The sequence below is a fragment of the Dryobates pubescens genome, chromosome 35 (assembly GCF_014839835.1).
Source record: "Dryobates pubescens isolate bDryPub1 chromosome 35, bDryPub1.pri, whole genome shotgun sequence".
Classification (NCBI taxonomy): Eukaryota; Metazoa; Chordata; class Aves; order Piciformes; family Picidae; genus Dryobates; species Dryobates pubescens.
Genome location: NC_071646.1, coordinates 4,783,755 through 4,922,262, shown reverse-complemented (window position 1 = coordinate 4,922,262; position 138,508 = coordinate 4,783,755). Strand labels below are relative to the sequence as shown.

General features: G+C 44.1%; 9 protein-coding genes across 16 annotated transcripts; 7 read left to right on the top strand and 2 right to left on the bottom strand.

Moving 5' to 3' along the window:
* Nucleotides 1-970: 970 nt before the first annotated feature.
* Nucleotides 971-10,403, bottom strand: SYCP1 (synaptonemal complex protein 1). The gene is given in 16 exon segments (XM_054176293.1): nt 971-1,114; nt 1,227-1,337; nt 1,687-1,830; nt 2,081-2,260; nt 2,981-3,040; nt 3,267-3,341; nt 4,235-4,296; nt 5,737-5,885; nt 6,348-6,407; nt 6,409-6,518; nt 6,654-6,727; nt 6,730-6,747; nt 7,606-7,714; nt 8,565-8,638; nt 9,176-9,245; nt 10,323-10,403. Coding segments are annotated over 16 exon segments (1,521 nt in total).
* Nucleotides 10,404-12,221: 1,818 nt separating this feature from the next.
* LOC104296305 (bile acid receptor-like) lies at nt 12,222-17,861 on the bottom strand. Its single transcript, XM_054176421.1, has 10 exons — nt 17,758-17,861; nt 17,074-17,436; nt 16,214-16,354; nt 14,953-15,092; nt 14,757-14,861; nt 14,560-14,659; nt 13,599-13,727; nt 12,978-13,094; nt 12,623-12,736; nt 12,222-12,460 (listed from the first exon to the last, which is right to left on the bottom strand). The coding sequence occupies exons 1-10, from the start codon at nt 17,819-17,821 to the stop codon at nt 12,222-12,224; spliced, it is 1,512 nt and encodes a 503-aa protein (XP_054032396.1). The 5' UTR covers nt 17,822-17,861.
* An 11,657-nt stretch (nt 17,862-29,518) lies between these two features.
* On the top strand, nt 29,519-33,393 carry SIKE1 (suppressor of IKBKE 1). The gene is given in 5 exon segments (XM_054176521.1): nt 29,519-29,874; nt 29,876-29,985; nt 30,491-30,633; nt 31,421-31,534; nt 31,940-33,393. Coding segments are annotated over 5 exon segments (690 nt in total). The 5' UTR covers nt 29,519-29,641; the 3' UTR covers nt 32,030-33,393.
* A 608-nt stretch (nt 33,394-34,001) lies between these two features.
* Nucleotides 34,002-52,490, top strand: CSDE1 (cold shock domain containing E1). 2 transcript variants are annotated; one of them, XM_009896079.2, is made up of 20 exons: nt 34,002-34,106; nt 37,774-38,196; nt 40,155-40,353; nt 40,988-41,097; nt 41,440-41,532; nt 42,199-42,296; nt 42,453-42,534; nt 42,878-43,006; nt 43,168-43,293; nt 44,100-44,312; nt 45,787-45,927; nt 46,017-46,175; nt 46,759-46,866; nt 47,308-47,483; nt 47,856-47,968; nt 48,613-48,732; nt 48,956-49,134; nt 49,677-49,840; nt 50,638-50,770; nt 51,312-52,490. In XM_009896079.2, the coding sequence occupies exons 3-20, from the start codon at nt 40,155-40,157 to the stop codon at nt 51,357-51,359; spliced, it is 2,391 nt and encodes a 796-aa protein (XP_009894381.1). In that variant the 5' UTR covers nt 34,002-34,106; nt 37,774-38,196; the 3' UTR covers nt 51,360-52,490. The 2 variants fall into 2 exon arrangements, with proteins under 2 accessions (XP_009894381.1, XP_054032298.1); XM_054176323.1 differs by lacking the exon at nt 41,440-41,532.
* A 305-nt stretch (nt 52,491-52,795) lies between these two features.
* NRAS (NRAS proto-oncogene, GTPase) lies at nt 52,796-57,889 on the top strand. The gene is made up of 5 exons (XM_054176419.1): nt 52,796-52,999; nt 53,545-53,723; nt 54,169-54,328; nt 55,093-55,216; nt 55,854-57,889. The coding sequence occupies exons 1-4, from the start codon at nt 52,889-52,891 to the stop codon at nt 55,210-55,212; spliced, it is 570 nt and encodes a 189-aa protein (XP_054032394.1). The 5' UTR covers nt 52,796-52,888; the 3' UTR covers nt 55,213-55,216; nt 55,854-57,889.
* Nucleotides 57,890-67,454: 9,565 nt separating this feature from the next.
* Nucleotides 67,455-74,536, top strand: AMPD1 (adenosine monophosphate deaminase 1). Of its 2 annotated transcripts, none has more exons than XM_009896081.2 (14): nt 67,455-67,627; nt 68,106-68,271; nt 69,610-69,757; nt 69,961-70,210; nt 70,625-70,754; nt 71,047-71,241; nt 71,468-71,599; nt 71,695-71,858; nt 71,979-72,105; nt 72,559-72,722; nt 73,100-73,220; nt 73,682-73,855; nt 74,030-74,140; nt 74,259-74,536. In XM_009896081.2, the coding sequence occupies exons 1-14, from the start codon at nt 67,455-67,457 to the stop codon at nt 74,412-74,414; spliced, it is 2,211 nt and encodes a 736-aa protein (XP_009894383.2). In that variant the 3' UTR covers nt 74,415-74,536. The 2 variants fall into 2 exon arrangements, with proteins under 2 accessions (XP_009894383.2, XP_009894384.2); XM_009896082.2 differs by having other exon boundaries at nt 69,610-69,772; nt 69,991-70,210.
* A 51-nt stretch (nt 74,537-74,587) lies between these two features.
* Nucleotides 74,588-95,887, top strand: DENND2C (DENN domain containing 2C). 5 transcript variants are annotated; one of them, XM_009896080.2, is made up of 18 exons: nt 78,573-79,440; nt 81,090-81,238; nt 81,764-81,876; nt 82,226-82,393; nt 84,306-84,402; nt 85,087-85,131; nt 86,441-86,628; nt 88,731-88,840; nt 89,339-89,408; nt 89,760-89,837; nt 90,682-90,822; nt 91,150-91,298; nt 91,684-91,861; nt 92,123-92,164; nt 93,107-93,212; nt 94,048-94,287; nt 95,272-95,358; nt 95,702-95,887. In XM_009896080.2, the coding sequence occupies exons 1-18, from the start codon at nt 78,584-78,586 to the stop codon at nt 95,731-95,733; spliced, it is 2,850 nt and encodes a 949-aa protein (XP_009894382.2). In that variant the 5' UTR covers nt 78,573-78,583; the 3' UTR covers nt 95,734-95,887. The 5 variants fall into 5 exon arrangements, with proteins under 5 accessions (XP_054032334.1, XP_054032335.1, XP_054032333.1 ...); XM_054176360.1 differs by lacking the exons at nt 93,107-93,212; nt 94,048-94,287; nt 95,272-95,358; nt 95,702-95,887 and adding exons at nt 74,721-74,883; nt 92,733-92,967 and having other exon boundaries at nt 78,495-79,440; XM_054176359.1 differs by lacking the exons at nt 93,107-93,212; nt 94,048-94,287; nt 95,272-95,358; nt 95,702-95,887 and adding an exon at nt 74,588-74,657 and having other exon boundaries at nt 78,495-79,440; nt 92,123-92,611.
* A 119-nt stretch (nt 95,888-96,006) lies between these two features.
* Nucleotides 96,007-98,969, top strand: BCAS2 (BCAS2 pre-mRNA processing factor). The gene is made up of 7 exons (XM_054176381.1): nt 96,007-96,130; nt 96,216-96,308; nt 96,406-96,476; nt 96,596-96,757; nt 97,291-97,341; nt 97,991-98,071; nt 98,554-98,969. Exons 1-7 carry the CDS (start codon nt 96,038-96,040, stop codon nt 98,681-98,683), a joined length of 681 nt encoding a protein of 226 aa, XP_054032356.1. The 5' UTR covers nt 96,007-96,037; the 3' UTR covers nt 98,684-98,969.
* An 863-nt stretch (nt 98,970-99,832) lies between these two features.
* Nucleotides 99,833-132,993, top strand: TRIM33 (tripartite motif containing 33). 2 transcript variants are annotated; one of them, XM_009896095.2, is made up of 20 exons: nt 99,833-100,288; nt 110,363-110,481; nt 110,585-110,732; nt 112,989-113,121; nt 115,423-115,539; nt 117,882-117,996; nt 118,653-118,799; nt 119,162-119,279; nt 121,249-121,493; nt 121,733-121,897; nt 122,719-122,919; nt 124,629-124,761; nt 126,204-126,267; nt 126,555-126,714; nt 127,984-128,327; nt 128,765-128,888; nt 129,781-129,855; nt 130,607-130,759; nt 132,450-132,500; nt 132,583-132,993. In XM_009896095.2, exons 1-20 carry the CDS (start codon nt 99,853-99,855, stop codon nt 132,793-132,795), a joined length of 3,261 nt encoding a protein of 1,086 aa, XP_009894397.2. In that variant the 5' UTR covers nt 99,833-99,852; the 3' UTR covers nt 132,796-132,993. The 2 variants fall into 2 exon arrangements, with proteins under 2 accessions (XP_009894397.2, XP_054032297.1); XM_054176322.1 differs by lacking the exon at nt 132,450-132,500.
* The last annotated feature ends 5,515 nt before the right edge of the window (nt 132,994-138,508 follow it).

Sequence of the window (138,508 nt, the reverse complement as noted above, 5' to 3'; positions counted from 1 at the left end):
GGAGCTAATCTGTCTATTGCAAGTAAGAGCTTGAAATGTAGCTTCCATCTCTTACAGATTCACAGAAAAAATTGCTTGCAAAAAGATTCCAGGATGAATCCAGGGGTTTGATTTTTCATAAAGCTTCAACATGTCTCTCTAGTTTTTTTGTCATCTCTAGGCTCTGAAGGACATTGTTGTGAAAGCAAGAATAATGAGGGAGTAATGCAGAAATGTATATTGCTCTAAAGTATTCTTACACTTACATGGCAGAAGCTGTGAGTCTTTAGGAAGGCTGTCTGGTGATCTTTATCTGTGTTCTAATACAGAAAGCAACAACATTTAGTCCCAAACTTAATGTTTCAGATAAGCATTTTAATGACATCTTAGCACTGTTTTCACAGTCTTAAAACATGTGTGCGTATTTTATTCCTTATGGAGCTGATATTGTTGTAAACCAAAGTAATTCTATTGAAAATTCAATTTCAAAAGCTTCAAAACTACTGAAATAGTAGCTACTGAAATCTAAAAAAGACAGCTTAGTGTTTACAGTGAACGAAAAAGCAAGATGACATCAGCTAATAGTGCATACATTTTAACAGCCTCAGTATCTTTCATGAAACAGTATCCTTTTGTGAACAACATATTAGGAAAGAGTAAATTTAAAATGAAACTGAATTGCTTTAAAACCAGTATTTCTAAAGCCAGATTTATTTTTTTTTCCCTTTTTTATGCAGTTAACACTTATTTCAAAATTCTTAAATGGGCTAATGGCTCCCCTGACTTTCTACAGCACAGGAGATGAAATGTAGAACCTGCTCTGCAGGTGGATGTAGTTGTATATCTATAGAATGTATGTGTCTATAGTAAATGAATGTAGTGCTAAACATGCTGAGTATGACAAAAACTGTAACAATATAAACTGGCTCTGAAAGAAGAACAATACTGTGGTTGTAATAATCAGCACTGTAGTGCTAGCAATTTGTAAATTTTAAGTAAAGAGTTTTTCAGCTTCTTTAATTTTTCTTTTCCTGTCAATTTTAGAAACTGCAATCCATCCAGCCTCACACATTTTTCTCATGGTTGAAAGTTTCAGTACAGAGCCTGGAGTTTTTACACTTGGTGTAGGTGGTTTCTAAGATGAAAAAACAAAGCCATTCATTAGTTTCTACAACCAATTTATTTAGCTGTTTTGGTATGAAGGAAAGCTAAGGTACTTGTTTTGGCATGAAGGAAAGCTAAGGTACCTTTTTTGGTGTTGTGGCACAGAACTGTGAAGCTTGAGGACAATCTTTATACAATTTTTTAAACGTTTCTTCCTCTGAGACTATGCTTTGAAATTAAAAAGTTAAAAGTTACTATATCACACTATATTAAAAACATGAATTTTCTTTCGTCCTAGAAAAATTACACTATGAAGAATTAAAAAAAGAACAAAAAAAGAAACTTGTTACTATGAAACCTCAACAATTCAATAAAAACAATGTTAAAAATCATGGGGAAAGTTAATACATATTTTTGTACCGTGGCACTCTGTCACCTAGTTACTAAATTATGCACATTTACATACATTCCAGAAAGAACCAATCAAATAAAAATACATAAATATTGTGTTTGGTACAGAACCCCAGGTGCTTTTTATACATTCTTAGATAAAGCAGCAGGCATAAACAACTGTTAAAGTATACTACTGGCTCTGTTTTTTACCAGGAGGTCACTGTGTTTGGAGCTGTCTGACTGAGCATCCATCTGTAGAAGCACTTTTTGCTTTTTCCTCACACACTAATCTGAATGCAGACTTGTGCTTTCACTTTGCAGTTTATGTACTGGAGGAGTCTTTATAATATATGTCTAGGAGAGAAACAGAGGCATTTAAAATTGTATTTCCAGTGGTAATTACATCATGCAAATTCATAAGCCAGTTTACAGACTGAGTATTCAGATCATTAAAGGTGCTATGGAACACCCAAAGAACAAAAAAAATCTTTTTTGTTGCCAATCAAGGAGAATGAACAGGAAGCTGTGGAAGAAGAACAGGAAACATCTACAGAGAAGAAATACAGTCACAAAATAAAACTATTTACTATTATGAGTTACAAACCTTTAACAAAGGACTCCCCAAGGCATTTTCCTCAGATACTGAAGGAGGCATTTTTTTCTTTCCCATCATGTTGAATCTCATAGGAGTATCATTCGGGGTCTTTTCATGTTTTACATTAATAGATTCAGAGTCCAGATCTAAATGAGGTTTAGGAGTCTCAGGAAAGTAAGTCTGTATTTTCTAAAATAATAAAAAAGTTTTAAATTAAAAGTCTTTCAATGTCTTTTGTTGAATGTACATAATTTATCATGAAATGTGACAGTTTTAGGCTATGCCTTTAAGAAGCACAGTTACTGAAACACTCTAGATGAATGCTTTGGTGTAAAAAGGAAAAACAAAGATAATTCTAAACGAATTTCATTGGCAGCAACATAACTTTAAGTTTTAGTTTTAGTTTTAGTTCAGATTGTGTCTCAGTCTGTCTGCTTCAGTCTGCCTGGGCAGCTGCCGTCTTTCTGTGCTTGGCGCTGACCTTGGACTAATGAGATAAGAAACTAATTCTTTTTCTTCCCTTAGCATATGCTTTGAACTATCAGAATTTCCCTTAATAATTACCCTTCTCTCTCTAACCCTTTTTGGGAAAAAAAGGAGGAAGGGGGAGAAGAAGGTTTTGGGGGGAGACCCTCCTCCAGCGAGGAGGGGCAGGTTTTCTGGGTTACCTTCTTTCCTGTATATTTTTGTATATACTGTGAATACTGTCTATTGTGTATATATTCATTGCATTTCATCCTGCTTGTAAAATATAGCTCTTCTCCATTTTGCTTCTCTGACTGAGTTAGCCATGGTTTCTGAGGGAGGATAACTGAACTTCTTCTCACTACCACGTGAAACTTCAGTTAAATTGCACACATATAAATATTACCAAGTTCTAAAATCAAATCATCATTAAGTTAAAAATACCTTGTGCTTTTTTTCACTTTCAGGAACTGTGTATTGGGCAAGTTCTTTTGCAAGCTTCTCCTAAAAAAGAGTTACATGGTAGGAAGTTATTTTATTTGAATCCAGATGTTGAGAATCTTGGTGTAATTACAGAACATAGTCCACAATCACACTCTCTTACAAAACTTGCATGAATATACAGCCCAGGTTTAGTAAAATTTCACCACTTCACAGCTATCACCATTACAGTGCCTGAGACCAGGCCAAATATGTCACCCATACTGCTACATTTAATAAAAACCAAAACAAACACAAAACCCCCAACCTTAAGTTGTTCCTTAAGGGCTGACAACTCACTTTTCAAACATGACAGCTCAATTTCCTAAAACCAATTAGATCACAGATAGGGTTAACTGTGCTTAAGCTACAAAGAAGCAAACAGTGATTAATAACAGCAATTAATAAGTTACTTACAGTAATTAATAATAATTGTAAACAAAACAAAATTCCATTTGTTCAATACAGCTAGCTTAGCCATAAAGTTAGCATGCTAAGAGGTATCTATAATTCATTTCTAGAATGATTCAATCTCTAGAACAGATGGTCAAAGAAGCAGTTACCAAATGAAAAAAACCAAAACAAACACAAAACAGATGTAGCCCTGAGTCACATTTCCTTTACTTCAAAAAATCTAACTGAATAGAAGCTCTATGAAGGGAATTTTCAGTCAAATACTGCAGTTGAAGTGGATGCAGTAGAAATACTTTTGTGAAAGTCTTAAGGGGATGGTGGTTCTTAGAACAATCCTCAAACTTTCCCAGATAGGAGAGAAAAAAAGCCAAAACACAAAAGGGCAATAAAACAGTAATGCAACTCTAGACTCGAACTTTTGTTTCAGTTTGTTCTAAAAAAAGCTGAAGTACTAACAAGAACCAGCTACTTGACCAAAACTGTTCAAAATAAGAACTTTAAAAGCCTGTATGAACAGGGAGGTAGAGGGTGGAATCCAACTATTCCAGACAAAAGTTTGTTATTCAGACAGTGAGGTTAGAACATGACATAACTCAGGAAAAGACAGAACAGCACAGCTGCTCCAATTTATTTTTAGAAACATCTCGGGGTTTTAATGCACATAATAAAAGCTGTAAGAAAACAACAGTAAGCAGAAAATAGTGGGTTGATCTTTGCTGTACTTATATATGGCATTTAAGATATTTGTAAAGCAAGAGAGTCTTCATATGAAAAGCAAATGCCGTGAGAATAATGAACACTTACCACTGTTTCTGACAGCTCTTCAAGTTGCATTTCTTTGTCACATTTTAGTTTAGTCATCTCTTCTACAGCACATACAATGTAAAATTAATTGAACAGAAATAATTTGACATATCTAGCAGGCAGTATAAGGCTTTTACCCCTTTGCAGTGCCCAGTTTTCAAAACTCATTGGATTAAGTTCAGAAATTCTAAAGACAAATTATGACTTCCTGCAGAGCTAAATTATTCAGAAAGGCATTAGCAAATATGTATCTGAAGAGAAACTAAAATTCAGTCTATTATGTTTTCCACAATCATGGTTTGAAATAAACTGCAAGGATAGAGTATTGATGCATCTGCATATATCCAGAAAAAACCTGTCCTGCTCAAGATATTCACATGGATATGCTGAAAAAGGGAACCACTTATTGGTAACTTCTAAGTGTTTTCTATCTGCACATGCCCATTACTGGTGCTTTTTGCAAGTACTGGATACCAAACTCCTTTTTGCTCTGAAATTCTCACAGGTCACGTCTCACTTTGTTCTAGACAAGCATTAGCAGTTGACTTTTGAACACTTTTGTTTAGATGTCCTTGATACATACAAGGACACCAAATTACCTATTTCTCATCTATCATATTAGGATTAGAAACACATGCAGCACACTGGGAAAACAGTGCTAAAGATAGATTCTTACTTGGGGGGCTAGTGCCTATCTGCTTAGCCTGTCTGCTTAGCCTGGAAAAGAGGAGACTCAGGGATGACCTTAATGCTCTCTACAACTACCTGAAGGAAGGTTGTAGACAGGCGGATGTTGGTCTCTTCTCCCAGGCAGCCAGCACCAGAACAAGAGGACACAGTCTCAGGCTGCGCCAGGGGAGGTTTAGGCTGGATGTTAGGAAGAAGTTCTATACAGAGAGAGTGATTGCCCATTGGAATGGGCTGCCCGGGGAGGTGGTGGAGTCACCATCATTGGAGGTGTTCAGGAGGAGACTTGATGGGGTGCTTGGTGCCATGGTTTAGTTGATTAGGTAGTGTTGGATTGGTTGATAGGTTGGACACGATGATCTTGAAGGTCTCTTCCAACCTGGTCTATTCTATTCTATTCTATTCTATTCTATTCTATTCTATTCTATTATCACATCACAGGATATTAAAACAATATTTAAATCTAACCACCATTAGTGTGATTCTACATCCAGCATGGGGAGAGTGGTCTGCAGAAAATCTTAATGCAAGTGTTCTGTCTCTGCTACAAGACACAGAAATCATTCCTGGAATCTACTGCTTATCAGACTAACACTACCTTCCAAACAGGTCTGCAGTGCTATCAGTCCTAACTGAAAGACAGCAGAGAAATTAAAATGGCTTCCAGGAGGACGCATGTATGTACAGTCTGCACAGCAATGTCATGCAATTGTTGCCAGCTACAATGACTACCAGACAAAAGGGAGTCAGAGGAGTGAAAATAAATGTAAGCACTCCTGACAGTTACAGGGTACTGTAAAATCATTCCTCTGAGCCATAGGGACAATCCATTTTCAGGAAATAGCAGAAAACATTTTTAACAGTTAGCTCATTTTCTTTCTTTCTACAAATCTTACCCAGTTCAGCAGACTTATTTCTGAGCTTCATGGCAAGTAGCTTTGCCTCATCTTCAGATTTCTTCAATCTAAGAAAATGGTAATTAAAAAAAAGAAGTGTAGTACAAAGCATTGTAGTTGCAACTTAAAGGACAGTAAGACAAAATTCTAACCACAAGCATTTTAACATTTGTCTTTCAACAGGCAGATGATACATCTGCTTCCAACATATATCATGTATTTCACCTTTACAGCTTTGGAACAACAGACATAAAAGCAAACAAACACATGCATACATAAATCTAGTGGGTTGTTAATGCAAAATCATGAAGGACACAAAATCAAATGTCATAGCCACCTTCAAGGGCTAGTAATTGGAACAACCAGACAGGTGAAGGACTTTTTAGAAAAGTTATTAGTGATTAAAAAGCCCCAAACAAGTAATTATACCAGACCAGATATGAGATTGATGTCTCATTCCCAGATGACGCTTTATTCTCAGTAATACAGTATTTTACCTGTAAGATTATTCTTTAAACTGTGAAATGTACCTATTTTGCTCTTCCTGCAGCAAGCTTTTCAAATTGGAAATGGAAGTCTCAAACTCCTTTATCATGGATAGTTTTTGCACATTCTTCCACCTGTGCTTCTTTTTCTCCAGTGACCTGAATTAATGCTTGCATTGCAGACTGCAATTCAGTTTCTAAGCTCTTTTGAGTAACCTTCAAAAATTATATGATTTCTAAGCATGTTTTGCAATAAACAGCTATAATTATTTCACATCTAAAGTATCAGTAATTATTTATGCAACTGCTCATCTAATCTATTTATACTGGAAAATTGTAAGCCAGCTGTACCTCTTTTTTTTGCAATGAAATTTTGGCTTCTTCCAGTTCTTCCCTCAAGAGCTCTTGACCGATCTGGGATTCTCTAGCATTTCTCCTTTGTGTCCTAAGAGAAAAGATACATGGTTATATTAAAAAACCCCAGTATTTGTTAAAGAATGCTTGCATTTTCATTTTACAGAGAAATACACTCCTTCAACTTAACCAAGTTGCATAATGCACCTGATGGCCATTTTGCAAAACTCAAGCAGTGCCTTTTCCCAGTACAGTTTTCAAGAGCTTTCACTACTTGACTCACCCTTAAAAAAGAGCCCTTCCAAAACAGTTATGCTTCTGAACACCATCAATCATTTGCCTGTTTGCAAATAAGATTTGTTTTGGGGTGTTATTTGGCAAAGATGTTGAAACATCTCTTGCTGAATACAGAACAAGGATACTGATTTTGGACAGCTAAAAAAATATTAAGACTCTAAAGACCCTTCACTAACTTCATTTGAAACACATCAATCCAGTAACCAGAAAACACACATTTATCTATTATTGTGCCATGTTTACTATACAAGCTCAACAGAAACTGAAAACTGTCCAGAACAGGGGTAGGGTCCTGACAAAATTTACTTCTGTTCCAGGAAAGGAATAATACCTTTACAGTAATATAGTATGTTCACACTAGAGTTTATTGAAAAGAAAAATCCCTCATAATGAAGCTGCCATGTTCAAATGAAAACAGGGTGTAACCTGAGCCTGAAGAGAAAGCCTTTGTTATGAAATAAGGACCTAGATTTCATATATAGGGAGATTATGCTACTAATCCTGATTCCGTATCAGCGGCTTCTCTGCCAAATAAAATTTGGCCTGCAAGGCCTCAAAATTCTCCTGCTGCCTAGTAACAGGTTAAAATTATAACGATCCTGTTTCCTATACTTCTACAATTACATTTTAACATAACACAGAGAACTCTTACTTTTTTCTTCTACTAAATCAGCAATCTTATTTTTTGATTCCTGCAGCTGAGTCTTGACATCTCTTATTATATGATCTTTTTCATTACTCTGTGCAGTAAGAACTGAAATCTAACAAAATTAAAACAGCATTATAATGAAGTCCAGGAGAAAGGACAGGGTCTCTTACATTTCTGTACAACATATGATTAGCATAGAAACTGCTGTCATTCAAGTTAAATAAGGTGGTTGGTTTTAGCCAAATATTAATGATGTCACAAGACAATGAAGAAACTCTTCAGTTCAAAACCAAAATGAATTCCAAGAGATGAAAGGAATATCATTAAAGTTAGCACAATCTGAATCAAATGAAGCTCCAGGTGGTGGGGTTTTTTGTCCTTTTTATGGATGTCCTGGAAACATTCCTTGTCTCTTTACAACATCACATTCATTCCCAGGAAATCCTCCAACTGTTGACCTTGCCATATACAGACAAGACATAGCCTCTGAGAGTCCTGCTTTACAAACTAAAAACTCTTCTCACAATTAATATCTTCAACTTAATAATTCTTCTATTATGGGTATCTCATCACCACTACAAAAAAAATCACAGATTCCTAAACTCTCTACCAGCCTCTGGCCTGATGGACATTATAAACCTTTTTTCCCAGATATGAACTACATATTTCTTCACTAGGAGGTATAATGAGTGCTCTGCTAATTGTGTGGTTCTGCACAAACCACTTTATAAAGGTAAGTGTATGTAAAAAGAACAAAGTATTCAGTGTTTACACGATACTTTTTAATCCTGTCACTAAGACACTTATTATGATACAGCAGCCTAATACAGATTTCATTCCAAATAACACACAAGAACAAATAACACCAACCAAAGGTCCGTATTAATCCCTCCAAAATCCAAGTATTTTACAACCAACCAAGCACTTTCAAAATATTGAAGAAACTGCAAGATCTTATTTACCTGCTTCTCTTTCATATTGATTTCCAGTTTGCATTCTTTTTCAAACTTCTCCACTTTTACTGCTTCTTCTTTTACTTTTGAGATACAGTAACATCCACAGTTAACATGTTAGCTAAAATGTACTCCAAGTTAAATGCAATTTCCAATTTAAAATTGCTTCGAATTGGAGACCTGTACAATTTGTTTCCTAAAGAGTAATTGCTGAGGTCATGTTTAGAAAAATTTTTGCATCAACTTTCTACAGAACTAGTCCATTATTCCATATATTAATTTCTTATTAAAAATATTAAGTAACATGTATATAGAGCATAAGTTCAGTATTTTATTTTCTGTAGCTATTCATTTAAAGAAACCAATTACAGAAAAAAAGTAGTAATCTCTGGAGTCTACCTCACAGACAAAATGTAAGACTTTGTCTGTTTGAAAAGCCCCAAATCTGACCCAGTGGAAAAACAAAAAGGCCCTGGCATTTAAAGCAGGCAGCATGAGTAACAGAGGGTCCAGACTGTCACAATGTGAACTGTTCACCATTCCAACACTTCTCATTTTTCTGGCCTGAAACTGTATGCAATGAAAGCCTGCAGCATAAAACCAAGAAGCAGAATTCTCACATTGGAAAGACATTTCCAATCTGTTATTCTCTGCTTGCACACGAAGCTCTTCAAATGCCATTATCATTCTCTAAAAGTAAAATTCAGTATAAAGTTCATATAATAGTAAGTACTTCCAGTAATAAGAGCTATGGTTATGGTTTATAAACAAACAGTATTACAAGCTCATCTATATTTGTAGGAGAATTCAGAGCACATATTTTGAGTTAACAATGTTAGAATATTCAAAGTTGGAAGTTCAAGAATTTCTGTACTCAAGATCCAAACAATTTCAAGGATGAAATATTTTGACTGGCCCATGTTTGCAGATCCCTAACACAAGAGATGAGATGCTGTACTTTTGTTAGCTGTTATAATGTGCAATCAGTATTTAAGCATTATACCATGTACTCTGCTTAACAAGTTCATCACTCCTAAACAACAATGCCTCACATTTCTGTTATAAGTATACCAAGATCTGATCTTTCACACCAGAATATTTAATAACAAAAATAGGATGAATTAATTTATTTGGCAAGACTGCAGATTAAAAAGGCAAAAATTCTATTAAATCAAGGAATACTCACAGCTTATGCTACTTATTTCACACAAAATCACCCATTTCAATAATGAATTTTCTTGTTCTGTCACTCAAAACTGAAATTGTTTTTTTACTCATCTTTATTTTATATTGCACTTTGCATTCAATATGAATAACCTTAATATACCCAAAACCTGACTGAACACAGCCCTACGTAACCTGCTATACCAGACCCTGCTTTTAGCAGGGGAAGTTTTCCAGGTGTTCTCCAGAGGGTGCTTCCAACTGGGGTCATTTTGGAGTTGTCCCCAAATAGGTGAAATAAAAGTACAAAAGGAAAAGGAAAAGTACAAAAGGAAAAGGAAAAGTACAAAAGGAAAAGAGCTATAGCAGTCATGAACACTAAAGAGATCACACATATCACACAGATCATATGGATCTACATCCCAAACACCATTGCATTTTATCCAACACACATTCTCTATACAAAAATTATTCTTGAAAAGGAACAGAAGGTTTACTTCCTGCCTCACATGACAGTACTAACCATATTATCAGAGAATGTTCTTGCACAAATGTCAACATATGCATGTAACTCTGAGACTTTTCACAAGCTCCATCACTTACCTCAACATTGTTATTGAGTTCTGCGTAGAGTCGTCTTGTTTCTTCCCTTTCATGCTCGTCTGTCAAGTAAGAATGTGCCATAACATTTTTCCTCTTGAAAAAGAATGTAAGCTGTCCAAGCCATTATGCTTACACAGCACAGGGAAGGATAAAAAGAAACTGACACTTCTGAATTATCCAGGATCAAGCTAGTAAAACTTTAAAGATTATAATAACAATTCTGAATTTCATATAGAAAAAAATCCCAAGTCAAGAATGTATTTTAAAACCTCAAGAATTTAAATTTTGGTAAGTTGTCCAGCTGTCCTGGCTTAGTCAATGAAGAACATTTGTTACTCAGCGTCTCTGGTTTGGACCTTTTTTCCTCACAAATCTGAAACTGCTTTAAACAGGGTAACACCAGCTCTGGCAATTTGTTCAAACAAGCTGGAAAAGGTAACTACAGTAGCTTCTACTGCCTAAACACTACCATGGCCTCATATGCCTTATCATATTCAAGGCATCTGGATGGGACAGACAGGCTTGGTGTACTCATTATTACAAATGGCAAATTAAAATCATCATCTGGGCACTTGTTAAAACCCTGCACAGATTAAAAAATTAGTTTCTTGTGGGTAAATCTGTAAAGGATTATGAAACCCAGGGGAAGGAAAAAAGGAAAATAAAAAAAAAAAAAAAAAGAAGTACAGCTAACATGAAAATAGGATAAACTACCTATCATTTTCAAAGCCCAAGGTATTGGTGATGGCTTTGGAACTCTCTTGCTTCTTACTTCACAGAGACCTTTCTAACTGTTGGGAGTTTTGTAGTTTGCTTTACAGACAATGCTGTGATCAGAGTGAGAGCTTTTGATGACAACAACTTATGAACTATTTCAAACCTGCACACAGTTTCACGGTAAAGAACTCACTAAGCAAATTATTTTTCCAGGTGCAATACTTGACATTTATTTTTTGCCTTATTCCCAAGAGTAGTTCTAAAACAGATCAGATTATGTCCCAGCATAAAAATTTCATTTTTACAAGGGGTTTTAAAAGCCACAGAAATGTGTGGTGTAAATAGCGTCACTCATTTCCCATCGGACTACCACGATTTAAATGTATTTCCTAAGCAGTCAGCGTGAAAACCTCTCATGTTCAATTCACACAGCTCACAGCGCAGCACAGCACAATTTCACTGCACACTGCATCTGGTGGGACCGATAAATCAAAGCCAGTTAAGTGGATCCCAGCGGTGCACTTCCCATTTACTGTTGTGAATTACACACGTCAAGCACCTTTATCATCGGTGGTGCACAGTTAAAACACACGGCAAGAGCTCGAGGAGATTATTCTCTTCGGTTTTGATAGGGGGGAAAAAAAAGTTAAAGTCTATGTTCAGATGTTCCCCCCAGCACCAATCTTAACGGTTTGCAGGAAAAAAGGAGCGCAGGGCACACACTTTCACGCACACGTCTACGTGTGCCTCCCAGGACGGAAGCTCAGGACTCTGCCGGGCTACCCGGGAGGATCGCTCCCCGTCGTGTCTCCGGCGAACGGCCCCGCACCTCTCTCACCACTGTCCCCCGCCGCCTCCAGAGCGACACCGTGCGAGGCAGGAGGCTGCACCATTTTCTTGACGCAGCCCCGCAGCCCGGGTGTTCGTCTGGGGTTTGACTGCGGGCACCTGCCCACCTCTCAGGCACGGCGCAACGAACAGTTTACACGTTTTTTCTTTCTCCATGGCTTCGGAGAAAAGGGGCTCAGAGCCGGCACCTCATGACGGCTCAGGCGCGGCACTCGCCGGCTGCGGAGGGAAGACAAAAAGGCGGGAGGCGAAAGCGCGCGCCGGAGACGAGAGGGGAGGAGGCGCGCAGGCTGCGCAGCGGTAGGGCGGGAGCGCGGCTGTGCGACGGCCCCGTCAGTGCAGGTCCCAGGTCCCGAAAAGCAAAGGGGTCAGACGGGGGTCCTTCGTCCTCCACGTCACCAGCACCTCCGCGTGGCTGTGGTTGAGGGTCCGCAGCTCCGTCAGGCGCCCGATAAGGCGGGCGAAGTGTTGTGGGTCTTCGGGATGGTGGATCTTGGAGTACTTGTACAGGATGCCCAGGAGCGGCTCTTGCAGCTCTTCTACGTGCCGCTTATTCCTCAGGAGCGGGCGATCTGTGGGAGCGCGGCGGGAGAGCGGGATTAGCGGGGTGGGCCGCGGAGGGGCGGCGGGCGGGAGCGCGGAGAACGGGAGCGCGAAGGGCCGCGGTGGGAACGCAGGGCGCGGTGCGAGGAGACGGACAAGCGTGCCTAAGTGCAAGTCAGCTCCCAGTTTACCTGAAAAAAACACGGTTGTTGCTACGAGGAGGGCATATTCGGTCTCTGTCACTTTGAGTTCCCCCATGCTTCTGTAGAAGTAAAACAGTGCGGTAATAAACTCCTCCGTTATACCTTAAAAAGGAGAGAAAATAACCATACCATTACTTCATAGAATCATAAACCAATTTTGGTTAGAAGAGATCTTTATGATTGAGTCTGACCATTAACCCAGCACTGACAGGTCACCACTAAACCATGTCCCTCTGCATGACAGCTTTGGGAATGGGGGACTCCGCCACTGCCCTGTAAAGCCTGTTCAAAGGCCAGCAAAACAAAACATTCCCAAGTAGTTTGATTCTGAGACCTCTGTTACCTGTGGTAGTAGTGGAAGTTGGACAGTCTTCACTGTGAGACATTTCCATGGAATAAATGTTTTTGTCAAGGTTTTGCATGTGACAACATGTCCCATGATCAGAAAGCCTTACGTGACCTGAAACAAGGTAAATGGCAGCCAACCTCAATGTGACTTTAAATATTTATCTGCATCTGCTTTGCAAATATGTACCTAAAAATGTATGACTTTTTTTTACCAGATCCATGCTGACAGAAAAAAGTTGCTCTTTTTGGCATCTACCACCTCTTTCATTGGTGGCATTCTTATCCGAGTGTCTTAACACAACGTGTCATATTAATGACACATAATAGCTATTAGTATCTGTCCACCTTACTATTTGTTCACTCAGAAATGTCACTCTTGGGAGTAATGGAAAGAAAACAGAGATCTAATTAATTTGAGAGGCAGGCATGTTATTTTTTGTAGTAGGGTGTTTGAAGAAATGGTGTATAGGAGGCACACAGGCATTACCAGTAGTATTCTAAGTACCACTATGCTTGAATAGGAAATTATTTGAGGTTAAGTGAATTAAAGTGCATGGAAGTTGTTCCAACCTAGCCTCCTACTTAGGTTAGCAGAAAGCTTGCTAGTCAAACTTACTTTCACTTGTTGATGGCTGGCATTCACGAATTCTTTGGTTGTATATTTGGGCAGAGCGCAAAAACATTGCCTCAACTGTTGACCCTTTCAGCAGTGCAATCTGATCTTCACTAGCTAAACTTTCAAATCCTGCAGGGAAAGATACATGTTAAGAATCAGTGAATACTGTGGCTGCCTTTAAACCCCCTAACATTCATTGATAAAATTGTTTTTAACAAATGCCTTCACTGGAAAGGAGAAGCCGTAGTTAAAAGAAAAACGTACCAAAGACTATTGGTATATAGGGATCTTTCTTGCTAGTTGGCAGGTTAGACCCCAAAAAAAGTGCAGTTGCCAGTGTCTAGTGTTACAAGATTCACAGGAAGGTAAAAGTAAAAATTTTGGGTTTAGGCAAGGCTTCATCCAAAATTCTTTCCTGATATCTTATTTATATCACATCCTAATACTTTATATTTGCTACATTGCTCCTGTGTTCCAGTTTGTGTCTGTTGCCTCTTACCCTATCACTGGCACATTAAAATGTAGTGAATTTAATTGCATGTTCCCTTCTTTAAGGAAAATATGAGTAAGAGCACCTGGTTAGTCCCTTCTCTGCTGCCTTTTCCTTTGAAGGAACATCTGGGGATTTTTATGAGCATGATAAATTGCAAACTGAACTGGCTTTCAGAGAATGTGTTGGGAAAGTAACTCGCTCAAGATGGTATTCTGAAGTCCATGTACTTTAAATGTCCCTACTCCATGTCAGAAATGGAAAAGAAATCTCTTATCAAGCTTCTGAAGTGAATGCTTCTAACTTGTCCTCATAACAAGGGAGTGGTAACCTTGATAGGGCAGAAAAAACAATCAGTTGAATGAGAGAGTTTTCTTAAAGCCTGTATTTTTCCTGGATTCATGCCATCAGATTCTCCCTCTAAAACAAAGTCACACTAGTCTGTAATATTTCCCAAAGGAAGAAACCTACCTGGAAGTCTTTTTGTGAAATCCACTAGCACTTGTACGTGGACAACTGCTGTCTCAGAGAGACGGAGAAAACTTTCCTCAGGACTTGCAGTTTCTTGTAGCTGCATGAAAGAGCATTTAGACATCTGATATAAGCAAGGTGCAATGCTTAGGATAACATTAACTTATCAATGCAGGCTGATTGTTCTGTATACATACAAACTTCTTTGCTTCCTCAAGGGGAATTGTGTATTTTTGGTGTGCTGCCACAATGTGGTCAAGAAGCTGATGTTCCCCTGGAGTAAGTTCCATCTTCTCCAAGATCTGTTAGAAAAATAAACCAATCAAATGACAATAATGTGTGTGTATGTGAGAGATAAAAATAGAAATATTTTAAATAGAAAAAGTATCCTACTTTTGCAGATCTTGTTGTAGATGACACATGCTTACTGTTCAGTCCCTCGTCTTCCAGTTTAATGTTGCAAAGAAAACTGCTCTTCTGTTTGAAATTCTTCCTCAGTCGCTTTGACTTGCACTGTACTTCAGTCAGCAAACCTGCAAAGCACAGCAGTGTGTATCAGGGTATTTCCAAATATATACAACTGGAAATAAACACTTTTGTTATTTCGTGTAACACAAACCTTGCATCACAGGAGCCATAACCTATAAGGAACTAGGCTTACTGGACAGTATGGCAATGTGTTATGTATTAGGAATGTCAGTGCTCGGTATCCACCGACAACCTGAGTCTTGCAGTCTTATGTTGAACTTGTGGCTCTGAGACACAACTATGAGAATTTTTCATGCATCATAGATTGGCTTAGGTTGGAAGGGACCTTGGAGATCATCTACTCCAATCTCTTCACCATGGGCAGATGCATCTCTCAACTACACTTGTCTGCTCAAGGCCTTATCCAACCTGGCCGTGAAGTCCCCCAGAAAGGAAGGATCCACAATTTCCCTGGACAACCTTTTCCAGAGTCTCACCACCCATGTATTGAAGAACTTCTTATGAGCCAGTCTAAACCTGCTCTCCCTCAGCTTCAAACCATTCCCCCTTGTCCTATTGCTAGGTTCCTCATTATGAAAAGTCTCTCTGCAGTCTGGAAGGCAGCTTTGAGATCCCCCTGGAGTCTTCTCTGGGCTGAACAACCCCAGCTCCCTCAGCCTATCCTCATAGCAACACTGTGCAATCAATCAATTATTTTTTTTTCCCAAACCCAAAAGCACATCTGATGTGCTTACTGCTGTCCTGTCAAAGTTCAGGACATAATGCTGTCTCTTTTTAGTAGTTTCTTTTGTTTTCTTGTAATGTCTTTGAATAGCAGTTCTCTTAACTTCAGAAAATACTTCCCAAACATTGGTGGGCTTTGCAGCTACAAGTGCTACAGACTTGTCTATGTTTACCCCATATCTGGGGCTAAACTATTGTTCTATCATCCAATGACCCCTTCCCAGCTGGGAAGGAAGACTGGGAAAAGGAGGGGAGACCCATGGGTTGAAATGACAACAGATTTAATGAAACAGCAAAGCTGATGCTAATATTCATGCAAATACCAAATACGCAAAGTGAACGTACAGTTAAATATTCCTATAGCTAATTGAAGTTTAGATCAATGCCACTGAGGGGTTGACTTTGGAAAAGGTCAAGTGGCCAGCATGGAGGGAGGACTTACATTCTGCAAGCATTCCCACTGCTTTGCACTTCTTCAGGCGGCATTCCTGACACTTCCTCCGCATGTACATGTCCATCTCACAGTGGCCGCCGTTCTTGCACCGATACACTGCATTTTTGGTTATACTGCGGCGAAAGAAGCCTACAGAGAAGGATCAGGTTATGACTGAGGCAATTTAGGGAGATTTTTCTTTAAATGGTTTAAAGAATTAAAGTGTCTTTTGAGGTTTTGGGTTTTTTACAATGTAAACTTGAGCTCAATTTTAAATTTTGTTTTTCACAACAGTTACATCTTTTTCCTTCTGACAAATATTGATCACCTTTTTCCTTACCTAATCAAGGCAGCTCCCATATAGCAAGTTACAATATAAGTGGCAATTAATTATTACTTCACAGAATCACAGAATGTTAGGGGTTGGAAGGGACCTTGAAAGATCATCCAGTCCAACCCCCTGCCAGAGCAGGATCACCCAGGGCAGGTCACACAGGAACACACCCAGGTGGGTTTTATCTGATTTTATTAGTAAGTAAAAATTAATGACAGTGAAGTAAATCTAGAATAAATTGTCATGGGAAAATCAGCACTTGCTTAAATAAACACTGTTCTTGTGAATAATCATTGCAAAAATGAGATACATTAAACACCTGTGTCGAATAGACACTGGGAAAGCATTTCTTCTAAAAACTTTATAAAAATGTGAGTCTGGATAAAGGCTTCCTTAGCTAAATTAAAATCCTCTGTGGAAATGTCAGCTTAAAAGTGATTAAATCTGTTTGCTTAAATCATAGATATTCAGACTTCATGCTGAGCACTGTGGAGCCACAGTCCTGGGTAAGATACAGCTCAGCTTCTCCTCTTACCTTTGCAGCCTTCACAGGTCAGTGCATTGTAGTGATAGCCTGAGGCCTTGTCACCACAAACAACACACAGCTCCTCCTGCCCCCTCAGTCTCAAAGAGGAGTGGCTTAATCGTGGCCGTTTTAATCCTTGGTATCCAGCATCATCAATGTGGGGAGCCATGAGAGGGGGTTTGCTCAGCTCACAGCTGCTGATAGACTGCCCATCGCTGTAGTGAGAGTCCAGGCCATATGTGCTGTACTGGGACTGAGGAGGTTGTGACTGTAATACTGGAGGAGGGATCTGAACTGTGGAGTATTGGCAGTAAGGTGCAGTCTGAAACTCGGTGTCTTGCAGCTGATAGTTGATGTGCTCTGGTAAAACATCTACATACAGAAGAAATTGAAAATTAAGTAAAAACCTGACATCAGCTACTTGAAAGTTTTACAATGTTTTATAGACGGAATATTTAATCATAAATAATAGAGGAACACATTTTCAGAAGGGAAGTCTGATGTTTTCTTTTAAAATAATCTACCTGATATGTTTTTAAGTAGAATCTTAGATGTAGTAAAAATGGCCTGGTCACACTTTGGGCAGTGTTGTGTGGGTGCTTGTAAAGACAAATGAAGAAAATGATGGGAATTCCCACAGCTGTCCATTCTACTATACTGTTTTTTCACAATATGAAATTTTGCTTTACTCACCATAGTACTGGATGGGCTCAGGAAGACAATACCCATCAGGGACAGTGATAAACGTGTTAGCCATGTTCTGCTCCCAGCTGCACTGTTGTGGGCACTTTGTTGTATGACTGAGGTTTAAGAAGGCAACCTGGAGAAATGAAAAAGAGAAACACCACATGAGAAAGCATCACTGGATTGGCTGAACTACAGAGCTAAACCCAGAAATCTCCAGAAAATGGCACAGTTTGCAGACCGTAAGAAAATCAGAGTCACATAATGCCAAGTCACATAATGCTTTCAGTGAGGTTGCAAAATGTTTGATTGTCCTAATACTACCCATTCAGGACAGAGTCTATTCCTAAGCTTCCAAATGGAGCTAATTTGCTCCAAATTTTACACAGAGCCTTGTGGGGCAATAAAAGTAATCGTTGGAAAATTCTCTAATTCAGGAAGAGATGAAAAGGAGCTTCACTGTATAGAAAAAAACTTGCTTTCACAAGGAGTTAGGACATTTACCCTAATGTGGAAGTGGTGGGTGCTCTGTTTCTACACTAAGATGAGCTTTTACTGTATTTGATGGATTTTTTTAAGGTCAGGCTGGATGTGGCTTTGGGCAACCTGGTCTAGTGGAAGGTGTCCCGGTCCATGGCGGGGGGGTTGGAACTAGATGATCCTTGAGGTCCCTTTCAATCCTGAGAATTCTGTGATTCTGTAATTTGCTTCATTCATGCTTTATGCAAATTGGAAGCAAATAAATACAGGAAAGCAGTTTGTAAAGACCAGCATGGGATATCTCTCTCCCCCATCTAAACACTCTTATGCAGTAAGTCAGTTCTGCCTCACTGAAGCACTGCCTAATTTATATTAGGTTCCAAAACTAAGAGTATTCCTTTCAGAGTGCAGTTTCCTGTGAAGACCAAAGAAGTCAATCACGTATAGGATGCATTGCCCTCTAGAGAGCTTTTTGCTGTCCTGAGATTATTGAAGGAGCTTGGGCTCCTGGATGGATGCTTTGATGTTCCCCATAACAACGTATACTGAGAGTTCACAATACTGCAGTTGTTGCTGGTCAACTGTTGTGCTTTGAGTTCAAAGCTTTTCCTGGTTTTCAGTAATTTGACTTTATAGGGTGGTTCTGAAAAAGTGTATTCTGAAAGTTCTGGAAAGTTTTATATAAAAACCCCAATGACTATATGAACACTAGCATGAGCTGAGTTTGAGTTTACAGATGTGTGGAGACAGTCTCTGGTGTTGCTTAGCAATTGAGTGGTAGTTTAATGAGAGCAGTAAGTAGAAAAAATTTTTCTTGCCCCACTCCCCCCCCATCTCTCTCCATCTGTGGAATGTACAAGAGGGTCACTGATCAAAAGTATGTTGTGTCTGATGCCCATTAAGTAAAGTCTTCACAAGACAACTTGCCAATGGACTATTCATAGGCTTTCCCTGAGCAGATAAGAAGGACAGAAAAGATGAAAAAGAAGGCAAGTAAATATTTGGAAAGAGTAGCAAATCAAACCCCTACCTGGATTCTTTGTATATGCCTATTGCAGAATCTACAGTCTTTCCTTGAAAAACTCACTTGTTGGGGTTTTTTTTTGCATTACCTAGACCTGGCTACAGCTGAGAAAATGAATATCTAATTTCAGGAAATCTGAACTGAAGTCATGCCTGGAAAGACACACTTCCCTTCCCCCCAAACTGGCCATATCTTGGAACAGAACACTTTCTCTTTGTGTTGTCAGCAGAAGGTGAAAAGATGCAGTGAGGCTGGAATGCTGATGTTTTTGTTATCTCTGCTAGTAAATATTTGTTTGAGAGAGAAATGACTCACTGAATCATGAGGTCCTTATCAGTTAGATCAATTTGGCCTGGGCAAAGTCTGCATTTTTCCCCCCAAATGCATATTTGCTGAAGAAATGTCTTTCTGAATTCCAGTCATTTCTTTAAATAGAAGCAATTCACAAAAGCTAAAATAAAATTACACCAATCCAGTCTGATTAAAATATTATATTGGAGTATGAAGTACATATAACCAAATGTTAGGTTGAGTAAACATCTTGGAAGCAAATTTTTATTGGGCAGTTTTCTCAGCTCAGATATTGTATGAGAACAGATTTGAAGATTTAGTCCTTCTTACTCTTCTTTTTTTATGGCTAATAAAAGTTATAATTTGCAACCACAGGATTCCCAGCTTAGAGTGAGACTTTGTAAATTGAAGCTCTTTAATTAAGAGAATGTTATAAAAGTATTGATAGTAAATCCAGTCGTTTTTTGAGGAATGGGACTTAATGGTCATCCCTGGGTGTGAATGTTAACTTTCATTTTCTGACACTTGAGAATTCAGCATTAACAAGTTTGTTCTTCTGGTATAAGACAGTATTGAGCTTTTAAAAATAAATATAAAGAATAAAATATGTAAAGAGAGAACTTGGACAAGATTGACTATCGTAACTATGTGTTACAACCTTTTTTTCCCACTTCACATATCAGTCAGTCAGTCAGCAGCAGGAAAGCCTCCTCCAAGGTTTAGGAGTCACTGAAATTTCCTGATGCATTATATGATGGTCTCCCAAAAGTTCAGCAGCCATCCCTAACCTCTCACGCTTCATAGCAGTGAGCCAAGATGTAAAAGGACACGTCCTCATCACACGCATTCAGTAACACCTTGCTGTGAAGGCAAGCAAATTCTGCACGCCCACAAAATTTAGCTACACCCTGTGCAACTGGGGAGTCCATGACAGAATGAAGCATACATGTCCAATGGGAATTTTCAAAGCATAGTAAGTCAAAATATTGCTGTATCTATTGTGGATGTGTGTTTTAAAAAGGCAGCAGAACAAAAAAAATCATTCCCAGAGATGATGAGTAAAGGCCTTTAATCTAAAACATGGAAATGACCAAAACCAAAAGGTTTTTAATAAAAATCATAAGCAGTAAAATCACAAGCAGTAACATGGTTAGGGTGGAAGTCTTTAGTCCTTAGACACATGGACCTAAAGGAGAACGTCATCTGCATAAAGGCACACATGCCGGCCCCTGCTTTTCCTTCTCAGTTAACTTCTGAGGTGCTGTTTCTCATGGGACATTTTATGTGTGAAATCCTAATCATTGTGGGGGAGGTGGAAGTGTTTGCTTGGTTTGGTTTAATTTTAAAAGCTTATACAAGCTTGAGGTTTTTAAAAATTATTTACTGTATTTGGTTTTGTTGTTGCTTCCTTTTTTGTTTTCCTGAAGAAGATGGAGGCAACCAGAACAAGAGGACACAGTCTCAAGGTGCACCAGGGGAAGTTTAGGCTGGAGGTGAGGAGAAAGTTCTTCACAGAAAGAGTAATTTGCCATTGGAATGGGCTGCCCAGGGAGGTGGTGGAGTCACCATCCCAGAAGGTGTTCAAGAAAGTATTGGACGTGACACTTGAAGCCATGGTTTAGTTAGTCATGAGGTGTTAGGTAATAGGTTGGACTTGATGATCTCTGAGGTCTTTTCCAACCTGTTTGATTCTATGATTCTATGTTACCTAGACTTGAGGTTGCTTAAGAATACTTGAAAATGTTGCATTTTTGACAATATTCCATCTTCTGAATAACAACATTCAAATAAGATGAAATGTATGTTGGTTCAAGGGGCTGGTTATCCATCTAATACAGAAATTCAGCAATATTTGGTTATTAGGCCTAACTGAAAGACTTCAGTTTATCAGAGATGGAAACAAAACCCCCCAAGGTGTTAATTGATAAAAGTGAAGTACACAAACCAGTCACTTAACAGAATGTACCCACTCAGGCTAGAGTACATACTGGCTACTTATTTAAGGTGAAAGATGTTGCTGTCATTTTTATTGCTATAAATATCACATACTAACATATTATCAATTTATATTGTCAAATTTAGTAAGATGCAAAACATACTTCATGTAGAAGAGGGCCCAGGGAGCTCTTCAAGAGGTAAGTATTGACAGTACTTGAACTGCTATTGTAAATATTTTGACAATTGAGTCATAGGGAAATTTCTTGTTTATAGGGGAGTTTAGGAACTCAAGCTGAAAATCCTCAACATTTACTTAACACACCTTGTTGCATGTTCATGATCATGTAGTGGGACTAGATAGCACATTTCAGTCTCAGTGTTAATGGCTGTACCCTTTTTGCTTCTGGAAAGTATACCTGAACTTTGTAACTTGTGACATTTAAACCAAAAAGTGAAAATAATTTAACTGAGTAAAATTGGTGGCAACTATGTGTGATGCCAGGTGATATATTCAGTTTCACTCAAGCAATTCAGCAATCTCTGATTACTATAATTAAAGAATGCTTTTGCAGGGGAAAATGTAGGATCTCTTGATTGAACCTATATGCAGCTTATATGCAAAACTAAGATTGTATCTGTTCCTCTCAGTTTCAGCGTGCTGAGAAGCTCCCCAAAACTACTGTTTGAAGAAATCCCACTTCTCATTAAAGGTATTCCTACCTTGTCATACAATAACCATAACAGGAATTGCTTTATTTCACTAATGGATTGTGTTGCAATTATCTTGAAGCCTTCCTTTGGAATTGTTACCCCATTTCAAAGGTATAAATTATATACACTGAAAAATAAGAGGTTAGAGGTTGTTTGAAACTGAGAGTTTTCCAGGTTCTTTTGGGGAGATGAAACAAATAATTGAATTTAAAAGGCATTTTACTTCACTCTGCATGTCAAATGAAATACTGCTAGAAAAAATGCCTGGCAGCAGGATAGCAAAGTTAAAGGTGCATATTTTCTATTTTCACTTAATCATTTAAAAAGAAAAGAAAAAAAAAGTAAAAGAAAAAAAAAAAAAAAGAAAAAAATGGAAATGCCTGAAATATTTTCACATGGCAAATTGATTTATGGCTAGAACTACAATTTATAATCCCAGAGCATTCAGAAAAGTAAAGGAAATACTTACGGTAGTTCCTCTCAGAGGGTTTCTTGCTTCCAGAGCTGAGTCCGCTGGGCTGCAGCACTGATCCTAGCTCTGAGTCCAGCTGCAGCAAACTGGGTCTTTTCCCTATTTATCAGTTTCTGTGCATACACAAGGCTCCAGACACTCTGCAGAGCAATGCTATGGCTCTGAGACACAAACTTCCCACACAGCCTTTTCTGGGGTCGAAGCAAGGGCAGCTGCAAGTCCACATAAATCAAATAATAACTGGGTCATCAGGGACAGAGGCCATGGGGACCCTCACGTCACTGTTTCCCAGAGTTCTCCCTGTCCAATTACTAAATATTCTGCTTTCCTTCTTGGTAGAATTTTAAATTCTCCTCTTTTGCTTGTCTAACATTGACATGTTTGGTTGTTGATGGAAAATATTCATTTCCTGAGCAGGGAAAATCATGCAGTAGCATTATTTGGAGATGCCTACATGATACAAATAATTCATCATAAATGGTTTGGGTTGGAAGGGACCTTAAAGATCACTTAGTTTCAAACCCCCTGCTGTAGGCAAAGGCACCTCCTACTAGACCAGGTTGCTCAGGGCCTCATCCAACCTGGTCTTAAAACACTTCCAGGGATGAGGCACCCACAGCCTCTCTGGGCAACCTGTTCAGTGTCTAAACATAAAGAACTTCTTCCTAATGTCCAATCTAAATCTTTCCTGCTCCAATTTCAAACCATTGTCCCTTGTCCTATCACTACAAACACTTGTCTAAAGTCTGTAGCCCCCTTCAGGTACTGGAAGGCTTCTCTAAGGTCTCCCCAGAGGCTTCCCCAGGCTGAACAGCCCCAATGCTCTCAGCCTGTCCCCATATGAGAGGTGCTCCAGCCCTCTGATGATCTTTGTGGCCTCTGGACCCTCTCCAACAGTTCAATGTCCTTTTTGTGCTGCAGAACTGGGCACAGTGCTCTAGGTGGGGTATCACAAGAGCAGAGCAGAGCTCTGCATTGATAATGCTTGGTGACAGACGGCTGCAAAGTGTAGATTATGCAGTAGAGACAAAGATAATGATCTTGTAAGTTTAATTATGATCAACATTTGTGTTTTTAAGTAGCTTTATACAGCAATTACTAGGATGTCACAAAAACTTCAGTGGTAGAAATGAAAAACATAACATTGTTAGAGCTAAGATATTGTTCACAGCAGTATCTCTTTCACATACACCATTGGCATTTTCTTTCAGCTTTTCAGCCTTTCCCATGAAAGCTGGAAAAACAAACAGAGCTTTGTAAACTATTGCTTGTAGCTTCTAAATACTACAGACTTTTGTTTTTTGGTACCTTTTCTGGTACCTTTACTGGCAAGGTGTTCAAGTGTACCTATGGGATGTGGGTATTTAAAGCCTGTTGAATTCAGGAAATCTGAAGGATGGGTGTTTAGAAGGTGTCTAATCACCTTTCTGTTCAGTGTTATAAAACCCAGTGGATTCAGAGCAAACACACACATATATATATACACACACCTAGTCCTGAAACTTAGATGTAGTGGAAATTAACTGCAGTGCAACATTAAGTATTAGCCCATGGTCATGCACTCCAACCTACACACTATCTTTTTATCTGTGGAAATAAAATCTCTTTTGCATAGTCATGCAGTGATTCAGACCAGGTGACTAATCCATCTTAAATACCTAGATTATTTTAACAGATCACTTCTCATATTCAAAACTTAGTGTGACAATAAAAATAAGAGACCTGAGAGCTCACTTGAATCATGTATAGAATGGCAAAAGAAGAGGAAAATAAACTGCTTTCCATGCTTGTAAAGAATCAGGAAACAAGAAGCTTATTTAATAGTAAGGAAGATTTAAATTAGATACTAGAGAAAGGAATTGTGGTGGTAAAAATAGCACTGGAATAAGCTGCTTGTATAATCTTCACCGCTGGATGTTTTGAAGATCAGTTTGGGCAACTTGCTGGAACTTAAGAACTGTTCTCTCTGAGTTAATTTAATCTGTAAAGGAGGAGAAAGGGCTCTTGAGATCTCTTGCAGCTCTATTTTCGGTTGATTTTACTTACATAATGTCAATTTGTAGAAAACTGATAAAGTATCTGATCAGTAACACGCCTAGGGCCATTTTTATGGGCAGAGGAAACAATTATACTTCAAGAAAGCTCTACTAGGGAAGAGCAAACAAAATGTTACTGATAGATACAGCCTGAAAATACTATCTGAACAAGTTCATGTTATGAGCCAAAATGCGAAAGTGCCACAGAAGTGGAGAATAAAGGACATATGTGTTTTCTGTAAAAAATAATCAGATCTGATGACACCTGCCTGACCTTGCCTTCTGCTGCTTTTGCAGCCTCATTTCCATCATCACTGTGAACTGTGAGCTTCTGTGCAATCTGATCTACTTAGAATGGCTGCCCTTGTGCTGTTAGGTCTGAGAATTTGATGACTGCTAACACTGCAGATCAAGAAAGAGCTTCCCTAGACCAATACCTCTTGAGAGAATGAATTTTTCAAGCTAAGAATTCTTTGTTCATTTGAACTACAGAATCTAGCAACTTGTTTGGTATCATCTCTAATTTGTTTGGTATCTGAATAGTTAAAAGGAAATCACATCTACTCCAGCTGGATCTTCTCTCCATAACTGACCCGTTTGGCTTGATCTGGTATTGGATTGTTTATGTAACTTCAGTAATTAACCACTATCAGCCTCATTAATGAAACATAAACCACCTCTTCTGCTCATTTATAAAGCATTTGTCAAACAAAACTTAAACAAAGGGCAGAATCTCAGCAAAGTAACAGTCCTTCAAAAGCTACTGAGACTCCGACTACGAGGCATTACAGTCACTTTGTTGTTGTTTTTCAGTCAAAATGAAACAGAAGCCATGGAATTGCCTATTACTTTTGGCTAACTTTTCATAAAAACATCTGAGATCTGTCACATGGAGACAGTGATGCCTGGACAACTATTTTGGCTATTTCAGTAAAAAATACTGATGTTCCAGCTCATTACTATAAATCATTAAATGATGAAAGCAAGAGTCAAATACTGAACAGTTGGGAGCCTTTGGAAAACTAATTGCTGATTACAGTAATTGTTGTTATATATGTGAGTTAAAGGTTGAAATGCAGATTTATTTCATTATAGGATTAAGTCTCTCCTGTTAGTAAAATATTCTGAACGATACTAAAGGAAGTTGAGTACTAACAATAGCATCATAGAATCATAGAATGGTCTGGGTTGGAAGGGACCTCCAAAGGTCCAACCCCCTCTGCAGTCATCAGGGTCATCCTCAACTAGATCAGGTTGCCCAGAGCCCTGTCGAGCCTCATCTCAAGTATTTCCAGGGATGGGGCCTCAACCACCTCCCTGGGCAACCTGTTCCAGTGTTCACCACCACCATGGTAAAGAACTCGTTCCTAACAGCCAATCTAAACCTACTCTTCTCTACTTTGACATACAGCTTATGTATTAAAATGATCTGACTTCAAATAACTTAAATGTAATTTTAAACATTGAGACTTAAATGAGTGTACTTCTTTGTAGGTACAGCAAAGAGAAGCCAAGGCCTGGACGTGGTTTCCATAAAGCAAAATCTCCTGACACTGTAGTAAGCATTAAAAAATAATGATGGTGGAATCCCTTGGTCAGCATTTTATCAGCAGAGGAGTCTTGCTGCTGAGAGACTTAAATAGCTAAATATATCCATTTATCAATGATAATGTTTCCTGGTTTTCTCCAGCCTGGATTCCATCTTAAGGACATTTGTTTTAATAGTAAAAAGAATATTAGACTCATAAATGTGAATGCTGTGGTGCAGTGGGTGACTCATCAAGATTTATCAAAGCAGGATAATGAAGATGAACAATAAAATGGAGTTTCTGGGTAATAACTTTTGTCACAGAATGGCTCTGTTTTATGCAGCAGTAATCCACTTGGAAATACAGGCTAGGAAGTGCAAGAAGTGGATTCACTTGGCCTCCTTGTCTGTGAGTCTCTGCTACAGATTTTGTTGAGGGCAATACCACTGAATTTGTGACAGTAGCTGGATGCTGTGTTAACATCACCACTTCATTTTAAAAGGAAGCAATCACAAAGTGGTGGAGTCTGTCACAGATGCTGCCATTCTCTACCAGTCAGTTCCTCTGCATTATTATCCATAATTTCCAGTTTCTGACTAAGTTACAGGTACCACCCAGTGCACATTGTTTTAACATCCCCAGTACTGATGCCTGAACTTGTCTCAGGTTTACAGATACTGTGTTGTGCTCAAGGACCTGTGCTGTGTCTGTTACCTGTCTCTTCAAGTACTTTTTCTGTACTTTCGGTCTGTCTAGATTTATGATCTTCCAACTTCCAACACCTCCTCAGCTGTACTCAGAAATGCTGTGGATTTATTCCATCCCAGAAATACTATTTATGATTTTGCAAAGATGGCCTAGAAATGGTTTTGGTCCTGTAGCAGCTTTTCTGTTCTGGAGAGCCTCATATGCTTCTATCTAGTGTATACTTCTGCTAGAACAAATCCACATTCTGTTTGACAGAATACAGCCATGTGGTTAAGAGTTATTAAAAGCATTAAAAGCATTAACCTCTTGTAACCTCATTTTTCACTTTGTACACATACACAAGTGTTTAATCGAATTGAAGTTAAACACTAAAAAGTTTGAGAGGCCAAATTTATACATTCTTAGTTTATACAGAGTTGATGTGATAAGCCAAAGGAATTGAAGACACCACCACTCAGAAAATGCTCATCCGTTGATTTGTTTAAGCTCTCTTGCTGCATACTAGTTTTGGTGGCAAGCATTCCCAGCATTTAAATCAAGGAGCTTTGTCCTCCTGGGATCTGATCTGTGTTCTGGCGCCACACTAGCTTATTCTGCTGTCCTTTGGAAGTTGAACAAATGATTCTGTGTCAAAAGAGCTGCTGGAGAAGGACTGAGCCACATCCTTGAGTGAGAACACGAGACTGGGAGCTGTGCGGTGGCAATGTTGTAGACTCACTTCTTATTGTGCAATTTTATTTCAAGCAGCCAGAATCACACAGAGGGACTGCACTGATCCTGAAATGAAAGTCCGATACAGCAGTGCTGGCCCTTATCTCCCTTCCTTGTCTCTACTTGGCATGAAATGCCAAGATGTCATCTTTGAAACCAGGGAAAAGTATTAAATTGCAAGCATAAACACAAGGAACAGAACAGGCCAAAGACTGAGACATGCAATTCAGGTGCAGCTTTTGCTGAGGTGCAGTGACCCTCCACGTTGCACAAACAGGTTGCTCCTTTAGCTGACTTCTAGTAGATGTAGAACTTCCAGTGTTGCACTTCTAAACAGCTGAGTCCCTCTCTGCTGTAAAGCTGAATTAAGTGGAACTTTGGAGACAGCATGTTTGATTTCACAGAACTTCCTTACAAGGAATAAGGTGGAAAATGGAAAGATACTGGACTGCTAGACATAGTATTCTGTGTAGCTGTATCAGGCCTATTCCTGTGTGGCTGCTTAAAGGCTCGCCAGAAAGGCTCGCCAAAAGTAGATGTACTGTCAGAGAGCTGAGTGTGCAAGCAGAGAGAAGCACCAGAGGTGCTGAACTGCACTGGTGGGATTGTTTGGGGATATAATGGTGGAGGACAGACAGTGGAAGAGGGGAAACAAGCATTGCTACAACTTGGGGCTGTCCTATCTCTCATAGTACAGGGCAACCTTTTGCCAACTTATTCCATAATCAGAATGATAAACAGTAACTTTTGTCAGTTTTCCAGATGTTCATGGATCAAGTATTATGAAAAAGGAATTCTAATAATGTGTTGGTTTAACTTTTAGTATTCTCAAGTCAGAAGAAAAATAAGGAAGGACCAGAGGGTAAAACATGCTCTAAAGTGTGGTCCAGACGTTCCACACAGATTACTGTGAAGCAGCATTGTTTCCCCATTTTGCAAAATAGATTTCATAGTTTACTAATTAATTCTGATTAAATACTCCAAATGCAGCTGCTTACTCTGTTCTCGTCTGGGTTGTAGGTGTGCTTTGATATTGTTGCTTATATGACATTATTTTATTCAGCACTTCTGCACTAGGCTTTATCATCTCCGGGCTCATAAAGAAAATCATCTGATAAAGTGTCCAAGGTTTTTCATATGTGTCCATCTGAATTAGGATTTAAACTTGAACGAGGCCCCCAGTCAAAGGCAGTCCCGTTAAAACAGTTGTTGAAAACATTACTGACAAAGTCCGTAATACTGAATAAAGAAGCTTAGTGGCACAAAGTTAACCAAAGAATCAAGGACATCACAGATCACTAACAGTAGCTTAAGTTAGCAAATACATATCAAAGCAGCAAGTCAGCATTACAGAGCTTGTTTTTTTAACTCGAGTAGAGGATGTTTACTGTTAAAAGGGACAAACAAGAATATTAGATAAGATGACAGCTCAACAGACCTCAGCCCGGAATTTATCACACACTGTTGAAGGGAGCATTTAAAAAGATAACCAGACCCGCCTCGGGTCAAGGGTACGCGCCCTTCTGCAAACAGCGCAGGGTACCGCAGCCTTTCTCTGAACCAGCCTTTCATCGGGGCTTCCTCCGGGAAAACCGCGTCGTGAAGCACTCGGAACCGTTCTGTGGACGACCGGGGACATCCCTGCCGGTGAGAGTTCTCGCAGGGGGTCTCCTGGGATAGCCTTAAAAGCCGAGGGCATTCCTCTGCTGCGGGTGGCTTCATAACGCCGCTACCCACGGGCACCGGCAAGGCCGAGCGTAGGGGCTGCGCGCGCTCTCGCAAGAGGCGGTGGCACCTTCACGCCGCCAGGGGGCTCCTGCCCACCGCGCGCCACTCGAGCGCCGGAAGCGGCGGGGGCGCGCGCGGTAGGCGTTCCCGATGCCGCGGGCTCGCGGCTGTCCGCGCGCGAGGCGGCGGCGGCGAGGAGGGGCGCGCGCCGCCGAGCATGGGGCCGCGGCGGAGGTGAGGGGCGCCGCTCGCCTCAGCGCTCGCCATGACCTGCACCATCGAGAAGATTCTTACGGACGCGAAGACGCTGCTGGAGCGGCTGAAGGAACATGACACCGCCGCCGAGTCGCTCATCGACCAGTCCGCCGTCCTGCACCAGCGCGTCGCCGCCATGAGAGAGGCAGGCGCGGCGTGGGCCGAGAAGGTGAGAGCGGGCAGGGGGCGAGCGGGCGGCGGGCGAGTGAGCGGACGGGGCGGCCAAACTGACAGCCGTGTTTCTGCAGGGCCAGGGCACCGCGGCGGAGCGGACAGACCCATCCCGGCTGCGGCCGCCCGTGCTCCTGTCCCAGGAGAACACGCAGATCCGCGACCTGCAGCAGGAGAACAGGGGTAAGGCTGCCCGGGCGGCGGAGCGGGGGCGGCGTGCTGCGGGACCCCGTGGCGCTGATGGAGGGGTGCAGGGGTAGCGTGTCATGGCGGGGAGCCGGCGGCCGCGGAGAGCTGTGCTGAGTGCGCTGGAGGAACTCGCGGGATGGGAACTGGTGTGGGGCGTGCTGGAGGTGGAGGGTGATGTCCCGAGGGCCCAGTTGCTGTGTCGGGCAGGGTCCTGGGGAGCAGCGCTCTTGGTGCTTCAGACGGGAGTGGCCTTGTCGAGGGGACTGGGAAGTGCCTCTGTTTTGCTTTCTGTGAGAGGCATGGATGCCTTGGTGTGAAAGCGACTGCCAGTGTCAGGATGGGAGAGGGGCTTGGGCCGCCGACTGCTCTGGCGAGGGGGTCAGAGGGATAGCAGGAATCAAGCGAGCTGACAGTACTCTCTACCTCGGCTACAGCTTCTGCTGTCAGCACTGTGAAAAACGGCTTGCATTTTGTGGCAACGACATACTGTGTTTTGCAGAGCTGTGGATCTCACTGGAGGAGCACCAGGACGCATTAGAACTTATCATGAGCAAATACAGAAAGCAAATGTTACAGCTTTTGCAAGGGAGAAAAAGTGAAAATACAGAACCAGTCTTGAAAATTCATCAGGCTAATTCTTTGGTAAGATGGGGTGGGGACAGAAGAGGGCAAAAAATTTTTGTTCCCTATCTCTAGCTTGCTTTCATGCAACATTTGTTTCCATTCATGGAATATCTCTGCTCCAAAATCTGTTTTAACATACTCTTGTCTCTTTGCTGGTTATTTTTTTCCTCTATTCCTTTTGCAGCACTCAGGTTGTAACAGTCATGAGAGGAGACTGAAAAGCATAACCCATTCATGGCCGAGGTGAAGGCTGGCTCTTTATGCACTAGGTGCACTTCAGAGTTCTAACAGAGTGTGTTTTCAAAAGGGTTAGGGCTGTATCTAGACAGTTCTGTAAAAAAGTGCCTCAGAAGGCTCTAGTCTTAGTTATTTTAGTTTGGCTTCCTTCTGACTTGGGGATGTTTACTTCACACTGTTACTTAGTCTTGAAATCTCTTTTGCTTAATATTTGGCATTCTTAGCAGTCCCATTGGGTTTTTCTAACAATGCAATATGAAATCTGCTCCATAGTAATATTTGCAAGAACCTGAATTTTTTGTCCCAGTCCTTACCACTCTTGAAATTATTTCCATCTTAGTAAGAGTGCCTTACCTTGCTGACTGATGTGATTTCTATTGACTGTTTTCATTGATGATTCATGATAAAGGACAGTAAAGTACATGTATTCATCTTTAAATGTTACACATCTTAAAAACGATTGCAAATGCTTGAGAGGAAAAGATTAAAACCAAAATCAAGAAAGGGATAAATGATTACTGCTGCTTTTGCCTGAAGATCCTGAATATGTTATTTTTATGTCTTCCAGGAAATTGAAAGTCAAATAGACAGAATATGTGAGATGGGAGAGGTGATGAGGAAAGCTGTTCATGTTGATGATGATCAGTTCTTTAAAGTTCAGGAGAAACTAGCTCAGTTGGAGGTAAGAACAGAGACAACTGCTAAGAATAGATCAAGTCTCCAGACTTACTCTGGACTTTCTGTGTTTGTTTGTGTATCAAGGATTCAACAACCAAAAATTTGGACATGGTGTCAGAAAATGCAGAACATAATCTATTTAGTTTTGAGGTTTTGGTATTTTTTTATATATATATATAAAATGTATATATGAAGCCAGAAGCAAAAGATGAGCTTTAAATGATGTGATTCTGCTCTTGCCAGCACTGTATTAGGGCCTACATGACAGAATTGATGTTTCAATTATCTGTGAAGGAGTGGGACCGTTTAAAGTTTATTGTCCTTTAATTGTGATTCAGCTCATTTCTATTGTAGTCCTTTAATTGTGAATTAGTTCGTTTCTGTTTCAGCAAAAATATTGATTTTGCAGCTTGAAAACAAAGAGCTGCGTGAACTGCTGTCAATCAGCAAAGAGGCTTTTGAAGTGGGGAGAGAAGACCTGCCTGACTGTGAAGCTTAGGTCACAAAATAACCTTATCTCCAAATCTTGGCTTCAGAGACTATTATGAAACTACCCTACAAGGATGGGTTCTGTTTTGTTTTTCGAGGTGTTTCCTTGTATGTTTATCTTTCTGTGGGCTGTTTGCTCTGTGTTTTTCTGAAGTTGCATACTGTGGATGGCAAAGGCTTTGCATTGCTGCTCTGTCTCAGTAATTGCAGCGTACGCTTAACAATGAAGTATTTGATATGTACTCCCTTGTGATAGTTTATTTCCTCTCCCATTTGTGGGTTTTATTTATGAGGTTCAGTTAGTAATTCCAACTGTGCAGATGACACTTAAATCCACCTTGTTATTAGCTAGAAACCATAATACAGGTCCCGATTGTTTTATTTGATAGAACAGTCAAGAGCTTATTGAAAAATTGCTTTGTAAATGGTAGGTACACATTTTGTCTGCCTGCACAGAGAAGGCACATGGAGCTTTTGTTTTGCTCTGAAGAGCTAATTCTCAGTATTTGGCTGGCTTGACATTGTTACTTGGACAGCTGCTTCCATGAGAGAACAGCAGATAGCCAGAAGATCACTTCAAGTAGTAACTCATACAAGGAGCATAATTCACCTTGAGTTAGGAGTGGAAATCAAGAGTGGATCACCCATTCTGACACCTGGGTGTTTTTGAAGGACATTGCATATCTAATTCTTTTTTATGGTAGAGCTGTTCTAGCTTTACTAGTGCTCCAAGGTTTGTGGATGCTGACTAGCACTGGTCTGAAGGCAGTGCATTCAAACCCTGCTCAGAACACAGTGCCTTCAGATTAGAGGTCTTTGACCTCCCACTAATTTGGACTTTGGGAAGCGAGGTGAGGTCTGCCTCAGAACTAAACCAAAACCAACCATACAACCAGGTTTTTAGTATTACATCACAGGCAAATCTAGTGACAGATGTTATGTAGTTAATGGAGAATCCTGTATTGAGTGAAGTTGAGAGTTGCAGGTCTTAGTAATTTAGCAATATTGTGGTATTTTAAATGACATTTTTATATAAATATTTATGTGCTTCTTACCTGTGATCAGAGAACAATCTCCAAGAACAGTAACCATCTTATTTTCAATATTAAAGTTTTATGCCATTTTTTCCCCAAGTGACAGTTTTGATAGATGCAGAAGATGGTTTACATTCCTGTGCTTAATGAAAGACATTTTGATGCAACTGTTTGGAATACCCATCAGGATTGTTTGGTAAATATAAAGGATTTCTGTACAGGAGCATTCTTGTATTAAATTGATTTTCTACTAAAAATTGTTTAAGAGGGAATAATAAAAAAAAAAAGTGGGGAGTATTTTCTCAAGTGTATTCTGTTTCCTAGATCCGGGGGATGTACCCAAGCCTTTCACACCCCCTCGCTAACCAGTAAGGCTGCCTCATCTCTCAAAAGAGTTACCATCATCTGAAATGCCTCTGAGGATGCATTTCTGCCTTCAGCATCCTAGTGTTGGTTAACATTCCTCGAATTGAAGCCTGAAAAAAAAAAAAAAAAAAGGAAACTACACAGCAGCTGTTTTCACTCATTAATTTGTTATTAATTAATAGCAAATCATAATTATCAGAGGACTTTTAAATACAGTCATTTGCTAAGGTACTGTTCTGGGCCTGCGTGTCCATAGGATCCTTATGAGCCGACGTACATATTCGGAAGGACTTGGCGCGCTCGCGTTGAAAACCGACCTGGAGCCTCGGGACCGAGCATGCCGCTGCCCGCGCTAGCACCAGACGGGAAGGGTCTTGCGCTGTGCCTTGAGCTCGGTGCATCCTTTCCACAGGCCCTGCCTGCCCCGCGGCCGCCATCTCATCTTGAGGGCGGGGACGAGCCGCCGCGGGTGCGCGTGGGGGGAGGGTTGAATGGGTGTGTGCGCGCACCGCCTCTGTGCTTGCGCACGTGATCGGCATGCGCGCATGCGCAACGCGCCCCTACCGGGGCCCTTTGTGCGCAGGCGCGGCCCCGCCCCGGCGCTCTCGCGAGAGGCCGGGATTTATTCCTACGTGCTGTGCCGTGCTGCTCATGGCGGCGCTGGAGCGGGGGCGCTGAGCTGTTGGGGTGAGTACGATCGCGGCGGGCTTTGACCGTTCCCGTCGCTGTCCAAGCGCTGCTGGCGCAAGTGAGAGGATACTGGAGGCCCTCAGAGTCGGCGAAAGGAGTAGAGGACACCTCCAGACCCGCCTCCTATGTATGTCTTATCGTAGCTGCCTCGGCGGGGTAGGGGTTCCTGGAACCTCGGCTGTGCGGATTGCAGTGGCCGGTGGCGGGGACGACATACGCCTGTTCAGTAGACCGCCACTTCTGGGGATAGAATACTGGTGGCCATGGGTCGCTGGGCCGTGGCGGCGTGCGCACTACGCTTCCCGGCGTCCTGCGGGCAGACGCCCCGCTGCCGGGGCTCCTGGGGGTTGGAGTTAACTGCCCGCCCGCGTGGGCGGGGCCAGGCCTGGCTGGAACTCGCTTTCCCGGCGCGCTACGCGCCTCCACGGGCTGCGGGGCTTGTTGGGGCCTGCAGGCTGATAGGCGCTGGGCCGGCCGCGGTGGTCGCCCAGGGAACTACGGACCCCGGCAGGCCGCGGGCGGGGACCCGACGCTGGGACTCTTGGGGCTGGGCCTGCGCGGCCGCCGTGTAGGAACAGCGGTGGACCGCGGCTCCCGGCGTGCTGCGCGCCAGCCCCACCCGGCGCAGCTACAGGGCCCCCATCCCTTTGTGTGCGGGGGAGCGGCCGCCATCGCCCCCCTTTGTGTGCAGGGAGGGCGGTGGGGCGACCACTCCCTCTGCCACGCCTGCCCTTCCCCCTGGGCCGAGCAGTTAGGGCGGCCGGCGCGGCCTTGTTCGGCCTTTGCGCTGTCATAGCGCAGGCCGCGGCCGGCGCCTCCCGCACACGGCAGCCCCTGCTCGGCGCGCTGCTGGCTGGGGCGCCTGGCACCGCCCCTCGGCCGGGCCCGCCACTCTGCTCCGCGGCCACCATCTTGCTGCAGCGCAGTGAACAGGGCCATCGGGAGCGCCGCGCCGGGCCTCGGAGCTCGCCGGGCCTAGGCCCCTCCTGAAGGCCTTCGAGGAGTGTGCCTCGGTCTGGGTCCGATTTTCTGTTGTCTGGGTTAATAACAAGCACAGGGCTCTTCCCCAACGGCCTACCCACTAAGGAAAATGGGCTTTTTGTTTAATTGTTTTCGTTTTTTTGTTCCCCTCACTCATTCTAGCTGACAGATGTACTTGAAAGGTCTTTTTAACTTTTTTTCAGTTTCCCCTATGGATGTATTTTTCAACGTGAAAGTGACTTCACTAACCTAGTGACTTCGGTAGCTTTGGTACCCATCATGTATTGGTTGTGATGATCTAGAGTTAGTATTTACTACTGCTTTCCAATGTTCACCTGAAAAGATAGGGAATAGCTTCTTCAGGTATCTGATAGCTGCCTTGTGCATATAAACTGAAGTGACAAAACTTAATTACATGTGTAGTCATCTAAGAGGTGTCTGCTTCTACAAGCGTATGTTCCAGTCCAGTAAAATGTGTATTCTTGCACTTACCTCATTTTGTGAGGAAAATGCAGTCCAAGAGATTTTTAATGTGGGGGTTGCTGCTGTTAGGCTGTATAGATGTTTTCTAGTTGTGAACAGCTTTGTGACTTACTGTCATTTAGCAAAATCCGCACCAGAAAGACTTCAAGAACATGTGTACAGTTTCTTCCCTGTCTTTGCATTAATCCTTTCAGCTGTAAATACACAAATGCAGAATCCAGTGTGACTTGGAGGCTGGGCAGCTGCTTAGGGTGTTTACCATTTGGAAGAGTATTTATAGTAGCTGAAGTAAAGTAAGGAATTAAAGACAGACAGACACAAGATTTTACTTTTTTCCCCTATCAAGTTATGTTTGCTTGACAGCTTTGTTTGTTTTAATAACTTCAGTGTAGTAAACCAATCTTGTTATTGAATTGAACTTGGTTTTAAGAGACTAGCTTGTACCTTATTCCATTACTTAACAAAATCAGCGTTTGTCAGCTTTGGGCAGAAAAGATGTTTTGATTATTCTATAAAAATGTTGCATATTCTATGCCCAGACAAATCAGAGACATAACACAGTAAAAGCTACAGCTTCAGTAGAGCCTTAATAATGTTAGCATAATTAGCTGAGAGAAGTACATAAATAAGTTCTAAGTTCCTGTGATACAGAATATACCTGCTTCATTCCTTCTGAGCTTTGTTGGGGGATACTCATTTGAGATCTGAAATGCTGCTCAGAAAATACTACTGTCCTAGAAGATGTTGTAGTAGCAATTGCCTAAATGTAATATGCAGGTATGTGAGAAGCCTGGTGATCATGTTATTTTTGCAGTAGCTTTGCATCTTCTGATTTATACTTTTTATGTAATTGAATCTTACACTGCAAACCTTTCACAACAGGTACTGGTTTGTGCTGCCCTCATCCACTTCAGTCTCATTTTTATATGTCCAGTGGTCTGACAAGAAAACTTGGTTCAGCCAAAAGTTTTTCAGAGCTGTGACTAAAGGAAGATGCTTATCTGTAGGACAGGCCATTGAAATACAAACTTTTGTGACAACTGAGCGATGAGTTCGCACACAGCCACCATGTGCTTTTAGGGTTTAGAGTTCATTTGTAATGGCTGACAGCAGTCAGCATTTCCACTCAGTTAACAGTCTGCCTTCGTGTTTCAGTCGCTGAAGTTGGCTCTTCACTAAAGAGAATTCAAAGCTCAGTGTAACTTGGGAAATTCACTTTCCTGCTGCAGTGAAGGAATGGACTTTGCCCATATTTTTGCTCACTTGCTGTGGGACTTGTGGAGCTACTTAAAAGAGTTGTGCTGTGATGGTTCATACTTCTAGGTTACTGCATGTCATGGTAGTTTATCTATAGAGCCATAGCTGTGGTACTTCTTGGCAGCTTTTGCACAGATACCTCCTCCACCTTTTTTTTCAGTATCTACTACTAAGCAGCAAACTCAAATCAAAACCTGATTTTATTTCTTCTCAAAAAATGTTGTTTCTGTAAGGTTTCAGTTTGCCTGAGCCACTTTCCCATGAAAACAGTGATACTGCAAAACTTCAGTGAGGATTATTGTCCAGTTAGTATTGCTGAGAAGTTCTCTGTTATCTACACAGATATGATCCATATGTAATCAACACTTCTCAAACACTGCTTTAATAGGTCTGGAGAATGTCTCTGCAGATTTTTGTGTGTGTTTTGTGCAGGGGGTGAGTATGGTGTGTGCAGAACAGGCAGATGCAGAGCATTTGTGCATGGAATTGGGAAGTTTGTCTATTTTTGTATAGGGCTGTAGGTGCTTCAGGTATTGCTGGTTCCTGACTTAACTTTCAGAACAAAATTTACCAGGAAATTCTAATTCTCCCTCACTTCCATATCCTATTGCTACTTTAATGGTCTGTTGAAGCACTTACTAATTAAATTAGAAAACTGCATCCATATGAAGGTATTTTTGATAGGAAGACTAAGGCTTGCATTAAATGATGATGCTGCTGTTCAAAATAAAACTGCTTTTTTAACTGTGCAAAGTGATACCTTCCCTGGAATGTGTAACCACATCTAAAGAGTTTAAAATTGGAAATACCCTCTTGCTGGCTTGGAGGTAGAGTTTATTGGAAGAGATGCCAACTGTGTCTGCAAAGCAGTGTTTTATAGGATCAAACTGATGTGTAATTTCTTCTAAAGAGATACTTAGTGTGTTTTTTTTCCTATCTTTAGTATGAAGTGGAACAGAACAGAATTTACCACCTGAAACTGCTGCTTCAAGTTCAGATCGGGAAAAGAATCTACCACATTGTAACAACTCAAGACCAAAGAAGAGGAAACTTACACTGAAGATACAAGGCTTGATCTGAAACAAGAAGTTTGTGCCTACTCAACAGCTTCAGAAGAGCACGTCCCAACGCTGCTAGTCGTCTTTGTTTTCTCCAGTGCTGTATTGAAACTGCCCAGGGCAGCAGCACGTGCATCCTCTATTAGCTTGATAGTTTTCTTGCTGTCTTTTTTCATTCTCTCCTTCTCTTTCATTTTTTTTTTTCCTTTTCCTCTTAACAATAGCAGTCTTCATCCTTAGAAACTTGTGCTGAAACAGAAGAATCGGCCAATACTACTGAAAGTGCAATATTTGAATATCACTGCGAGGTTGGTGCATGTGCTCTGGAAAGAGTTGCATACATATTTCTAGGCTAAGTAGGAGAGAAGTTGTCAACACCAATTTTTAGTGTGGGCTTTTTCAGATACTTGCTGTTATGTTAGTTTAGTATCACTTTGACGAAGTTGTAGTACCTGCAGTATGGTTCTATTTAACAGTACTTATACCCCTGGGGGGTTGGTGTTAACGTGTAGTGGGTTCTTTGGGTTTGTTTGGCTTTTTTCCAAATGATCTCTGTTCAGTCATCTTTAAATCTTGATGCACAGGGTTCTTTTTCTTCCTTTGTGTACTTGTGTTGGTGGGGTTCATAGTTCTTGTAAACTGACAGGTCAGCTGTTAGGAATGAACTGTTGGCAGTGGATGGCACAGCCAGGTAGTCATTGTGGTTTAGAATTGGACCATGATGTTGTAGCTGCAAGCAAGTCTTGTTTGTGCACTCATAATTTGTAGCCCATTACTACAAGTTTCTGAAAGGACAGTTTTGTGACAGTGTTCCTGATGATAGCTATAAGTGGACATTGTATTTGCTTTTTCTATTTTCTTGATGCTGTGGCAACATGATGTTTGAGGGGGTGTAGGGATAAAACAAACATCTGGAGAGACTGCTGCTATTGTAGTGTATCTTTCCCTCTACAGCAAGTTTCAGTACCACTCTCAGAAGTGTACCTTTGAACTTAAATTGTCAGGCTTTGGATGACAGGCTTATTGATGAGTTTTGTGCTGTACTACCAATACTCCTTTGAACTCAAAACTGTTCAAATGGTACCATGCAGTGATAGGTGGTTTTCTAGGCATAAAATGTGCTCCTCTGAACTTCACTTCTAGGCAGATTTTTGTCATTTTTCTGTATCTACTGTACCTTTAGTAGTTATTTCCTTTAGCTTATTACTCAATGTCTCTGGTAGTGGTGAGTGTGTGTTTATGTGCTTATGTAGTATGAGGGATGTGAAGTAGCCATTTCGTGACTCACAAAGCATTTGTCACACTCATTTGAGCTTTCAGATTGGGTTAATGGCCTTGCCAATTACTCTCCTGGGAGAAGGTACACTAATCTCTTGCTTTCCCTTCCCCCAATCACCCTACTTGCAAGACCAATTTATTTTTTAGAAGTATTTCAAACTCTGGGGTGACCTAAAATCAAATATTTAAGCTATTGCCTTCCCACAAGGGCATCTTGTGTATGGAATGTCCTAGGGGTTTATCAAAAGGTGATGGTTCATATGTTGGAGTGATGTTTACAGGAACTAGTCTGTAATTCTTAGCAGCTTTGCATAGTACTTTTTTTTTTTTAATGTGCCCCCTAAACATAATCCACATAGGATGGAGCTCCTGTGGCTTTTGCCCCCTGAGTAGTTCAGGCTGGACATGAGGGAAAAACTTTGCCAGGAGAGCAGCACAGCACTGCAGCAGTTAATGCAGAAAGGCAATAGAACCTCTACCATTGGAGATTTTTCAAGACTCAGCTAGACAAAGGTATGGCAGCCTTTGTCCCTTGTTGTCAGGAGGCCTTGGAGGAGGATGAACTAGAGCTCTCCAGGGGTCTTTGCTGGAGGTCATGTTCTGCAGGACTTTGAACCTGACCTGTTGGTTCATAACTATTGCATTTTCCTGGCTACCAGTTTAAGAACAGATACCTTGGGTATTTTCAGGCCCTGGCATGAAGTAGGGAGTTTGTTTGGATTTAGTCAGTTTTGATCTAAGCGAGTTTTATTTTGGTGTAGTATTTCTGGCCTGTTTTATAAACACGTTGGCTGGCTACATTTCAAGGATAGTAGTTTTACCAAAGCCCAAATATTTTGGTCTTTATCGTAAAAACAGGTAAAATGTGTTGCTTTCAGTAACTTCCACAAGCTCTTTGTATTTGTTACTCTGTGGGCATGGAAGCTTATTTCTAAGTAGTGTGTTTTGTGTGTCTCTTCTTTTCTCCTTGCAACTTTCTGTTAAACAGATGAGCTTTGATCCAAACCTGCTCCACAACAATGGACACAATGGGTACCCCAATGGTACTTCAGCAGCACTGCGCGAGACAGGGGTCATCGAGAAGCTGCTGACCTCCTACGGATTCATTCAGTGCTCTGAGCGGCAGGCGAGGCTCTTCTTCCACTGCTCACAGTACAATGGCAACTTACAGGAGCTCAAAGTAGGAGGTAATTAGGCAACTTTCAGGGCTGCTTGGTTGAGTGTAGATCAGTTTCTTTCACTTGCATAGAACACCCTTTTCTGGCATGAACAGATGCTTGCTGTTGCTTCTAGTGGGTTAAAGAGACAATTTAATCTATCTGCTGCTCCCTATGAGAGACCTTTACAGTGCTTCTGCTCTGTACAGCTCAAATCAGTGCAGTTGTGGCCACCTGGAGAAGGTGTGGTGTTAGGTCAAGCTTGTGTAACTGAGGTGGAAGTAAGTGGAAGAAATACACCTCACCTACTCAGTATTTTTTTTTTTTTAATTAGAATTAGTTTGAAGAAGGTCAGTCTTTCATAATGGGGAGGCTGCTAATTAATGTGGCAGTGAAGTTTCCAAACTGTTCAGTGGCAGGGCAGAGGGAGGGAGTTGAGGGGCAAACCATTACCACAGAATAGTTCATTAACAACAGAGTGAGCAAGCAGAATAACCAGAGAAATATTTACAGTGTCCTTCCTCGGTGACAGTCACATGAGTTTTACTTTGCTGTCTTTGGCTAAAGCAGTGAGTTATTAAATGTAACCATTTAGAGATTTTTAAAAAACCCACCCACCCACCCCAACCAAACTCTTGATGCCATTGTCATGTTTGTCTTGTAGATGATGTTGAGTTTGAAGTGTCTTCTGATCGCCGAACTGGAAAACCCATTGCTATTAAATTGGTCAAGATAAAACCGGAAATATTACCTGAAGAACGAATAAATGGACAAGTTAGTGCCTGTTTTCCTTATGTACATAACTTCCATCCTTTGCTTCAGTACAGAAGCTACATTCATTAAGCATGCATATTACTTGCATACAGTTCTGCAGCAATGTAATGTATTTTTGTTGTCCTGGTAAAAATTGAGAGGTCCAGCGTAAGCTCTTCCTTAGTTCCAAAGACTTCTAAGAGTCTTCTGTAAGATTGAGTCTTTGCAGTGTGGCTTTCCCTGTTGAATTACACCACAAGCACGTCCCTGAGTGTGTAGTAGAGGCTACTGAAATTGGTTTTGTATTGAACAATGCTGCTCCTAAAATGACTAGCAATGGATTTCTTGTTTTTTGACTGGTAGGTTGTGTGCGCTGTTCCTCACAATTTAGAGAGTAAATCTCCAGCTGCCCCGGGTCAGAGTCCAACAGGGAGTGTATGCTACGAACGTAATGGGGTAAAGCTTGCCTATTTTACTTGAACTCTTCACTAGTCCATCACTGTGGTCTATCAGCAATTTAGGTGCAATTTAATGTGGACAATAGATAATCGCTAAGAACTGCAGGTTTGGGCCAAAAATAAGCATGCTTTGGTAATTAACACAAGCAGAAATGTTAATTTGACAGCTTCCTTGCTTTTATCTATGGAAAGCTTCATCTAGAGACAAGTAGTTGTTTCTCTCTTTACATAACCCAGCTTCATTAAAGCTCTGAATGCCCATGTATCCATATCTTGAAGTTACAAGGCTTAGAAACAGACGTTTAAAGGTGGCCACATACAAACAGTAGTGATGCCTCCTCCCTGGGGGTGTTCAAGGCCAGGTTGGATGAGGCCTTGAGCAGCTGAATCTAGTTGAGGCATCTCTGCCCATGGCAGGGTGGTTGGAGTAGATGATCTCTGAGGTCCCTTCCAACCAAAGGTTTCATAAAACCTTTCAAGTTTGGTTGCTGTAGCAACAGCACAATGACAATGGACAATGAATGTTTGAGTGCCGTGTTTGAACACTTTTATTTCCTTGCTAAATTAATTTCTTTTGTTTCATAACAGTATCTGCTATTAAACTGTCATTCTTAGAAACAGTTATTCTACAAATAGAGTAATACTAGTCATTGTTAATTTACAGGAAGTATTTTACCTGACATACACCCCAGAGGATGTTGAAGGAAATGTACAGCTGGAAACAGGAGATAAAATAAACTTTGTAATTGATACAAATAAACAGTAAGTTGGGATTGCTTTTCATTCTTCACCCTTTTGTTTTTGTAGTCAGGCAGAATTCATGCCTGTTCCAAGAACTGAAATGACTATGAAATATGATCTTTTGCTCCAGTTTTGAGTTGTTCAGGTTTGCTCTGTGTATTTTTTTTTTTCCTCTAGTACTGGTGCTGTAAGTGCTCGTAACATTATGCTATTAAAAAAGAAACAAGCCCGCTGTCAAGGAGTAGTCTGTGCCATGAAAGTAAGTGATGCTTTAGCTCTAAAGTTTCATTTGAAAAATCAAATGCTGTTCTAAAAAGTGATGTAAGTAATCAGGGCATTAAAAGCTATTAACAGTTTGGAGCTGTGGGTGTAAACTGGGTGAAATGTTTTGAACGACTCATCTTTGGTACTAATACTCTTCTTAACAGAGGAAGTCTCATTTATTTCCATCTGTGTATTCCTTGTGGTAGTCTGTTAGCTGTGTGCACTCATAAGTTTGCTATACTGATATGTCATGGTCTTTCCTTGTTTGATAAAAGATGTAAGATTTTTGTCATGTTAAGAGAATGGACAATTTATTTAACACTCTGTTTTGTTCTTAGGAAGCCTTTGGATTTATTGAGAGGGGTGATGTCGTGAAGGAGATATTCTTTCACTATAGTGAATTTAAAGGTGACCTAGAAGCCTTACAGCCTGGTGATGATGTGGAGTTTACAATCAAAGACAGAAATGTAAGACGAAATCCAGTAAAAACTGAAGACAAGGTCCTAGGGCATAACTGGGCAGCTGTCTTGTTATCTCAACTTGTGCAAAGGAGGGGGGAGGAGGTTCTTTGGGAAATGTCTGTTACTTTACCTTTTCTCTGTCTGTGTGGCTGGTTTTGTGCTTTTAGGGTAAAGAAGTTGCAACAGATGTTAGACTGCTGCCTCAAGGAACTGTCATTTTTGAAGATATCAGCATTGAACATTTTGAAGGAACTGTAACCAAAGTAATTCCAAAAGCACCCAGTAAAAATCAGGTGAATTTCAATATTTCATTAGGCCTATGTTAAATGTTGTATTGATTGTACAGAATTGCAGTCAAACAACAGAAGTGTTCCCCTGTAACACTGCTGCAGAAGTGTTGTCTGGTCAAGGAGCAAAAGCTCAAACTTAGCCTGTCACAACCATTGATAGCAGTCACAGTGTGCAATTTTTCTAAAGGTTATGAACAGCAAGAAGTAGGGGAATATGTTGGGTTTTTTCCCTTTAATCTTTCAAATACTACTTGAATTTTGTGGGTTTAGAATGTATCTTTAAAACAAAAGCATGGGGAGAACATACTTCCTAGAATTAGCCTGATTCATGGCTTCCTGCATGTTGTAACAATCATGAGGGTTTTGACAGAGTGATAAATTGACCTTTAATGTTTGGTTTTGAGGAAACTATACCTGAGCCCTTCCCTTAAAACCTCAAGTGAGTCTCTGTTGTTGTTTGGGGGAGTTTTGGGGGGTGGTCTTCTTGTGTTTTAATCAACAAGACAGATACTGCCTTTTAGAAGTGTTGTAAGTATGCTTCTAAACTGAGTTCTTGAAATAGTTTTCATATCTTTGGCAATATGTGCTTGGTGCTTAAGAAAATCCAACCAAGAAAGAAAACCCCTAGCATTTGGGTATGAGCAGTTAATTACAGCATGAGGAGTGGTGGAAATAAAACATGGTCTGAGTCCAGCAGGCACTTGCTGTCAGCCTTGCTTCTGCTAGCATCCTAATTTCTGCAGATCTTGCAGTTTTGCTCAGTCTTGGAGGCAAACTTAACTTTTTCTCTTGGGTTTCCTCTCTGCTAGAGTGATCCGTTACCTGGCCGCATCAAAGTTGACTTTGTGATTCCTAAAGAACTTCCATTTGGGGACAAAGATACAAAATCCAAGGTGACCTTGCTGGAAAGCGACCACGTTCGATTCAATATTTCGACAGACAGGCGTGACAAACTGGAACGAGCCACCAATATCGAGGTTCTCCCCAACACTTTCCAGTTTACTAATGAAACTAGGGAAATGGCAAGTATCTGTCTTTTCAAAAGTTTTTAATCTTGAGGGGAAATGGAAAGTAGACCATGGGAGTTTTGTCTTAAATGGTAACCTCATGCAAAAATCACTAGTGTATTCTGTTGCCTTTTCTGGAATCCAGTCCTCAGATGAACACTTGAATTGTTTAAATGGTGTACAATTCAGAATGAATGCTGTCCATCCTTTAATAAGCTACTGAGTAAATTAAATTAATATTAGAGAGTTAGGCCTTAGTTAGGCTGCTTGGAGTGGATTGCTAGCTGGTTATGCACTTACAAACTATTAGTTTAAAAATTCGTATGCTTGAGTCTAAATAGGCAACAACTCATGTTCCTTAGCAACAGTGGAAGGTCCTGGGGCTGCTGTGGTTCAGGTAGTGAAGAGTCTTAAGTATCAAAAGAGGTACTGTGTGCAGCTTTTGGATGTCCTGTTTTTTTGACCAGTCTCTGTCTGAGGGTCCAGCAGAAGGATAGTGAACAGCTGTGCTCTGTCCCACACAAAAAACTTGTGGATTACAAGGACTAAGGTGGATGTGCTGATCAATATTAATGTTTCCTTCCTGTAGTTTGGGATGTTAGTTCTATTGCAAGTAGACTGTAAGCTTGCCTTCCTTTCAGTTGGAGTCCAGTTAGTGCTATCACATCAGTATGCTGTGAATTAGGGACACTGTGCTTCAAAGAAACTATTGAACCTTGACTTCAGCCTCTCAGATTTTGGCATTCTAAATCCTCTAGCCTTCTGGTATTTCTTCTCTGGCTAGGTGTGTGTGCCTGCCTGAATGGAGCTGTCACTGAGGTGACAAGTACTGGCTGCTTCTAGACAGGTTAGCTTTCACAAGCTCAGGAAAAGCAGCTATAGAGGTGGGGAAGTATCTGCATAGTTTTCAAATCCTGTCAGCCTTTCCTTGAGACTTGCTAAAGGTTCTGTAGCAACTAGGCTGAACTGAGTATGTTCATGAATTCTGTCTTGCTCAGTGCCTCTGGTGTGGTTATGTAACTTGCTTACCATAATACAGTCATCAAGTCTTGTTTTAAACTCCTTTGTAAGAAAGCCTTGTAATGTCTTCATTAGTATCTGAAAATCTGATGATTTTTCTCTTCAAGTTCCCTTTTCCCTCTGATTCTATTTCCTGTTTACACAGGTTCTTCTGTGTACCTTTGTTACACTTGTATGGGTTGCTGCATGCATTGGTAAAGTTCCCCCTTTCAAGACTGCATTCTCTGGGTAGTAGTAACCTCAGGTTCTTTAACTGTAGTTCTTTTTGTTGGTGGCTTAAATGTCTTTCCCTTTTCACTCATCATAAGAAATTTAAGTTGGCAGGTGAGACAAGTATGACTTGTTTGCTTTCCAGATTGACCACTGCACTTGCATAATGTAGGAAGTGTGTTCATAGGGTTCAGGCCTTGTGTCCCCAGAAAATGTGTACTTGATGTAAAGCTGTAATTGTCCACTTGGCTTTCCTTAGGGTGTGATAGCAGCAATGAGAGATGGCTTTGGCTTCATCAAATGTGTGGACCGGGATGCTCGCATGTTCTTTCACTTCAGTGAAATTATGGATGGAAATCAACTCCATATTTCTGATGAAGTAGAGTTTACAGTCGTTCCTGTAAGTGAAATGAATATTTTTACGTGAGTTTTAGACAGACTGAACAGAAGCTCTGTAAAATCTAAAACCTGATTGATCTTGGTTTTCAGGATATGTTGTCTGCACAAAGAAATCATGCCATAAGGATTAAGAAACTTCCAAAAGGCACAGTTTCTTTCCACACTCAATCAGATCACCGTTTTGTAGGCACTATAGACAAAGAAGCCACTCCAGCCAAAGCTGCTAGCCCAAATAAAGGCAAAGAGAAGGTAATGTTGCTCTCCTCTGCTTGTGAAGTACCTGTGTTCCTTAAAATCTGTCATTCAGCTATTTGAAGCACTGTTCATCCTGTATGATTTGAACTACATTGAACAACTATTGACAGCAGTCAGTGAAAACTAACTTGTGTCAAAGAAGATAACAAAAGTATTGGTAATGATCATGTTATTGAGGATACTTCCCAGGAACCTGATAGGAAATTCCTTTCTATCTCCTGCTGCATATAATGCTAGATAGAATTGGTTAAAAGGAAATTTCTAGGCCTGGAGGAGACACTTGATTGTTTTGTCATGATGTTTTAAATAATGCCAGAATACTTGAACTTCCAGTAAATACTTAATAGAAATAGTGCAAAGACTTTCCTTCCTTCAGAAGTGCTGTCTAGTGTTAGGTAAAGCTGCTTATTTAGTTGATACTACTGTGTTTTTCAACAGTGACTGAGCAGTTACAGTAAAAACCATTGTGGCTCAAATGAGCAGTGCTGGAATTGTGGTGTGGTTAACTTGTTTGCTTTTACAAATCAGACACTGCTGCATTCTGATGGGGCTTTTGTTTGTTTGGTTTTGTTTTTAGGAAGCTGAGGATGGAATAATTGTTTATGATGACTGTGGAGTAAAACTGACCATTCCTTACCAGGCCAAGGATGTGGAAGGATCTACTAATCCCCAGATAGGAGATAAGGCAATATAACTAAGTATACTATTGGGGAATATTTTGTCAGTATTCAGAAGCCATGCTATGAAGACAGCACTAATTACTGTTCTTGAAAGTCTGAAACAAGTGAGCAAAGCTGGGTGCATGCTCAGTGTGGACCACTGGTGAGAAGTAGTGAAAGGAGGCAAATCAGAGACCCCCATCTAGAAGGCTTAAAAAGCTGGGTTCTAGGGGCTGATTTGCCTTGCATATTCCACTGGTGTGACTGCTACTCTTTGGAATGTAGTAAATGACTGAGAGATGTTCTTGGGAGAACAGTGGCTAGCAAATTAGTTTCCTGGAGAGCCTAGGTATTGATTAGAGCTACACAGCTTTGAAAACCTTTTTGTTGTTGTTTTTGTCCAAGGCTTTTGTTGTAGTTTGTTTTGGGTTTTTTCTGTCTAGTATTGATATGCATCTCTTCAACAGGTTGAGTTCTGTGTTTGTGAAGTGAAGAGAACTGGTCTGCAAACAGCTGTTTCTGTCAGAATGCTAGGACGCAACTACAGCTCTAAGAGGCTTTTGGGATATGTGGCAGCCCTGAAAGATAACTTTGGATTTATTGAAACAGCTAATCATGATAAGGAGATCTTTTTCCACTACAGGTGAATTTTATTATGTTTGTATGTGTGAGGGTTGTTTGATTTGTTCAAGGGTGTGGAGTTTGTAGTGTTGACTGTTAAAACCCCTTTGGACATCACATGTGCACACACATGCTTAGGTGTCTTAAGTTCCACTTACCTCTGTTGGACTGATTCAGGCTTCTCTGACAGTCAACAATCTTGGTGTTCTGTGCCTCTGAATCCCTCTGGTCAGGAAGCGTGGTAGTATTGTATAGCTAAAATGCTTCACTTCCTTGAAAATGTGAGGTGCTAAATACTAGTTAAATAGTTTCTGATCAACTTACATAAACGTTGGATGAACATCACTGTTCTCATGTAACTGAAAGAAAATTGTACCTAATTCTGTTCCTGTAGTGAATACTGTGGTGATATTGATAGCCTGGAACTTGGAGACACTGTTGAATACAGCTTGTCAAAAGGCAAAGGAAACAAAGTTAGTGCAGAAAAGGTGAACAAAACACATGCAGGTAAGACTTTACCTGGTATTTTCTTGGCAGGTACTGATGGCTAAAGTTCATTAATAATCTGTTTACAACTGGGGCTTAGACCCAAGATGATGATGTTTAATGTGGTGGGCTCTGGCTTCCTGGAAACTCCTGCCTGTGTTTCTAGAAAGTAAACAAGTGCAGACCAACAGTCCTGTAGACATTAGTGACTCTGGACCTTTTTTCTGTCCTCAGTTGGAGGGCAACAAGGACGGTCCTAGTGGCAGAAGCAGCCTAATTAGTAACTGTACTAATTTTGCTGTACTTCATAGGAAGCGTGCAGATGGGTGTATTAAGGACTTGGGAACAAAAAATGCACGCTTAAAAATTACTAAATCATTACAGTGAACAGGAAATAGGAATGCAGTGGAAGAGAAGTAAAAGATTTCAATGAGAAGCTGGTGTTTTTCTGCTTCCACTCTTGCACTGTCAGTGTGGCCTTGATCAGGAAAGCTATCATTACTTACTGCTGGGTTAAAGCTGCTCTGGTTGTACTGGGTGGTAGTGTACACCACCTCACGTATCTCACAATGCAAGCTGTTGGCTTCTGGCCAATCTGAATCACTTAATTATTTTTAAAATAAAGTATAACTAGAACATCCTGTTCTTCCTCTCTTTCTCCTCAGTGAATGGTATCACTGAAGAAGCTGATCCAACTGTTTACTCTGGTAAAGTAATTCGTCCTTTGAGGAGTGTAGATCCCACACAAACTGAATACCAGGGCATGATTGAGGTCATGGAGGATGGTAAGATTATTTGCTTTTAAATTATAAGTGTTCCTTTCACAGATACACAGGAAGCATAGAAGTTTAATCAACTGGAAATAGGTGTTGAGGATTATATTCACACTGTGGGGACTGTAGTCATACTACTAAGCTGACAGTGAAAGTAGCATTTTTAATACTGGAAATAAATTGTGACAGGCCGGAAAGCAGGCTGCTCAGTTCTGCCTTGTGTTTTACCCTCTAGGTGAGATGAAAGGAGAGGTCTACCCTTTTGGAATTGTTGGAATGGCAAACAAAGGTGACTGTCTGCAAAAGGGAGAGACAGTTAAGTTTCAGCTCTGTGTCCTTGGTCAGAATGGGCAGACAATGGCTGTTAACATCACACCGTTCCGCAGAGCCACAGTGGAATGCGTGAAAGATCAGGTGAGTGCCCCCTGCTGAGGACAAGATGCCTGTTAATAGGAAATAGTTGCTTGAGTTGGCATAGGGCAGGTAAGAACTAGTTAATTGCATCTCAGAATGGTTAGAAAATCAAGTGCTGTGAAAGCTCTGTCTTCACAGTTACTCTGCAGTGCTAAGCTCTAGTCACTTACGGAGAGGCTAGGTGAGTTTTGGCAGTTCATACAGAAGTAGAAAGGTGAAAGGAAATAACTGATCTCTTACCAGAGACTAAAGAGCCGGGTCAGTTTTACTGTGTAGTTTTGAAGGTGGAGTCTTAGGGCACACAGCAGTGCTTTCAGAACTTGTTCTGTATGCTTTAGGGTTTAAATGTGACTTTACAACCCCAAGAAGAGTGTCTCTACAGAACAGAATGTTCTGTTCAGTGGAGAAATTGCTTTCACACTTCTGTTAGGCACTTCAGAGGGTTTTTTCCTAGAAGTACTTAAACTGCAAGAGTGATTTAAGTCATTGTATCTGTTTAGATCAAGAGGGAAGAAATAAACTTGTGATGTGTTGGTTTTCAGTTTGGTTTCATTAACTACGAAGTGGGTGACAGCAAGAAGCTCTTCTTCCACGTCAAAGAAGTTCAGGATGGTGTGGAGCTGCAGGCTGGGGATGAAGTGGAGTTCTCTGTAATCCTGAATCAGCGCACAGGAAAATGCAGTGCCTGTAACGTCTGGCGTGTCTGGTGAGGATCTAGTATGGAAATTATATCATCTGGCATGCCCTCTGCATAACTGCAGACGAGCACAAGCTGCTCCTAAACTGAGCTCAGCTGCTCTAGTGAAAACCACTGGCCTGAAAATGGCCAGGACCTGTAGTGCCCAGTGCAGCACAGGAGCTTGGGTGCTGCCTTCTGCGTTGAAATTAGTGAATGAAAAACTGACGGTATGCTATGTAGTTGCTGGCTTGTCTGGGGTAATACAACATAGCATTTCCATCTGTTTCCTCAAGAGCAACTTTCATTTTTAAACAGAAAAGCAGTGTTGTTAGGCACTCTTGCATGCATTTTTGTTAAGGGAGATGCAGAGGGTTGTTTGATTTTGAACTTCTTACACTTGTTGGAGAGAACTGCACAATTTGCATTTTGCTTAAGCTTGAGATAGCACTTCTACAGCAAGAGGAAGCTAATACTATTTTCTCTCATCAATTCTATGCCATTATGTACTGGCAACTCACAAGCTGTTTACTGTCGCAGTTAAAGGGAACAGAAATGTAGGAAATAATTCTTGTGTGTGTGAGAGTAAACACAGCCTCTGCTCACTAAAAAAGGCCCTCTTGAGTCTGCTACTTGAGCTACTGCTAGTTCACAGTCCTGTGGTTAAAGTCCTGGTTTTGAGGTGGATGTTTGTTGTGCTGTCCTGGAGGTCTGCTTCCACACAGGGCAGGTTGTGCTAGTGGGTTAATGGGGATGGTGACTGTAAGCTGGGCAGCTTAGACCATCCCTGGAAGGCCATCAGCGCTCTGTGTGGTTGCCCCTTACAGCGAAGGTGCGAAGGCCGTGGCCGCCCCGCGCCCCGACAGACTCGTGAACCGTTTAAAGAGCATTAATCTGGACGACGCCAATGCTCCTCGCCTCACAGTTCTTCGTCAGCCCAGGGGACCGGATAACTCAAAGGTAGGAGAGATGAAAATGGGCTGGCTTGCAGAACAGCTGCACTCTGTTTTAACTTGGATAATGGAGCATTGCTTTCTCCTGTTGGAAGCCTGAACTCTTTGGAATGTGGGCTCTGCTTTCATGCCTTAGTGACTTAGGCACCAGCTGTGGGAGATGAGGTTGTTTTGGTGGTAAGTCAGGGGTGCTGTACCCTGTGTCAGTAACCTGTGCACACAGTATAGAAACAGCCAGTTGCTGCTTGGGTCCTAGCCAGTAATGGCTGTCTATTGTTTTTTCTTTTATAAACCTCCTGCTTCCCTTCTCAGAGATAGCAAGTGAAATACTTCTTCCTAAACTTGGGTTTCACATCAGGTTCTGCCACCACTTGCTAAGCAGTAGTAAAGTATCTGGAATCCAGAGTATCTGGGACTGTAAAGAGCAGCCCACAGAACCTGTTTTATTACTGCCTCTCTGTCTGGCTAATGAGAAACGTGGTGACGCTGGAACAAAACAGTTTAAACCATGGTGCTAGAGCTAAAAGTTTCTTTTGTTTTCCTTGCAGGGATTTGGTGCAGAGAGAAAGATCCGTCAAGCTGGTGTTATAGACTGATCCACAGAACCCGTACCTGATGTACAACTGAGTGGTGGGGGCTGGTGAAGGGTACCGAGTATCTCCCTGTTCATCCCTTCCTCCAAATTCTAAGAAGCTATTACACCGGTTTTAACACCTTCTCATGTTATGTTTAAAATAAATTTATGAAACCATTTTAAAATTCTTCACAGTTGCATTCTGGAGAACTTAAAGGTGGCGCCTTATAGTATCACATTTTAGAAGCTTGTTTTGAATGGTGCATTTAACGCAACTGGTAACTGCGAATCTACATTGCCTATGTGAGTAAACATTATAGACAGCTCTACTCTGGTAGACCTTATGGAATTCTGCACTACAGTTCTCTAGGCTTTTATCTTTTGTTGTTTTGGCCAAGGTATTACTATGCCTTAGTGCTCAATTGTGTTGTCTTTCCTTCCAAGTGGAAGGCTCATGTCAGCTCAAGTCCGCTCAAATTGAGGACCATATGAGGGTGGAATAAGTTCAACTTTATATAAAACCTGTATGAACATTAAAAGAACTTCAGTTGATGGCCAAATTTACAGTGTTTTCGTATTTCATTTAACTTGAGTCCTGTAGCCAGCAAAGTTGCTAGAACTCGGTGAACCTCTCTTTCTGGAGTAGACTTCTTTTTGTAGTGTTCTGAAACGCATGCAGTGCAGAATTTCATAAGGCTGAGGTGTGCCATCAGTGTGGTAATTTAAATATATTTAAAACAATGCACAAATTGCTGCTGCTTAGAACACTGCAGCTTCTAAACCCAGTTTCTTTTTCTGATTTAAATTTAAGAAGAAAGAAGTTGTGCCTGAAGTGAATACTTTTTTTTTTCCTCCTTTTTTTTTTTTTTGCAGCCAGCACCCAGTGTACTGTAAAAGAATAAATACTTAGGCTTTCCATAGCTGTATTGAGACTTTCATCAAGGTGAAATAGTTGATGTCTGTGTGCTTTTTCCCCGCCCTCCCCCTGCCCCCTCCCTCCATTTCCCCAGTCACACCTTATCAAGCAAGAAAACTGAATGATTGGTCTAAGTATTACTTTAACCAAAAAAGATCAGGAGTTACTTTCTTTGAATAGAGGGCAGTACTGTGGTTTTTTGTTTTGTTTTGGGGGGGGGGTTGTGTTTTGGGGTTGTTTTTTTTTTTTTTGGTTGGTTTTGTTTTGGGTTTTTTTTTCTTTGTTTATTTTTTCTCATGTTACCTCTATTCTCAATTTAGGGTTTTCTTCTCTGGGAGATGCATTATCTTTGTAAAACAAACATTGCTTTCTCCAATTTTTTCTGTTAATGGCAAAGAATGGAAATAGAATAAAGTTTTACTGATTTTGAAAAAAGCCTCCCCCTGGCCCACCTCTTCCTTCCCGCGGGGCGCGGCGGGGCCGGGGCGCGGCAGGGCACTTCCGGCGGCGGCTGATGACGCAGCCCCGGGCCGGAAGCCGGAAGGCTCTGGGGAGGGAGTTCCGCGGGAGCGGCGGGCGGGGGCTGGCGGCGGGCTGAGCTGCGCCGCGCTCCGCCCGAGGCCGCCGTGGGGGCCATGACCGAGTACAAGCTGGTGGTGGTGGGGGCCGGTGGCGTCGGCAAGAGCGCGCTGACCATCCAGCTCATCCAGAACCACTTCGTGGACGAATACGACCCCACCATCGAGGTGAGCCGAGAGGCCACGGCCCAGCCGCCGCGAGGGGGGGAGGAGGTCCCGGGCGGGAGCGGTGTGCGAGTCGAGACTGAGATTGATTTAATAGGGCGGGGAGGGGGGGTGGGGCGGAATTAAAAAGCCAGGTGTGAGAGCGCAGGGCAAGAAATTCTGGGGAAATTCTTCCAAAGCTTTCTTGCATGCACTTGCCTACACTCTGCTTTAGCAAGCAGCCAACAATGGCAGCCCATTTCAAAGACTAGGTTTTAGTCTTGTTACAGCAACGATATCTGTAAATGTTTTTTTTTCTTTTTTTTCTGGCTACTGTTTGAGGAATTCCTTGTGGAAAAACAGGATTTTGTTGTTGTTGTCAGGCTGGGGAAGCTGAGAGTTAGCGTTTTAAATGGTGGTACTTCTGGATAGAGCTTTGTTGTGGGGAACTGGGCTAGAAAAGCTTCTCTGAATCGATCTTCTTTTTTATCACGGTATTCATTTTTCGTTAATAACGCCCAAGGTGGGAAGAAGTAATATAGTGCTGTAATTGGCTTCTGCATTTGCAGGATTCATACAGAAAGCAGGTTGTCATCGATGGAGAGACATGTTTGTTGGACATCCTGGACACTGCTGGGCAGGAGGAGTACAGCGCCATGCGTGATCAGTACATGAGAACAGGGGAAGGGTTCCTCTGTGTGTTTGCCATTAACAACAGTAAATCCTTTGCTGATATTAACCTTTACAGGTACGAGCTGGGGTTTTGCCACAGGGAGGCAAGACTGGAAAGGGCATCAGACCCAGTGAAGACTTAACTGATAGACAAATACTCAGTCTCCCACCTCTTTCAGGAAGGTTTTTGAGCTTATCTGCCTTTTGTGTCAATAGTTATCAGTCAGTGGAGGGTGGGACAGTTATTTGGGTTGTGTAAATCAGATGATACTTAGAGCATACAGGACATGATCCTAAGTGAATGGATAAGAAGGCAAACCCATCAGAGTAGAGTTATACATGGACTAGAAGGTGGAGTGTATGAAGTCATTACATATACTGCTGTAGGTTAGAGTGCTTGGGGTCCTGCCCAGCTTTAATACAGATTTTTATAGCACAAGGTTGTTCAAATATTGGACTAAAGCAGCTTTACTATTTAGAAAATAATTTCTAATTTTTTATTATTGTTTGTCTTTTTAAAGAGAACAGATCAAGAGAGTGAAAGATTCGGATGATGTGCCAATGGTGCTAGTTGGGAATAAGTGTGATTTGCCCACAAGAACAGTAGACACAAAACAGGCTCAAGAATTAGCTAAAAGCTATGGAATCCCCTTCATAGAGACATCTGCTAAAACAAGACAGGTAAGATGCTTCTGTTCTTGGTATGAGTACTTCTTGTATACCAAATACAGAGTAGTCTAACATTCCCCATGTATTTCTTATCTGCAGAAGCAGGCATTTCTTAATCCATTTGCAATTCTTAGCTTAAGAGTCCTGTTTGTATCAGAGGCCTAGGCCAACAGGCAAACCTTTTCAGACCTTTTCTTGAATGGGTCGTGCTTGTAAAAAGAAGAGGGATTTCTCTGCTCTTGCTGAGAAATGGTCATGCTGTGGTTAGTCAGCCCAGACCTCTTTGGTTTTCTTGGCTTCTTAATGAAGGCCAGTTGTAAGATTATATTTAAGCAAGAGTTTCCTATGCTGGTGTAATGGATGTTTTGAGACTTGCATGTAATGTGTGGCTCTGTCCAGCTGGCCTGTGTTCTGCCTGCACCTGCAGAATGCAGCAGGAAAGCTGCAGGTATTAAGCAGTGGCCAGAAAACTCTATAAAGTAGAGGTGATTGGTTCAGTAGCTCAGTTTCCTGCAAGGGACCACTCTGCAGTTACAATGTGCCTGGGTTCTTTTAACCACTGTTACCCTGGGTGCTTGCCTCAGAGAGAGAGTCAGGAGTGGAAGTGGAGGGTTTTGAACAAAAGTGCTAGTTTCTTTCTCTAAACTATGGCATAAGTTGGCTGCTGCTCTTCCTGCAGAATTCTTTCAAATGTGTTAAGGGATTTTGTGATAGAAAGAACAGTGATCTCAAAAGCTTCAGGAAAGAAAATACTTTCCTGGATCATTTGCATTCAGGGTGTGGAAGATGCTTTTTACACTCTGGTGCGGGAGATCCGGCAGTACCGGATGAAAAAGCTCAACAGCAACGAAGATGGGAATCAAGGCTGCATGGGACTGTCCTGCGTTGTGATGTGAGAAGGTGAGCTGTCACTCTTTCCTTGGCTCCTTGTCTGGATGTCTTTCAGTTGTTGATAAGCATGGCTTAAAAACACTAGCTGCTGCAGGTGATTCCCCTCCCTGTTTCACAACCCACTGATACACAGAATAACTTTTCCAAAGCTTTTTTTACCTCTAAGTAGGTAGCAAAGCTTAAGAAAAGGAAATTCTGTTCACAGCAACCTCTTGTCTGTAGCCTGTGGCTTTCCACCGGACTGATAATTGTGTGACTTTTCTATATCATCCTTGCCAGAGTCTCCTTCCTTTGGAAAACCATTTTGACTATTTGGGAAATGTGTAATTTTTGTCTTGTACACAAGAAACACCTGGACAGAGGAGCCTGCACAGTTCTGCAGTTGCCATTTGCTGATGATCAGTTGACTTCTGCACAGCTTATCCTGAGCTGTGTTCCTCTGGAATATGCACTGTTTAAACCTTAACCAAATAAAATAGTATGAGTAATGAAATGTTAGGAGTTCCCCAACTGAGTGAATTTCTTTCCAAGTTACCTAAAGGATGTTGCTCACCGCTGTGAAAACAGATAGACTAGATCAGGGCATGTACTGCACATCCATCACAGAGTTGGACAGCAGCTAACTGGAGATGCCTTTCTGTTCCAGATGCCAAGAATACCTGGTTCAGATGTAGCTGCTGGACAGGTCTCGATGCTGCTGTATTGCGTCTCGTGCTGATGCCCTGCAGTATTTCGGTGCCAGTGACCAGAACCTTGGTACCAGTTAACCAGCACAAGGTCCTTTTCTGTGCTCCATCTGAAGAGAACATCTATGGCATCTACCTCCTTGCTCAGCTGTCGGAGCAGTCACATCTCTTGACAGACTGGGATTCTTCTCTCACTGTGTTATCTGGCTTTGTTCAAGAAGAAAACCAGTCACAAGAAAAGTGAACTATAGAGACTAAATGCTGTGAAAAAGATGACGCTTTACCTCTAGAGTAAAAGCTAGAAGTGATGTTTGTCCCCTCTTTGTTGGATTCTGATTTGTGGTGCTGTCAAAGGAGTGGCAGTAACCATTGCTTGGCAGGGAATGTCAGAAATGGTTTTGCCACCAGGAATGCTCCTGTCACCTGTGGGATTGGTATCTGCTCTCTGTGCGCCCGTACGGCGTATTTACAACATGTCCTTTGTGCCAGGAGTACCACTTCACTTTTCTGTAATAAAAAGGAGATCTCTTTCCTAACTCAAGTGCCTGTTTGCTACGAAGATATCAAGTTGTCCCCTGTTCCCTTGGGTGGAGGAAACCCCCAAGGACTGGAATTTCTTGGGAGCTCATTGTCTTAAGCAGGCAAATCTTGTGTGGATGATCTCTCTCTGCCTGACAGGACACTAAACCAGGAATTTATAGGCTGGAAGATCCAGCAGGCACTTGTAAGACTATTGAACTAGTGAGAGGGACATTCTGCATCTGGTTTTTACTTCTTTTGTAGGTGGAACTGTTAATATTCTCTATTGTTGTTCTGCAGCATTCAGATCTCTTCCAAGTTGGACCAAATGAGTCAGCTGTTCGTTTTTAACATTAACTGCCAACATTTAAGGGCAGCTTCTCAATAGTTAATCTGGTAACTGGAGGTGAGTTAGTTTGAACAGCTGTTACTCAGCTCTGTCTGTAACTTGCAGATAACTTTGTTTTGAATTATTTTCTCACCACCAAACTGTAAACATAGTTTCTTCAGAATATCTCTCTGTAAAACATAGTTGGAGGGTCTCCTTGTCAGGGAAGCAGTGTGGGGTTTCAGGTGACTGCATCTGCTGCAGTGGTTGTTAGGACTCAGAGTGCCCTGACTGAGGGAGGGCTGTGACAGACCTGAGCCAGCTTCTGCTGGTGGCGTCCCTGCCCATTGAGGCAGGAAGTGAGTTCCATAAACTGCACAAGTGTTTGACACTGATGGGAATTCTGGGCTTGTTCTGACAGCCTTGGAGTGTGAGAGAATTACTGCATAAGGTGCGTGAGCTCTTCCTGGAACAGAACATTGCCACCATATGTAATTGGGACATAAAAAATATAGTCACTGTTGCAAAACCTAACAGTGTTCCTTGGAACTGTGTCCTTCCCTAGTTCTCATGCTGCTGGGACTGGATTCTTCTCTGTGTGGTCAGTGTCCCCCCACAGCAAAGCTGAGTTCCTGGTTGCTGTCTGATGGAAGAGTAATGAGCCCTCAGCCAACAGAGGGAGTGTTCAGCCAGGCTGCAGAGCCAGCAGCAGAAGGGTTGCAAGGGGCTTAATTTTGGTTTGTTGGTGTCAAACATCTTAATTCTAAACTCGGTTTCAAATGGAATTAGAAATCAATAAGTGGTGGGGGGGAAAAGTTGTTCACTACTGACATTGTTAATGCCCTTCTTGGAATGAAGAGAACCAATCTGGTTCACGTTTTCTTTATCCATGATAACCCTGAGAACGTTTTGTCATTTCTTTTACCTTTGACTGATGTGACACTGATAAGAATTAAACCTACAATATTTTTACATAAAACATTCTCTTCCAGCAGCATACACAGCGATGGGCATGAGTAAGGATAACTATAGATAGCTTCTTCCCTGGCAAGCAGGATTGCAGCATTCAGAGCATGACTGCCTGCAGCCTGTGGCGATGGGAAGCCTTTTGCAGCTGGCATTTGATGTTTGAAGGTTGCGTGGTCAAGTGTGGATGGAGGTTCGTGGTAACAACCCTCCCCATTACATGGCGTATTCTGGTTGTCATTAAAAATGTACTCACTGCAACTCCAAAGGTTGTGAGTTCTCAGAATTGTGTGGGAACTGACAAATGTGTCTGCATTGTCTCCAGTGTTCTCCTTCCCTTGGCCTATATAAAATCTTAAAAGGGAAGAGGACCAGGTATGGATAGGTCATGATGTGTGTTATTATGGAATCTGAGAGGGATATGCATCGGTTTCTAGGATGCTGCAGAGCTGACCTGCACAGGCAGCTCTCCCATCTGCATCGAGTTTGGCATCTAGCAAGTGATACAAACTCAAAGGTGGTGTGCTAGTCGTGAGGATGAAGTGAATGGTTGTACTTTGTTTCCAGCTGGCTGCATAAGAGAACCTTGATTTTGGGGTGGCAACCGGAGGGAGCATTGTGGAAGGACAAGCCCTCAAGGACTTTCTGGGAAAATTTAGAAGATAAGCACAAGTTTTTGCATGAAACAAGTCCCTGGAAAAGGTTGTGTGGATTTAGTCCAAATGTTGTAACTTAGAACTGCCAGCATGACACCGTGTTAGTGCCAAGCTAACTTTACTATCCTGCCTGGGAAGAACAGGCATAACCAGCTTGTTGTTGCTAGAAAACAGCCTTGTTATTGTTATTATCCCCACTCCATAGTCTTGTTCAAACAACACCACTTGAACGTTCTTGTCACTAGGAGGACTTTGGAGAGCAACAGTGATGCATAAAATTAGTGCAGTTCAATGATAGAATTGGATTTTGAGGAACTTCAAGTCTATGGGAGGAAGGAGAGTAGTGGAAGCTCAAATTTACCTTCTGCTCCTGTCTGTGGCCCTCCTTTACTCCACAAGCCTTGAATGAATGTGTATAACCTCCAGGATGGTAGGGAAATGTTGGGATCTGGACTTTAAAAACAAGGGCTAATTTGTGGTTACTTTGTATAATGATTTGCTTTCAATAATGCATCTCTTTTGGTTTGAAGTAAATTATTTTGCTTCTTAAATAACTTTTTTTTTAAAGAATAAACTTTGAATTCTTTGGTTGTTTCCTTTGTGGTAGTGATCTGGGCCTGGGATCCACAGCTGGCTTGCAGAAAGCTTATCGCAATGATCTCTGCTTTCTCTGTGGGATCTGGATTTACACAGATTGTTACTTCTGTAACATGGCATGAACTGCTGAATCCTGTACATTCACTGTGGCATGAACAGGCACTGAGAGTGGCTTTGAGATGTGCCATAGGCTTGTTCCAGGGTCGAGTTCTAATGACTTCACCAGACTGTGCGGTGTCAGGTACCTTGAATTAGTATTGAGTCTATTTGTAGTGGAGCCCCTCATAATAGTTTTGCTGACTTTGCTCATTCAGAGGATGCTTGTCAAGTCAAAAAAAAAAAAAGGTGGAGGGCATATTTCTTCACTTGGTATTCCAAGGATGAAATCAGCTATGAAGTTATTGCTGTGACAAAATAATTTTCTCTTTGGCTTTCAAGTTGCTTAATTCGGTCTTCTGAAATACTTCCCCGTTGCCTTTCTTCCTGCAATATGGCAAATGGTGCTGGAGCATGCAGTCATGTTTCTCCTCAAACAGTTAGGCCTTGGGAACTCAGAATCCAATTCTGGAACTTAAAAATATCCTCTGAGTAACAGGGGTATAGAACTCATTGCACTGTGTAGCTGCAGTCGTCGCTGCCTGTTCCAAAGCCATTCCGAATAAGTACAGAGAGTCGCTTAGGAGTGAGGGCTTTCTTGGGTGACCAGGAAAACTTTCCCCCAGTGTGACTGCTACCCCTAACCATCTTTCCCTACAAAGTAGTTCACACCTGAAGGACTTGCTGCATACTGGAACAGAGCCCTAGAGGAATCTTTGAAGGCAATGACTAATGTGGGGAGAGAAGAACTTGGTGAGGCTCGTCGTGCAGGGTGCTGTTGGTAAAGGCACAGCACGTCATCACACTCTTCTGAGTTTGTACATGATACACTCTCAATACTTTTCTTCTTCAGGAATTGAAAACATTTTCTAGCAACACTTGGCCCTAGGCTTCTGTTTGGCCAGCTGCCCCTGTGAGATGGCTGCTCTGGTAGGTGAACTAAAGGAAGATCAGGCCAAATACCCTAAGCCAGCAAATTTCTGGCATGTTTCGCCATTTTCCTTTGAGTAATCTTAGGAGGAATGAAGGCAGCTCAAAGAGTTTTGAGCTGGGGAGTTTAGAGCCACTCTGAAGTCTCTGGCTGTGAATCACTGGTTTTGCAGCTGAGAATGAGTGGGAAGATGGCTTGTTTCTATGCAGTACTTCAGGCTAAAGAGGCTGAGGATCTAACTTTAGCACAGCACACCCACCCTTTACTCGTATTTCTACCATGGACCCAACTACATTGACCCTGTGATTTAAAAAGCTAAAGGATCAAGAGACCTTCTGAGGATGATGACCTCTGCACTTGAAAGGTTATTCTTGGTTTCATATGTGCATCCTAAGATCCTGATATATCCAGGAAGGTTAACGGGAGATACAGGACCTGTGGGAGAGTAAACAAGCAGAAACCAGTTTTTCTTGATCTTAAATGAAATGGTTAAAGTGGTGTGGGGACTCTCAAACCGAGTGTGGTGGTTTGGCCCCTGGCCTGGAGGCCAGCTGCCCACCAAAGCTGCTCTATCACTCCCCCTCTTAAGTGGACAGGGGAAAAAAATACAACAGAAGGCAGTACTAGGAGAGGAGCAAGTTTAATGACACTAATAAGCAAACAGCAATAGACTGTGTGGAAGCAAAAAGCAGAGAGCTGTTAGTCTCTACTGCCCAGCAGCAGGACGATGGTCGGTCTCGGGAAGCAGGGCTCTCTTAGCTTGGTGGTTATGTGGGAGGACAGACGCCATGGAAGAATCCCCACACTTCTTTCTTTCGCTTCGTTCTTATACCTGAGCTGATGTCATATGGTATGGAATACCTCTGTGGCCAGTCTGAGTCAGCTGGCTCAGCCCTGTCCCTTCCCACCATCTTGCCCACCCCTCAATCTACTCTTGGGGAAGGAAATGTTGACACAGACTGGAAACTTATTCAACAGTAGCCAAAACACTGCTATGTTATCAACTACTGCTGGGGAAAAAAGCCAAACAAACAAACAAAAACCTCAACAGCCCACCACTGGAAAAATGCTGTGAGGAGAATTAACTCCAGCTCAGTCCAACCCAACACATGGAGGCACGAGTGAAAATAAGAATCATTCAGAAACTGAAGAGTAGCAGCATGAGAGAGGAGACCAAGGCTGTAACAGCATCCCAGCTTTGCCCTCTTTGCTGCACCTCTGCATGTTGTGGAGGGAAATCAACTATGTTCTCAGGCAACAGCTGGGGCATGGGGGCTAAACCACTTAAATTATGGAGAATTTCTTAGTTGTAACCCAGCAGATTTTGAACTCGTGCATACCAAATAAAGATCTTTCAGATAGATCCTCTGGAAATTATCTCTGCTGGAGAAGCTGCACCAGGTCTCAGTTCATCCGATTTAATCGAGTACCGCCCCAAGCTTCCAACTCTACAACTTCTTCTTTCTAGCTCTGTATCTTATGCAATGCCTCATTCCAGCCCTCCTCCTGGACAAGGCCTTTTCATAGCTGTTCCTACAAACTATAGCATAGAAAGCCCTTGCCTAGAATCACAGAATTGTTTGGGTTGGAAAAGACCTAAGACCCCCAAGTTCAACCATCAGCCTAAGACCCCCATGGCCATTAAACCACGCTCCAAAGTGCCATGGTCACACTTTTCTCGAACACCTCCAGGGACTGTTCTTCCTCATGTCTAACTCCACCAAGACTGCTGTCTTTTCCAGGGGTGTTGTTTTCCTCTGTTCCCTTCCACGTTATGACCAACGTTACCTTTTGAATCAGCAGCCAGACTGCTGACTTACAGCCTGAATGCAGTCCTTGATTTGTCATGATTTCAGTGCACTTTTTCAACTCCACCAAGAAGTGAAGTACAAACAGGAAAAGGCTCTTTCAAATCAAAATTATTGCATCCTTCTGACCCGTTTGGGCTTACTGCTTCCCATCAGGAAGCTGAGTCAGAAGCTCAGTTACCTCTGCAGCACACAGGCCACTACACATTCTGGGCCATTTTCTCCAGGCAGGAGCTGTTTTCCAGCCTCACATGAGAGATCTGAAGTAGATGTGGGTACAGCCCCTGATGCCTGTATACTAGAAAAAGAATATATTGAAGAAAAGCCAAGAGGTACTTCCCAAACCAATACCCTGCTCTGCCAGATCTAAGCCACACCTCAGATTGTATTAAGTGCTGGTCTCTGTGAGTTATCTCCTGGTTATGCCTCGCACGTACAGGACTGAACATCACCTTACTATTGTGATTAAGTTTTATAAAGGCAGTTCTTGAGAAGCTCAGGAATAAAACACAGCTCCTTGCAGTTTCCTTTTGTTTGCTTGAGTCAGAAAAGCTCAGGAATAAAATGCAGCCTCTTACAGTTTCCTTTTGTTTGCTTGATTGAGCTGGGAAAATGAGAGACCTGTGCAGCTCCTTCCTGTTGCTGAAATCTGTCTTTCAAGTAGACACTCTCTCAGGAAAAAAAGATCTCTGACCACCACACTGCTTGGTGAGAGCACATCATTTGTACTTACCCACCACACTGGTTCTGGTGACAGCATAGCCCTGTGCCCTGGGGATTTCCTTTAAACCATTGCTTCAGCACAGAACACATCAATTTTGGTCTCTTTCAAAAGACTGATTTCCACAGTCCACTTTAGACAGGTGCAGCTGCGCTGTAAGGAAGCCTCTGGCCAGAACAGGAGAAGCTCTACTCAAAGGAAAATGAAAGCCTAAGGAAAAAAAAAAGAAGGAAAAAAAAAAAAAGAAGGAAAAAAAAAAGAAGGGGAAAAAAAAAGAAGGGGAAAAAAAAAGAAGGGAAAAAAAAAGAAGGGAAAAAAAAAAGAAGGGAAAAAAAAGAAGGGAAAAAAAAGAAGGGAAAAAAAAGAAGGAAAAAAAGAAGGGGGAAAAAAAAGAAAAAAAAAAGAAGATAAAAAAGAAGGAAAAAATAGGAAAAAAAAGAAGAAGAAGAAGAAAAAAAGAAGAAAAAAAAGAAGGAAAAAAAGAAGGAAAAAAAAAGAAGGAAAAAAAGAAGAAGGAAAAAAAAAGAAGGAAAAAAAAAGAAGGGAAAAAAAAAAGAAGGAAAAAAAAAAGAGAAGTGCCTGTAGTTGCACTTTAAATAGTCTTACAGTTGATCTCCCTTCTCCTTATAGAGTGGGAGAGTCTAATTACAGGGAGGGGAAAGCAGTAAAATTAGTGTTAGGCTGTTGTGCAGTCAGTCAGCTACTTGTGCTCTGTTACTAGCAAGGTGTTATTGAGGCTCTGCAAACTTGCTGCAAAGATGTCACGGGTGAGAATTTCAGGTAGGTCTGAAAACAGGTAGTGAGACAAGGAGCCACAGGGCAGGTTTGTTAGCCTGCAGCCTCTGAGATTTTGTTGGCATGGTATCTTTGCAGTCCAGGGGATGTTGCTGGGGACTTGCAGCATTTTTCTTCCTGCTTGGTGACATTTTTGATAGTGCAGCAAAGAAATAGCATTATTGTTTAAATCTTGCTTGGCCTGTACTGAAGAGAAATCACTGTCTCTCCTGCAGTGCAGTGCAGTGCATCCTCTAATGATACCGTGAAATCACCGTGGAAGGCAGCAGAGGGATTTCAGGAGTCTCTGGTCAAGTTGGCTAAGCTCAGAAGATGTGGGGTGCTGTAGTCCTAAGCAGATGGAGGGCACAAACTGGGCAGCAGGAGTAAGGACAGCCAGGTTTGCAGAAAACTCCAGAGGGCCACATGACTGCTGTTGCAGAGGCCTGAGGAATATCAGCACCAAACAGTTCTGATAAAGCACATTTAGAGCTGCAGGGCTGTGGTCTGACAGGTGCTATCCTAGCATGTGGAGCCAGTGTTAAAGCCTGGCCCTGCAGCATTGGTGGGAGTTTGCTGGCCCTCATGAGTGCAGTTTTCATCCACTAAAGAGATTAAAAAGTCAAGCTGGATGTTTTGGGATGCATAGTTTACAACTGAATATACAGAGTTCAAATGCCAGGAGCACCTTCTGCAGGCTGGAGTTTGGGAAGTCAGCAGCTGGTGACTTGTGATGCCAGAGCTCTAGTCTGAATTTTCTGTGTCAGGTGGAAAGGGCTTGAATTGCACGCTCAAAATATTGATGCTGCACTCTATAACCTGTGGAACTGCAGTCTCAACTGTCTGATCCTATTAATGAAGAAGTAGAGATGTGATCATAGGGCAGCAGGAGGATGACCATCCATCCTGATCTTCACAGAGGAGGAGAGGTCATGGACAAAACCCAGCAAAGCAACCCCAGTGCTCTGAGACACTAAAACTCTGGGGTTTAGTTCAGGCAGGAGAATGCAGTTCTGCCCTCCTACATTGTCCCTATTTTCTTCTGCATCCCAGCATCTGGGCCCCTCAGTTTAAGAAGGACATCAAGACACTTGAACATGTCCAGAGAAGGGCAACAAGGCTGGGGAGAGGCCTTGAGCACAGCCCTGTGAGGACAGGTTGAGGGAGCTGGGATTATTTAGCCTGGACAAGAGGAGGCTCAGGGGTGACCTCATTGCTCTCTCCAACTACCTGAAAGGTGGTTGTAGCCAGGAAGGGGTTGGTCTCTTCTCCCAGGCACCCAGCACCAGAACAAGGGGACACAGTCTCAAGCTGTGCCAGGGGAGGTTTAGGCTGGAGGTGAGGAGAAAGTTCTTCACGGAGAGAGTTGCTCATCATTGGAATGTGCTGCCTGGGGAGGTGGTGGAGTCCCCATCCCTGGAGGTGTTCAAGAGGGGATTGGATGTGGTACTTGGTGCCATGGTCTAGTCATGAGGTCTGTGGTGACAGGTTGGACTTGATGATCCTTGAGGTCTCTTCCAACCTTGGTGATACTGTGAGACTGTGGACAAAGGCACAGGGAGAGACCTTCCAAGATAGCTCAGTTTTATTAGACAAGTTGTCTGTTAGTTGCTTGTAGTGTTGACTGAGGTGATCTAGGTTCTAGAAAAGGCTGTTCCCCTTGGACAGCTGCCGTAGGGCAGAAGTTCTGCCAAAAGCCTCAGGTTGGATGGCATCTGCAGCCTGCACATGCCATCAAGGCTCTATTGTGGAACAGCCAGCACTGTATCTTGTACAGTGACCAGTGCTGTGCTTTCTTAAGAGGAAGGCTTTGGCTAAACTTCTACTTTACTAATGCCTTTTTTAGTCATTGATGTGAGAATCGGGCAAAAAGGGTCAGATTCTGAAGGGCTGACCACATCTGGTTTTATTCTGTTTCTGTTTTGTCTCAAACAGCACAAGTCAAAGGTGAGTATTGTTCCACTTTTTCTATGCTCTGCTGTTTTACTGCGTGATGACGTGCTGTGCCTTTACCAACAGCACCCTGCACGACGAGCCTCACCAAGTTCTTCTCTCCCCACGTTAGTCATTGCCTTCAAAGATTCCTCTAGGGCTCTGTTCCAGTATGCAGCAAGTCCTTCAGGTGTGAACTACTTTGTAGGAAAAGATGGTTAGGGGTAGCAGTCACACTGGGGGAAAGTTTTCCTGGTCACCCAAGAAAGCCCTCACTCCTAAGCGACTCTCTGTACTTATTCAGAATGGCTTTGGAACAGGCAGCGACGACTGCAGCTACACAGTGCAATGAGTTCTATACCCCTGTTACTCAGAGGATATTTTTAAGTTCCTTTCACAGAAACCAGAATTGGATTCTGAGTTCCAGACATGATCACTGGCAACAGCAGTTCCATGATCATGGTGATCTTTCAGCAGCTCCAGAAGATGCTGTTTCTCAGCAGTGCCAGCTGTGCCCTGCAGTGTTTCATGAAATGCTTTCAGCTTTTTGGTCCTATACAAAGCTGCTGTTTGTTAAATGTTGTCCTAGCACCCCTGAGCTCCTGCTTAGGAGATCAGCTTTTTCTGTCCTCTGTGGCAGGAAGTGAAACATGTTGCAATTTCCCTTGCACCTACTCAGGCCTTTGTTGGCTTTTGCGTTGTTTGTTGTTTTCTTTTTCTTTCTTGTTCTTTTTTTCTTTTCATAACAGAAAGACAGCCTAAAGCCACTACTAAAGATGATAGATACAGTAATTTCTTCTGAAGAAGGTGAATTTGATCCATGAGGGGACAGATCCAATGCTTCAACTCCTTTATTGAAGTCCACAGCATGGTGCCCCTACCTTCTTCCTGCCTGCTGAGGCTTTTTGTGGCAGCAGAAAGCATTTGTTGCCGAGACACTGGTCATCTCACAGTGAGCAGTGATGGGGTAGTGCAAACCCCCCTGCATTTTCTCTTTTAAGAGGTATGCAGGGGCCCGTTGATGATGCTGCAGCTTTTCACCAGTGAGCAACTTTTCTTACTGAAATCCTGGGTTTGTGACATTGCACTGCTGAGAAATGGAGCCAGTGCCAGAATTTTCCCACGTGTAGCTCAGCACAAACCCTTTTGCCTTGCCACATAACAACAGGGAAAGGAAGCCCCTGTGTTATCCTCTCCAAGCCCTATTAAGCCACAGCTAGGACTTTGGAACTGCAAATTCAGAGTTACAGGTTTTGATCCCCTGATACCCTGGTTGGGGGGTGGGGGTGGGGAACAGCCAGGCTCATGAACTGAAAATCTCTCATTGGTCTGGCACACTTCTGCCATGCATGTCACTCCTTTTGCTTTGGTCCTCCACCTGCTTGTCTGACCTCACTACTCCTTGCCATGGCCTGTCTGACACGTCAGTGCTGTAGTTCATTGTTCAGCATCAATCCTCACTATACTTCATGCTGATCTGCCAGCTGCTGGGAAAACCTGCTTGCAAGCGTCCATGTGCTGCTATGCAAATGTGTGCTTCCAGGAGATGTTGCCAGAAGAGCTCTTGGGTTCTTGTTTTATGGTATTTTGTTTGCAGTAGAAGGTCTTTTAACTTTCTTTTTCCTACTTCATAAAGCTCCAGCCAGGCTTTTGTCAATGACAACTTTCACAGGACCATACTAGCTGATACCTTTGCATCATGCAGTAGATGATGGGCTGAGAGAAGTCTGGTCCACACCATGGTTCCCTAGCTAGGAGCTCTTCAGCTGCACCATGATGGCACAAACTAACTGCTTGGGCTGCCAGCTTCATCCATCTCCATATGCACCTCTTTGTCCTGACTAGATGCCCTGTGGACCCAGTGGGTCTTGGGCTTTCTAGAGTTGTAAGGGCTCTGCTGATCTCTTCCTCTTCCCCACAGTACCTGCTCTTGCAAGTGCTCTTACCAAGGACTTGCTTCTTTCTAGGCCTTTTTGCACTGCCCTTGGACTGTGGGGTGTTTGTATGGAGTGTGTTCAGGTATGTCTCCAGTCCACTGAGTGTGGCCCAGGCTCTGGAGATTGTTGGAGATTTTGGAGGTTGCTCAGAGTCTTCCAGGCAGCACGGAGGTGTAGGTGTCATAAGGAAATGACATCTAAGCTTTCAGCTGACTGCAAGGGGCACCTGCCTGTTAAGAGTGTCTGGGAAGCAGATACCTGTGTGACCCTCTACTCTGCTCCTTCTCCTTGCAGAGATGGATGAGGCCATTCGCTCCTTCGCAGAGAAGGTCTTTGCCTCTGAGGTGAAAGATGAAGAGGAGAGGCGAGAGATCTCTCCTTTTGATGTGGAAGACATCTGCCCCATCTCACGTGAGGAAATGAGAGTGCACATGATACGTCAGGAGAGCTCTATCACACAAGAAAAGCGGTAAGCAATGACCTGGCCAGCTGGGGAAAGGAGAGGAGCATTGTCTGCACATCCCCAGCTACAGCTGGAGAAATGCAGGGGAACATCAATTAAGGTCTGGGAAAATAGCTCCCCACAACCATGTGATAAGTCCTTGGTAATCCCAGGGCATCTGTCAGGTATTTTGGGGTTTCCTCTCCAAGGAAACCTTTGACCTGTTCCCTCAGTATTAGCATGACACAGCCACAGAGCTGTTGGAGAGGGAGACATGGAGGCCTTTCTCTGGAAAGGTGTGACTTCCAAAGACCATGATTCAAAGTCTGTAGCTGCTTTGTGTGTTGTGGCCCCTGCTCCTGGTGGTGTCTGGTTAAGGTGCTCAGAGAGCACCAGTGAGATGATTCATGTTGTGCACAGCTGGAACATGGCTGTGCTCCTGACCCTGCACCTGCATGTGCCCAAGGAGTCAGGGTTCTCTGACTGAGGCTTTCCTCCCTGGCAGGAAGAAGCGCCTGCTCCGAAGCCAGACAATTGCTTTTGCAGTCCCTGGGTCTCAGAAGTCTCCAACCAAACTGTCCACTATTGCTGAGGTCGTCCCTACCTCCCCCCTGTATGAGACTGTGCCTGACTTCCAGCGGGTGCAGATCACAGGGGATTATGCCTCTGGGGTAGGTACTTGCATGGCTATGCCCTTCCCCATGCTGACTGCCAACTCATCTAGTCCCTGCCTATAGTAGCACCCAGCGAGTGTCACAGGAGTCTGTACCAGGTACAGTGGGGACAGTCTGTGTCTCCCAGATGAGTCTGTCTCATGGGCATTTGATTGTGCTCTGCTGCATTCCTGGAGGATCTGAGCTGAAGTCCTTTGCAGGAGTCTGTGGGGTGCTGCATGCTTCCCATAGGCTTCTCCAGAGGGCAGAGGGGAGGGCATGACAAGGTAGGCTATGTTTATCCTGTGGCAGCCTGCTCCTGCTTGCATACTACTGTATCTGTCTGAGATCTGTGCACAGCACAGATTCCCACAACAGCTGAGGTTGGTGGGGATCTCTGAAGGTCTTGTGGTCCAGCTCCCCTGCTAAAGCAGGGTCACCTAGAGCCAGTTGACCGGGACTATCACATTCTGTGCTAATTCCTCCTTCTCCTCCTCCTCCTCCACAGTCTCCTATTACATTTGTGCTCCTTCTGAGATACTGCTAGCAGCTCGCTCCATCTTGGGCTGAACCAGGTTACTCAGCTGTGTAGTAGAGGAGCAGTTAGGAGAAGCTGAAAGTCTTTCCATGCACAGGCACGTTTCTTCTGCCATAACTGTAACTAGCTGCAAGTGCTGCATGGTATTCTCCCATGCTGCTCCAGTATGACTTTGACTGCCCTTGACTCTTGACTGCCCAGAACACATGTCTGTGCAGTAAATCAAAAATTCTTGACACATTGGCTCAGTGTATATTGTTGGTCCTGCTTCAGTTTCAGCCTGGGCTCCAAAAATAGCTTTTAGTGTTTTGTCCAGGCCTGCCTTCCATTTCAATGCCAGCTACGGTTTGCAGCAAGGAATGCAAGCAGGAATGACAGCTGGAATTGATTCTGGTGTGAGGAACTTCCCTTTGCCATGTCTGGGACATCTATCATCCCTTCTTTACCCTGCTCAGGCAGAGTGGTGGGAGGGGATGATAAAGTATGTGTGGATAGATTTTGACTGGAGATTAGGAAGAAATTCTTTACAGTGAGGGTGGTGAGACACTGAACAGGTTGCCCCAGGGAAGCTGTGGATGCCCCTTCTTGGGAAGTGTTCAAAGCCAGGTTGGATGGGTCTTTGAGCAACCTGGACTAGTGGAAGGTGGAGGGGTGGAACAAGATGATCTTCAAGGTCCCTTCTAACCCAAACCATTCTATGGTTCTACAATCTTGCTGTGAACAGAACTGTTCTCTTCATGTCTTGGTGCATCAGGGTATCTCTTGGGAGGGGCTAGGTTCCAGTTGTGTGGTCGCATTCAGCAGCAGTCCTCTTGCAGGTGACAGTAGAAGATTTTGAAGTTGCCTGCAGAGGCCTGTACCGTGCCCTGTGCATCCGGGAGAAGTACCTGCAGCAGTCTTTGCAGCGGTTCCCCAGGACCACATCTCAGTACCTGCGCACTATCGAAGGCGAGGTCTGGAGGCCAAGTGATGCTGGCCCAGGTACATCTGAGCCCCTGCAGGGTTTTCCCCTCTGGCTTCAGCATGGGGTGGGCAGGGGTCAGCAAAAGGTGGTGGAAGTGCTCCACAAGGGAGTCAGTTGCCCAGACCACCTCTTCAGTGTCACAGTGTTGACGCTGTCCCTGCCCAGAAGAGAGTAACAGGATTCTGGGGGTTTGGCTGGCAGCCAGTGCCTCATTGGTGCTCTCCTTTTGGTCCAGTGTTCACTCCGCCAGTGAAGGATGGGCAGGATCCCTTTGAAAATGAGAGTCTCCCAGAGGATTTGGGATACCACATCCAGATGAAGGATGGGGTAGTTTACATCTATGAAGACAAGGCAGCAGTTGGCAGAAACGAGCCAAAGGACCTGTCCTATCCCATCCTCGAGAGCTTCATTGATGACATGAACTTCCTCTTGGCCCTGGTTGCGCAGGGACCTGTGTAAGTGCACAGCCCAGCACTGCTGGGTGCAGCTGAAGAGGTTCTGCCTCAGCAGGCAGAGGGAGGTCAGAACAGAGCCAGAGTTGCCTTCTCTTATGGGGAGGAGGGAGGAACCTGCTGATGACATACTTGTAGCCTGCTGGTTACCAAAGTGGTCTCGATCATCTTGATTGGGATCTTACGCAAAGTCAGCATTCAGGGACTGGAGACACGCCCTGCAGGTATGCTTACATCTGGTCAGGCCTCCCTTTGGAGCTCTGTAATAGAGTCAGGAGGAGCACCTTAGGGAACAAGGTTAGGCCAGCATGAGCTCCTCCACCTCAGGTGAAAGCTGCATTCCTGTGTTGGGCAGACCATGCCTCTGTGTGATGGGCTAAGGACTCCAGTCACAGTTCCTCCCTTTGCTTTCACTAGTAAGACCTACACTCATCGGCGCCTGAAGTTCCTCTCATCCAAGTTCCAAGTGCATGAAATGCTGAATGAGATGGAGGAGATGAAAGAGCTGAAGAACAACCCCCACCGGGACTTCTACAACTGCCGGAAGGTAAACGGCAAAGCTTACAGCCCTGGTGACTCCAAAGATGACCTTAGTACCTTCCCCTCCCTGAGAACTGGATATTAAAGTCTGTGGCATATATATTGCTCCTGCTAATGGGATGGTGCAGACTGGGCTGCTCTTGGCCTTGGCCTATTGTGTTCTTCTGATGGCTTTGGCCTTGCTTCCCACACAACTTGGGTTCATCCCAAGTCTGGGGTTTTGTTAGGTGACCTCCCTGTGATGCTGCTACCTGAACATCCCAACTTGAAGCTAGATAGCTGTCCCTCTGGTTTCTCAGGTGGACACACATATCCATGCTGCAGCCTGCATGAGCCAGAAGCATCTTCTGCGTTTTATCAAGAAATCATACTATGTGGATGCTGACCGTGTAGTTTATGATGCCAAGGGCACACAGCTCACTCTCAAACAGCTTTACGAGAAGCTCAGGCTGCACCCCTATGACCTGACAGTGGATTCCCTGGATGTCCATGCTGTAAGTGATAGAACATTTCCTGCAAGACCACTCCTGGGTTACTCTTGTGCACTCCTGCAGGCTTGGTTTTCCCCTCCCTGTGTAGCTATGCTGTGTTAGTTGTTTATGGCAGGTTGTGCAGCTCCTGCCTTTCCCTTGTTGGGCTGTTTGGATCAGTCCCTGCTCATAGGTATGCTTGGCCCCTGCATGCACCTGCAGTGTTTGCCCTCTATGCTTCGTGCTGCAGGGGCGGCAGACCTTCCACCGCTTTGACAAGTTCAATGCCAAGTACAACCCCGTGGGAGCCAGCGAGCTGCGAGACCTCTATCTGAAGACAGAGAACGCCATCAATGGCGAGTACTTTGCTACCATCATCAAGGTGAGCACACAGGGGAGCAGAGAGCAGTTAAGCTGTGGTGATGCTTTGCCCATGGGCTGGAGGGTCCCCATGCAATGGTCGGCTCTGGTTTGCAGGAGGTTGGCTCTGATCTGGAGGAGGCCAAGTACCAGTATGCGGAGCCTCGCCTCTCCATCTACGGGAGGTCAGCTGAGGAGTGGCCCAAGCTAGCCAACTGGTTCAGCAGACATCGAGTCTATTCCCCCAACATGAAGTGGATGATCCAAGTGCCCAGGATTTAGTATGTGCTTGTGGGTCTAAGAGAACACAGTGCCTTACACCTCACATTTTGTCCTAGAGATTTCAGGGACAGTGGGCCATGTTGTACCTCAGCTGGCAACTAATCCGTTTCTGTCCACAGTGATGTGTTCAGGTCTAAGAATTTTCTCCCACACTTTGGGAAGATGCTGGAAAATATCTTTGTTCCTGTGTTTGAGGCAACTGTCAATCCTCGAGCTCACAAAGAGCTCAGTGTCTTCCTACGCCACGTGAGTATCACCTGATGATGTCAGGGTGTGGTGAGCACTCAGATTCCTGTTTGTACACAAGAAAGGGGCTCCTGGCCCTGACATAGAAAATGTCATCAGTGGGTTTGTGGCTCTCCTGCCACATTCTGGGAAAAGGGGTGTGTGTCCAGGGGGTGTGTGTGCTGAGAAGGGTCAGACTCCCAGAGCTGGCTGCTGTGTGGCTGTAAGAAATGCTGCCCACTTGCCCCTGGAGAAGCAGTTTGTTGTGAGCTTTATTTCTAGCTCGACAGAGCTTGGGAGTTTTGAGAGGAGTAAGGTCTGCAGCCTTGCCTCTGACTCTGCTCTTGGGTGGTGCAGGGGTACAGGCTACAGCTGGGCTATGGCAAGCTGCAGTGGGGCAGGGTGAGCCAACCTACCTGGGCATGATCATGTAGGGAACTTTGAGACGCAGCTTTTTTGTTACTTGCCAAGCAGATCACTGGCTTCGACAGCGTGGATGATGAATCCAAGCATAGTGGACACATGTTCTGCACTAAAAGCCCAAAGCCAGAGCAGTGGAATTCTGAGAAGAACCCATCCTACACCTACTATTTATACTACATGTATGCCAACATCCTGGTGCTTAACAACCTGCGCAGGTGAGGGACAGGATCTGCTAAGGTTGGCAGAAGGGTGGCTGCCTCATGAGCTGTCTTAGCTCTTTGATTGTTGCTGTGGAAGAATTGGGGCCCTCCTTGCTCTGCCACCAATGTATTTTGGAGCTTCACATCCCAGAGCAATGCAAACGCTCCTCAGCAGGAAGTATGAGGGACTGGAGTGAAAGCTCTGGAATTGCAGACATTGCATCTATTGTGTGCACAGAGGAGAAAAGAGAACAAGTCGTGTGCTCCTAGGTCAAGCTGGATTCTTGGGGACCCACTGGTAGAGGCAGAGCTGGACCTGAAGTCAGGGAATCTTGCATTGTGTGGTACCTAACCATGCTGCTTGCCTGCTCTCATTCCTTCCGTGTGTTTAGGCAGCGTGGTATGAACACGTTCCTCTTCCGTCCACACTGTGGGGAAGCTGGGGCCCTCACACATCTGCTTACAGCCTTCATGACAGCAGATAATATCTCCCACGGTCTCAACCTCAAGAAGGTAAGTGAAGTAGTCTTGCCACAGAGCAGCCCGGGCATGGCAGAGGAAGACATGTTCACAGCTGGCCTCCCCTGTAGCTGACAGTTAATTGTACCTCTGCTTTAGACTGACACAGACAGCTTGGCTTCAGGCAGAGGATTCTCTGGGTTTCTCCAGGCATGTTTGAGGATGCTGCTGAGAAATATATTCATATTTCAGGGGTGTTCAGCCTCACAGAACTGTCACTGGCTACGTCTGTTATCACTGAAGCAAACTTGAGTTCTGAAATCCCAGAGATTTGAACTTGCTTGGTCTCTGGTGCTCCATGTGGGCCCTAGTGGATCGCTTGCCTATCTCTTCTCTTGTACACAAGCACTGTGCACCAGACTTCCTGGATGGGGTATGGGGCTGAAGTGACCCTGGAGAGGTAGAGGGATGCAGCAACTTCATCCCTAACCTGGCAACTCTGTTCATCTTTGCAGAGTCCAGTGTTGCAGTATCTGTACTTCCTTGCCCAAATTCCCATTGCTATGTCCCCACTCAGCAACAACAGCCTCTTCCTGGAGTATGCAAAGAGTCCATTGCCTGACTTCCACCAGAAGGGTCTCATGGTGTCCCTTTCTACAGATGACCCCATGCAGTTTCATTTCACAAAGGTACAGTGTGAGTTGATCACCTCCTGTCTGAAAGTGCCAGGGCTGGGACTGTGTGGGCCTCGTTTTTCAGGGAAGGCAGCAGCATGTGCAGAGGGTCTAGCATGCTGGACCCTTGCAGGGGCATGGGCTGTGCTGGCAGGAGCCCGTGGCCGCTAATACAGCCTGTGGCTACAGGAGCCCCTGATGGAGGAGTACGCCATTGCTGCTCAGGTCTTCAAGCTCAGCACCTGTGACATGTGTGAAATTGCCAGGAACAGTGTCCTGCAGTGTGGCCTGTCCCACGAGGTAGGAGCTCTTTTGCCCTGCCCGCCGTAGTGCCTCCTGCGTACAGCGGCCAGCGCAGCGGCTGGGACAGCTTCCCCCGGGTGCTTGAGGTCTGCGGCGCCGTCCTTGTTTCTGGCAGGAGAAAGTCAGGTTCCTGGGTGAGAACTACCAGGAAGAGGGGCCAGAAGGCAACGATATCCGGAAGACAAACGTGGCTCAAATCCGCATCGCCTACCGCTACGAGACGTGGTGCTACGAGCTCAACCTCATCGCCGAGGGCCTGAAAAACGACTAGGAGTTGGGGTGGACTCTGGGGTCTCGGGCCAGCGGCCCGGCGTGCCGGGGGCCGCGCTGGAAGCCGGGTTGGCGGCGGCGGGCGCACAGTAAAAGGCAGTGTACGAGCAGCCAGGAGCCTGCGGCGGGACGGGGCGGGGTTGCGCCTGAGGGGCGGCCGCGAGAGCCAATGGGGGCGGCACGGTGCGCGCCGGGAGCGTTCTGTGGGAGCGGGGCCGGGCCCGGGCCCAGGCAACGGCACCGGGTGAGACGGGGCGGGGAGAGCGGGACCGGGCGGCGCGGCGGGGCCCTGGCCAGAGGGGGCAGATTCGTGCTTGCCGTGGGGTCGCTGAGGCGTAGTCGCGGCTGGGCTTGGGACGTCCGGAGTGGACGCTGGCGGCGGAGCCGGCCGGGCCCGGGGGACTGCTGGTCTCGGCGCGAGGCTGCGCTCGCTGCCAGCCCCGGCGGGAGCTCGGCCCCGCTGCGATCCGGTGAGGGAGCCCTACGGCGCCGTTTCCCCATCCTGATCCGGTGGGCGCCTGCGGGCGACCGGCCGGCGCTCGCCGGTCCCTGGTGCGGCTGCAGGGTTCTGGAGGGCTTGTTGCGGGGCCGGCTGCTCTGTCCCAGGTGTCGCCGTGGGCCGATTCCCAGAGCGGCAGGAAAGAGCGAGCGAGCGAGCGGTGGACCCACGGGGTCGGTGGGCGCTTGTTGGAGCCCGGCCGCAGCCGCCCCCGCATCACCGCAGCGCCTCGGCCTGTCCCGCCCGCTCCGGGCGTCCATTCCGATGAACGGAAACACTTGCGGAGGGGTGCGGAGAGGAGCCAGCCAGGCTCTTTCCAGCGGCGCTCGGGGACGGGACCAGAGCGGGTGGGTGCAGACTGACACACGGGAGGTTCTTCAACGTCGGGAAACACTTTTTCATTTTGAGAGTGACCCGAGTCACAGGTTGCCCGGGAGGTTGTGGAGTCTCCAAACATAGTCCTGGACAACTTGAGCAGGTGTTTGGACAAGGTAACCTCCAAAAATCCTCTCCCACTTCGACCAGTCTCCAAGTCTATATACCTTTTTTTTTTTTTTTCAGTAGGCTGTAACATTTCAGGTAGTGCTAGATACTTGTGCATTGCTGCACTGAAGTAGAGAGACCTGAGTCATTCCACAAGCCCTTCCTGGCAGTGCTAAGGGCACAGGGTGCAGCCTGGCATGCTGGACCAGTCTCCCCTTGGCTTTCCTGGTTCACTGTGTAGTTCCAGTTGCCATGGTTGAATACAGCCTGTCTGAGTGCACCTGGCTGCCACAACTCTTGATAGAGCCCTAGCAGTGATGGGAGCTCTTCCTGACAGCTAGGACCTGCATCAGCCCTAATGATAGAAAAAAAACTAGAAGAGGAGTCCCAGGAAATGGATGTGCTTGGACATGCTATTTGGGGAATGGTGGCTGTGGTTTCTGCTGTCCCTGTTGTGTCAGTTACAGAGAGGTAGGATGAGGAATGAGCATGGAAAGGAAAGGTGGAACAGAGAGTTAGCTGCTGAACAAGCCCCTGAGAGAGCCCTGTCAGCTGGAGGGAGGTGCGGGAGTTTGGTCCGGCTGTTCATTCAGTTGCAGATGGGGTAGGTGAGGAAAAGGCCTTAAGCAGAGTATTTACTAGAGTAATGGAAATGTCCTGACTGCTTCACAGGAGTGTGATGTGTCTTTCAATCACAAGGAATGAAAGGACCTTTGTTGTGGTCACACACAGCCTATCTGTGGTGGTCACTGTAGTGTGAAAGCAGTCATGGCTTTATGGTGATGTCAGCCCTCGGGGATGCCTCTGATGGTTGTACTGAGAAATGGCTCCACGTTAACTCATATTTGAGTGTAACTGTTTCTCTGTCCCCACCTTGAGTGTTAGTTCTTGTGTGAAGCTGCAGCATTCCTGGGGCATGCAGCCAGCCTGTGGTGTGCTAACCCGAGCCTTCAGATAGTGTGAGTCAGGCTAGACCCCCATGATTTAAAAACCAGTACATCCTGGCTTCTGTTTGTGTGTCCTCAGGTGTAAGTGCCTTCAGGGCTTGCATATTTAAAGCACTGGGGTTTTTTAGTATGGGTAGAAACCTACTTTCAAGAGGTTGGATTTCATCACTTCAGAAAAAGACTGAAAGTGCAAAGATCTAGGTACATCTTTTGCATCAGGACAAGAGTCAGGAACCACGTCAAAGGTCAGGTTTAACCTCCTTTTGCCATGTAATTAAGATTAACACCACATTTCCTGTGTCCAGGGGCTGTGCTTTGCGTGGCCATGTACCTGATGAGGTGGAACTCTGTTCCTCAGAGTGACATGCAGAAGCTTTGAATGAGTTAATAACTCGAGTTACTTTGTATTGTGATGGAAATGACTAAGCACACTGCATTCCTGAAGCATTACTGATTTTGAAATGAAATCTGCTTGTTTAGTACTGCCCATGTCTCAGCATGGCAGAGTTTTGTTCAGAAGAGCTTTAGGGTTGTTCCGGAGCTGAACAGAATGGGAGTAGCTGAGAACTCTGGAAGAACTCCTTGCTGCTGTGCTGGCTGTCCTGGTTGTCCCCTCATTCCTCCAGGACTGGGCTGGCAGCTTCCCTGTGCCTCAGAAGATTAGGAACTATTTTGTGTTTGGCTACCAACACAGGAGACTTGGCGACAAGAGGTGGTTTAGAGCTGCACGGGTCTCATAAACGGAGTGAAAGATTGCTTCAGAGCTGTGTGGGCTTGCCAAGTCAGTGATTTGCATGTTCTCATGCCTGTTGTGCAGCAGGGTAAGGTAAGGCGATGGGTTAGTGCCTTCCTTTAGCTAATCAGCTGCCGATGTGAGTGTGGGAAAGGGACTTGGGGTGTGTGGGGGGGTACCAGCAGCACCTGTGAAGGCTGGGTTTGAGCTCGGCGCTGAAGTATTTTGATGTTGAACAACATTAGCAACATTCTCTCCTTGAGTATGTGGTTTCAGGAAATGGAATTGTCTTGAGACTTTGTATGGAAAGTGCTTCGTGTGCTCTCTGGCTTTCAGAAAGAACTGGAAAAGGAGGGCTACCTATCACATGCTATGAATGTGCCTCATTCTTCTGCTATGGATAAAGATATGGAAGCTGTTTTGCCCCTGTCCTAGCCTACCTTTTCTCATCAGAGCCTTTGCTTTGCTAGTTTGTGCTTCAGGTTCTCAGCAGTGGCCCTGAGCATTGTTGCTGTAGAGCAGCTAAAATGGCATAGGAAAGGGGAAAGCTGTTTTCCTGTCCTGCTAATCAGGGCTGTGCAGACAGGGACTGAGGAAGGATGGCTCTGCTCTGGCTCAGGATGTTTCAGAAACAATGCCTGTTTATAGGACAGGACAGGGGCCCCTTGCTGCCTGCAGCAGCAGGGGAGCAGAGTGGCCATGGGGGCAGAGGTCTCCCACTAGGGCACTCCAGGCTCTCTGATGGCAAATATAGGTCAGGTGTTGACAAGCAGAACATCAGACAGGTTTTTACTTGCATGTGCAGAAGGAGAGCACTTCTGGGAGGAGGAGTGCACTTGGGCTCTTACCCAAGTGTCACAACTGTCCTGTGTGAAGCAGCAGCTGCTGTCCTGCTGCTCTGCAGATGCAGCTGTGGTTGCCTTTCTGTAGAGTATTTTGTATCTTGCTGTGCCTCTGCTGCATTCAGAGCTCTGGTAGAGACATTGTGCTGCAGTGGTTTGGCTATGTGCTGCCTGAGGTGAGCAGTCCACAGATCAGGAGAAACTGAGTACCGCTGCCTGGCCTGCATTGGCACAAGCCAGCAGCAGAGGGGCTGGCTGAGAGCTCTGCTGCTGAGAGGCCACTGTGCTGTTAAATAATTTCCTTGAGCTTGGACTCTTGGCATCCTTAGCTGTGTTTTGTTCCTGTTGTGGTATTTTATTTCTTTATTTCTTTTTAAGTCAGTGAGACCTCTGCTTCCTTTTGGTATCCCTCCCAGATGTGTGCTGCAGAAACAGGCTCTGTGGGGAAGCCTGTCCTGAGCAGGTGGTTTGGGGAACAGTGTTCTTCAGCAACAGGCAGAGAGCAGCTGGGAGTGCCTGGTGCTGGCTGTGGCTGGGGGGCAGCTGATTGTTTGGTTTTTTCCCCTTTTGTCCACAGGTCCTGCTAGCAGTTAGTCCTTGAAGAGCTGACTTCTAGGGACTCTTGGACACCACTGGGTGCTTTGGAGCCTCATGCCAGCCTGATGTATGCAGAGCAAGGCTGGAGATGGGGTGTTTGTAAGCACATTGGCACTTGCCATGCACCCAACAGGATCAGGGGACAGCAGCTTCTCTCGCTCTGCTGTGCAGACCCTCTCCCGGAGCCACTGCCGCAACATCAAACAGAAGATCTCCCAGTGGGAGGGGAGGACACGAGGGTGCTCCAGCAAGGAGAAGCAGCAGCTGAAAGACTTTGGAGTAACGTATGACCCCAGCTGTGATGTTCCACCTAAAGTGAAGCCAGAACTTACAGAGAAGGGCAGAAAGACTGGATCCAAAGATCTAAAGAGCCTGGGTTTGGACTTCAGGGAAGATGCACAGAGCTGCTTGCAGACTGATGACAGTAGTGACCTTAAGCCCTGTGCACACAGCCTAGCTTCCCAAGCCAAGGAAAAAGGAGAATGGCGTGCAGGCTTCCTGGATCCAGGGACAACATTGGCCCCAGGGAACTCCTATACCTCACAGGCTCTGTGGAATGGAGTAGATCCCCTTGTGCCTGGCAAAGCTTCACCAGCTTCCTTGGATCTTCAGAAGAAGCAAGGGAGCTGTAGCTCCACAGAAAGAGAACTTAAAATCAAAGGAGTTAAGTGTCTCTGCAGGGCAGAGAGAAGCTTGAAAAACATTTACTCTGAGGCTGAGGGGCACAAGGAGAAGTCAGCTGCTGTCCCACCACCCAAGCCCCAGAGGACCTTCCGCTACCTTGCAGAAAAGGGTGCTGGTAGCTGTAACACCAGTGCCACCAGGGAAGCTCCCCAGCAGAAGCAGCATGGAGGAAACTTGGTGTCATGCTCTAACAATCCTGAGAAGAAAATAGCCAGCAGGAGGATCAGAGGGAGAGCCCAGAGGTACATTGATTCATCTCTCAAGTCTGAAACATGTTTCCTTAAATCAGTTTCTAGATGGGTTTAAATGGCTTGCCACGATATCCTTGTGGAAGTGCTAGTACTGGTGATGGGGAGAGGATGTCTCTGGATCAAAGTATCTCCTTTCCAGCACTGCTTATGCACCGCTTTTGCTACTGATAATCTTGCAAAGCTAGCTAAAATCTCCAAACATGTCAGTCCCACACCTAACACAGAACTGAGTGACAATATGCTGGCCCCAGGAGAAGTTCTGCCTGCTTCTTGCCCTGAGCTGGTCTGCAGCTGCATTTATGGATTGCAGAATAGCTTTCTCTTGAGGCAGGGTGGCTGCTAAATCTTCTGGCTTTCTCAGTGTAAGATTCTCTCGCTGCTTAAAGTTGGAGGCTGTCAGCTGTAGGTGCCTCTGTTGCTATTCTTCCCTCTTTCCTGTACTTGGGTGCCTATAGCAGAGTGAAGAAAACCTCAGAGCTAGCTTGCTACTCGTTCTACTTGCAGATGAGCTGCCCAGGGCAGCTGTGCTAGAGAGGAGGGAGCGTCACAAGTGGAACTGTGGCTTGGACTGCTCAAACCTTTCACCGTTGCACAGCATACAGCAACAAGCCAAATTTTATGATGAGCTAAATCCCTGTCAGCTCCTTGGTGACCCCTGTGGCATGCTTTTGAAATGGAGGCCAAGTGTGTGAAAATGCAAAAGTTGCAACTTCAATGACACCCTTGACAGGAGTTGTAGGAGAAGTCCAGCAGAAAGCAGTTCCCTAATTGTGAGTTCTGCTGCAAGTGCTTAGTCTGCAAAATGCATTTTGGGTTCTTACCCTGTGACAGGATGGGTGTCTCATGCTGCTTGGAGTGTGCTTGGCCATGGAGCATCCAGTTTCATTTTGAATTTTAAAATCTGCCAGACAGAGTGAGTAGGGCCTGCTTGGTGTGCTGGTTTTGGCTGGGATAGAGTTCTTTTGTTTTTTAATAGTAGCTTGTCTGGTGCTGTGTTTTGGATTTGTGGTGGGAGCAGTACTGATACCACAGCAGTGGTTTAGGTACTGCTGAGCAGTACTTACAGAGTCAAGGCTTTTTCTGCTCCTCATAGCACCCCACCAGTTAACAGGCTGGGGTGCACAAGAAGTTGGGAGGGGACACAGCCAGGACAGCTGACCAAAGAGGTGTTCCAAGCCACATAATGTCATATGAGCTCAGCAATAAAAATGCAGGGAAGAAGGAGGAAGTGAGACACTTCTTGAGTTATGGCATTTGTCTTTCCAAGTTACTATTGCCTGTGCTGGAGCTCTGTTTTCCTGGAGATGGCTGAACAGCTGCCTGCCAAGGGCAATAGGGAATGAATCCCTTATTTTGCTTTTCTTGCCTGTGCAGCTTTTGCTTTACCTATTCAACTGCCTTTATCTCAACCTTTTGATTCTCTCCCCCATCCAATGGAGGGGAGGGTGAGTGAGGGAGTGGATATGTGGGGCTCAGCTGCTGGCTGGGATTAGACCTCAGCACCTGGAAATCAGAGTCCAGAGTGGAGAATCCATGTGTCTGATGGTCCCAAAGAGGACCATCCTCTGTGTGAACTGGAGACAGCAACTCACTGGTACATGCAGGTGCCTTTAGAAGAAGTTGCACTGGTTTTCCTCTAGGAAATCTTTTGAGTTTGAGGACATCCAGGGCTTCCGCAACCATATGGCAACCAGCAGCTGCCACAGGCTTCGAGAAGAGACAAATGACACCACAGGATCCAGGCTCATCTACACACAGTCAGAAGACAACATCTACGAGGACATTATCTGTATGTGCCTGTGCTTCTGGGGCTGCACCCACTTTATTTAAGGGTAGCAAATTTGCTGGGGAGGGAGGAATGAAACTGATAATGTATTGAGGCCCTTTCCAGCTCTGTGGATTTTAAGGTCTTCCCCATCTGGGTTTTTTTGTTGGTATTATTAACTGTCTGCAATCCTGCCTGATTTCAGATGTCATGGAAGGTCACTAGTGTTGGCCTGTGCTGATTTCTTTGTTACCTCTTCAAATGCTTTGCTTGAGTGTTGCACACAGATCAGTGAGAACACTGAAGAATTAGCTGCTTTGCCATAGAGCTACTTCATCTGCAGTGGGAGAAGTGCTTTGTTTTGCTGAGTCTGTGTACAGGTTTTCCAAGCTGACTTCAAGTGGGGGGAACATAATCCATCTTAAAAAGATTTTTCTCAGACCCTGTTAAAGCTTGGTGGACAACTGCACACTCTCCCTGCTTATCTCCCTTGCAAGAATGCAGGACTTTATCTCATTTCATAAATCCCCCATCCACTGCTTTTTCCAGGCCCTGCAAAAGAGAATCCATATGAAGATATTGGAGTGCTGCCCTTACCCCTGTGGAAGGTCCCCTCAGTCTGGAAGCTACCACCCCCCCGGGGAATCAGCAGGGCTCCCAAGGTAGGGTGAGAGGATTGAATTGTCATGAGTTTAGAGAGTCATCACCACAAGTGCCCTGTTTGTGCTCCCCTGTGGCCTCACTTTCCACGTTACTGCTTCACTGATTTTTCCTTAGTTTTTATTTATTAGTATAGATTATAATGAGCAGCCATAGCAGTGGCAGACGATTAAGCTGCTAAGGAGCAAAAGACCAGGAACAAGAGGGTGTTGATGACGTGCTTGAATATGTGTGGTGGGACATAGAGCTTGGTAGAGCAGGAGGCTGCAGGAGGTTTGTAATCTAACTCCTTTGAGCTTAGACCAAAGCTTAATCCCATCCTTAACCATCTCTTCTGATTCTGTTTTCTAGCCTCCCCCAAAACCTCCCTTCCTTAGTCGCAAGACTCTTGAGGCAAAGTCCTCCCAGACAAGTTTCCAAGGGAAGATGGTGAAGGACACAACCCTGCCTGTCACACTGACTGAGTGGAAGCTATTCCGAGCAGTAGAGGCTGCTAGCAGGAGAAAGAACTTGCCCTGGGTGAGATTTAAGCATGAAACATTACTTGTTGCATGGCATTTCAAACTCTTGGCAGCTCATGTCTCTCAGTGATAATATGCAGCATGTGCTCTAGGACAGCTGCAGCTAACAACTTAGTGGCACCTTGTGCACAGGACTCAAATTCCAGCTGTAGTAGTGGCAGCAACCTAATTTTGCCGTGGTAAAAACAATTAACTTCTGTAGATCTTTCTTTCTCGTGAAAATTAGGCACATTTGTTCAAATTGCACAAGACTGAGGTAGACTTGACCAGCTGCAAAACACTTCCCAAACCTTGAGTTCTTTAGAGTAACAAGCCACTCCTGAATGTGTTTTTAAGCAAACTGTAGGACTGGAAAATCAGGAAGGAGATGGCAGGGTTATAAAAATGATGTGGAGTATCTCTCATCTGGAAGGGGAAAAGAAAACATTCTCCCAAAGCAAACCTGCTCCAAAAAATCTGGAGCAATTTGCATGCAGGAAGCACTTTACTCTTTTTTGCTCACAAGGAATAGAACCAAGATTGCTTGAGAGAGTGAGAACAATTTGGAGTCTAAAAAGAAAAAAAAAAGCTTAGTTGCTGCTTAAGAAATGCATAGCTGCTTTAAACACACCCAGTGTCTTTCACTGGTGACTCAGCTGCACAAAAACCAGAAGAGAAATGGAAATCCTCTAGGTAAGGCTGGGTGATAGAGGAGCGGGGAAAGAAGGCAGATTCTGCTTTCTTTCTTGCAGCCTCATAGTGCTAGCAACACTGGGTACCCCAGAAAATGGGGAGAAATAGATCTGAAAAGATGAGACTGAGCCTAGTTTGCTGAGCTGGGGATGAAGGCTTGAGCTGCAAAACAGGTTCTCTTGCTGAATATCTTCCTTTTTTATGCAGTATTTGTGGTGACAAATGGCTGGGCCCCACCCTCCTACATTCAGTGGGAACATTTAATGAATTCTTATCTTGAGACAAGAATGAACTTGACCTGCTCACTGCATTAAGCGAGGTGCTAGCTGGCTTTGACATGCAAGGAACCACCTGCAGCATTGAATACCTGGCAGCTGAGGGGAGAGTCCAGAGGGGCTTGTGACAGGAGTGCAGAAAGCATTATGACCTTGGTTTTAAGGCCATTGTTACCAGTGGAAAGAAGGTTAAGAGAGTGTCGAAATGCTGACTTCTTCCATGTCTGTAGCTTAGTCTGCATTGGGCTATGGTTTTTCCAATTTTTTTCTTCCAGTAGACCATGTCTGTGGTATCCCTGCAGCACAGACCAGTTACTCTGTCCCACTGTCTTTCCTCACCTAGGCAAAATGGAAGTACATAATTCATAGCAAACTACCCTGGGACAAGGACTGTGCTTAGAGCAGCCTTGTTCTGTGCCAGATGTTGTACTTTGGAGAATTTACTGTCTGGCATCCAACTACAGCAGGAAACTTAAATGAAAACAAACTCTAAGCTTACACTGACAGAGCTCTGCTTTTTCTGGGCACGCTATGAATTGGGATGCTTGAGAGCCTGTGGAGTTCAGAGTCCTTTGTGGTGGAGGATTTGTCAGATATTCTTGCAAGCACCTGTACAGTTGGCCTCTCTAGTAGAAAATAGAGATCCAGTGCCAGACAGTTTCTTTGTCTCTTTGGTCAGCAAGGTGTAACTTGCAGAGTGCTTGTAGGGTCTGGTGTCAGCTCTGTGCCGCGCTAACAGTGACCTCTCTCTCACAGCAGAACTTCTGTGCACGTTTGTTATCCAGTGAGCTGTGCTAAAAGTACTCGGGTAAACAGTCTCTGAGCCAGGTTTCCTGATAGGATGTGGGCAGCTTTTCCCCAGTGTTGTGCTGCTAGATGATAGCTGTTGTGCTGCAGCCCTGTGGGCACCAGGACCCTTTTCTGGACCCCCACATTAACCTCTGCTTCTGCTCTGGATTTCAGCTGGTACTAAAAATACAGGAGATCTTTGATTCTAAGCGTGGAAAGAAACGAGTGAAGTTGCTCAGTCCAGCTGGGAGAGAAGCACCTCCTGTGAAAGGTATAAGGTCTCCAGCACCACTCTCTTTACTCTAAACCTCTTGAGGAGCACAGCTCCTGTACAACCTGGGGTACTGCTGGCAGGCCAGGCACCATCACTTCCTGCAGCTGGTGCTGGGCTGATGTGACAGTGCTAAACCCCATGTCTTGCAACTGGAATTGTTGAGCTTTCAGCACCACTGGGATTGCAGTGCTTGCCTAACCCAAATTTAACACTGTCACAAATGGAAGATGGTGCTGTGATCTGAGCCTGAAGAGCTGGGCTGCTGCTTCAAAGTGCTTGTTCAGAAAAATAGAACAAACCTAAAAATTTGTCACTACTCTGCTCATTACTTTTGTGCCTGTGAAGTGATGTCCTTGCAGCTCTGGTATGGTCTTTATTTGTAGTATACTGTGCTCAGCAACTCTGTTAACTTCTACAGCAGCATTGAATAACCACCTGGTTTCTGTTCTTTGTCTGTGTTCAGTTGGTGGTTTATTTGAAACACTGACTTGATATCAACCTCACATTTGAACTTCATTGTTGTAGCACGTTTGCCAGTACTGGCTGGTCTTAGAGCAGTATAGGTGGGCAGCCCTGAGTAATGTTCATCTGATGAGTTTAAAGGTCTCTCTCTTTGCCAACTTTGGGTGTTGCCCATCTCCCTCCAGCATAGCTAATAAGTGAAAACTCTCTGTGTTTCAGGTGAAACCAGTGGGAATGAAAGCGATACGGAAAAGCAGCCAAAAAGTGAGTGAATCACAGGGGCTGGTCCTGTCCCCATAGCACTGCGCACTGGGCTGAGGCTCTAATAGGATAAGCACACTGACTAGTTGTGACTTCTGCTGAGGCAGAGAAAGAGGGCATCTAAGAGGCAGCGTGGCAGAGGTTGGGAGCTGTTGCTGTTACAAATCAGCCTTTATTTCTGCCACTTCTCCTGAGCCCTTAAGGTTTAATTTGCCAGTTTCTAGAAGTGGATTTATTTTTGGGATGGTAGAATCACACTTCACTAAAATATGTCTGTCCCCGGATCACCTTTGCTGATAACACTTGAGATTATTTCCCCTCCCCCCCCCCCCCACTTTCTTCCCTTGGTTCTGTTTTACAAACCTAATGCTGTGAAATGTCCTTTTCTCTTGGGAGAAAACAGGTGGTTATTTGTCTGGTTTCACAGTCCTGACTTAGATGCTGGGCCCAAACAACAGACTTGAAATACCTGCTTTGTTTGAGCTGGTCTGGGAAGGCCAAAGAAGTTATAGTTTCTCCTTTGTTAGGGTTTGAATGCAACATGGTCATGACTGGCCAGTGGTGCCCATGAGTGACTCTGTCATGTATCTCAGCAACCATCTAGAAAAAAAGACCAATGGAATTGTTTGCCTCTTTCTATCCAAGTAAATGAAACATCTCAGAGTGCCTTACCTTGGAGCAAATAGTGAGTTCCACTTTTTTATATTAATGAGAGTAATGGAGAGTGAAGAAACTGCAGAAATACAGCAACTGAGTCACTGCCTGACTTAAGAGTTGTTTCCAAAGAGTCCAGAATGTGTCATAGTGCCTGGGCCACAGGAATTTCTTACATCAGAGTGCTATGCCTGTGCTTGTGAGTTTATACTGTCTGTCAAGACATCCCAGCCTGAAGGTTTCTTGGCCAGGAAACTGGCTCTGCCTTTCTTGAATGCCCATGCTACCTGACAAGAGTAGCTGCCCGAGTCCTGGCAATTACTGAACTGATGGAGCTGGGCTTCTCACAGCTGGCTTTCCCTCATCCTTACCATGGTGTGTTGCTCTGAGATGCATGGGGAAAATGTCAGGACAGCAGCAGAATGCTAGTCAACAGAAGCTTGCAGAGCTACTGCAGGGCCAATGCTTCCCTATCTGGAGCAGCAGTGCTTGAGGAGCTGACACAAGAGTCCAAGTCTTGCAGCGCACAGCAGTGCTGTTAGGCAAATGCACTCATCTCTCTTCCTCTTCTGAAGGTAGTGATGAGTCCTATTGTGTGACTTCTAGGTGTGTGGCAGTGATAGCCACACTCTGGTTTTGGATTTGTGTCTTTCTTCAGGTCGACACAAATGCCTGCTGCAGGTGCAGTCCATCTCCAAGAGGAACCCACACTACCAGACTTTGGAGAGGGATTTGATAGAGCTTCAGGAGCAGCAGCTATTTGAGCTGTTTGTGGTGGTATCACTGCACAAGAAGGCATCTGACCTGACATACACACCACAGATCATACAGCAGTTTCCCAGCAAGGTAGGAGCTGCAGTGAAACTGTTTATTTCCTCAGTGTGTATCCATTGCTAAACACTGTACTAGTAAAGCTGCTTACTGGGCAGGACACAGGCTTGGAATAGATTAACTACCTTGCTCTGTGGCAGGCCTGAAGTACGGTGTTGAGCAGTTGTTATCTTTTCTGATAATGAGTTTATGGTCTTTCTTTTTCCTTTGAGCTAGGAAGGCTCCTGCTCTAATCCTGATTGCCTGGAAATACCATAAAGCCATCCTGTATTGTGATACACTGCTGAGGCAGCCTGCAGGAGAGGAAAGGGAGTGCAGTGCTCTGGCCCCAGAGCTGGCATTATCTCATCCTGGTGGTCTGTGATTTATGAACAAGGAGCGAAGCAAATTGTCTGAGGGTGCAGAGGAACTAGAATCACAGGGCTTTTACTCTTGTATTGTTCTGGGGGCAAAAAAGAATGAAAATGGCAAAGCCATGTGTACTAGCCCCCATTTGAAATAAGCTTGATTTCTGCCTGTTCAGCCCAAATGCAGGACAAGCTCAGTGTGTGATCTGAGCTGTGGCTCAGTGTGCACAGCAGCTACTGTGAAGCTGAGAGGATGGAGCCTTGGTGCTTGCTTCTGTGACGGTTCCAGATGGAAATGAATATTCAGTTGCCATCGTCGAGGCTTGTATCTGCTGCCTATCATCCACAGCCAGGACAAAACTAGAAATTCTAGCTGTGCTATTGGGAGTAAGACAGATTGTTACTGGATCTGCATGCCATCCAAATAGGGAGGGAGATGGCAGAATCAGTAAGGGAGGGTATGTGGGACTCCAGCAGGACCCATAGCGTCCAGCCACGTAAGAGATTGGTGTGCAGATAACTCCAGTGTCTTAAATGTGTAAATGCTTTGGATTCACAAAATGAATAAGGGACTACAGCCAGGCAGAGAGCATAGTCTTGTTTTAGTGGGTAAAACTGAACATAGCTGAATGATAGCTGCTAAAACTGCACACTTTAGGGTGTTAGGAGGAAAGGAATGTAACCAGATTTAGTTTTTCCCTGATGCAACCACTCAGTCTGTTCATTGCCTTTGGGGAGGGCAGTGCATTGTTCTTTTCTTGCTGCTCTAGCAGATAATCAGACCCAACTGTACCATGTGGCTTTTTACTATCCTTTCTAAATGCACTAACAAAGCAAATTATTTTCTCAGTGTTTATTTATCCTCTGCTCAAATGAAAATGTTTTGGAGAGTGACTTTGGGACAGTCTGTCACGTTGGGATTTTGCAGGAAACGTTGCCCAGTAATTATGGAGGTGTTCTGATTACAGATTTGTCTCACTTCTTAAAATAGCCTTGCTTCCAAGTAATCTGTTTGTCACCCTCTTCTTTGGGCTGCATGCCAGAGGATATGGAAGTTTTTGTATGACTGTTACTGTGTGAAAATGCTATACTGTTTTCCTAACCACTTCTTCGTGCTGTCACAGCTTGGGACGCTGGAATAGCTTAGGTGGCCTGACTGAGAGTACCATGTCTAAAATCCGCTTTGTGCAATAAACTTTCCTCTTCCCAGGTGCATTCCCTATTTAAATGGGATCTCTCTTACTTGAAAACCTTCCTTTTGCCCCTACATGGCAGTTTTGAGCTGAACTTGTCCTGTAGTCTTTGAAGGATATGGCTTGAGCCCACACAAGGTGATTAGACATGTGAATCAGATATGCTGTTTTGGCAGCTCCATGGTGAGTGATCTGCCCATCACAAACTGAACACACTCCTGTTCCTCTTAGTGTCTCTTCAACACTCCAAGGAACAGACCCAAGGCAAGGTGACACAACCATCATTTGGGGGGTCAGTTATAGCTTTGTTCCCCAGTAAACCTGGCCGTGTTTGTGAACTCACATTCAGTTTGTCCCAGGCCAGCTGGATAATTTTACAAAGGTCCAATTAGCAGGAAAGATGCAAGAGGAAACTGGAAATCTCCTACAGTCAGAATACATTCTTCTATGCTTGTATGTTATCTAGCTGATGGCTCAGCATTTGGAAGTGTCAGGAAGATACTGTCTGGCATTGTTTTAAGTCCTGCAGCTATACATCACACTTCAGTGACTTCAAATGTATGGCTTACCCCTCCAGCCTGACCATCCCTTCAAACAGTCAAAGGATACAGAAGAGAGGCTAAAGGTCATTCCCAAATTCTGCTTTCCAGATCCCAAAGATTGGTTTCCTGCATCAGACCTTAAAAGGTAAAGACTTTTTTCTGAATATGCATGCCCAAAACAGGCAATGATGAAAGCTTAGGTATGTCCCAGTTCCCTGGTCCAGAGGAGCTGCAGACAGAGCAAGGAAGAAGTGGGAAAGGCTTAATCCCTAACCATTGTTATAGGGGAAGATGAGATACGGAGGTGGACTCAGGAGTCCTGCTTCTGTCTAAGCCCCATCTTTCCTCTAAGAAGGAAGTTTGTAATATCTATTCAAAGCCTGGTCCCAAGGCTGGCAAGTGTTCCTGTTGCTCCTTGGCAGAATGGAGAAGCAGCTGGGAAGGAAGACTGCTGTTGTAGTTCAGTCAGAGTCTGTGGGCTGCAGGGTTTTACACTGAATAAAGCCTGAAGTAGCTTGCTAAGTACAGCAAGAGGTCTTCAGCATGACAAGGAAAAGAATGGCTTGCAGTGCATTATTTGTCTGTCAGCCTCTTCTCTGAACTGTGTGGTGAATTTAACTCTGACTGTTCTTTGGTTCCCCAGTGAAACATTTTCTTTTGTGTTGACCGGTGAGGATGGCAGCCGCTGGTTTGGGTACTGCAAGAAGCTCCTGGTAAGCATCTGTGCATTGGGTGGAGAGCAAAGATTGTGCTGCTAAATGCAGTCAAGTGCAGGACGTGAATCAGCAGCTATTCCTGTGTGGGTTACATGATGCCTGTGCTGCTGCTGGGGTTTCCAGCCCACTGAATGCCTAAGGGAAGGAACAGGATGATCTCCAGCACTACACTGATGTGGGCTCTGGGGGTGAAAGAGCTTCTGGAACTTCTCATTCCTCAGGAATCTTTTAAGTCAGAACTGTGGAGGGAACTCCAGCAAAAGGAATTCTGTGAATCAGCTCCAGTGAAGGTGCTGGGTTCTTTATTGCATCCCTGTTCTCTCCATAACTGTTCCTGTTGCCTTTCAGCCAGAAGGGAAGGGGAAGCGCCTTCCTGAGGTGTACTGCATTGTGAGCCGCCTGGGCTGCTTCAACCTCTTCTCCAAGGTGAAGTGGGGAGAGCTTCTTACTTATTGAACTGCTTGGACTCAATTATCTTGAAGGTCTTTTCCAACATAAATGATTCTATGAACTCAAGTCTCTAGTAGCCTGCAGGCTGCAGAAAGTAACTGGACACTTCAGTCTAGAATTGCTCAGCAACTGTAACTCATCCCAGGACAGTGCTGCTTTCCTACTGCCTTCAAGGCCAATAAAATGATCCTAGGGACTTGCCAGCCCTTACATGGGCAACTGTTCCTTCAGAAAACTGTCAGAAAGTGGCTTCTAATACCTGATACTACTGATGGTGCCATGAGTTCTTCTTCCGTGAGTTGGAAATAGAAATCAGCTTAAGGGGCAAGGGGAGGGAGGAAATCTCAGCTTGGTTCTCATAGCACCATGAGGAGAGCAGATAAAGAGGTAAAGAATGGAGAAAGGTACTGTGGGTAAAGTGCAACCATTGCAGAAATATACAGGGGCAGACTTATGACAGCTGATTTGTAATTGTTGGAGCACTGAGTCTCTTTGACAGTGTTTCAGAAAGATTTCTAGGGGAGAATGGGGTCATCTTATTCCTCTAACTAGTTGTGAGAATTTGGTTACCACATACAAGACATTTCTTTGCAGTAGCAGGAGTCTGGATTTGAGAATGGAGAGTTGTACTCACAGATGCCATTTGATTGTTCAGACATTTGAGAGGAGCTTTCACAGGGATCCCAAGTGAGAAAGGAGAGGGCTGTGTGTGTGCTGGAGCCTTCACATGTAGCCGTGGCACACAATACTCTCTTAGAGGCTCATCTCTCCTCTGGCTCACCAGCAGACGTTGAACCACTGCCTGCTGTATTTCTCACAGATTTTAGATGAAGTGGAGAAGAGGAGAGAGATGTCCCCAGCCCTGGTGCACCCTTTCATGCGCAGTGTGATGGAGGCACCTTTTCCTGCACCTGGACGCACAATTGCTGTCAAGAGCTTCCTGCCAGGAGCAGGAGATGAGGTGAGGAGAACCAGGGCTGGCTATCCACTGTTGATGGTGTCTCTGAGCCATAGGTGGCACTCTGCAGACTGCACTGTAGAGTGATGTTCCTGTGAATAATCTGAAGGTAATGTCCTACAGTCTGAAGGGTGACTGTCCTGGTGAATCATCTGCTGTGGAAGTGATTCCCTGCTTCTGAAGGAACCTGTTTCTTAAAAAGTCCTCTGTGATGCCCTGCATGGACTGCCCAGGCTATGGGCTCCGCTCACGAGGAGCCACCAGCTTGGTGCTGCTCCAGTCAGGCTGCCCCTTGTCCAGCCTGGCTCTGCATCTCTTCTTGCCTCTCAGGTGATGGAACTCTGCCGTCCGCTGGATTCCCGACTGGAGCACGTTGACTTTGAATGCCTGCTGAAGTGTCTAAGTGTCTCTCACACAATTCGGGTCTTTGCCTCTCTCCTGCTGGAAAGGAGGGTGATCTTTGTTGCTGACAATTTAAGGTATAAACCAAACCTGAGTGATCAGCTCTTTCTGAGGGATACTGTTTTCTCTTCTGCATTTAGGCCTCTCTCATGTGCAAGCTAAGTTTTTGTAACTAGTTACATTTAAAAGCTTTTTGCAGGCTTTCCACACAATATCTGCATGCTTACAATTTGGAGTGTGCTATTTGCCCAAGAGGAGACAAGGGAATGCTCCCTTTTAGTCTGGGTTGATGTTATTCCTGGCTCCCCATAACTGACTTTAAGAGTGGATGCATGTGGCTCTTGCTGATGCATAAACCACATACGTGAATTCCATTTTCCCTGAGCATTTCTAACCTGCCTCTGTAGCTGAGTTCTGAACAGGACACTGACTGCCCACCCTGTGCTTCTCTTGCCTTTCCAGCACTCTGTCTAAATGTGGTCACGCTGCAGTTGCAACACTTTATCCCTTCACTTGGCAACACACCTACATACCAGTCCTGCCAGCTTCTATGATTGACATTGTGTGCTCTCCGACCCCGTTCCTAATTGGCATTCTCTCCTGCTCGTTACCACAGCTTCAGGACCTGCCCATAGAAGAGGTGAGAACTGAGTGAAGCACAGTGGTAGGACAATGTCAGTGATACAAGACTGACCTATCTAGAATAATCTCTGTGGATTCTGTCTTAGTATAAACTCTTAAACTTCTCTGAGGCAGTTGGTGAACTTGCCAGGTACATATCAGGCTGTTCCATTGTTACCAAGGATAAATAATGTCCCTGTGTGATATCCTCTGTCACTGAGGATATTTAGGAAAATGAAATAACACACCTGGTTATTGTGTTTTGTACATCTTTCCCCAGGTACTGATTGTTGATCTTTGTGCTGACAAGTTCTTGCAAGAGGTGAGTGAAATACCAAAACCAGTCACCCAGGGTTATATGCCAGGGAAAGGTATCAGTGAAACACAATGAAAAAAAGAAATCAGCAAAAGCTGGCACTCATATGTAGACTCTAGTGACTGAGGAAATAGCCTGCATTCCTTTTTGATCAATAGAGGAAGGAGCAGGCTCCCTTGTTGCAGCATTGAGGCTGAGTGAGGTACAGAGCTTTGTGAAGTCGGAGATGCTGCTTATCTCAGCTGAATTTAAAAACAGGTCCTTAGTTCATTTTATGTGAAGTGGAGCACTAAGGTTCTCTGCTCTTTCTGACTGTCTTTCCATGTACTTGTTCTCTACAGGGCTTTCTCCTCTCTCATGTAGCTGGGGTGTTTGTTGGTTTGGATTTGGGTTTAGCTTTTCTTCCAGGAGTGATAGTCTAAGAGACAAATTATCACAGTTCCCTTGCAGTTCTCTGCTTAGTGTGTTTCTATGTCACCAGACAAGTAGCTATACACATACTGGAGTAATACGAGTTCCAGGAGGGGATCTGCATCTCCTTTCCCTTGCCTTACTGTTCTGTTTTGCATTGCAGCCTGCAACTGGAGAAAGGTATTAAAGGATAGATGTTTTTTAACTGTAATATTGAGACTTGTCATATTTTCTCATAGACTTTGGTTGTTCTTTGTTTTATTGCTTGGTATAATGAGCCTGATTTTATGCTGTGGATATAGCACATGTTCTGTGTTGGCCACTTGTGTGTGACTCCAGTAGTCTGTTGTTGGAGGGTGCTTAGCAGATGTTTTTAATTTCTGTTGCTACAAGACAAATGGTTGGTCTCTCCACCAAGATGCACACTCTAATTGTTTTAGGCATGTTATGAATATTTCTCATCTGTTCATAATGAGGAGATTCTGCTGCTGACAGATAAACAACACAGAAATACTTTCATGGCCATTTTCTCTTTAGGTGTCAGATGAAGACGAGATCCTGCCTCATAAGCTCCAGGCTGCTCTTGTACAAGTTTTGGAAGAAAGAAGTGAAATCTTGGCACGTGAGCAGAGTGATGCACAAGGTGCTTCTAGGGGAAAGTGTTTTCACATTAGCAAATCTCAGCAGCTTCTGTGTAGTTGATAGAAAAAATGAGCAAGTGGAAATAAACATCAGGAAGGGACATTTCAGAAAGCTATTTTTCTTGTGACTGTGTTAAAGAGGTTTGGAATCCTAACAATGATTCCTCCTTCCAGTCAGTGTGTGCAGAACTCTAGTTCTCCTTGGGCCAGGTACACCAGTTCCCAGGCTTTGAGCTTTCTCTGGTTATTTTTTTTAAGTGGCAGAAAGAATGTTTGTCTGAAACAGAGAGCATGGGACCTTTCTGTACTTCAGAGGGTAGTCTGACAGATCACTTTCAAAGTTGAACTGCTACTAATAATCCATCAGATTAGTGTGGGGATTTTAAAAAGCATTGACTAGCCTGAGAGAGTGGCTTCTGCAAATGTTGTGATTCCCATGCATGTCAACAGTAACAAAGTTAGCTTTCCAGTGGGTTTGTGTTCTGCAATGTGCCTAATGATTTAAGAAAATTAAGCCTTGACTGCTATGATCTTAAAGCTTATTAGACAACAGATGTTTGACAGGAAAAGAAATGATGAATGCTCTAACTACTGGAAAAGGTTTAGGGTAGAACCTGCCTCAGCTGCAGCAGAAAGCTGACATAGGAACAGATCTTCATATTTGAGCTGTGGCTTCTTTGATATCAAACATATCAAAGTGTTTGATACCAAGCAGTCATCTGAATTTTCAGTCTGAGACAGCTAGCCCAAGCAGTAACTGCTCCTCCTCTTTTAGGAGAGGAATGACCAAAGTGATGGATGCAGAGGGCAATTTCTCCTCCGTTGTCCTTTTCACAGGTAACACGCCCCTTAACTCCCTGGTCTCTGAAGCCTTTGTACAGTTCTTTGTGGAGATTGTTGGGCACTACTCCCTGCACATGAATGTCACAGAGAAAGGGGAGCGTGTGTTTCAGCGGGAGCCGTTCCGAAAATCCCACGCCTCGCGCAACGTGCGCCACTTCCTGCACTTCTTCATGGAAACACAGATGTTTGCAGGCTTCATACAGGACCGGGAGCTAAGCAAGAACGTGGCCAAAGGTGAGGTTTGGTCTTACTTTCCTGGCTTACGAACTCACCTTAGAAGCATAAAGTCATGGGACACCGGCTCTTAGGAAGCTTTTTCCTCGTAGGTTAGCATTTTAGCCTGTGTGATAGCTCTGTCTCCTCCTAATTACTCAACAGAATTCCTCTTATGAAGCAAACAATTTTTGCATCTCTCCTTTCTGGACTTGAATCATAGAATCAATAAGGTTGGGAAAGACCTCAGAGATCATCAAGTCCAACCTATCACCCAACACCTCATGACTAACTAAACCACGGCTTCAAGTCCAATCCTTTTTTGAACATCTCCAGGGACAGTGACTCCACCACCTCCCTGGGCAGCACATTCCAGTGGCCAATTACAAGCCTAAACTTCCTCTGGTGCAGCTTGAGACTGTGTTGTCTTGTTCTGTTGCTGGTTGCCTGGGAGAAGAGCCCAACCCCCACCTGGCTACAACCTCCCTCCAGGTAGTTGTAGAGAGCAATAAGGTCTCCTCTGAGCCTCCTCTTCTCCAGGCTAAGCAACCCCAGCTCCCTCAGCCTCTCCTCATAGGGCTTGTGATCAAGACCTCTCACCAGCCTCGCTGCCCTTCTCTGGACACATAAAAAAGTAAATCCTCACTGCTAACTAGGAAGTGAGGTAATAAAGCTATAAATATTTTATTACAACTTGACAGTAAATGTGTATGTTAAAAGCTATTCTTACATTCTTTTGACAGCTCTTCATATAAGTTTCTTTTTATGGGACCATAACTAATTGCAAACCTAGCTCAACATCAAGCAAAGAGGCAGAAATCAATAGCAAATCAGACAGGTGCAAAGAGCAAAACATCAACATGGTTCAGCACAAACCAGTTACTTGAACCTGCAGCTTACATTCCATCTGTGATTTCATTTTTGCATATTTGTTGTTCAAGGTGTCACATGCTAACATATGAAGCAGCTCATCTAGCTGAGTGATTCCTTCTTTCCTCTTCATAGGCCTTTTCGAGATCCGTGCCTTGGAATATTTGGAGGGTATTCCAGAGACGGAGCCAAGTGGAATGAACAAAATCCTTCGCAGCCTTGGTAAAGGGACACTCTTGCTACTTGCTGGTTTAAAATGACTTTATTGAACAAATCATTGCATGTAGAAGAGAGCAGGGCCTATTCTTAGCACACCTGTGCTCCTGTTGTTTACATTTGCCCCTTCAGGGGATGCCAAACACTTCCTAAGTGTTTAGTTTTGGTTTATTTCTAAGCTTTTGCATCTTTATCTAATAAAGTTTATGGAAGTTGCCTAATCTTAAAGCTGTCAAAACTCGTTTCTGAATGTTGGTCAGGGCTGAGATCGTGTCTGCCAGCATGAATTCCTCAGCCAGGTGTCTCCTGCAATGGCTTCAGCTCCTGATGCTGTTTTTTTTCTCTGCAGGGAGTAAAATGCGATTTCGGCAGAAGAAGTGACTGCGCCTAGCTGCGGGACAGCGGAGCGGAGCTGGACTCCTTCGCATCTCCGCGGGGCACTGTGTGCTGCTGCTGCTACCGACGCTAATAACTGATGGCCCGAACTCCTCTGTGTCTCCGTTCCTCACTGGGGCTGCGTCCGCGCCGCCGGGGCCGGGGGTGGGAGTAGACCCGGGACGGGCGGGGTTGCGTCGCCGTGTCTGAGGCCAAGTCCCGTTGGCCGCGAGGGGGCGCACTGCGGTTCAGGCGGCAGAGGCGCCGGGCGGAGGGGCGGAGTTGGCGCAAGCGCAGAGCGGGGCCGACCATGGCGGGGCCGGGGCTGGTGGCTGGAGACGTGGTCGTGGACGCGCTGCCCTACTTCGACCAGGGCTATGAGGCACCGGGCGTCCGGGAAGCGGTGAGTGTGGGCCCGGGGGGTGCGGTACGGCACGGCGGGCCGGGAGGGCGGGCGGTGCTCGTGCCTGACGCCCCATGTGCGCTAGGCCGCGGCGCTGGTGGAAGAGGAGACGCGGCGATACCGGCCGACGAAGAACTACCTCAGCTACCTTCCGGCGCACGACTACAGCGCCTTCGAGGTGAGGCGACCCGGCCGGTCCTCCCCTCCCTTCCTCTGGCCGGTCCTCTTCTCACCTGGCCGGCCCCGGCAGGCGCCTCATTGCTGCATCCCCGCAGACGGAGATCATGCGGAACGAGTTCGAGCGGCTGGCGGCTCGGCAGCCCCTGGAGCTGCTTAGCATGAAGAGGTGAGCTCCGGCGGCCCCAGCTGGTCCCCATCATGGTGGCTGCGGTACCCTCGGGGAGCGCCGCAGGTGCCCAGTGCCTGCAGAGCCCTTTCCTAAGGTGGGCCGCTGGCGTGTTCCAGGTACGAGCTGCCGGCCCCATCCTCCGGCCAGAAAAACGACATCACGGCGTGGCAGGAGTGCGTCAACAACTCCATGGCGCAGCTGGAGCACCAGGCAGTCCGCATCGAGAACCTGGAATTAATGTCGCAGCATGGTTGTAACGCGTGGAAGGTGTACAACGAGTAAGGTTTTCATTCGCTTTGCTGAACCTAGCTGAAGTGCTGAACCTAGCTGAAGTTCTGACCCCAGCTTCTGTGTATTTCTCACGTTGCCCTGTGTAAGTCCAGTGGTGACCTTTAGAACACACCCTGGAACAACTGAGCCGATTTGAGAGAGCTGTATATGGAAGAGGAGGAGGCTGATATGAATGAAGAGCAGCTGTCTCTGGCCAAGAAGTAGCCTATGTTTCAAAACATCCTAGTCTTGAGTTTTGTGAGTTGATGTTTGGGTAGCAGTTGGTGATAATGGGCTTTAATGCAGGATAACTGAACGGATTAATGACAGCCTGAGGAGTGATAGTTCAGTAGTTGAAATGAAGATGATTTACTGCTGATCCTGCTCAGCCTGGAGCAGTTATTAATAAAGCTGATGCAAAGGCCAAAAACAGTTGTAGGCTTGTCGTGCCCATAACTTTGAAGAGTTACACTGCAGGGTAAATGGGGCTGGTTGAGCATTTGCACATTTTCCTAATGCCTTGCTTGCATTCTGCTGTTAGACATCTGGTTCACATGATAGAACAAGCCCAGAAAGAGCTTCAGAAGTTGAGGTGAGTCCATTTTTTTCCATATTTTTGTACTGAAATTGGAAGGACAATGCTGCCCTTTCCCCTCCTTCCCTCCAATAATGAAGAAATCTGCCTCTGCCCTCCCCAAGTGGTTGTATTCATGATGCCTATTCGACTCCATTTTCTGTTTTGTCTAAACCTTTGCTTTGAACAGAATGGCTTGTGGTGGAATCACCAAACTGATTGCCTGTGTTATGCACTTGACCATCTGGAATGTTTGAAGTTTTACCTTGTAGTAGAGTGGAAGGAGTGGTTGCTTTATTTTTATTGATCTCAGGGTTCCATGCACAGCACTGTGCTGGGATTTGTCCCTCTGTGTTGTAGTTATGGTTCTGGCTACACAAGTGTTTCCTGGTAGTACTTCTATGCATTTGATGAGACACTGGAACAGGTTGCCCAGGGAGGTGGTAGAAACCTCATCCCTGGAGGTTTTTAAGGCTAGGCTGGATGTGGCTCTGAGCAACCTGATCTAGTGTGAGGTGTCCCTGCCCATGGCAGGGGGTTGGAACTAGATGATCCTTGAGGCCCCTTCCAACCCTAACAAATCTATGATTGGGTGTATTTCAAAGTTAGCAGCAGGTATTACGTATTTTAAAGAGACAAACATCTTATATTGCTCTTTTCTCCCCAGGAAAAACATCCAAGACCTGAACTGGCAACGAAAGAACATGCAGCTCACAGCTGGGGCCAAGCTACGAGAAATGGAATCTACGTGAGTATCTGGAATTCTTCTGTTAAATTTCCCATGACTATCTCTTGTGCTTGAAATTCTTCACACAGGTCTTTGGTGATCTGCAGAGTGTTACCTTGGGAATTGTTACTTTGCAAAAAGTGTTTTTCCAGCATCTGTAATTCAGGTCTTGGTGATGGTGGCTGAGTGAATTGAGGAGTGACAGGTGAAAGGAGGACACATTAGTTAGTTGAAATTGCCTGTTCACATTGCATCTTAAAGCTAGCAGATTTAAATCCAGTAAATTAAATGTATATGAAGGGTTAACTGGTTTAAAAACTATTCTTTATCCCTTTGGTTGCCCAAATTATTGTTGGTATCAACTGAGATTTGTCATGTAATGAGAAATTCTCTTTTATTTGGTATCTTTGTGCTTTCTTCAGGGCAAAGTTTGCTGTGGATTTTAAAACAAAAGATGGCTAAGTAAAGCTTTAAAGGTTTTAAAAATTTCTTTTCCCTTCCAGATGGGTATCTCTTGTCAGCAAAAATTATGAGATTGAACGAACTATTGTGCAGCTAGAAAATGAAATTTCACAGATCAAGCAGCAGCATGGGGAAGCAAACAAGGAAAATATCCAGCAAGACTTCCAGTGACTTAACCCTGTTTTACTGCAGCATGTGTTAAAAAAGGTGAAACAAAAAGCTTTGGTGATGCTTGGTTGTAGACACCTCTAGCTGCAGTTGTGTACAAAAAGGTATTTTGTTTCTTTTCATTGTTTCTTTTCCTTGTTTTTAATCTAGGAGGTGGTACAAATGTGTTAAGGGCATAGTTCAATGTACTGTGAGCTGTTTCAATTATGTCTCTAAAGTAGGAGCTCTTAGAAAATGTGTTTTGTAGTTTTGCATCTCCCCTGTGCCTTTAATAAAGGTTGTTTTGGTATCTGTGGGCCTTTTGCTGCACATGCAAAGCAGATTGTGCTGCAGGCTGATGCCACCCCACAGCCCTGCTCACGGGCACAGACAGTTTTCTGTATGGGGCTGGGTCTGGGGAAAGGGTTCGTTTGGGACCAGGAGCAAAGTATGGACATGCTGACCAGACCTGCCAAGGTAGAGCCTTGCTGGTGTGCCAAGCACCCAGCCCTTTTGAAGGGGTTATACCTTATGCTGCAGGGCTGTGACAGCAGTTCCCCGTCCAGTTACCCTCTGCTGCCAGGTCCTAGTCACCCACCCAAAGTGTGGCACCCCGGTCCCTGGACCATTGTAAGTCTCGCAGTGTCTCATTGCATCGGCATCCTCGCGGCTTATCTGCCCAGCCAGACGCTCCTGGTGTCAACTTCTGCAGTGGCCGCCGGCCCTCACGACTCCTCTTGCTGCGTCGGTTATGGCTGTAAGGCCGAAGGGCTCCGAGGCTCTCCCAGTGATGACAAAACCTTGACTCCGTTCTTGGCTCCTGCCTACACCAAAACCACAACCGATACGGCTTCGTGTGGGCCGTGACGACCTCCAGCGCGGCACAACGTTCACGGTCTCGGTTCCAGGAAGCGCAGGGCTCTGTGCAGCTTCCGTGTTCCGGCCGTGTTCAGACAGTTCCGTGGTTGGGGACCCTGCCCCCTTCTGATGATTGGTGGGAAAGCTAGCAACGCCAACCAATGGCGAGTCACTCCAGCGGGTACGTCACGTCCGGTGATTTTGGACGCGCCCTCAACCTGCCGTACCGAGCGCGCCTGCGCGAGTCTGGGGCCCGCCTCCCTGCTGGGCGCGCGCACGGCGCGTGGTGACGGCGAGCGTGCGCGGAGCGGGGAGTCGGGTTCAAAGGAGGAAACATGGCGGAAAACAAAGGAGGCGGCGGCGGCGGGGAGGGGGCTGCTGAGACCGGGCCGGGCGCCGGCAGTGGCCTAGAGCCTACGGTGGCGTCCCCCGTCGCTGCCGCGCCGCCCGAGGAGAGGGAGAGCCCGGGCGCGGCGGCGGCAGTAGCGGTGGAGCGCGGTCTCGGGGAGGCCGAGGCCGAGGCGGCGGCAGGGCCCGCTGTCGTTCCAGGGCCGGGCCCCAGCCCGGTGCCCCCGCTGACACCGGCGGCTCCGGGGCCTTTCTCGCTGCTGGACACCTGCGCTGTTTGCGCGCAGAGCCTGCAGAGCCGGCGCGAAGCCGAGCCCAAGCTGCTCCCCTGCCTCCACTCCTTCTGCCGGCGCTGCCTGCCCGAGCCCGAGCGGCAGCTCAGCGTGCCCGTGCCCGGCGGCGCCAACGGCGACGTCCAGCAAGGTGAGCGGGGGGCGGCCAGGGAGCCTTCTGCCAAGGGTTTCTCCGCCTTGCTGGCGTGGTTCTCCTTTCTGGCTTGGTTCTCCTTTCTGGTATCGAGTGAGCGTTCGACTGCAACTTCCCCTGGGCTTGAGCCGGTAGTTCTTCCGGCCTTGGTCGGTAGCTCTACCCGGAGCGGTTGCGTACGTGACCGCCGGTGCCCTAATCCTTCAGGGTCTGTTTTACAAGGCCCATCAGCAGCTCCCTTCGTATTTCCAAACGCCGGCTGTAACTTGGAAGTTCTTGGGATTACAGCATGAATTGCGTGGTGCATTTTGTTTTCGCTTCTGGGGTGCCCCAGCAGAGGCGTGGCTATGAGGTGTCCAGCTGCTCACTTCTACAGCACTCCGAAACAAACCCGTCAAAGAGAATTCTGGCTCTTAATAGCATTGCCGACTTAGTTGGAAACGGTGTGAACAGTGCACCTGCTTTCCGACCCGTTTGGATGCATTCCTGTTGTGACCCGCACTAGATTATGCCGTCCTGCTCTGGCAGGGGGGGTTGGACTTGGTGATCTCTGGAGGTCCCTTCCAACCTCTAACATTCTGTGATCCTGTGTCCTGTAGATTGCCTTAAAATGTTGCAGTGCCGTTTGACACTAGAGTGGCTGTGCCTGTTGGCTCTACGGGCAACTTTGGTACTCTGGAACAAGTGCAGGCTGCTCCTTCCGGGTGTTCTTACAGGGATCACAGCTTGGATTTGATTTTTTATTTTATGTATTCAGGGAAGGAATCGAAAAGCTTCTGGAGCTTTTAATGGAGTGACTCACAGGCTGTGGTCTATGGACCAAACTAGGGCCCTGGTAAGTGGTTTTGCAGTTCTTAACTGGGCCCTGTGTTCACAGAGACCTTTGTTTGGTGACATCTTACTGGTTTTAGCAAGCTCTTGAACCTTTCGTGTGTTCAGTTGTGAAGGAATTAACCTGGCTTCATAGTGGTTCTTTCATCCAAACTGTTCAGAAGCAGTTCACATAGGGTGTGATCTTAGAAGGTCCATCAGTTTGAAAAAGATGATAGAAGGTAGTTCATAAATGCACTAGATAAAGCAGTCAGTTGATCTCGTTATTCTTCCTGTTAAATTCTAGGTTCTACAATTTTTGTTACGTGTGCTAGAGGAAGATGCAGGACTTGGAAGGCTGTTTCACTGGCAATCAGCAGGATTATCTGAACCCTACTGTATTTCTTAGGGTGCAAGTGTGGGAACAGTATGAAATGTAACTTTTTGAGTATGTAGAAACAGGAACATGAGTTTTGGTTATACACATTTGAAGAATGCTTCATTGTGTGCTGTGGTGAAGTAAGAATTCATCTCGGGCTTGTTGCATCAAAAACTTTCAGATGATGTGAGCAAGATGTGCATGTAGGTTCCAGGAGACTATACTAGTAGAGGAGTGTATAAGCCATCTGTATCTCTGTGTAAGTTTGAGTGACTAAGGGTATGAGTCCCACAGGTCGGTTGAGGAGACACTGACCAGCCAGAAGATGCAGTTTTGTGAGATGCAGCTCTCTCTGCACTTGGTAAGTGGAATGAGTTGACTGGCTCATGAAGTGCTTACCAGTAAACTGAGTGCAGAATGAGCATTGCCAACACACACAAGAGTTACCATGTTGCTTAGCTGTGCAGGTTCCTTCCCTACTGGCATGGGGTTTGATAGTCATGAAGTGTTGCTTCCACTTCTGCTGCTTAACCATGAGCAGGTGTTTTTTCATGAAGAATTAATGGGAAGTGGTACCCATAACTATACTTAAAGCAAGTTGCACTGAGAACTGCTGCATTGTATGCTGCACCATTTTATGTGCATTTGCGTTTGCCTGATATTTTTGAGTGTTTCTACAGCTAGATGAGGGAACTACCAGTTCTATGGGGGGAAGAAAACAGAAGGGTTTTTCTTTGGCATTTTCCTGGTTGCTTTCTCAGCTTCAGATTCTGCTCTATAACAGAAGTCAATAATTAAAATAGTAAATATGTGTATTTATTGGGTAGTAACTGTGGGAGCAACTTCCCAGGGTTTGAGCGTGAGGTCAGTGCCTACAGAGTGAATGGCAGTAGCCTTTCCTGATGAAAGCATGCTGTTGCTCTCAGAGAAAGCAGTAGGGGTGCTTGAAGGCAAGAGCTTGTGGTCTATATCAGCATCTCCTCTCCTTCCCTGCTGCCACTCCCTTGAGAGACACTGCTGGTCAAGATGGAAGAAAGATCTCGGTGCCTAAAAGTCTGGGAAACACTGAAGTGTAAAACAGTGATCTGAAGTTATGGCTTGCTCTATTGCACTGCTCTAAGAATTGGTTTTGTTGTTGTTGGGGGGAAAAAATAAGGAGGTTTTGCTTTTGTGTATTTAAAATGTGCATTTTTGTGTCATTTTAACCTAAAAGGTAGCATTTCATGCTCAGTTTAATGACTTAATAGGTTGTTGGGCTGTACATTTTGTTTGCTGGATAGGTGGTTTCTCAATGCCTGGTTGTTTCAGCTGTCGAAGTGGACTCGTCCTTTCAGATTGAATCAGCTACAGAAATTGATGTATTTGTATCACAGCATTCTGAAGAATGTGGGAGTTTTCTAAGCTGGAGATTTCAGAGGGTAACAGATACTGAAAAAAAAACAAACCCCAAAACTTTATGCACCCACTGCTGCTTCTGTTCCTGGCAAGACAGGTTGGTTGGAGGTTTCAGTGCTGCACGGAGATATTTACGATCTCTCTTAAGAAGATTATCTCAATGGAGCAAACGTGTGTCTCTCCCAGCTCCTTGGGAGTGTCACAGTCTCCATTGGGCTGAAAAACTAAAAAACCAGCTGCAAGATGCTTTCAGAGAGCCTAAGAGAAGCATCCACAATGGGTTGATGTGCTTGTATGTGTAATTGGAGGAAGAACACATTCAGTGCTGAGTGCTATAAACTATTTTCTATCATAAATTATTTTGAGAGGCTGAATTCAACTTCTGTACCCTGTGTTTGTATGTTTAGAAACCATGTTTTAATCACACCTTAAATTACTCAGTAACTATTTTTAGTTGGTTTGGGAAGGGGGATGTAAACCTGGTAGATTTATTAGACTATGACATACCACTTAGGCTGAGTTGGGTGCTGCTTACTGTCTTTTCAGTCTGGAATGATAAAAACTCCTGCAACAAATAAACTGCTGAAGCTCTGTAAATGCAGGTCGACTTCCTTCAGGGATTGTGAGTACAGGTCACCTGTACTCCCTTGATTCCTTAGGTTTCTCCTGTGGTGAAGAGTGAGGGTCACTGAATGTGTGCTGGAGCCCAGGAAGGGCCAAGTCCTGGAAAATGTTCAGTCTGAAACTTAAATTTCAGTCTAAATTGATGTCTATTTTAAAATAATGCTCTTGTCTGAGGGCATTCTAGATGCTTTTCTAAGGATTGATATCTGTGACTGCTATAAATTCATTTTCTTCATTGAATGTAAGCTGGTGAGGGGTATGGAGCACAAGCCCTATGAGGAGAGGCTGAGGGAGCTGGGGTTGCTTAGCCTGGAGAAGAGGAGGCTCAGAGGAGTCCTTACTGCTCTCTACAACAACCTGAAGGGAGGTTGTAGCTAGGTGGGGGTTGGTCTCTTCTCCCAGGCAAGCAGCAACAGAACAAGAGGACACGGACACAAGCTGCACCAGAGGAGGTTTAGGCTGGATGTTAGGAAGAAGTTCTTCACAGAGAAAGAGATTGGCCATTGGAATGTGCTGCCCAGGGAGGTGGTGGAGTCACCATCACTGGAGGTGTTTGAAAAGAGCCTGGATGAGGCACTTGGTGCCATGGTTTAGTTGATTAGATGGTGTTGGGTGATAGGTTGGACTCGATGATCTCAAAGGTCTTTTCCAACCTGGTCTGGTCTGGTCTATTCTATTCTATAGTTAGTTCTGTGCATGACAGTTGTGAAAACGAGGAATTTTTTTGTCAGAAATTAAAAAATGACTTAGGAGTGGACTTTGAAAGCAATTTTTTTTTTGCTTGCTTTTTAAAAATGTATTTATATGCTGATAGATTTCAGTTTGTGTCACTCACTTGACCTGTGAGGGGTTATTTCAAGGTCTAATCACTGAAACTGGAGGTTTTGGTGTATGGCTGTGCAGGAACTTGTTTGGACCCTTTTATTTCTGAGAAAAGTAAATACTATGCAGTAACTGCTGTTGGTATTCCCAACCAATAAATGAAACCTGGCAGAGATTCATTCCTTAGAGGGCTGTGTACATGCCAAGATTGAGCCTGAAGCGGAAGTTTGAGTTACTAGATTGCATGAGTGCCTGCAAATATTTCCTGAACTGTGAAGCTTCGTCATCATTTCAACAATATAGTAGCAATAGAGTACAATAGTTCTGGGCCCCTCAGTTCAGGAAAGATGTTGACTTGCTGGAATGTGTCCAGAGAAGGGCAACAAAGCTGGGAGGGGTTTGGAGCACAGTCCTGGGAGGAGAGGCTGAGGGAGCTGGGGTTGCCTAGCCTGCAGAAGAGGAGGCTCAGGGGAGACCTTCTTGCTGCCTGCAGCTCCCTGAAGGGAGATTGTAGCCCGGTGGGGGTTGGTCTCTTCTCTCAGGCAAGCAGCACCAGAAGGAGATGACACAGTCTCAAGCTGTGCCAGGAGGGGTTTAGGCTGGATGCTAGGAAGAAGTTCTTCATAGAAAGAGTGATTGGCCACTGGGATGTGCTGCCCAGGGAGGTGGTGGAGTCACCATCACTGGAGGTGTTTAGGAAGAGCCTGGCTGAGACACTTGGTACCATGGTTTAGTTGATGAGATGGTGTTGGGTGATAGGTTGGACTCGATGATCTCAAAGGTCTTTTCCAGCCTGGTTAATTCTATTCTAATAAAAGCATCTGAAAGGATTTTGAATTCTCTTAGATTCACTTAGCATTCTTGTGTTGGGAATCAACCTGACATATACTTCAACCCAACCCAACCATGTGTATTTTAAACCAGATGTCTAAAGCGATGCTGTTCACTCAACAGTAATTAGAGTTGTTGATGATTGTCAGTGAATGATATGGTAGAGTTTTGGGCTAGTGCTCATTGTGGTCTCATATGCAGCAACAGAAAACGTCAGTCTTTTCTTTTAAAATGAATGTTCTTGAAGGAGCACAGCACGGCAGAAGTTGTCAGGGACTTGTGGATATGCCTGGCTCCATCTCTGGCTCAAAGCAGGTCTGGTTAGAGGAGGTTCTTGAGGCCATGTCCAGTCGTGATGGCAACTTCACAACTTCTCCAAGCCTCTGTTGCAGTGTTTGCCCGTCCTTGGTTGTAAATGTGTGAAGTGTTGCCTTGTGCTAATGCTCCTTTTGGTGAGCACCTCCAGGCAGAGCCTGGCTCTGCCCAGCTGGCAGGTTAGGGTTCCCCAACTCCCCAACTCAGGCTGAGTGCTGTTCTCTCACATGGTGTGTTCCAGCCCTCATCACCTGGGTTGCTACCACTGGGTTTGCCCCCATTTGTCCTGTACTGGAGAGTCCCAGCCTGGGCCCAGTATCCAGTTGTGGTCTCCCAGAGTGCTGAGCAGGGGAAGGATCCCTATCCTGGACCTTCTGGCAGGACCTGCTAGTGCAGCCTGTGATGCTGAAGGGTGTGTGTCACCAAGGAGTAGGTCTGACAGAGTTGTCATTTAACAGCAATTCAAAAGCTATTCATAGCATGAGGTAAATCAAAAGGTTGAGTTTTAGCAGCACTTAATGATTAACTGACTTAAAGACTAACGAGTAATTCAGTAAAATAGGTTGTAATCAAGCAGTGAGTTAATTACAGATTTGAGAATGACAGGATTCAGGCTAACTTTGTAGTAAGGGGATCCTAAATAAAATAGTTATGTATGTATAAACACCAAACATGGGCACAGGTGGGCAGGCAGGAATATTTGGATCCAGTGAAGTATCAACAAACACCCACACCATGAAGGTTGCTGTGCACAATCACGTTGATAGTGAGGCATCTGGCTGGGTGGAAGAGGCCTGTGGTAAAAATTCCCTCTTTGAGTTTGGAGCAAATACAATGCATTGGCATTCTCAGCAGGGGGATTGATTTGCCTTGGCCTTCCATTGGCTTTGCTGGCAGATGGTCCTGAGAGGTGGCCCAGCTCTGGGGAGGCATGCTGGTCACAGCCTGATGCCACCCAGGAGAGCTCCAAGGTCTCACTTAGGATTGCTCTTTATAGGGCCCAAGACAACTGACTTTTGTCAGATGCTTTTCCTTTGTGACCCATCTTGGGTGATTTGATATTCTGGTATTCTTCACCAGCCATGCATGCCCAGAACTTGCTAGATTTTGGGGTTCTGGTGTCCCCTTCCTTGGGCCAGGACCCAAGTACAGGAGGTGGTTGATTGTTGTTGTTCCCAAAGGGAAGCAGGAACCAGGTATGTTGAGGGGACACCTTAATGCTCTGGTCTACTGCTTGCAGTCTACCAGGTTGTCAGAAGGTAAGAGATTGTCATTATTGTCCCCAAAAGAACAGGAGAAGCAGGAGCCAGGTATGTGAAGGGGGTGTCCCAGCCCTCTGGTACATGGCCTTTCACAGTCCACAGCTGGCTTGCCAGTGGCTTGCTGTGTGTCCCAGGGAGACAAGTCACACCAGGGACTGAGTGGCCCAGTGCAGGGGAGAATTGTCCCACTGAGCCATGTTGTTGACTCTTGTTCAACTTCTTGTCCATCAGGTACTTCAAACATTGCATTTTAAGGCATTGAAGTGAGGACAGAGTGACATTTTTATACTTGTGGCTTAGGGTGTTAGTACTCTGGAGTGTCATGAAGCAACTACAGAACTGATAAAGGTTTTTGTGTTACAGGTCAGAGCTTATGTTAAAGGAGCTGGGTCTTAGAAAAGTACAAATTTTAGTATGTAAGCAGGGGTATTTAGGAATGCAAATATTTGGGTTCAGAGTTTCAATAATGGAGAGATACTCTGAATTTATGGGTTTGAATTAGAGGAAGGATTAGCCCAGCAATGGAGGAGATCCAGTGGTGAGCAGTGCTACTGAAGTTTAAGGTGCTTTTTGTAGCATCTTATCCCTTGATCAGGTGCATTGTGTGCATGCCATTCCCTCCATTCAGATCATTGATCTCCTCACCCTCAGCCCTGCCCTTCACTTCCCTGCCAAGGGCTGCCTTGCAGCTGGAACTACAGCAACTTTACTTTCCATCGTTACTTTTGTTCTCTGCAAGGGTTAAGAAGTGGTTGGTTCAGCTATAACTTCATTTTCAGTTGACTGAAGTTAACTTGGAAGTCAACGAGTGAATGTATGGATCCTTTACAGTGGAAGCTGTTTTACTTGGCGAGTGTGGTGTTTGTAGGGAGTAGGTAGGTTTCCATGGATAGTTGTAGCTGTGCTCCCTTTTGCTTCTTCCCCTCTCCCCCTTTCTTCAGCACCAGGGCTACAGCACTTGAGGCTCCCAGCCAGCTTCTCTCTGGCGTTTGTAAACAAAAGCTAGAAAACTATATGGAGAGGATTGGCTGTACCTGGGCTTGGGAAGCAGGTTAACTCTTACTGCCTCAGGCAGCTTTGCTCTTCTACAGGTGGTCTCTGAAACATACAGTGACATTCCGGAAGGGAATTGCTAGAGGCATTGATAGAGAATACAAAATAAGATTCAGAAACTCCTGGGGTTTTTTTTCTTGTGCAAAAGTAGTAGATATGAGTTGAAAACATTGTCTTGGTGGGCAGTGTGTCTTGCCTAGCAAAGATGAACTGGGGCAGATCAGTCCATTTCAGCTTGATGTGGGCTTTCTCTGGGGCTGATTTCTCTGGGGCTGATTTCTCTGGGGCTGATTTCTCTGGGGCTGATTTCTCTGGGGCTGATCTGACAAGACTGGAAGTAAAGAGAGTGAGCCCCTTCCTATTCTGTAGCTCTCAAGCATTTTTAGAATTTGGAAGACCATTTTAGTGTTGTCAGGCTGTGCTGGGTTACAGCACCATGGGGGGAAGAGGATTGCGAGAGCCCTGCTTCTCCCAGGGGACAAAAGAAACCTGATCCAGGTGGACTGTGGTTTCTTCCTCCTGGGAGGAGGGGTCCCCCGAGACTAAGCTGGTCTGTTCTGCTCCCCCTTCCTGTCCAGCAAGACTCTAAAGGGGAGGGTGTGGTTGACGTTCTTGCTCTTTGCTCCTGCCTCGCCTGTTTGAAAGGAGCCAGCTCTGCTGCTGGCCTCCTGGCTCTGCCACGTGGTTGGGCCTGATCTTCTCCCTGCTGCATCCACGCTTCTCTAAAGGACTGAAATCCACATACATCGAGGGAGATACAAGGCCATCCAAATTGGGTTTTGTTTATTCTGCTATTCATCCTTATTCCTTCCCCCTGTAAATCCCCCCTGTTATTGCTATATATATATGTTAAGGCATTTAATTCTACTTCCAAACCGACTCCAGATTATTTTTTGGTAGATGAAACTCCAGTTCAGGCTTAAACCACCACACAGGCTTAAGATTTCAGACTGGAGAAATTAGTTCTAGGTAGGTTTTTTGAATACATTTCCTGTTGAAACTGGTTCAAGGTGAAGCAGTTTCACAGTTACATTAACCTGCTGGAAAAGAAAAAATGCCTGCTTTGAAATGCATGCAAACAGCCATCAGAGAAATGTTGTTACCCTTGGGAAATTTTAAACAAATATATGCAAGATCTTCTCATAATTCAGAGAGTCACAATTAAGACAAATGCCTTTGTTGCAGCTTTAGCTGTATGCTGGCAGTGGTAGATTAAAAGCATCTTGAAATGTTCCATTAATGGTTTGCTGCTGGATTGTGTTGCAGATTTTGTGTTTTTTTTAGCAGTCTTTCTGTTTCCATAAAAACCAAATCACTTTTGCTCCTGGATTTACTTGGGTTTTGTGCTTTCTGACATCTTTTGTCTGTGGGCTAGCTCAGTGTGCTTTGTCTAAATCATAAGCAGTTAAAAGGATTACATAGATGCTCCTCTCATTAGTGTTCTTAATAAAGTCTTTGACAAATAAGAACATCTAATGTGCAGTGCAAGGAAGAGGTGACTTGCAGTAGTTGTGTAACCAGGAGTTAGACAGCATCTTGCTTTGTAGAATTTGTGCTTCTTGCCTCTCTCTGCTCTGACAAAACTCTTCACCTGCTGTCGACTTCTGGTTTTTGGTGTTAGCCTTCCCTGCAGAGCTCCCTAAACTTCAGATAGTTGGTATTGCTGCATCTGCCTCATGGGAACGGGTTAGAGGACATCCTCTGGGGTGTCAGGGGAGACCTTACTGCTGTCTGCAACTACCTGAAGGGAGGTTGTAGCCAGGTGGGGGTTGGTCTCTTCTCCCAGGCAACCTGTGACAGAATGAGAGGACACAGTCTCAAGCTGCACCAGAGGAGGTTTAGGCTGGAGGTGAGGAAGAAATTCTTCCCAGAAAGAGAGACTGGCCATTGGAATGGGCTGCCCTGGGAGGTGGTGGAGTCACCATCACTGGAAGTGTTTGAAAAGAGACTGGCTGAGGCACTTGGTGCTGTGGTTGAGTTGATGAGGTGGTGTTGGGTGATAGGTTGGACTCGATGATCTCAAAGGTCTTTTCCAACCTGGTTAATTCTGTATTCTGTCAGGGAGAATGCTGTGACACTGCTTGGACATTTTCACGAGCATCACACTTGACTGTCCAGGCACAGACAAGACTGGGCAATAGCTATAAAAAGTAATTAACAGATGTCTTTAGTTTAACAGACAAAAAGAGGGGGAGGGGGGAGATGAAATGACTTGGGTAAAAATACATCTTTTTTTTTTCATTAAGAAGTCACTAAGAGAAACTGAGTATGATAGAAATTGTCACAGCTCTGTTCTAGGTAAGGAACCTTTTCTGAAGAGCTGTATGTGGTTTGTGGGTGCTTTTTTCCCTTGTGTTCTGTTGTTGAGGTGATTTTTTTGGGGGGGCTGGGGATCTGTTACACAGCTGTTCTGCAGCTAGTTTTTAAGGGGTAATGTCACCGGTGGAATCTGTTGGTTTACCCAAGCGCAATGAGCGGTCTGAGGATTTTGTGTCGTCATCTTTTGACTGTGGGCATGTTGATTTTTCATATTGTTTTTCTTAAATCTGAGAAACTTTTTTCTTTTTCTCTGGCTTGCAGTTGGTGTAATCAGATGTCCAATCTGCCGCCAGGAATGCAGACAGATCGATCTGGTGGATAACTACTTTGTGAAAGACACATCCGAAACGCCGAGCAGCTCCGATGAGAAGTCAGAACAGGTATGGCACTTCCCTCCTTGCATGGGATTCAAATGGGGCTTTTGTTTTTGTCCACCTTAATGCTAACCAGGAAAATGGTGGTAACTGCCCAATCCCTTTGCAGGTGTGTACAAGCTGTGAAGATAACGCTAGTGCTGTTGGATTTTGTGTGGAGTGTGGGGAATGGTTGTGCAAGACTTGCATAGAAGCTCATCAGCGAGTCAAATTTACTAAAGATCATATGATCAGAAAAAAAGAGGATGTATCTTCAGGTGAGTGTTTTGTTTGTCACTTAGTCCTGCCTGCAGTAGGAGAGTTTTCTCTTTGGCACAGGTGAAAAGAGAGAGGGAGGTTTACTTTGATAGTAAGCAGCCGTATAGCTTTCTTCAGAGAGTTTAGCAGAAGGCTGCCGATGCAAAATTGGCAGCTCTAAAACCAGAAGAGAAAAGAAATTTTAAACTAAAATGGGTTATTTGCTAACACTTTGTGCAGTTTAATTTCCAGTAAAAAAAAAGATAATCTTAATTACAGAAGAAACTGAGACTGCAGGCTTGGGAAAGGATTTAAATCCATACTTAATAATCTTTTTACTCAGTAGAACAATGAAGCGGAGGAGTGAAATCTAGAGAGCGCTGATACTTTGGTAATCTTAGCTATTGGCCATGGAAGTTAAATTACACTATTTGCTCTAGTTGATTATAAGGAGCTACTGTAGTTCTCCCAGTAGACAAGTATATACAGATAAACTCAGTCATATTCAGTGTAGTGTTACTGTTGTGTTGAAATTACTGAGGAAATGGGGAATTTGAATTTATTTTAGGTTCAGTATCTTTCTCAGTTAGCAAAATTTAACGTGGGGAGTGTGTGTGCAGTTTGTTTAGACATACAGTTTTATTAGCAGTTAATCCTTAAACTGTCATTTGACCTTGTTTTGTTTGAGGTAGTGTGAAAAAAGTTCTCAAAACTTGGTAGAAGGAGTTTAGCCTACAGGATTTCATTTGGAAATGGGATTAGAAGTTCTGATTAAAAGATCTCTTGGTTCTACACAGCCTGGATGTAGATTAAGATTGATCATATTGAAGAGGAATGATCTTGACATTGTGCTCTCTCTCTGCAGTTAAAATAAGGTCTTAAGGATTGATTCTTTGTGCCATTTCAAAGGAGTAACACTGCTGTGCTCTTTGCCAGCTCTGGTCACAATCAGATAAATAATTAAGAAGGTTGTTGCTGAGCTTAGTTCTCTTAGCCAGCAGATCTAATTTCACTTGCTTGGTCAAATATAAACTCCATTTTTTTTGGAGAGATTTCTCTGTGTGTCTTAATAGGTATTGTTTAATAAGGAATATTACCTATTTAAATTTAAATGTGTTAATCCTAGTAGTAGTAATCCTAGTAGTCATGAAACCCTTAAGGTGAAATCAAATTACAGGGCTCTAGAAGGAGTTACAAGAGTTTTTCATTAAGGGTGCTGTACTGTAACTGGCAAGGTGATACTGTAGCTCCCTTTCCCCTTCAGTAACCTGAGTGGGGAGTTACTGAAAAATGGCTGTTCCAATAAAGTAAAGTTTCTATCAGACCTTTAGGTGGTGTTTCTGAAGGTGGGAGCCCATGTGTAGTCAAGTATGGGAACATTGCCATCCTTTGACCTACCTACAGCAGTCCTTAGTAATTCTTGGGTGTGGGGAGTGACTGGTCATTATTTTCTCAGAGGAGCTTGTTCCCTTTCTTGTTAGTCTAAGATGTACCCTGTACATTTGAAATATCTTACCAGTGAGTGTCAGCTGTAGGCTCTTGAGCTCTCTATCTTTACCATAACTTGCATGATATAACAAGCTGCAGAAATGTTGGAAGCTGAGGAAGACATTCATGTTTTATACCTTACCTGCTGTATCTTCCAAAGGCTGCTTTCCTCTGTGCTAAGCTCAAAGTATCTTTAGAAGACTGTGCAGGACTACTTAGTAAACTCAGAACTAATTTTTGACATTAGCTGTTACTTGTCTAAGTGGAAAAGTTAAGCAGTTTAGCTGGGGTTTATGTAACTCTTAACACAGACAACATTTGTTTTGCCTTTACCACTTCAGTTATGAAGGATTTAATGAGGTTTATAAAGGTTTTGAAGTGATAATTTAGAAAACCTCTGGATGTTTGACAGTGTTGAGGTTTGATTCATCCTTCAGTGTGTCAGAGGTGAAATTGAAAGCAATTTAATCTTCAAACAGGTGTACATGATCCTGTTGTCTGTGTACAACATTGTACATTCTTACAAGTGCCAGTGTCTTCTGAGTGTTTGTGATCAGAGAGAATTCCTTCTTCCCTCTGCATCCAGTGAAGCAGAAACAGCTGTAAACCACCGGCACTGTAAATATTTCAATGGGAATTCATTTACAGTAACTTTAGGGTGAGAACAGGTCTGCAGCTGACTTTGTCCCAATTCTTGGTCCTTACTTAGCGTGGAAGTTAGTTGTTTTGCTCTTCAGATTGTCTGAATTTTATTTTAAAATGCAAAAATGGTTTATTTTTAAAAACAGAGGCCGTGGGAGCATCTGGTCAACGTCCTGTTTTCTGTCCTGTCCACAAACAAGAGCAGTTAAAACTTTTCTGTGAAACATGTGACAGGCTGACATGCAGAGACTGTCAGTTACTGGAACACAAAGAACACAGGTACAAATATTACCATATCTTAATTCCTGTGGTGCACTTTCTGAGAGGATGAAATAGCACTGATTTCAAACAGTTGTGTCATTAAATACTGTTGTGTTTACTCTTCGTTGGACCGAAACGATCCCTTGCAAAGGAGAACCTGTGAGGTTGAGCTTTGTCAAGAATCTTAAGCACATGGTATGAGGGAATTTGGTGTGGTTGAGGTGCTGACTGTCCTGTTGTTGTATCAGGGCCGTCACTCTGTTCAGCACTGGAATAGAAATTGCTACAGCTCTGCAGGATTAGTGCTGTAAAGAAGCAAAAGTGATTTAGTGAGTCACAGAGGAGGTTAACTTTGCGCAGGGCGTCTTCTATTATGCAGCAGTCTTTCAATTCAGGGTGATTTTGTAAAGGAAGGTATAAGCTTTGCCCTGTAGATGTTAATGTATTTTTTTTCTAGTACAGAGGGGAAAATAGGTAGGTTTTAGTTGGTTAAAGGTTGCTTCATTCCAAGTAAAAAGAAATGATGAGCTTTGTCTCCAGAGCTTGCTTTTCTCTTGGCTGCTAGAAAAATGTTGAAACCTCTTACACATGAAAGCTTCCTGCTCTCTAGCAGCTTTGTCATGTAGCTGCTGGAATGCTTGAAAAAGTATTTTGCAGCATTGTAACAGGGAAGCTGGGGATAAGTTTATTTATCAGCCACTACAGCACTGCTTTTCCTAGTCAGTCTACAAGTGACACTTGTCTGGGAAGGTGTTTGAGAGTACCTTGCAATATGGAATTCAGCTCTTTTTTTCTCTCAGAGCAGTGGCTTCTCTCATAGGCTGCTCCAGCAGCCTAATGGAGAGCTTCTACTTCAGAAATTAGCACTCAACAACCTCGAACATTCCTGCTCTGTTCATTCATAGCCTTGATCATGACTACCCTGAAGGACAGTAGTCCAGGAAGTGTGTTTCCCTAGGGTGTGCCCACTAACGTTTTCTAGTTGGTTTCTTTGCTCCTGCTTTGTGCATGATGCTGATTAACAGATGTGTCTTGCTCCACTTACCAGTCCTCTGCTAGTAAGAGAATACTTTGCTGTTAACAGGCTTCATTGCAGGATATGCTTTAAAAACTGTTGTCTGCAGGTGATAGTTAGAGAGGCTTCATAGAATGGCTTAGGTTGGAAGGGACCTCATTGATTGTCTACTCCAACCTCCCCACCGTGGGCTGGGACACCTCTCAACTAGACTCAACTGCTCAAGGCCTCATCCAACCTTGAACACCCCTGGGGAGGAGATATTCACAACCTCCCTGGGCAGCCTGTTCCAGAGTCTCACCAGCCTCATACTGAAGAGCTTCTTTCTCAGCTTCAGTCTAACCTTGCTCTCCCTCAGCTTCAAACCATTCCCCCTTGTCCTGTCTCTAGACACCCTCATGCAAAGTCCCTCTGCAGCCTTCTTGTAGGATCTGTTCTGGTATTGGAAGGCAGCACTAAGGTTCCCTTGGAGTCATCTCTTCTCCAGGCTGAACAGCATGAAGTTTAGTTGCTGCAGAAACAAGCAGTGTCAGGAGACTGATAGGAATCCTGGGGTTTGGGGGAAATCTATTAATATTTGAGCAGCTGAGCAGATGAAAACTCTTGAAGTTACTTCATTCCCCTTGGCATTTTCCTGCTGTTGCATTGTTAATTCCCCTTGTGGCACATAGTGTGTTAGGAAAATGCACCAAATTCCATTACTTGCCTTCATGATAGCTACTTGCACTCTTTTCAGACCATACTTTGGTACAACAGCTGCTTGGTTGAAGGACTTGGGAGGGGATGAGATGTTCTCCATTGCAAGTACCAACAATTCTTAATAAGAATATTTTCTTTTGGATTAAATTTAATTCAGCCAAATATGAGCAGTATAAGCTCAGCTGAAATTTTTTTTCTGGGACAAGATATATTTTTTTCTTCTTTCTACTTTTGAATGTGTGTTTAAGCTCTTAGTGCATTTTCCTCATCTTACCTTAAAATGATTGGTCCAACTGAAGTTTCTGGTATCTCCTTTATCTGGTATTCCATAATTTGCTGTCTTGTGAAATGATTTAGTGCATTGTCTCCTTCTATAGCTGGAATTAATAAGTGACCCAGTGAGGTTCAGTCTTCTGGATACTTAGGATTTGATCAGTACTGACACATTTGGCACACTGGCATACCTGTACTTATGAGTTTTCTGTGTTTTGTTAATTTTTTTTCCCTTCCAAGTTTTATGTCTTTAAGCATAAATTTACGTCTGAAACTGCAGTTTCAACATGATGCTCCTTGGTAATTGATATCTTCTTTTGCATGTTGAAAAGGTATCAGTTTCTGGAAGAAGCTTTTCAGAACCAGAAGGGTGCCATTGAGAACCTATTGGCCAAACTTCTTGAGAAGAAGAATTATGTAAATTTTGCAGCTACTCAAGTTCAGAATAGGTAAGTACCCCAAAATGGTTAATTGTTTCTATTACCTTTCATTTTTAATGAATCATGATGAGACCTTACATTGCAGTTGACTCTCGACCTTTAGTTGTATTGGACTGAATTATCATAGAGTGGCTCAGGTTGGAAGGGACCTCAGAGATCATCCACTCCAACCTCCCTGCCATGGGCAGAGATGCTTCACAAGTAGACTTGGCCGCTCAAGGCCTAGCATTAAACACCTGCAGGGAGGAAGCATCCACAATGTCCCTGGGCAACCAGTTCTGGAGTCTCACCATCCTCATACTGAAGAACTTCTTCCTCAGCTCCAGTCTAACCCTACTCTGCCTCAGCTTCAAACCATTCCCTCACATCCTGTCTCTAGACACTCTTATGAAAAGTCACTCTGCAGCCTTCCTGCAGGCTCCATTCAGGTATAGGAAGGTAGCTCTAAGGTTCCCTGAGAGTCTTCTCTAGGCTGAACAACCTCAGCTCCCTCAGCCTATCCTCATAGTAGAGGTGCTCCAGCCCTTGGATCATCTCTGCTTGAATTACTTTTTGTGATGTTTTCTTCCCTACAATACTGTGGATCTGTTGGAACTTATTACAAGGATCCAGTGTCAAAGATGTTGTCTTTTGTGGCAGCTTCAGCTATAACCAAAAATGTGACACTTTCATTACACTGGGGGAAGGAGGAATTAAAAAAAACAAACAGTGAAGGCAAGGCAAAACTGTCTTATGGTTTCTGCTAAGCTCAGCTCTAGATGACAGAAATGTTGGCTGTAGAGATAAACAGATTTGCCTTGAAATATTGTTGTTTCATATGAATGCCTCTGGTAACAAAAACTTGTTTTGAGAGTGAATAGAAGGATGTTTGTTTGTTTGTTTTAAGCAAGCAAAACTTAGGGTAATTACTTGAAAGGAAGACAAGCTTTTCCTTAGGTAGTTTTAAGAATTGCAGAGTTAGCTTCAGTTCAGCATTCTGTGGAATATTGAGTGTAGAGACAGCACAAATGGTGACTGCTGGCTTTTAACCCTCTCACGTTGATGTGGTGTGCTGGAGGTTAGGGAATTCCACTGTGATTCTTGGTGGTTTTGTGAGCCTTCTGCAACTTTGAAGTCATTTGCAAAATGACAGATTATCTGGAGATGCAAAGTACAAGGGTGGAAGGAAGTGTGCCCAAGATGTGAGAAGTTCTGGTGCAAATTGTTAACCCTTAGTGGTGCCGTGTACATGGCAGAGGCAAATGTGTGAAGATGGGAGCAGTGAAAATGGAGATTTGTATCACAGAATGTTAGGAGTTGGAAGGGACCTCCAGGGATTGAGTCCAACCCTACTGCCAAAGCAGAATCACCCAGGGCAGTCCACGCAGGAACACATGCAGGTGGGTCTTGAAAGTCTCCAAACGAGACTACAACCTCCCTGGGCAGCCTGCCTCAGTGCTCCATCACCATCAAGAACTGCCTCCTTGTGTTGAAGTGGAACCTTCTGTGTTCTAGCTTGTACCCATTGTTCTTTGTCCTATCACTGGGCACCACCAAAAAGAGCCTGGCACCTTCATTTTGACAGCCACCCCTTAGATAGTTAATAATAATATTAATATCAATACCATTCTTATATTAATAAGGTATAATAAAGGCTAATAATATTAACTAATATTAATGTTAGTTTTAAATATTAATATTAATTAATAAGGTCCCCTCTCAGCCTTCTCTTCTCCAGACTAAAAGCCCCCAGACTAAACCCCTGTCTTTCTTCATAGCAGAGACGTCAAAGTCTCCCAGTCGTCCTTGTAGCTGTCCACTGGACTCTTTCCAGCAGATCCCTGTCTCTCTTGAACTGGGGAGCCCAAAACTGGATACAGCATTGCTGATGCAGAATGGAACTCTTTGAAGGCACCTTTCTACTTAATATACAATTGCATGAAAGTTCAGAGGCATCAAATATAAATTCTTCATAGTGAGAGAGTCATGGTCTGGAGATAAGTGTATGTGTGTACATAACACACATGGCCTTGGCTGGGAATGTTTCTCTGTGTCTAAACATACAAAGTGTGTAGATCACAAGGACTGTTTCATATGAATTAAAATACAGGTTGTTAATTGAGATCCCATCTTCATCACAGATTAATTATTATTTCTTTTTTCCAAACCTGAGATTTTTAGATGGCTTCTTTGAAAAAGCTGATTAATGATAATTTCTGTGTTAGAAATGAAACAATCTGTAGGGTTTGTGCTTACTGGCAGTTCTTCAGTACAGAAATTGCTCCTTCACTCTTGGAAGGGTGGGAAGGTGCCTGTGGTGTTTGTTGTCAGCGTGGAGTGACCGCCTAACAAAATAGTTCTCTTATTTCTAGGATAAAAGAAGTAAATGAAACCAACAAACGAGTGGAACAGGAAATCAAAGTGGCTATATTCACCCTCATCAATGAAATCAACAAAAAAGGAAAATCTCTCTTACAGCACCTTGAGGTACAGTTAAGATTTAAAATAAGTGTTGTTGACTGTTTACAGTCTCCTATTGAGAACTCAAGATTCCATGGTTGAGAAGAGTTTGTTTGGTGGGACTGCGAGTTTACAGCTGGCAGGTTATCAAAGGCTGAAGGCTTCTCAGAGATGGGGCTGCTGAGTTTACCTGCCATGCTCAGGAGGGGTTTAGAGGCAGTTTCTGGTTGGCACAGGAGCTGATGTTCAGAGTACCTGTCCCACCACTGTAGCTGTCTCTTCCAGTTGCCGCTTCTGTGGTGGAAGCGGCAGGAATGCCAGGGCACCACTCAGCACAGAGCTGCCAGTTCTGATGGGCTCCAGTCTGAGTTGTTCCCCCAGTTCTTCATTGTGCTGCTGTGCCTCCAGCAATGTGAGGAAGAGAACTGGTCTTGGTTTAGTAGTTGATACTTTCCTGGGATAAAGCAGAGGCTCTTCTCTGAGCCTCTTTTCCTGGCACTGATATCTCTGGAAGAGTGGTGGATTGGAGTAACACAGGACTGTTGTTGGTGCTTCTGGCCTCTCTGAATGTGAGCGTTAATGAAAGCTGCTTTGCTTGCCACGGTTTTCTGATGCTCCAAGAACTGCAGCAGTTGTTTACATTTTCCTCATAGCATTGTAATAAAGTTTTTGTTTCTTTGTAGAATGTAACAAAGGAGAGACAGATGAAGTTAATACAACAACAAAATGACATCACTGGTCTTTCACGTCAAGTGAAGCATGTAATGAACTTTACTAACTGGGCTATTGCAAGTGGCAGCAGTACTGCTTTGCTCTACAGTAAACGGCTGGTAAGGAAAGATTCCTGAACTCGTCTTGCAGCACAGAAATACTTAGTCAAAAGGATTGTCTATGTATTGAGTAGCTTCACTAGATCATGTCCAGGAAAGAGACAATGCTAAAGGCAGCTCAGTCTTTGATTGGAGTCATTGCAGAAGCAGTATGATTGCAGTACTTTCCTGTACTCCTTAGAGCTGAGTTAAAAACTGCTTGCATGGTGGATGATTTTCCTAGTGAACTGAGGGCTTTCCAGGCAACCAACTAAAGTTGGTATTGGCAGTCCTTGTTGGTGATCCAGCAGTCTAAACTTGCTTCTTAACATTCTCATTCTTAATTCTTTGTCATCGACAGTCTTGTTTCTGCTTTCCATTAGATAACATTCCAGTTACGTCACATTTTAAAGGCACGTTGTGATCCTGTTCCCGCTGCCAACGGAGCCATACGCTTCCATTGTGACCCTACCTTCTGGGCAAAGAACGTTGTCAATTTAGGTGAGAAAAGGGTGTTTGCTTATTCTGTGCTACCTGAAAAACTAGAGTGAGTTGGGGGTGCAAATCATCTCTTCATGCAGAAGACCAAAATTCCCTTGACTGAGCCCTGTGGTTCTGATTACCCTCCAAAGCTGCTCAGTCCTTTCTGCTAGCAAAGCTTTCTCCACAGGTTTTGTTTTCCAGTGGCAATGGTTCTAGGCATGGCCCTTTTTTTTTGGGTGCTTCAGTTTTTGGAGTAAGGTTGGGGTTTTTTTTGGCAAGTAAATCAGTTTTGCCTATTCTGAGCCTCCAATTTAGCTGCATATGGACTAATATTGGACCTCTTAATGTGTTGGAAGATGCATGAACAAGCATAATTAAGAGGATTGTTGATATGAGCTAAGTTCCTGGCTAAGTACCAAGCCAGTCCAGTGCCTTGGAAAGGTTAGTGAAAATGTTTAATTTGTTTTGGATTCTAAGATGCCAGACACATTTATAAAGGTTAAAAAAAAAAAAGCCCAGAGGCTCACAACAGGAGATCTGCTGCTGCTCTTCTGCATGCATTGCTTCAACTGCCACTGCTTACAGCACCATAGCTGTAACCTTTTGAATCTTAACTAGTTCTTTTCAGTGCAGCTGTTCAGTCCTCCTTTGCCCCAAAGCATGAGGTGCTGTGGGAGTTTGTAGTACTGTGGTGAGATGGGAGCTCGGAGGGCTTGGAGCTTAGTGAGATAGGAGCATGGAGAGCTCATGTTGTGCCTGAACATTTGACATGGCTGGGATTGCAGGACATGCAGTTAGGATTGCAGCACGTTGCTGGCTGTTGCCAGATGCAATACTAACATGTAATAATAATATGTGCCTTTTGAAGGATGTAAGGTGTTTCATATTTTAGCTACTTTATTATTGCCTCATCCTGCAGCAGTGTAGTGCCACACTTTTTTCTTGCACATTAATCCCCTAATCACTTACATTTCTCAAAGACTAGGTTTTGAATGAGCAAAGAGGAGAGGTGAGGTACAGTGTGGAGAGCACAGTGAGGCAGAAGTGTCTGTCAGAACATGCTTGGGAACTTTTCTCTGAAACAAAAATCTGATAGAAGAGCTGATGAAAGTGTCAACTCTTCTTGATGTTTTGTGTGTGCTCACTTGTTGCTCTAAGTCCACTAGCCAGGTTTTGGTGTTCCTCTCTTTAGTCAAGTGCATGGTAACCAAACTTCTCATTATGTAAATAATGCCCTCATGGGCAGTTCCTCAAGCAGTTTTTAAGTGCTCTTATTCTTGGTCATTAGTTCAGAAGGAAAAACCAAAGCTTTCTAGAGCAGAGCTTCAAATTTTTTTCTACTAGGAACTCCAAGTAGGTGGGGGAAGCTGTATAGGGAACAGAAACTGGCCTCTTCCATAAAAAGACATGCAGATTCCAGTGAGTGCATTTTCAAAGGAAAGAAATCAACATTTTGCCTTTTCTCTTTGAGAACAGAACTGAAGATAGCTGGAGAGGCATTGTAGCCAATCTCATTGTCATGTGTCATAGTTGTATGAGCTGTTCTTAGTCACTCAGTGTTGAGACACACTCTGCTGTCCTCCCAAATACCTTTTCCTGAGCTTAGTTTCTTTGGGTATAGAAACTTTATGCTCAGTGTGTGGTGTTCCTATTTTATTTCTTATTTTCCCTCTTTATTGTGACCACAGAGAACAGTTACCTCTTGTCATTTTAGGCTGTACAGTTCCAGTTCATTCATTCTTTCCTCACACATGGCTTTAGATTTGTGATTTCTTCTTCTAGTCTGAGGGTTGTGGGTTTTTTTTTCCTTCTCTCATAAATGGTTATGAAAACTTGAAGAAGATTTCAACCTTAAATTGCTTTGTTACTGCTTCTGAGGAAACTGAATTAGAAACATCTGAGTATCCTGCATTTATCAAAGTTTAGATGATGATGGAGATTCAACTGTTTACTTGTTCTTTTCTTTTCTTTTCTTTGTTTTGTTTAGGTAACCTTGTCATTGAAAATAAACCAACTCCTAGTTACACTCCTAATGTGGTGGTTGGACAGGCTCCTCCAGGAACAAACCACATCAACAAAACTCCCGGGCAAATCAATCTGGCACAGCTTCGACTTCAGCATATGCAGCAGCAAGTGTATGCACAAAAGCATCAGCAACTGCAGCAGATGAGGATGGCACAGCCAACTGCATCAGTTCCCAGGCAGACAAGTCCACAAGTCATACAGCAGCAGGTAGGAGTCTATGTTCTTATCTCACCACTGAGATTTACAACTGTCCTAGCAAATATAAACTTAGAAAGCCGTTTATAAACATGAAAGTCTTTGGGAATTTGACATACTTTAAAATGTGACAGCTGTTGATTTTTCTTGATGTTGTGTAACTAGTAAACCTACTACTGTGGAAAGAGGTTGGCTTCTTTTTTTTTCCCATGTTAAAAGCAAAAGTTTTTAAAAAACAAAAACCCTTGTAGCCTCCCAGGTTGATCAGCATGCAGACCATGCAGAGGGGTAACATGAACTGTGGGGCTTTCCAAGCACATCAGATGAGAATGGCTCAGAATGCTGCTCGTATACCAGGAATACCACGCCACAATGGACCACAGTACTCCATGATGCAGCCTCACCTTCAAAGACAAGTATATCCTGTGTACACGCTTCATTTGTGCCATTGTGCCAGACTTTCATACCTCCAGCTGTAGATGTGTCTTCCTGTAGCGCTTGTAGCTCGCAGCCACGCACATTGATCTGCTTTGTCCATCTTGCATACTCTGCTGTGACGCAAAATCCAGACCCTGAGAGTGCAAATGAATCCTGATGCTTGCATTGCATTTTAGTTCTGGGAGGCAAACCATTTCGTTTTACACTTCTCAGTGATATTCAGCTATTGGATTTCATAGAGAGTAGTTGAAGGAGCAGTGAAGTTCAGTGTGATGTAGTTGAGGGTTTCTAATGAAACTGAATTCTTAAGTGTCTTTAAATTCGAACCTGAAGCATGAGGCAGAGCTCTGCCTACCACTGAGATGAAAAATTCTTGACTATGAATGTCAGTGTGACTGGAAAACCAAGAATGACTTATAATAACTTGAAACAGTAACTAGTTCCAGTTAATAAATAATAAATAAATGTATAGGCAGACACGTGGACTGTGAAGTTGTCTTTGGAGGAAGTAATGGATTTAAGAAACAGAACTATATTAAAAAAAATCAATTTGGTGGAAGGTGTGCTATATATTTATGTATCTAGCTTCATAAAGAGCTTTTTCTTTCCAAGTAAATACAACTAGCAGTTGCCTTGCATTCAGTGTTGTCAGGTTATGTTGGTAGCAGTGTGAGTTTGTGTTCCTCCCCCTGTTTTTTTTTCTGAGGACTGCCATTACAATGCACGTGTTGCAGTTTTACACGCAGTGGCTGTCTGATCTGTCTATAATGCACTCATGCTCTCTTCTCTTTTCCCACAGCATTCTAACCCTGGGCATGCAGGGCCTTTTCCAGTTGTTTCTGTGCACAACACCACTATTAATCCAACTAGTCCTACGACAGCAACAATGGCAAGTGCAAACCGTGGTCCCACAAGCCCATCCATTTCTGCAATTGAGCTCATCCCCTCTGTCACAAACCCAGAGAATTTACCTTCCCTGCCGGACATCCCACCCATCCAGGTCAGTGGACACCGAGCACTTGCACTGGGGAGAAGCAACCACTGCTTTTCTTTCTGTATCTTTTGAATTTGGCTCCTGGTACTAGTCTGTGAAATGGTGTAGTTACTTTCCACTTAAGTTGAAGGACTGAAATCTGCAGCCCTTGCCTTGGGCGTGCCACTGTCACATAGCACTGACCAGGCCTGTGTTAACCTCTAGAGTGATCAGTATTTAATGGCTGTTCTGCAGTCAAACTGATAGTTAATCCCAAGTCCTGCATCCACTGCCTTTGTTTCACAGGAAGATCATATGGGAAGGTATCACTAGAGTAGTCATGGACCTTGACTGCCCTGAATGGTGGTGTATTCAGAATTAAAATTGCCTGGCACTTCTGTGTGATCTTCCTAAATACCACAACCAAGTACTGACAAAAAGTGTCCCACTGCCCTACTTTCCCCTCTCCTCACATTTCCTCTGCACCCCAGGAGCGTGGCTCTAACTATTTACGCTGGCTTTGGATCCTGGAAGGTGCTGCAGAACATGCTGGCCTCTGTGGTTAGTCTTGAGCTCTTGTGGGGTCTGCCTGGAGATTCCTGCTGGCACAGAGTGACTGTGGTTGCTTCTGTAGTTCTTGGTTCTTCTGCACACCACAGAAATGCCCTTATAAAGCACAGGGGACTCAGTCAGTACAGGAAACAGTTGCCTTAGAAACAAAACCTAAATTTGATCCAAGCAGATGATCTGCTGTAGTACCGATGGCAACTTTTCAACTCTTTAGTCATGTTCAAGGGTTGTGTGCTCAGTTTGCTCATGAGGCTGCAGGTAGTTTGCCAACATAAGAAAAGCAGGGAAAAAAGGATCACATCTCTGAATGTGATTGATCTGCAGTGCTGAAGTTTTGTTTAGCCGTTAGAACAAAACACAGCTGGTTATGACTGATTCAGCTGTCTAAAGGTCTAAAGTTCATGGTACACTAAGTTAGAAGCAGTTTTTAGTGGAATCATCCAAAACATAAACATGCAACTCCTAGGTGCACTGAAAATGCAGACTTCTGTTCAGATGCTGTTTTTCATTCCTGTTCATGCAATAGCTGGTAAGGATTTTACTTGATGAAAGAGCTGGGTGGAAGGCTATTAGTTTTCCAGGTTGCTTGCAGAGTCATAAACCCCTCCTTTGAATAGTGTTTCAAGCACATCATTTGCAATTAAGCTGCTGCCTTGCAGTTAATAGCTTTAAGCAGTTAAAAGTAATAAGGTGCTTGTCTCCTTGGTTTTAATGGATACTAAAACCTGTGTAAAAAGTGAATGAGAGGGAGGGAGATTTCACTTTGCACTGAGGGAAAAAAAACAAGTTCATGGTTTCCCTTCACATCTTAATTGTTGAGTAACTCTTGCAGCATTAATGATCTGGTCGTTCGTATGACCATTTGTAGGACTAGCACTGAACATCTGGGAACCAAAGTCTGGAATGACCTAGAGTGAGTGCAGCCTGTGAAGAACCCAAATGCTTAGGAGCTTTTGAGGAAGCACTTTGCAGTTTCTGACTGTGGGTTTCTGTTGTGAAAGACTGATCTCTGTGTGAAACTGAGAAAAGTATTTGCTGATGTCCTGAATCTTTGAAGGGGTGGTGAACTACTCTGGTAAAAATCCTAATCCCAGTTGAAAGATGTGGAACTGTTAATAAACCTTAGTTAGGCCTCTCTGATTCAGATTTCTGTTTTTGCTTCTTAGCTTGAAGATGCTGGCTCAAGTAGTCTAGATAACCTTCTAAGCAGATACATTACAAGCAGCCACCTACCCCCTCAACCTACAAGTACCATGAATCCCTCCCCAGGACCTTCAGCTCTCTCTCCAGGGTCATCAGGTAAATGTACTGGGTGCTTTAATGATTCTAGAAAGTGATGGATATTCTGGTATTTAAGTTGAAAATCAATTACCTACTGTTTCCTGCAAAGAGGGGAATGATACTTTGTTTGAAATTAATTTTACTCGAGATAAATTCTTATGTAAATTGAAATTTCACCCTTAAAAAATACCTTTATAGTAACAAAGTGCCAACACATGAATGTAGTATTCCAGATCACAGAATGTTAGGGGTTGGAAGGGACCTCCAGAGATCATCCAGTCCAACCTCCCTTGCCAGAGCAGGATCACCCAGGGCAGGTCACACAGGAACACATCCAGGTGGGTTTTGAATGTCTGCATAGAAGGAGACTCCACAACCTCCCTGGGCAGCCTATTCCAGGGCTCTGTCACTCTGAGTGAAAAAGCTTTTCCTTCTGTTCCTGTGGAACCTCCTCTGCTCCAGATTACCCCCACTGCCCCTTGTCCTATCATTGGACATCACTGAGCAGAGCCTGGCTCCATCCTCCCAGCACTGCCCTGTGCATCTTTATCAACAGAAATGAGGTTGCCCTCAGTCTCCTCCATGCTAAAGAGCCCCAGCTCCCTCAGCCTTTCCTCACAAGGGAGATACTTCCACTGCCATCAGCAGCTTTGTGGCTCTGTGCTGCACTCTATCAAGCAGTTCCCTGATGTTCTTCTTGAACTGAGAGGCCCAGAACTGGACACAATATTCCAGATGTGGCCTCACCAGGGCAGAGTAGAGGAGGGCGAGAACCTCTCTGACCTACTAACCACACCCCTTCTAATACATCCTAGGATGCCATTGGCCTTCTTGGTCACAAGGGCACATTGCTGGCTCATGGTCATCCTGTTGTCCACCAGGAAGTAAGTTTATAGAAGATCTTGATGACAGAATTACACCCACCAATATTTGAGCAAGGTCATTCTAAGTGCAGCCAGTTGATGATAGAGCTTTTGTTATGCATGTGACCAAATGAAGTCATCAACACCTGATGTTGAATTACTTAAACATTGAAAGTGTCCATTTCTATTCAGAAGAAGCTGATTTCAATAATTTCTTCAGCTTTTCTCTTAGTCTGCAAGATTGTTGTAAAATTCTGAGAGTGAATGGTTGCAGCCCTGGAACTTGTTATGTTTCTTAAAGTCTTCATGCAGAGCACTCTTGAGTCTGCTTTTCCTGGCTTGATTGGTGGCTGTCAGTGGATAAAATTTGAGGACTATAGCACTGTTTGGATTGTGTGAAATAATGAATGTTGGTTGTGTTTTGTAGTGTGGTGTGCTAGACCTTTGATCTGATCAAACAACTGAGAATAGCTTACATAAATTAGTTATTCAGTAGGATATTCTGTCAGCTCCTCTTGTGTCACTGAGCACCACTCATTCCTTTTACTGCAGAATGTAGGTTTGTACCAAGTCAACATCTATACTTCTTCCTTGCAGGTTTATCCAATTCCCACACTCCTGTGAGGCCACCTAGTACCTCCAGCACAGGTAGCAGAGGAAGGTAAGTCTGTTACGTTTGCTCTGCCGGCTGAAAAGTTAGACATGAGGAATTAAACAAATAACTGAATCAATAGCACTTTGCTGTAACTGTGACTCAGTAATGAGAGAATGCTTACATGAAGAAAATGGCCTTTATTTCTTTATCTTATGTTTCATTATGATTCTGTGCTGTCTTGGAAGTAAATGTTCTAATGTGCTTTGTCTTTTGGAAATGTCCAGGGAACGATCACTTACGTTTCGTTGATCTGATGGATTTTTCTCTTCATTTACATGCTGGTGTCTTTCTAGTTGTGGCTCCTCAGGCAGAACTGCTGAGAAAACTGGTGTTAACTTCAAATCTGACCAAGTGAGAGTCAAGCAAGAACCAGGGACAGAGGAAGAGATATGCAGCTTCTCAGGAACAGTGAAACAGGAGAAAACAGAGGACGGCAGAAGGAGTGCTTGCATGGTAAAGTTAGTTTGTGCGTCAGTGTGTTACCCTTTTCCTAGCAGCATGGTTCACAATTTGGAAATAATTAAGCAGTTTTAAGCCTCATACTCTGTTAAAGCCCTGAAGACTGAGATATTTACCTCCCTGGCAGTATGTCTCAGCTAAGTGTGGTCCAGTTCAAGGGTTGAGCTCTTTGGTTTTGTGGTACCGCTAACTACTGGGAGTTTGTGACACGAGTACCAGTAAGCTGGCAAAGGGACTTAGACAGTAACTTGCTGTCTTATGTTGAAGAAATGAACATTAAACAATGCCAGGTGTTTCCCTTCCTGATGTGGAAGGATGCAGCCTAGTGATGGGGATGCAAAACACACCCAACCCTTGTCAGTTTTGTATATTCATAGAATCAACAAGGTTGGAAAAGACCTCAAAGATCATCACGTTCAACCTGTCACTCAAGACCTCATGACTACTAAACCATGGCTTCAAGTGCCACATCCAATCCCTTTTTGAACACCTCCAGGGACGGTGACTCCACCACCTCCCTGGGAAAGTGTGATTGGTAGTTGCATGTTGAAAGTAGTCTGATAGAAAACATCACTTATCTAAGCTCAGTTCATGTTGAGAACTTTATGGTAGCCTTTAACACTTTGCTTTGCCAGACACTGGACAGCCTGTTGTGTACATTTTATCTTTAGCTACTAAATAAAATATCCCCAGCAGTGAGCCTGTTGGCTACTTTTAATCTCTTAACTAACAGAAGCTGAAGGGGGCCTACAAGAAGGCTGCAGAGGGACTATTTCCAAAGGCCTTCAGTGATAGGGCAAGGGGCAATGGTTTGAAAATTAGAGAAGAGGAGGTTTGGGTTGGATGTTAGGAGGAAGTTCTTTTACTGTGAGAAGGTGGAACACTGCAGTAGGGGGTTAGTTGAGGCCCCATCCTTGGAGATATTCAAGGTCAGATTCAACAGGGCTCTGGGCAACCTGATCTAATGGAGGATGTCCGTATCGCTTCAGGGGGGTTGCACTGGATGACCTTTGGAGGTGCCTTCCAATCCAAACCATTCTATGATTCTGTGGTGGGTAGAAATGAGCCTGTTCTTGAAAAGATGGACTTAGGAAAAGGTAGTTTTCAATACTGTGTGCAGCTCAGCTCTTCATGATGATTTGTCACATACTTTGGGAATGAGTGTAGTACCTTTAAATGCTGGCTGGCTTTTGACTTCCAACGTGTGAACAAGGATGCCCTTGTAAAACTGACTCTGTTTTTCATGTGCTGCTTTCATTTCAGCTTAGCAGTCCTGAGAGCAGCTTGACACCACCACTGTCCACTAACTTGCATCTGGAAAGTGAATTAGAAGCATTGGGAAGCCTTGAAAACCATGTAAAAACTGAACCAGCAGATTTAAGTGAAAGCTGCAAACAGTCTGGACACAGCCTGGTAAATGGAAAATCCCCAGTGAGGAGCCTCATGCACCGATCAGCTAGAGTTGGAGAAGGCAGTAACAAAGATGATGATCCCAACGAAGACTGGTGTGCTGTATGCCAAAATGGAGGGGATCTCTTATGTTGTGAAAAGTGCCCAAAGGTCTTTCACCTGACTTGTCATGTACCAACACTCCTCAGCTTCCCAAGGTACCAGAAACAGCTTAATGGCTCCTGAGAACAGCTCTGTGGTCTCGCTCATGTGATAGATTTCAACACAGGACCAAAACTGATGTTCCATCGTCAGCATCATCTGGTTCTGGATGATTTCTTGTCAGTAAAAAAAACCCCCAACATTTCAGAGGTCTGCCTGAATTGTGCCTGGGTGATGTTTATCTGATAAATATACAGTCTGTCAAGGTGTCATTTTGTTATGTAAAGTTCATTTAAAAGTCACAGTGATAAATGTTGGGAGAGGAATATGAGGGCAGGAAAAATGGCACTGAGTGTTATGCCTTTTCTTTGGCTTTCCAAATCTTTACTGCAATACAATGTGAATCTGTAAGAGCTAATGAAAAAAACTGTAGCCATCACTGATGAGACTTTGTCTTTGGATTTCTAGAATAATTGTGTTTATTTCTGTTTAGTGGGGAGTGGATATGTACATTCTGCAGAGACCTGAGCAAACCTGAAGTAGAATATGATTGTGACAATTCACAGCACAGCAAGAAGGGGAAAACAGCACAAGGCCTGAGTCCTGTGGACCAAAGGGTATGTCTGAAATTTGTGGGAGTCTGTTTCCTAGAAAAAAAGTGCTTTCTTACATTGGCTATTGCCCACTGCTGCTTGAAATGCTTGTGCTGTGGCTGCAGCAAATGAGAATTAAGTAATGAGATATTTTTTGTTGCTTATGACCACATATCCAGGTGTTGGTCACTGTGTGGGAAGTGCCACACATTCCATATTTAACTGCATCCTTTAACATGCATTAGCCTCTTCAGTGTTCTTATTAAGGAGTTCTTTGCATTTAACATTGATAAAACCCTCATAAAATAGTTCTGTAAGTTTGGTGTGTGAAGTTCATGCTGTGAGAGGTGCCAAAAGTATTCAGGTGCATTCTTGTGGAAGGTTTAATGGCCTTGGCAGCCAGAGTTACTTCTAGCTTTGTCAATCAGCCTGTGCATGAAGTGTTAGAGTATTATCAAATCAGATTCCTCTACAGGAATTACAAGCAAAGCAAAGAAAAAAATTTCACCAGGGAGTTCAGAGAAACACTCTGGCTTTGGATTCAAATTGTTTAGTTCTGTCTTGTGGAGAGAAGAATGAAAGCTTGCAGCTCAGTCCTTTCCTGTTCCAAGCAGTTATGGGTGGACAAAAGCAGTTCTAGTTTGTGTCAGCATGGCTCTCATGTTTGACTTTAGCCCTAGGCTTTTGTTTAGGAAGAAGAAAGCAACAAGGGAGTGCATTTCTGCCGTGTGAGCAGGAAGGTGTTCTGCCCTCTCAGTGTCCTCTGAAGAACTTTGCATTGTGTAGTGAAGCTTGTGAGGATTGTATTTAAATTGTCTAGTGCTAAGCCAGTATAAACCTATTTAAAACAGGGAGGTATGCACTTGGTGAGGATAAATTAAGAATATTAATGTGAAGCTGTTTATTTCTTTGCAAGAAATGTGAACGTCTCCTGCTTTACCTGTACTGTCATGAGCTGAGCATTGAATTTCAAGAGCCAGTCCCAGCCTCGGTGAGTCTCCTGAAAAATAGTGATTGAGTTTTGCAGAACATCTGTAAAAGTCTGGAGCTTAGTTTGGGAAGGAACTGACTGCTTTTATTTGAAGCATGTCCCTTTTGATCAACCTAAAAGTTCTGGCAGTCATGCAGTATTTCATGAGTCTGAGGGACAGAAGCTGATTCTGTAGCTTCTCTGTGCAGAGGCTCTGCTCTGTCTCAAACCCAGATAGTTAAAAATGCTTTCAATTAGCAGTTGTTGAATTGGGAGAGGATGTCTCAGGATACCATAATATTCAGAATGTTTTAGGAGGGCTGTTTTTTTGATAATCTTTTAAATGAAAGGAGGAGAGAACCTGCTTTGCCTGGTCTTGTTTTCAGCTGCAAAAGAAGTAGCTGTAGTGAGAAGCTTTGCTGTGCTCTGACAAACCAAAGGTTAGAAAGAACTTTGCGAGTTCTTTCAAAACAGTTTGATGAAAGATAGTAATTCTTACTTACTGGACCAGCTTATTGATAAGAAGCTCTTTATGATGAGGGTGATGGAGCACTGGAACTGTCCAGAGAGGTTGTGCAGTCTCCTCCTCTGGAGACTTTCAACCCCACCTGGATGCGTTCTTGTGTGACCTGCTCTGGGTGATCCTGCTGTGGCATTGGGGGTTGGACTGGATGACTTCTGGAGGTCCCTTCCAAACCCTAGCATTCTGTGATTCAACTATTTCTGTGAAGTCTGTAGTCACTGCAGTGATAAATCACTTTGTTTTTTACAGATACCAAACTACTATAAAATTATAAAGAAACCAATGGATTTATCTACAGTGAAAAAGAAACTGCAGAAGAAGCATTCCCAACACTACCAAACTCCGGAGGATTTTGTGGCAGATGTCCGGTTGATCTTCAAGAACTGTGAAAGGTTTAATGAAGTATGTTAACTTCCAATCTGTACATATTTCCTCAGATCAAGTTTCATTTCAACCTGGCTGTGCAGCTTCTCCAGTTAAAGGCTCTGCTTCCAGTCTTAACTTCTGCTTATGGAGCAGACGCTGAACCAGACACTTAAAGTCTAAACCAAACAAAAGCATTTGCAGAGCTGCCTCTCAGTTTTAGCCAGGCTTTGATAGAGGGAACCTTTAAAATGCTTTCACTGGTGTGGATCTGTGACTGAGGAGCTGGGTGAACTTTTTACTGTACATCACATAGATTGTGGAAGGGCTTAGGCAGTTGTGGTAATTGAGACAATCAAGTAGTCCTTAAAACTGTCTCAAGCTCTGTTCGTAATTGTTCTTATACTCATGAAACATGGCAGACTTCTACTGAGGAAACTGCCTCTGCCAAGGAAAAGTGCTCTTCAGAATGCAGTACCTGGTGCAGGCTGAATCCAGGAAAGCATTGCCCTTGTGGCTGGTATTACACTTAGTGCTTTTAGCTCTACGTGGGACTCTCAAACATAAGTTTGCAGTAGACACCTTGTATGGAGTCAGATTTTTGATCAGTGTGGAAATTTGACTTCTTGTCCAGTGAACCCATCTATAATGTAATACTTGCACCTTACATGTGAAAGATGATTTGGGGGGGGATTAAGTACCAAGGTGGTATTGCTAGGTGGAGCAACGGAGAAAATACTGTGGCTATCAAAACTAAATCATTGTGGAGGTGTGCTGAACCCGGAGCTGGGCTAAGAGGGCATCCTCATTTCTGAGATGCCTTAAAGCAAGACCAACACAAAGCCCTGGGGAGAAGGCATGGCAGGGAATGGCTTTCTTCTGACCTTAAATGTATCAAACAGCCTATATTTTCCTATAAAATGTAATCTGAGTGTTGCAATGTTTGGGCTGCATTTCTGGCTCTGTGAGGAAATAAATTGAAGTACATAAACCTACAATCAAAATCTTAACTGTTTCACAAGTCCACTAGTAAAAATCAAAAGTTGGTGATCTAATGCTGTAGATGCTCACAAGCATTTGGGGCTTTTAACACCCTTATATCCTCTGTATTAGGTGGAGGTTAATGAGCACTGTGGAAGAAGCTGCAATTAAGTGAACTTCTTAATCAAGGGAATTAACGAAGCATCTACCGCAGAGGAAAGCTTGCTGCAGCTCTTAGGGACAAGAGTAAACCAAGGGAGCAAGGACTGATGGATGTGGTGTTTTGGATTTTAAAATGCTGGCTCGTGGCACAGATGAGTCACCTTGACCTCTCCTAACAGCATCATGTCTGGTGTCTCAGCCACCTGCTTTTAAATCATAGAAATCATAGTGGGGGGAGACCCCCCAGGAAAGTCCTCTCGTGGAGCACTTTTCTCTAAAGTGAGACTCTTCCACAGTAATGTCCAGTCCACTGAAATTTATAATGGAAAGAGAGTCATGAGTAGAGTGCAGTTTTGGAAATGACTGGGAGACACTTGTGGTACAAAAGTTGTGTGTTTTGCTGAAGGTTTATTTACCTCATGACTGTTTGAAACCTGCTTCCGCTAAGTTTTGAGAACTAAAGCGCTGTAGCCCATAACAAACTGTTCTGTTGTTATGGCTGACTTTAGTCATCCAATCCTGTGCAATCTCATAACTTTAGAAAGGATTATAATTTCATTTTTTTTGACTCTGGTATCCTTTTTAGATGATGAAAGTTGTTCAAGTTTATGCAGAAACACAAGAGATTAATTTGAAGGTAAGCGTTTCAGCCCATGCACACTTGGTGAAGGGATGTGCATTTCCAGGAGGTGAATGTTCCTGTCTTCTTTTGTTTGCAGGCTGATTCAGAAGTAGCACAGGCAGGGAAGGCAGTTGCATTATACTTTGAAGATAAACTTACAGAGATCTACCCAGACAGGACCTTCCAGCCTTTGCCTGAATTTGAGCAGGAAGAGGATGATGGTGAAATAACTGAGGACTCCGATGAAGATTTTATACAGCCACGTAGAAAACGCCTAAAATCAGATGAGAGACCAGTGCATATAAAGTAATCTAATAATATGGACCTGAAATCTATTGTAAAAACTGTTATTTAAGTGTTCTGGAATATTATCATGCCTACAGTGGCCAACCTGAAGAAGCTGATAGCTTTTTAACAGTATTAGATTACAAAAAATCCCCACTTGTACAGAAAAGCATTCTCATCAAAAGGGGAATAATGTATTGTAATATTTTGGTGGTTTGTTTGTTTGGTTTTCCTCCCCCCTTTATTATTTGCTATATTCTTTCTTTTCCTGGTGGAGGGGGCAGACTCGGCCTGGTCTCGCAGATAGAGGATGAATACTGAAGAGAAGCGGGTCTGATATGTTCCATGTACAGATAAGACTGCTTAGTGGGGCTGCTCTGTGGGACTGGAGCAGCTGGTTCTGGTGTCTCACATTCCCACTGGCCTGCAGTGTCAGCTGTCAGCGCTGTCCTGGAGTCCCCTCCTGGTGTGAGCTTAGTGCGTGTTGGTCACCGCTTCCATCATCTCCTTTAAGTGGTGTTGTGAAGAGCTGTGTTGATCCAATGACCTGCATTTTACTTTCTTTACTACATTTTACGTGTAGCAAAGGTAAAAACAAAACCAAAACCAACAAAACCAATCTCATTAAAGTGTTCTGAATTGGCAAGTGCAGGAGTGTGAGTTCTTGACAGATGAAGAACTGGAGCTGGTGGCAGCAGTCTCTTCTCTGTAGGCCTGGGTCTGCTTAGTCCTGTACACAGAACATTTTAATGGCCTTCATGGCAGAAGTCTCAGCGTTGTCTCATCTGTCCCTGATCCCCCTAATGAGGCAGAATGTTATCTCCAGTATTCATTGTCCAATTTTCTGTACTTACAAGATAGACTGAAGAGGTAACAACTGGTTGGGATGTTTTTTCCAGTCTTCCTAAATATCAGTTTCTAACAGACCACTCGGCAACCAATAACCTGTTAACTACCAAATGTGTAAAATTTCCTGTATTCACTTTGTCTTATTTGTAAATAGTGAATTGAGATTCTTGCAGCTCAGCAACATTTGCTGAGCTGTTTTTAAGCTAATATGTATTCTTATTAATTGTTCCTATCAAGAAAAGATTTGTAATATATGCTATTTCTAACATTGCATTCATTTGGAGGTTCTCTCTTATTTTTATTAGAGTACTTACTCAGAACTTTCTTCAGAAGCAGCTTATGAGCAAAATGTCTAGGAAAAGATTGGGATAATTCTGCTGAGATTGGGTTGCTTGTTCATCCATTGAACGAAGTACTTGCACAGACCAGGATTTGGCTTTGAGTGGTTTCTGGTCAAATACTGAAAACAGAACAATTTCCCCATTTCCCTGAACCCTGTGGCAGGCACCTCTGCAGTGCCTCCTGTTGCACACTGCCTTCATTCCAGCGTTTCTGGTTAGAAATGAGGTCATCACCAAGTCACTGTAGTTTGAACAGTTGTTTTCCTTTACTGGCAGAAATCAGTACTAGAAATAATCAGAGGAATTTCTGGCTTTCATGTAGATCCTGTTAAAATAAGGTGAAGAAATCACACATTCAGAGGAGGTCAATTTGACGGACTACAAATTTGCCGTGAGGTGTTGTGTGAATGCAGCAATTCTGTGGTGAATCCCTGGGGTTTGTTCCACTCAGCAATTCCTGTGGCATTGTATACACTTTACCATGATGGTAAAGAGGAGCCTTTTAGCAGAGTGTATCAACCTGAGGTATGCTCTCAGCAGTTTTTATGCAAATCACTTCAGATTTGATTTCTTTTTCTGAGAACAAAGTCTGTGTACGTTGTGACTTTGCCTCCCTTATGGCAAAGGAAGGGGCTGAAGGGGTTTCCAACTTCAGGCTCACTTCTTTAGATTACACAAATTACTACACTTAAATCCCAAACTGGACTTTTCTTCATTTCTCAGATCTGAGCATAGTGCCAGTTTAAATTTCTATTCCTTTTTTTACCAGTTTGTATGTGAAAGGGGAAGTAAATTCTGCTTCACCATACCACACTGACAACCAGCAAAAGCTCTGCCATAGGAAGGATGCCATATGTGGATAGGACATGGATAGCATCAAGGGATCGTGTAATGGCTCTGTGTATTGCCTGTTTATGCATTTCTAGTTTCTCAGCTTCGTTTTGCAAAGGAATATTATTAAAATTATCATGAAAATAAGGATTTTTTGTGAATTCTCTTCAATTGGGGTTACTATTTTTATGGCACTTAAGCACTCTAGGTTCTGTACCTTTAGACTTCAACTGGTCAGGTACTGCAGAGGCTCACTGCCTGAGCTGGAGCATGGCATGAGCTGGTAGCTTGCCAGGCTGGGTCAAAGTTGGGGAAGGACCACACTGCAGAGCTGTGGGCCAGGGGCCACACATGCTCCCTGGCTATGGCAGGAATGGTATCTTGTGCTCTCCACCCAGCCCACAGAAGCAGGTGTCAGAATGTCTGGGGAGGCCTCTGTGGTTGAGTCACTCCCACTGACAGCCAGAAAAATGGTCAAGCTCTCTAGGCTAGCGCCAGCCTGTGTCTACCAGTTCATCTGCCAGCCACCAGTGATGCTGAGCTTGGTGAACATTCAAGCTCTGCTCTTGCATATAACCTCTGAACTTCCAGAACTGGTCCTTCCAGTTAGCTCATCAGGGCTCAGTAGTATTGTGAAATGTTGACTGGGGTGCTTGAAATCTGAAGTGTGTCTTTGTGATATAAAAGGAGCAAAATTTTTCTTTCCCTCCTTCATTTTGGAGCTCTCAGTACAACAATTCAGTGATAGTTTTGAAATGAGCTCAATTCTGTTAAAAAGTAATTGAAAGCTAAGCTCTGCTAATACATCTCCTGATCCTCCATCTGTCAATGTTCATCATAGGACTGGTAAGGGTTTGCTCGGTCAACACAGCTTTTGGTGCCGCGCTGTATGAAACTGGTTCCAGAGCAGCTTCATGGGGTTTGTGTGGATGGCTGCTGTGTGAGTTCTCTGTGCCTGGTGATGTGTGTGAGTGCCTGAGAACCGGAGCAGAGCTTGCATCAGCAGCAGTTCTGCAGACAGAGGCTGTGGTGGGCACGCTCTGCCTGCCAGCTCCTTTGCACCATTGCAGCGTTCCCACGCGACAGCAGGAAGGTAGCCTTGGCACTTGGTGGGACTTTGTGCTCTAATTGAAGATACTTGTAAAAGCCACCATTTGTCTCTCCCATTTTTGTTGGCAATGGCCCTGAAGGTTTTAAGTTAATCCAAAGAAGTAAAAGGCAACTTGCTTTTGAAATAGGAGTGAAAAGTGCACAGGATGCTAACCTGTGGACTTCTTGATTACCTCAGCAGGTATCCTGCCATGTAATTACTAGTGATTAGTGGTAGTCTAACCAGCCAAATAGGTTCAGGTCTTTTGTTTGACTGTGCCCTGGAATCGAGTGGCCTATAGCATAACGAGGAAAACAAAAAAGGATGGTCCCCAAACTTCTGAAAACAGAAATGCTCTGTTGAATGTGGGGAGGTTCTTTGTGTGGAATGCCAGCACTGCTTGTGACGTGCAGCGGTGTTGGCACGCTGGACACTGGATCACTGGAATGTTTTATAAACATTTCTGCAAGCCACTGGAACAAAACTCCTTAAAATCAGCCCAATTGTATCATTCTCCATGACCTTCTTTATTGGCTGGCCTCTAGGCAATGGCAGCGGTGTTTTGAAGCAGAGTGTGCGATGTGCTGGCTTTTCCTTGTTTTTTTCTTAACTCATTTCCTTGGAAAAAGCAATAAATCTGCTTTGTCTGCTGCCTGGTGGCATGTCAGGAATCCTTTCTTCTGGGCAGTGATTTTATAGGAGAGGTTGTATGCATCTTGCCATGTCCAGCTTTTAAAAACCAAGGGTGCAGGAGTCCTTGACAACCCAGCGTGGCATTGGATTTTAACAGTTGGAGAAAGCTGCATATTTTTGTACCCAGTGGGGGTGTGAGGGGAAAAAAAAAACCTGAGACCCCCTTTTTTAAAAGAATTGTGTGTGTGCCACAGTTTCCACATTTCAGAGGGGACATTTGTGTTGTAGCTTTGGGTATGGTGTGCGTGTGTGTGCGTGTACAGCAACTCTTCCACCTAGCTCCTGTGTTTGCTCCTTGGGGATCCTCCTTTGTATGCTTCCTACCGTGTCTCGATTGGTTTGTTCAGAAGTTGCAGTTGATTTGGGTGTCTTTATTAGGAGTGAGATATTCAACCTATGAAATGCAGTTTTCTGTTGAGTGATCTTACAGCTCAAGGCTGCTTTCTCTAGAATCTGTGGCATTTCTACGAGGAGAGGTGCTGAAATACTTTTCCTAAGCTCAACTTGTTGCGGAGTGAGCTGCGTTTTGAGGAGTGCATGTCTGCTGCTGGCCTGCAAGTGGTGGGGGGGAATGTGTCTTAGGTTCAGAACACCATGAAACATGTATATAAGCCTTTAAAGAGTTGTGCAGTCCAAAGCCTGTTTTCCATGTGAACGTGCTCCTGGAAGGGTTCCATTCATGGCATTCTTTGATGATTTCTTGCTTCCAGCAACCGAACTGATTCCTTTTTTTTTGTTTGCACATAGGAAACTGCTCACCTTTAATATGACTCTTCAAAGAGGAAAAAAATATATTAAAAAGTGCTGTTTCTGTGGTATTGTATTATCTGAATTATCATATTTAACTTTTTTTTTTTTAAAGGAAAGGAAAAAAACACAACCTACAAACAAGGTTACAGTTTCTAATTGTTCTGTTCCTGTGTTTTTTGCTGGTGTGTAATAAAAACAAAAGGACAAAAAAAAAAAAAAAGGTTTTCTTTACTTGGTTATTTAATACATTAGCTGCCTGTAAATATTTCTTGTTAAATGCTCTGGAATGTGCTGTAGAAGTTGTATTAGATCAGTTGAAAGCATTGTTTGACAACCATTTTGTTTTGGTTATTTCTATTAAATTAGAAAAATTCCTCTTTCAATTGGAGTTTCTTATTGTTGTATATATTTTTTTGGTTTGCACATCTGCACCTTGAGTCCTGTGTCCAGTTCTGGGCCCCTCAGTTTAAGAAGGACGTCGAGACACTTGAACGTGTCCAGAGAAGGGCAACGAGCCTGGGGAGAGGCCTTGAGCACAGCCCTGTGAGGAGAGGCTGAGGGAGCTGGGGTTGCTTAGCCTGGAGAAGAGGAGGCTCAGGGGTGACCTCATTGCCCTCTACAACTACCTGAAAGGTGGTTGTAGCCAGGAAGGGGTTGGTCTCCCAGGCAACCAGCACCAGAACAAGGGGACACAGTCTCAAGCTGTGCCAGGGGAAGTTAAGGCTTGAGGTGAGGAGAAAGTTCTTCACTGAGAGAGTCAGTAGCCATTGGAATGTGCTGCCCAGGGAGGTGGTGGAGTCACCATTCCTCGAGGTCTTCAAGAGCAGATTGGACGTGGCACTTGGTGCCATGGTCTAGTCATGAGGTTTGTGGTGACAGCTTGGACTCAATGATCCTTGAGGTCTCTTCCAGCCTTGGCGATACTGTGATACTGTGTTAGGTCCTTAGGTTCTGGTCCCTGGCTGGCAAAAGACTTTTCTGATGCTTGCAGTGTGGGAGTGCCTCAGTGGAATTTTAACTGCAGTAGGTAAAGTAGAAGCACCTGAGGCTGCATCATCTGCAGCAGTTGGGAATTCCAAGAGAAAATACTGAAGTCTAAACTCGAGTCAGCAGTTGGGGCTGCTGTGATCTCACCACTCTGCACTTTTCCATTTGACTTTGGCACATCTCTGTACCTAGTGCAG

Bases quoted from the DNA above. Each gene is read 5' to 3' on its own strand.
- NRAS (XM_054176419.1), top strand. From the start codon at position 52,889: ATGACCGAGTACAAGCTGGTGGTGGTGGGGGCCGGTGGCGTCGGCAAG. The intron at 53,000-53,544 runs GTGAGCCGAGAG...CTGCATTTGCAG, and splicing joins AATACGACCCCACCATCGAG to GATTCATACAGAAAGCAGGT. The intron at 54,329-55,092 runs GTAAGATGCTTC...ATTTGCATTCAG, and splicing joins CATCTGCTAAAACAAGACAG to GGTGTGGAAGATGCTTTTTA.
- DENND2C (XM_009896080.2), top strand. From the start codon at position 78,584: ATGCAGAGCAAGGCTGGAGATGGGGTGTTTGTAAGCACATTGGCACTT. The intron at 88,841-89,338 runs GTAAAGACTTTT...TTGGTTCCCCAG, and splicing joins CCTGCATCAGACCTTAAAAG to TGAAACATTTTCTTTTGTGT. The intron at 90,823-91,149 runs GTGAGGAGAACC...CTTGCCTCTCAG, and splicing joins TGCCAGGAGCAGGAGATGAG to GTGATGGAACTCTGCCGTCC.
- CSDE1 (XM_009896079.2), top strand. From the start codon at position 40,155: ATGAGCTTTGATCCAAACCTGCTCCACAACAATGGACACAATGGGTAC. The intron at 42,297-42,452 runs GTAAGTTGGGAT...TTTTTCCTCTAG, and splicing joins GTAATTGATACAAATAAACA to TACTGGTGCTGTAAGTGCTC. The intron at 46,176-46,758 runs GTAATGTTGCTC...TTTTGTTTTTAG, and splicing joins CAAATAAAGGCAAAGAGAAG to GAAGCTGAGGATGGAATAAT.
- LOC104296305 (XM_054176421.1), bottom strand. From the start codon at position 17,821: ATGGCTAACACGTTTATCACTGTCCCTGATGGGTATTGTCTTCCTGAG. The intron at 16,355-17,073 runs GTAAGAGGAGAA...CCTTCTCTGTAG, and splicing joins GACCTGTGAAGGCTGCAAAG to GCTTCTTTCGCCGCAGTATA. The intron at 13,095-13,598 runs GTAAGTTTGACT...ACCTTGTTTCAG, and splicing joins CCAGCCATCAACAAGTGAAA to GTCACGTAAGGCTTTCTGAT.
- BCAS2 (XM_054176381.1), top strand. From the start codon at position 96,038: ATGGCGGGGCCGGGGCTGGTGGCTGGAGACGTGGTCGTGGACGCGCTG. The intron at 96,131-96,215 runs GTGAGTGTGGGC...CATGTGCGCTAG, and splicing joins CACCGGGCGTCCGGGAAGCG to GCCGCGGCGCTGGTGGAAGA. The intron at 97,342-97,990 runs GTGAGTCCATTT...TTTTCTCCCCAG, and splicing joins AAAGAGCTTCAGAAGTTGAG to GAAAAACATCCAAGACCTGA.
- TRIM33 (XM_009896095.2), top strand. From the start codon at position 99,853: ATGGCGGAAAACAAAGGAGGCGGCGGCGGCGGGGAGGGGGCTGCTGAG. The intron at 115,540-117,881 runs GTAAGTACCCCA...TCTTATTTCTAG, and splicing joins GCTACTCAAGTTCAGAATAG to GATAAAAGAAGTAAATGAAA. The intron at 126,715-127,983 runs GTAAAGTTAGTT...CTTTCATTTCAG, and splicing joins GCAGAAGGAGTGCTTGCATG to CTTAGCAGTCCTGAGAGCAG.
- AMPD1 (XM_009896081.2), top strand. From the start codon at position 67,455: ATGGATGAGGCCATTCGCTCCTTCGCAGAGAAGGTCTTTGCCTCTGAG. The intron at 69,758-69,960 runs GTGATGCTGGCC...GCTGGCAGCCAG, and splicing joins AGGCGAGGTCTGGAGGCCAA to TGCCTCATTGGTGCTCTCCT. The intron at 72,106-72,558 runs GTGAGTATCACC...CTTGCCAAGCAG, and splicing joins TCAGTGTCTTCCTACGCCAC to ATCACTGGCTTCGACAGCGT.